This window comes from Malus domestica, chromosome 07 (assembly GCF_042453785.1).
Source record: "Malus domestica chromosome 07, GDT2T_hap1".
Classification (NCBI taxonomy): Eukaryota; Viridiplantae; Streptophyta; class Magnoliopsida; order Rosales; family Rosaceae; genus Malus; species Malus domestica.
In genome coordinates this window covers 34,628,993-34,736,851 of record NC_091667.1, presented here as the reverse complement: position 1 = coordinate 34,736,851, position 107,859 = coordinate 34,628,993, and the positions used below count along the sequence as shown (strand labels likewise).

At 38.6% G+C, this 107,859-nt stretch overlaps 16 protein-coding genes and 1 long non-coding RNA gene across 19 annotated transcripts; 7 read left to right on the top strand and 10 right to left on the bottom strand.

The window, feature by feature from the left end:
* Nucleotides 1-3,322: 3,322 nt before the first annotated feature.
* On the top strand, nt 3,323-5,240 carry LOC103410306 (UDP-glycosyltransferase 88A1-like). Its single transcript, XM_008349022.4, has one exon. The coding sequence runs from the start codon at nt 3,499-3,501 to the stop codon at nt 4,921-4,923; it is 1,425 nt and encodes a 474-aa protein (XP_008347244.1). The 5' UTR covers nt 3,323-3,498; the 3' UTR covers nt 4,924-5,240.
* A 1,929-nt stretch (nt 5,241-7,169) lies between these two features.
* On the top strand, nt 7,170-8,821 carry LOC103403977 (uncharacterized). Its single transcript, XR_524268.4, has 4 exons — nt 7,170-7,969; nt 8,099-8,134; nt 8,274-8,359; nt 8,470-8,821. It is a non-coding gene; the product is annotated as an uncharacterized lncRNA (long non-coding RNA).
* Nucleotides 8,822-15,180: 6,359 nt separating this feature from the next.
* On the bottom strand, nt 15,181-17,141 carry LOC103410304 (UDP-glycosyltransferase 88A1-like). Its single transcript, XM_008349021.4, has one exon. The coding sequence runs from the start codon at nt 16,719-16,721 to the stop codon at nt 15,294-15,296; it is 1,428 nt and encodes a 475-aa protein (XP_008347243.1). The 5' UTR covers nt 16,722-17,141; the 3' UTR covers nt 15,181-15,293.
* Nucleotides 17,142-18,171: 1,030 nt separating this feature from the next.
* LOC103410303 (uncharacterized) lies at nt 18,172-20,266 on the bottom strand. The gene is made up of 3 exons (XM_008349020.4): nt 19,618-20,266; nt 19,194-19,312; nt 18,172-18,514 (listed from the first exon to the last, which is right to left on the bottom strand). The coding sequence occupies exons 1-3, from the start codon at nt 19,954-19,956 to the stop codon at nt 18,463-18,465; spliced, it is 510 nt and encodes a 169-aa protein (XP_008347242.1). The 5' UTR covers nt 19,957-20,266; the 3' UTR covers nt 18,172-18,462.
* Nucleotides 20,267-20,740: 474 nt separating this feature from the next.
* LOC103410302 (protein SGT1 homolog) lies at nt 20,741-23,935 on the bottom strand. Its single transcript, XM_008349018.4, has 10 exons — nt 23,553-23,935; nt 23,325-23,394; nt 22,833-22,957; nt 22,576-22,708; nt 22,240-22,336; nt 22,027-22,092; nt 21,624-21,759; nt 21,459-21,544; nt 21,275-21,379; nt 20,741-21,119 (listed from the first exon to the last, which is right to left on the bottom strand). Exons 1-10 carry the CDS (start codon nt 23,710-23,712, stop codon nt 21,012-21,014), a joined length of 1,086 nt encoding a protein of 361 aa, XP_008347240.1. The 5' UTR covers nt 23,713-23,935; the 3' UTR covers nt 20,741-21,011.
* Nucleotides 23,936-26,458: 2,523 nt separating this feature from the next.
* On the top strand, nt 26,459-29,241 carry LOC103410301 (pentatricopeptide repeat-containing protein At5g52850, chloroplastic). The gene has a single exon (XM_008349017.4). It carries the CDS (start codon nt 26,459-26,461, stop codon nt 29,165-29,167), a length of 2,709 nt encoding a protein of 902 aa, XP_008347239.1. The 3' UTR covers nt 29,168-29,241.
* Nucleotides 29,242-29,329: 88 nt separating this feature from the next.
* LOC103439817 (probable NADH dehydrogenase [ubiquinone] 1 alpha subcomplex subunit 5, mitochondrial) lies at nt 29,330-31,638 on the bottom strand. Its single transcript, XM_008378438.3, has 2 exons — nt 31,175-31,638; nt 29,330-29,705 (listed from the first exon to the last, which is right to left on the bottom strand). Exons 1-2 carry the CDS (start codon nt 31,485-31,487, stop codon nt 29,506-29,508), a joined length of 513 nt encoding a protein of 170 aa, XP_008376660.1. The 5' UTR covers nt 31,488-31,638; the 3' UTR covers nt 29,330-29,505.
* Nucleotides 31,639-38,079: 6,441 nt separating this feature from the next.
* On the bottom strand, nt 38,080-40,153 carry LOC108173713 (probable WRKY transcription factor 27). Its single transcript, XM_017333280.3, has 3 exons — nt 39,286-40,153; nt 38,993-39,109; nt 38,080-38,909 (listed from the first exon to the last, which is right to left on the bottom strand). Exons 1-3 carry the CDS (start codon nt 39,954-39,956, stop codon nt 38,396-38,398), a joined length of 1,302 nt encoding a protein of 433 aa, XP_017188769.1. The 5' UTR covers nt 39,957-40,153; the 3' UTR covers nt 38,080-38,395.
* A 2,053-nt stretch (nt 40,154-42,206) lies between these two features.
* Nucleotides 42,207-45,437, bottom strand: LOC103439816 (uncharacterized). The gene is made up of 8 exons (XM_008378437.4): nt 44,907-45,437; nt 44,588-44,682; nt 44,407-44,486; nt 44,052-44,093; nt 43,849-43,976; nt 43,567-43,747; nt 43,137-43,315; nt 42,207-42,991 (listed from the first exon to the last, which is right to left on the bottom strand). Exons 1-8 carry the CDS (start codon nt 45,320-45,322, stop codon nt 42,475-42,477), a joined length of 1,638 nt encoding a protein of 545 aa, XP_008376659.1. The 5' UTR covers nt 45,323-45,437; the 3' UTR covers nt 42,207-42,474.
* A 1,222-nt stretch (nt 45,438-46,659) lies between these two features.
* LOC103439815 (dnaJ protein ERDJ2A) lies at nt 46,660-51,833 on the top strand. 2 transcript variants are annotated; one of them, XM_029106191.2, is made up of 12 exons: nt 46,810-46,949; nt 47,177-47,264; nt 47,632-47,855; nt 47,983-48,078; nt 48,231-48,351; nt 48,474-48,580; nt 48,702-48,919; nt 49,195-49,372; nt 49,463-49,582; nt 49,893-49,979; nt 50,372-50,482; nt 50,771-51,833. In XM_029106191.2, the coding sequence occupies exons 3-12, from the start codon at nt 47,670-47,672 to the stop codon at nt 51,626-51,628; spliced, it is 2,082 nt and encodes a 693-aa protein (XP_028962024.1). In that variant the 5' UTR covers nt 46,810-46,949; nt 47,177-47,264; nt 47,632-47,669; the 3' UTR covers nt 51,629-51,833. The 2 variants fall into 2 exon arrangements, with proteins under 2 accessions (XP_008376657.1, XP_028962024.1); XM_008378435.4 differs by lacking the exon at nt 47,177-47,264 and having other exon boundaries at nt 46,660-46,949.
* Nucleotides 51,834-51,860: 27 nt separating this feature from the next.
* Nucleotides 51,861-54,169, bottom strand: LOC103439814 (pentatricopeptide repeat-containing protein At4g21190). The gene is made up of 5 exons (XM_008378434.4): nt 53,813-54,169; nt 53,601-53,699; nt 53,207-53,350; nt 52,737-52,949; nt 51,861-52,563 (listed from the first exon to the last, which is right to left on the bottom strand). Exons 1-5 carry the CDS (start codon nt 53,894-53,896, stop codon nt 52,189-52,191), a joined length of 915 nt encoding a protein of 304 aa, XP_008376656.1. The 5' UTR covers nt 53,897-54,169; the 3' UTR covers nt 51,861-52,188.
* Nucleotides 54,170-57,128: 2,959 nt separating this feature from the next.
* On the top strand, nt 57,129-58,577 carry LOC103439813 (protein SAR DEFICIENT 4). Its single transcript, XM_008378432.4, has one exon. The coding sequence runs from the start codon at nt 57,259-57,261 to the stop codon at nt 58,354-58,356; it is 1,098 nt and encodes a 365-aa protein (XP_008376654.1). The 5' UTR covers nt 57,129-57,258; the 3' UTR covers nt 58,357-58,577.
* Nucleotides 58,578-58,710: 133 nt separating this feature from the next.
* On the bottom strand, nt 58,711-62,309 carry LOC103439812 (uncharacterized protein At3g49140). Its single transcript, XM_008378431.4, has 11 exons — nt 62,047-62,309; nt 61,832-61,916; nt 61,494-61,716; nt 61,048-61,150; nt 60,883-60,950; nt 60,606-60,764; nt 60,390-60,521; nt 59,804-60,145; nt 59,560-59,712; nt 59,289-59,384; nt 58,711-59,152 (listed from the first exon to the last, which is right to left on the bottom strand). The coding sequence occupies exons 1-11, from the start codon at nt 62,123-62,125 to the stop codon at nt 59,063-59,065; spliced, it is 1,530 nt and encodes a 509-aa protein (XP_008376653.1). The 5' UTR covers nt 62,126-62,309; the 3' UTR covers nt 58,711-59,062.
* A 6,796-nt stretch (nt 62,310-69,105) lies between these two features.
* Nucleotides 69,106-72,992, top strand: LOC103439811 (DUF21 domain-containing protein At5g52790). Of its 2 annotated transcripts, XM_008378429.4 has the most exons (13): nt 69,106-69,969; nt 70,050-70,126; nt 70,219-70,302; nt 70,421-70,534; nt 70,666-70,752; nt 70,841-70,980; nt 71,082-71,169; nt 71,256-71,329; nt 71,478-71,608; nt 71,702-71,970; nt 72,065-72,111; nt 72,269-72,620; nt 72,733-72,992. In XM_008378429.4, the coding sequence occupies exons 1-13, from the start codon at nt 69,789-69,791 to the stop codon at nt 72,796-72,798; spliced, it is 1,710 nt and encodes a 569-aa protein (XP_008376651.1). In that variant the 5' UTR covers nt 69,106-69,788; the 3' UTR covers nt 72,799-72,992. The 2 variants fall into 2 exon arrangements, with proteins under 2 accessions (XP_008376651.1, XP_070681610.1); XM_070825509.1 differs by lacking the exon at nt 72,733-72,992 and having other exon boundaries at nt 69,158-69,969; nt 72,069-72,111; nt 72,269-72,487.
* Nucleotides 72,993-82,981: 9,989 nt separating this feature from the next.
* LOC103439809 (heavy metal-associated isoprenylated plant protein 39) lies at nt 82,982-84,732 on the bottom strand. Its single transcript, XM_070825508.1, has 4 exons — nt 84,427-84,732; nt 84,050-84,333; nt 83,795-83,870; nt 82,982-83,604 (listed from the first exon to the last, which is right to left on the bottom strand). Exons 2-4 carry the CDS (start codon nt 84,053-84,055, stop codon nt 83,291-83,293), a joined length of 396 nt encoding a protein of 131 aa, XP_070681609.1. The 5' UTR covers nt 84,056-84,333; nt 84,427-84,732; the 3' UTR covers nt 82,982-83,290.
* A 5,329-nt stretch (nt 84,733-90,061) lies between these two features.
* Nucleotides 90,062-93,825, top strand: MYBR5 (protein REVEILLE 6-like). Its single transcript, NM_001294061.1, has 8 exons — nt 90,062-90,338; nt 91,535-91,592; nt 91,755-91,878; nt 91,963-92,139; nt 92,252-92,365; nt 92,925-93,034; nt 93,249-93,308; nt 93,414-93,825. The coding sequence occupies exons 1-8, from the start codon at nt 90,109-90,111 to the stop codon at nt 93,510-93,512; spliced, it is 972 nt and encodes a 323-aa protein (NP_001280990.1). The 5' UTR covers nt 90,062-90,108; the 3' UTR covers nt 93,513-93,825.
* Nucleotides 93,826-94,495: 670 nt separating this feature from the next.
* Nucleotides 94,496-98,416, bottom strand: LOC103439807 (heat shock protein 83). The gene is made up of 5 exons (XM_008378425.4): nt 98,097-98,416; nt 97,702-97,843; nt 97,331-97,395; nt 96,338-96,553; nt 94,496-96,248 (listed from the first exon to the last, which is right to left on the bottom strand). Exons 1-5 carry the CDS (start codon nt 98,232-98,234, stop codon nt 94,698-94,700), a joined length of 2,112 nt encoding a protein of 703 aa, XP_008376647.2. The 5' UTR covers nt 98,235-98,416; the 3' UTR covers nt 94,496-94,697.
* Between the last annotated feature and the right edge of the window lie 9,443 nt (nt 98,417-107,859).

Here is a 107,859-nt window from a genome sequence, read left to right as displayed (position 1 = left end):
TTGTTTGCCTTTCTAATGAATCAGTGCAATGTCACGGTCATGAGTTTCTCTTAGTTTAATTTCTTGACGTTACCCCGTGACCAGCTCAACGCATTCTCGTCATTTTGTCACTGTTGGCCGGTCAACCATGTAGCATTTCGCAATTTCCATGCACAAACACTATTGAACTACTCTATTATTGAGAGATTATAATATTCTAAAGACACAAAGAGTTGTTTATTTACAGTAACAAATAAATTTTAAGAGTTTCGACTTTAAGTTCTAAATTGATAATTGCATACCTTAAAAAACCATCAACCATGTCAAGATAGAAAGCTAAGGATAATGTTAGGAAAATCAAAATTTTAAATTAAATTTGCAAACCAAATGATGTATCACCAATTAAAAATAAGCACGTTAATCGATACTATATCAATAATCTAAGAGTAATGTTAGAGAGACTAAATTTGCAAACTAAATGATGTGTCACCAATAGAAATAAGCACGTTTATCAATGCTTAAGTAATAACTCAATTATCAACTTCTATGTCCTTTAATTTTCAACACTTAATTTACAAATTTAGTCTTTCTAACATTACCTATAATTCAATAATCAACAACCAAATCTTGATTTACATAATTTAATTTGAAATTTTGGTCTTCCTAACCTTAGCTTTAAGTCAATATCTTCTAACAAACTAAAATGTAACGTAGCAGATACGGAGTTCATTTAGTGAGAGGATTGTGCCTAGATTTTTACACAATTGTTTAAATCCAGAGATCCATTTTATTTATTTTTTTATTGGAAAGTTGCCCGAGTTGTGGATTTCGATTTGAGTGGGCAGGTACTTGGGATTAGGGCAGGGAAGGTGCGGCAGTGACGGGAGGAGGGGAAGGGAAGGGTTTGTTTTTATATTTTTGTTAGCTTTCAGAATATCAAGATATTTTTAAAATTTTCTGTGTACCACATGGCAATCACAATAGAAACAAGTTTAGGACTTAGGAGTGTGATTATCTCGCCTCCAAATCTCCCTCTTCTTCTTTCTTCTTCCTTCCCTTTTCTTCCTTCCCTTTTCTTCCTTCTTTCTTAAATTTTTATGCGATATTGTGATCACCAAGGCAGATTTGCTAAGCGTCCAGAAACTAAAATTGAAACTTTGTTTGGAAATCTTTTTTATAGTAATAGTGAGTCTGTCGACAAGGCTGACCGTGCAATTATTCAAGGCAAGGTAGATTGAAAGACTTTTTGCATCTAACTCGTGTTGCATCTCCTTTATGCATTCTTTTTCCTGCTAATATGCCAAATTATGAATTTCAATATGGAATGGTTCATCTTTTTCTTATTTTTCCTTGTTTAGAAAATGAAGATCCTTATGTGCATGTTAAGAAATATAAGGATGCTGTTAACATTTTTTATAATATTGCACATGATCAATTAGATGGAGTGAGATTAAAATTTTTTTCGTTTCTCTTCATAGAGTCCGCACCATGAACAATCATGTTGTGAATTATTAACCACAACGAAGGAATGCTATGGCGCTATAGTTCTTTGGGAGTATCACGGTACAAATAGTGCCATGGTACGAGGCAGCAACAATGAGTGATATGGTACGACGGAGGCAGCACCTTGGAGTGTCAGAGCTACAACAACTATGGGGTACACACGCCACTTTTCATTGTCGTGTATGCATGGACCAGGATCCTCTCCTGAGCAGATGGAAAGGATCCTCCTGACCAAACCTATCGGACCGTTCATTTTTTATCAAACAGTTACAAACAGGGGACCCTTCTAAAAGTTATAATAATTATAATCGTTGGATAAAAAATGAACGGTTCGATAGGCCTGGTCAGGAAGATCCTCTCCATCTACTCAGGAGAGGATCCTGATCCGTGTATGCATAATGCATGTGCTCATTTTTCACTCATGACATTAGGGAAGAAATCATTTCCGAATTTCTCCCGCCAAAATCATTAAGTTCATTTCTTATGATTTTTTTGTTTATAGTTGTTGAATCAAATTTCAAAAATCCAAACAAGTGAACTTGATGGTTTTGGTGAGAGAGATCCGGAGAGGATCTCTTCTCATTTAAGTAATCGTTTTTCATTGCTCATAAGAAAAGTGCATAATAATTTGATAAAGTTTTAGGATTCGAGAATGAAATCTAGAACTTTGAAGGCGAGCCTTTTGAGAATGAAACATGAGGATCGCCAGAAGGTTAAATTATTTATTTTGGAGATGTTGAGGAGCACCCGTGTACATTGAACATGTATCGACTAATACAGTGACATTATTATTCTAATTTAAAATCATCAAAGTCATTTTCCAATAACTGAAAATGAGTGAAGATTAGTGAGTCAAAATAGAGTGTAGAAACTAGAAACCCAGAAAACAAAAAAAGAAATGAACAATTTAAAAGCATTTACATATCTTATAGCATATTTCTTATTATATTTGGATAAAAATCCAACACTTAAGTAACAATTCAATTATCAATAATCACATCATATGATTTACAAAACATGATTTAAATAGATGGTTTTCCTATTTTTGGCCTTTTGCAATTTATCCACGTATCATCTTGATTTCACTATAAGGAAAAAGAAAAAAAAAAGACATATAACCATTTTTTATGGAAAAACTAGTATCCGATTCCTAACTACAAATGTTCATTGACTGAGGTCTTATTAGTTTTCAGATTTTAATCGAAGTCCTTAACATTAATGTATTAATGAATTTCAGTGTTCTAAAAACCGGTTGAGGCGGCCGCTAGGCGGCGCTTGGGCGCTAGGCAGCGGTGCTTCGCTGCGATTAACTCAAAATCGTTTTATAAATCGGCAAGGTCTGTGCAGACACTAGGTTGTTTGGCAGCTATAAGAGAGAGAGAAAGAGCGAGCACCTTGGAAGCAAGAAGAAGCTCAGAGAAGAAGCAAGAGAGGCTGCTGTGGAAATTTTCAGAGCAACAGAAGAAGATGAAATGAAAAAACAGTGTAATCGGAGAAGGAGAATAAGAGAAAAAATAAAAAAATTAAAACATCAATGGGGCTTTCCTCTTCCCAAGCAGAAGAGGAAAAGAAAAGAAAAGAAAACTGCTAACAAAAAAAAAAGAAGAGGAAAAGAAAACCCAAAAAAAATTATGTGAGTCCGCTTTCCAAGGATTAAACAGCTCCACCTTTTCGAGAACGTCACATCCCAGATTGCATCCAAAGTCACCCTATTTTTATTTTTATCAACGAAAAACGATGAACGATTAAGGAAGAACCGGACACGTGTATAAGACGCATCCAAAGTCTTCCTATTATTATTTTTTATTTTTATCAACGAAAAACGATGAACGATTTAAGGAAGAACCGGAGACGTGTATAAGAACAAGTGTGATAAGTGAGGCACAGCGGCAAAACCATAATAAAGACAGAGAGCTAAGAGAGATACGTGAGCACAGTGGCAAAACCCTAACAAAGACAGAGAGCTAAGAGAGATACGTGAGCACAGCGGCAAAACCCTAACAAAGACAGAGACCTATGGAGGCGACAGCTATAGTTTTATATCCATCACCTCTAATTGGGCACTTAGTCTCCATGGTAGAGCTAGGCAAGCTCATACTCACCCGCCACCCTTCTCTGTGCATCCACATCCTCATCACCACCCCGCCCTACCGTGCCAACGACACCGACTCATACATCACCTCCGTCTCCGCCGCCAACCCTTCCCTCATTTTCCACCACCTCCCCACCATCTCCCTCCCTCCCTCCCTCTCCCCCTCCCGCAACCACGAAACCCCAATCTTCGAAGTCCTTCTCCTCAACAACCCTTACGTCCACCAAGCCCTCCTCTCCATCTCCCACAACTTCTCCATCAAAGCTTTTGTCATGGACTTCTTCTGCTCTGTCGGGCTCCCCATTGCCACCGAGCTGAACATCCCCAGCTACTTCTTCTTCACATCCAGCGCCGCCAACCTCGCTTGCTTCCTCTACCTCCCCACCATTCACAGCATCACTGACAAAAGCCTCAAAGACCTAAATATCCTTCTCAACATTCCAGGAGTCCAGCCGATTCCTTCCTCCGATATGCCGAAACCGATTCTTGAACGAAACAACAAAGTGTATGAACATTTCCAAGAAAGCTCAAAGCAGTTCCCGAAATCAGCTGGGATTATCGTAAACACGTTTGAATCTCTCGAACCCAGAGTTCTCAGAGCAATATGGGACGGTCTGTGCTTGACGGAGAACGTTCCAACTCCACCGGTCTACCCCATCGGACCGCTGATTATTTCCCATGGCGGTGGAGGCCGCGGGGCCGAGTATTTGAAATGGCTGGACTCACAGCCAAGTGGAAGCGTGGTGTTCCTCTGTTTTGGGAGCTTGGGATTGTTTTCAAAGGAGCAGTTGAAGGAAATTGCGATTGGGTTGGAGAATAGTGGGCACAGATTTTTGTGGGTGGTCCGTAATCCTCCAGCCCAAAATCAAATTGGGCTGGCTATTAAAGAGTCCGATCCGGAATTGAAATCTTTGCTTCCGGACGGGTTCTTGGATCGGACTAAGGGTCGGGGTCTCGTGGTCAAGTCATGGGCCCCGCAAGTGGCAGTGTTGAATCACAACTCGGTGGGTGGGTTTGTGAGTCATTGCGGGTGGAACTCGGTGTTGGAATCGGTGTGTGCCGGTGTGCCGATTGTGGCTTGGCCGCTCTACGCGGAGCAGAGATTCAATCGAGTGGTTTTGGTGGAGGAGATTAAGATTGCTATGCCGATGAACGAGTCAGAAGACGGGTTTGTGAGAGCAGCGGAGGTGGAGAAGCGAGTTACGGAGTTGATGGACTCGGAGGAGGGCGAGTCGATCAGGAAGCGTACAAAGGATTTGCAAAACGATGCCCATGCAGCATTGGGTGAGACCGGGTCGTCTCGGGTTGCATTTACTAAACTACTTGAATTCTGGGGCAAAACCTGTTAGACTCCAACCCGGTTTGTGACTTTGTAATTGTATTTCCGGCCATGATTTTCTTCTTGTCTTATTTTATCAACGGAATCTTCAATTACAAATGATTAATAAGTTCATGTCAATCATTAATTGTATTTTCGAGAGGGGAAGGGTATATGTCCCCTCTATTTTTCTTGTATTTTGTTTTTTCAGTAAGGGTAATGTTTATGTTTCTTTTTTTTCTTGTATTTTGTATTTTGTTTTTCTTGCTTTATAAGGGAAAAGGTTTATGTTCTTCTAATTATGTATAACTTTTTTTTATATATATATATCAATAAAATTTTCTCGTACTGCTGATGTTTAAAAAAAATATATTTGTCACTGTTGACCGGTCAACCATGTAGCATTTCGCAATTTCCATGCACAAACACTATTGAACCACTCTATTATTGAGAGATTCTAATATTCTAAAGACACAAAGAGTTGTTTATTTACCGTAACAAATAAATTTTAAGAGTTTCGACTTTAAGTTCTAAATTGATAATTGCATACCTTAAAAAACCATCAACCATGTCAAGATAGAAAGTTAAGGATAATGTTAGGGAGATCAAAATTTTAAATTAAATTTGCAAACCAAATGATGTATCGCCAATAAAAAATAAGCACGTTAATCAATACTATATCAATAATCCAAGAGCAATGTTAGGAAGACTAAATTTGCAAATTAAATGATGTGTCACCAATAGAAATGAGCACGTTTATCAATGCTTAAGTAATAACTCAATTATCAACTTCTATGTCCTTTAATTTTCAACACTTAGTTTACAAATTTAGTCTCCTTGGCATTACTCATAATTCAATAATCAACAACCAAATCTTGGTTTAAAATTTTGGCATTCCTAACCTTAGCTTTAAGTCAATATCTTCGAACAAACTAAAATGGAACGTAGCAGATACGGAGTTCATTTAGCGAGAGGATTGTGCCTAATTTTTTACACAATTGTTTAAATCCAGAGATCCATTTTTTTTATTTTTATTGGAAAGTTGCCAGTGTTGTGGATTTCGATTTGAGTGGGCGGGTAGTTTGGATTAGGGCCGGGAAGGTTCGGCGGTGACGGGAGGAGGGGAAGGGAAGAGTACGCATGTTTTTATATTTTTTTATAGTTTTCAGAATATCAAGATATTTTTAAAATTTTCTGTGTACCACATGGCAATCACAATAGAAACAAATTAGAACTTAGGAGTATGATTATCTCGCTTCCAAATCTCCCTCTTCTTCATTCTTCTCCTATTTGAATGGTTACGATTAATTCACGTAAAAAAAAAGGTAAGAGGGGAGGAAAATGAAGGAGAATTAGAGAAGAGAGAATCCTACTTCAACAACTTGGCCCATGCCACGTAAAATCAGAGACTAAACATGTTTTTTAATGGAATTGACAAAAAAATGGAAAAGTGATGAAAAATTACGTTTTAGGAGGCATAGTGGTGTAATTTGAGTTTCAAATGCAAAGTGAGATTAAAAGTAGAGTACCAAGAGGCATAGTACAAAATAAGTCAGAGATATATATTATGTCCATGCCAAGAGAATAACCTCCATGTCTCTTGGTGCCAAAATGACGTTCTACAAAGCTAATTATATATTATTATGTGAAAACGTTACAATTTTTTTGGAGTGTCAATATTACAATTCCCATTCAGTAACTGTTGAAAATATTATTTAAAACCATAGTTATTTTCCAACTACCAATATATGTCCTACGTAAAATTTCCAAAGATGTATGTCCTTAGTCCTACGTAATTTTTCCAAAGATGTTTGTCCTACAGATTAAACAGCAATACGCAGTCGTTCAACCATTAGAGGAAAAAGTTGACACTACGTTCGTCATCGAAGAATTTGTTGACGCCATGGCTTACGTGCGTTTTAAGATATGTGGTGACTAACAACATGAATCTTTTTGGTGTGCAACCTGGAATAAATGAATGGCTTAGTTTGAATCTTTTTGGTGTACAGCCGGGAATAAATGAATGGTTTAGTTTAGCACAATTATCGGCTAAAGTTTTTATCACAAATAGTTATTGACATGATTGGTCTTGAGATCTGTTAAAGTTTTTATTACAAATAGTCATTGACATGATTGATCTTGAGATTTTCGAGACGGTGAAAGTTTTCTTCTGGTTGTTGAGGTAGAATAAATGAATTAGGGGTGGGCAAACGGGTAGAGGAACCGCGGGTCGGGGCGGGTAATGTAGGTTCGGGGCGGGTACGGGCCGGTTCCAAATATTGTAGAAAGAAAACGGGCCGGGCCGGGCCGGGGCGTTGTCAAATACGGGGCGGGGCGGGTCCTAATCCTTGGAAAAACAGGGCCCCGAACCGACCCGTTTATAATAATAATGAACGGTCCAGATTAAATGATACCCTATCATCTAATCTTAATCGTTAATTCCTACCCTAGTCGATGTCCCGTGTGTCTAGGTTTCCACTTCCAGATTCAGTCACTCACTCCAATCTCCATCGTCTTCTCGAACTCCATCTCTCTCCTCTCCTACCTGAGCACCGACGCCTGCTTGTGAACCTGCCAGGTAGCCGATCTGGATCACCAGAGCTTTGGCGAGGTTGAAGATGTTCTGCTGGACGGCTTCCGCGCAGGCCATGAGGCCGTGGACGAGTCAGACTCCATTTTCCTGCGAGTCGACAATGAGGGCTGGGCGGGTTGATGATGACTCGGCGGTGGCGGGGAGGGAGATTGGTTGTTGTGGTTGTGGAATAGAGGAGGCGGCGTGACGGTTGAAGAGGAGTTCGAACTTCGGAGGGAGAAGACCCGGATGAGGATTTGAAACGCTTTGGCTCCCACGACGAAGAATCGAGGCGGGTTTGGGTGAACACGGCGTTTCCGGGGATAGATTTGAAGTCGTTGTAGCTGGAAGAAGAGTGTAGAGGGTGAAAAGGTTGGTAGTGATGACAGAGAAGACCCAGAAAGTATGGTGTTTAATCAAAGCTTCTGCTTCTGCTTTTCCATTGTTTTCCTCTTCCTTTTTCTGGGTCTTCCTGCTTCTTCTTCTTCGCCAACTTTCATTTCAGGTACTGCCAAATTTAACATCTAAAATTCTATATATGTATTTATATGTTGTATATTGCTGGGTTTTTATTCAATTAAGTTTAGATTCAGCAAAGCTCTGAACTTTATGATTTCTGTATGTGTGGCTGCAGATGGTGGTAAAGTGACCCGTGGACTTTATGATTTCTGTATGATTTCTGTTTTTAAAATGAATTCTGTATGATTTCTGTATGATTCATTTCTAAATGATTTATGTATGATTTCTGTATGATTCATTTCTAAATGATTTATGTATGATTCATTTATGTTGCTTTTGGATTCCTACAGGGGTAGTTTTGGATTGATCAGAAAGAACTCAGTATCTCTTTTTCGTTGTTCGGAGAATATTGAGCGGCTTATTAATGGTATCTAAGGTATTGTTGCTTTAGCTGAACCTTTCCATTTTTTTGTTTTAGGACCAATTATTTCTTATTTTTAATGCTTGTCCCTTTTATTTTGGAATTCTCACATTCATATTTGATAGGTACTTCTGATGATCTCATCCATCTTGTTACCATGGAGGCGGGTTTAATTCTTCAATTAGAGGTGCTCGTTAAAATGCTTAGATGTGTTGTTAATGTCAGCCAACAATTGGGAAAAACAGCTTCTGCTATATTTTATGAATCATTAGTTAGTGCACCACTCGTTATCTCAGCTGAGGAAATTACTCATCGCCTTTTGAAGAATTTAGAATCTGGATATGGTTCAACGGTAGCAATGCTTCATGTATCAGAGCATGGACCTGATGTTGCTTTGGAGAGAAACCTGGCTGATAAAAAAAAATTGAGGAAATTTTCTATTGGCATGCTGTTATCTCTTCATGCCTTGCACATGAATCGTACTGTTATTTCTTTCTAATGCAGTGTCACTGTGATTGTGCAGTTGCAAATCGCAATCTGTGCAGTTTTCAAACTGTGCAGTGCAGTTAAAAAAAAAAAAAAGAGGGTACCCGTGGACCCGGCCCGAACCGGCCCGTTTTAACTGGGCCGGGTAATGTCCGGTTCCTATACAAGAAAATCCAATCCCCGCCCCGTCCCGGCCCGTTTCGGGTAATGTCAGGTTCCTACAAACTTAGGTTCGGCCCGGCTCGGCCCGGCCCGTGCCCAGCCCTAAAATGAATGGCTTAGTTTAGCACGATTATCCGCTAAAGTTTTTATCACAAATAGTTATTGACATGATTGGTCTTGAGATTTTCGAGACGGTGAAAGTTTTCTTCTGGTTGTTGAGGTAGAATAAGTTGCTTACAAATGCTCATAGGTTTAGAATATCGAAGATTTTTCATTATTTACTAACATTGTCAATATGGAACTGAGAATACATATTTTCGAGTCTTTGAGCACTGAATTAAACCTAGTATTTGGTAAAGACATACATACATTAATTTATTGAAGGCTAATGCTAGGGAAACTGAATTTTTAAATCAAATTTGGTAAACCATTTGATGTGGTTATTGATTATTACTTAAGTGTTGATTAACTTGCTTATTTTATACTGGTGCCATGTCATATGGTTTGCAAATGTAGTCTAACAATTTGGTCGACCTAGCATTACTATTTGTTAAAGGTTAAACTTAAATTGGAATAAATGTCTAAAAATTGCAACCCACATAGCTAATAACTAGTTATTATAATCGAAGAGGACATACAAAAATATTAACAACCAAAAAGAAATTTTAAATAGTAGAAACCACCACTTATGATTAAACTTCTTGATCATTTGACCAAATTTTGTAATTCGTATTCTTATGAAAAGAAATTAATCAAAGTTGAAAAGTAAAAAAACACACTAACGATTTTGAACCGATGACTTCCTCCTTATTTTAAGGAGCAGAAACCTCCCCTTCTTGTTAAACTCCTTCATCATTTAACAAAATGTTGTAATTTTATATTCTTATGAAAACATATTTAAATATACCTCCATATATTTTTGGTGCCCTCGATTTTCTAAGGCCCCAGATAATCGCTCTACTTGTGTTGGGCCAACCCTAGTCTTGAAATTGATCCATCCCATCAAGATGATGCCTCAAATTGAAAATCGATTAATGTGGTTCTTGGAAATCAATTAATGTTGTTGATGCACAAAATCAGTGAGGACTTTGGTACAACAAAAAGTGTCAATTTTGTGACCTTCGCTAGATTGCTCCGGTCACTAGTGTGGATAAGTATGTAAATGGATAGAGACAGGGAAGCAAACACAAGATGTACGTGGTTCACCCAGATTAGCTACGTCCACGGAGTAGAGGAGTTCTCATTAATTGTGAAGGGTTTACATAAGTACATAAGTTCAAGCTCTTATTTAGTGAGTACTAGTGAATGATTTAGTACAAATGACATTAGGAAATATTGTGAGACAATGATTTCTATTTATAGAAGAAAGTTTCTAGTTTCATTCTGACATTGACACGTGTCGTGTTGTGATTGGCTTCTGATATTGACATGTGTCGCACTATGATTGGCTTTTGATGTCAACACGTGTCGTGCTATGATTGGCTTCTGATGTCAACACGTGTCGCGCTATGATTGGCCTCCTGGCTTAAGGGAAACTCTTATGGGTCCTTGATGGTATAACGTTGACCGGTGCTCAGTAGTTTCGAGATTGGTCAAGTATGGTACAAACGGTGCTCCCCTAAGTTCCCGAGTGAGGGAAGCTCCTCGATTGGGGACTTGCAAGATCCAAGCCATTGAGCAATCACGAAACTTCTAAGTACAGAAGTGTGGTATCATTTTCACTTGCCTTATCTGTCTCATATGTAGATGTGGCATCTTCTCTGGAAGTACTTTTCCTCCATCCAGGGGTGGTATCTTTAACCGATAAAGATGCACAAGGTAATGTATCAATTTCACTTGAAGCTTACTTATAGTTTCGAGTTTGGTTAAGTGCGATACAAACCCCTATAGTAGGAGTCTCCCAAGTCGCTGAGCTAGGAGATTTGCCGAATGAGGTAACATACAAGGTAAGCAATTAGACTTCCAAGCAAGCAACCTGGATCGGAGGTTTGACTTCGGCTTCCGGTTAATTGTTCTCCATCTCCTTATGTCATAAACAACAATAAGGATAAGGAAAAGCAAATGAAGAAGAGATGATATGAGATACTTTTTCTTTTGAAGAAGTAACTTTCCACATGCTTATTCTTGAACTGGGTTGGAGGGTTTTCTGGTTTCCTCTAGAGTATAAGACCGACTCAAGAATTTGAAGGTCAAAACAAGTCCATCAAATCTAGAGTTTGGGTGAAAGAGTCATCTCGAGGCTCGTCGGGTTGACTGTTGCCACCGTGAAGATCCAAGTTGGCTTCGTCTGGGCTGGTCTTTATGACTTGGTCATGTATAGAAAGGGTTTCCTTAGGCACATGCATGTGCTGTTGCTTGACCGAAGTGTTGTAACATGATCGTGCACTAAGTTTATCTCCTTTGATGTAACCATTGCCATAGGGGGTTGGAAATTTCATCAACAACATATGTATGGATACCATGGCCTTATGATCATTGATACCTGTGCGTCCGAAGATGACATTGTATGCCGTTGGGCAATCAACCACCACCAGGAAGTTAATGGTAATGGTAACTGTGTAAGGGTCTGTACCAATGGTGAAAGGTAAGTGTATGCTCCCCAAAGGTTGCACGATATCACCGGAGAAGCTTATCAGAGGGGAAATCGAGCGATCGAGCAAGTGTTCAGCTACATTAAGTGCCCTGAAAGCTTCAGCAAACATCATATTGACCTAAGCCCCCGTGCCTACCAGGATTCGTCGTACTTCAAAGTTGGCTATATGAGCTTCCACGATCAGTGGGTCGTTGTGAGGGTAGATGATACCTCTTTCTTCCTCAGGGTAGAAACATATTGGATCCCAGTTAGGCTTTTGATACTTACCTCCCCTGATGTCTTCCACGTGAAACACTTGGTGGCCAAATCTTAAAGCTCGTTCACTATTTTTCATAACCCTGTTGGAAGATTTAGATATGGGTGTGCCACCACTTATGGAATATATCACATTCATCTGGCGTTGGTTATGGTTACCCGTTGGAAGGTGAAAGAGGAATTGATCAATTTTTCCTTCAAGTGCCAAAGTTTTAATATGATCACGAAAGGTGATACACTTCTCGCCGTCATGTCCGTTATGCTCGTGGTAACAGCAAAACGTGCCCGTGTTCTTCGTGGGCTTGTAATCTGAGTGCCTTGGCTTTGGCTTCCGTATCAAGTGTGCTATGCTGGGGTAAATGGCCACGCATGTGGTGTTCAAAGGTGTGTATGCCTCATACCTCGGGGTAGGGGTTGTCCTGACATGTGCTTGACCCACTGTGTTAACTGCCTGGGGTCGAGGATTATCAAGGCGATACCCTTGGTTATCGCGGTAGTGTCCCTTACTCTTTTTACTAAAATGAGATTGGTGAAGATGGAAATCTTTCCTTTTGCCCTGAGATTGATATGTCTATTGACTTGCAAAGTATTAAGTAAGGCAAGAGGAGGCACCGCTGCCGTTTGGAAGGTCGAGGTCTTCTTATTTGGTTGGATATGGCTTCCACTCTCTACTTGCTGATAAGGGGTGGCTGTGAGGGGTTTCCCTTGATATGTCATTGCCTCGGCGGAGGCATGATTGTAAGCATGTGCCATCACCTCAGAGTAAGTCTTCCAAGTGTTGGCATTGATCATGTACTTGAAGAAACAGTCATGTAGGCCTGCTGTGATGGCTTTGAGAGCAGTCTTGTCGTCTGCCTCGGCACAACAGGAATACTCATGGCTGAAGCGGCCAGCATACATACGTAATGACTCGTCTGGCTTCTGGCGAATAGTGTACAAGTCATCCGCATAGTGCAAATGATTGGTCTGTAAAATGTGTTGAGAAACAAACAGTTTCCTCAATTCCTCAAATGAGTCTACCGTCTCAGGTGGAAGACGGCAATACCAGTTTAGAGCTCCATCATAGAGGGTAGAGGGGAAGAGAAGGCATCGCTCTTCGTCGGTGTGCATCCGGTATGCCATGGTGGACTTAAAAAGGTTAAGGTGTTCAATCGGGTCTTCATTTCCAGTATAGAGTTGCAAGCCAAGCTTCTGCTTTGTCTTTACTTGGAGTGGGTGTCGAGGATCCTCCTTGTAAGAGGGCCAGGCCTAGGTTGGTTCCAATCAAGTATCTCAGCTTGTCATTCGGCTTTCAACTTGTTTACTTCCTTAAGAAGTTGTAGGACAAGAGGGTCCTGAATGGAGTCATGTACCACTGGAGCTTTCTTTCGTAAATCTCCATCTCCTTTTGAAGGTATGAAGGTTTGATCAAGAGCATGTGGTTTTTCCCTGGACTCGCCGTACTAATTTCCAAGGTATGTATGTCGGAACATCTCTGAGTCCCCTATACCTTTGTGTTTCTCTAGGACTTGTTGCCCCTTCCCCAAATTGGTAACCGGCCTGGGACATGGGAAGGGACCAAGTCTTTCAGAGACTCTTGAGTTATTGATCTTCGAGCTTACATGGATGGGATTGTCTCGACGTTGCTTTTGGAAATCTCGACAGTTGCGAAAGACGGCTTTCGATCCTTCCACTCCTTCTGTAAGGAGGTGTCTGCCTCCACTTCTCCTACTTTGGGTCGAAGCAGCTGGTTTGAGAGAAGTCTTATGTTGATCAATATTTTGATGATTAACTCGCTCCTCATCAGGGATACCCATGTCGAAGGAAGGTGACTTTCTATGTTGGGGGGCACCCAGATGATGGTTGATGTCCACAGGGGTAACGAGCTTGCGTGTTTGAGTACACCTAGTTTCATGGAGCATCTCAAAAAGCTTCTCATACTGCTTCTGGAGGACCTCATTCTTCATTGTTATCTTGTTGTTCTGAGCTTCTAACTCATCGACTTTAGCTTGAAGAACAACCATTTTTCCTTTCTTCTTTCATTGTCTCGCACCAAGTGCAAGAAGGGTGTCATTCTGCGTGTTATGGCTTCTTTCGCTCTCCATGTTGGAGAAGGATGTCTGGTAAAAAAAGAGTGTACAAATGGTGGAAACCAGCTTAACAAAGCTAAAGAGAGTGGGAATAAGTGTCGTTCCCACAGACGGCGCCAAATGTTGATGCACAAAATCAGTAAGGACTTTGGTACAACAGAAAATGTCAAGTTTGTGACCTTCGCTAGATTGCTTCGGTCACTAGTGTGGATAAGTATGTAAATAGATAGAGACAGGGAAGCAAATACAAGATGTACGTGGTTCACCCAGATTGGCTACGTCCACGGAGTATAGGAGTTCTCATTAATTGTGAAGGGTTTACACAAGTACATAGGTTCAAGCTTTCCTTTAATGAGTACTAGTGAATAATTTAGTACAAATGACATTAGGAAATATTGTGAGAGAATGATATCTATTTATAGAAGAGAGTTTCTAGTTTCATTTTGACATTGACACGTGTCGCGCTATGATTGGCTTCTGATGTCAACACGTGTCGCGCTATGATTGGCCTCCTAGTTGGAAGGAAACTCTTCTGGGTCCTTGACGGTATAACGTTGACCGGTGCTCAGTAGTTTCAGGATTGGTCAAGTATGGTACAAACAAATGTGGTTCTTAAAAATGAGTGTCACAAATCAATGTCGTTCTTCCATCACAATTATGTTAGGTGTTGATGTGGCACATAATCGAGTCCCACAAGTCTAATTAAATGTTGACATGTGGATTAAAAATATTTAAATAATAAAAAAACAATTTTCTTTATAATTTTTTTTTTTTAAAGAGGAAGATGAACTCCCACCCAAGCACTGGTGGTGGGAGGGGAATGTTTAAATTTTTAAGAAAACAAAAGAGAGATGTGGGATGGGGTATTGGGTATTGGGAGGGTGGGAGGAGAAGAAGATGTCTTTTTTTTTTTTCTTTTTTCTTTTTAAAGTTTTTAATTATACAAAAATTAAGATTTTGTATTGTTCAAATATTTTTAACCTACATGGCAATATTTAATCAGATTTGTGGGACTAGTTATGAGTCAATCACTACATAACAGAATTTTTAACACAATAGGAAAGGACGTTACATATTGATTTACGACACCCATTTTCAGAGACTATGTTGACCTATTTTTTATTTCAAGGTCTATCTCGATAGAAGGGGTTAATTTCATGAATCATGTGTGATTAAATCTTTTTTTTTTCCTCTTACCATGTTGCAAACCAAATTTATTATTTAAAAAAAAAAAAAAAAACAGACAACCATGGTCAGAAATACAATTAACATTGACATGAACTTATTAATCATTTGTAATTGGAGATTCCGTTGATAAAATCCGACAAGAAGAAAATCATGGTAGGAAATACAATTACAGAGTCATAAACAGGCGGCTTGGAGTCTAACCAGTTTTGCCCCACAATTGAAGTAGTTTAGTCAATGCAACCCCAGACGACCCGGTCTCACCCAACGCTACATGGGCTTCGTTTTGCATAGCCTTTGTACGCTTCCTCATAACCTCGCCCTCCTCCGACTCCATCAACTCCGTAACTCGCTTCTCCACCTCCGGCGCTCTCACAAACCCATCTTCTGACTCCTTCATCGGCAAAGCAATCTTAATCTCCTCCACCAAAACCACTCGATTGAACCTCTGCTCGGCGTAGAGCGGCCAAGCCACAATCGGCACACCGGCACACACCGATTCCAACACCGAGTTCCACCCGCAATGACTCACAAACCCACCCACTGAGTCGTGATTCAACACCGCCACTTGCGGGGCCCACGACTTGACGACGAGCCCCCGGTCCTTGGTCCGATCCAAGAACCCGTCCGGGAGCAAGGATTTCAATTCCGGATCGGACTGGTCTGTAATAGCCACCTTAATTTGATTTTGGGCTGGCGGATTACGGACCACCCACAAAAATCTGTGCCCACTGTTCTCCAACCCAATCGCTATTTCCTTCAACTGCTCCTTTGAAAACAATCCCAAGCTCCCGAAACAGAGGAACACCACGCTTCCACTTGGCTGTGAGTCCAGCCATTTCAAACACTCGGCCCCGCGGCCTCCACCGCCGTGGGAAACAATCAGCGGTCCGATGGGGTAGACCGGCCGCGTGGGAACGTTCTCGGCCAAGCACAGGCCGTCCGATATTGCTCTGAGAGCTCTAGGTTCGAGAGATTCAAACGTGTTTACGATGATCCCAGCTGATTTGGGGAACTGGCTTGAGCTTGCTAGGAAATGTTCGTACGCCTTGTCGCTTCGGTCAAGAGTCGGTTTCGCCATATCGGAGGAAGGCATCGGCGGGACTCCTGGAATGTTGAGAAGGGTATTTAGGTCTTTGAGGCTTTTGTCAGTGATGTTGTGAATGGTGGGGAGGTAGAGGAAGCTGGCGAGGAAGGCAGCGCCGGATGTGAAGAAGAAGAAGCTGGGGATGTTCAGCTTGGCGGCGACGGAGAGCCCGAGAGCGCAGAAGAAGTCCATGACAAAAGCTTTGATGGAGAAGCTGTGGGAGATGGAGAGGAGGGCTTGGTGGACGTAAGGGTTGTTGAGGGGGACGAGTTCGAAGGTTAGGGTTTCGTGGTTGCGGGAGGAGGCGAGGGAGGGAGGAAGGGAGATGGTGGGGAGGTGGTGGAAGATGAGGGAAGGGGTAGCGGCGGAGACGGAGGTGATGTATGAAGCGGTGTCGTCGGCGCGGTAGGGCGGGGTGGTGATGAGGATGTGGATGCACAGAGAAGGGTGGTGGGTGAGTATGAGCTTGCCTAGCTCTACCATGGCGATCAAGTGGCCAATTGGTGGTGATGGATATAAAACTATAGCTGCCGCCTCCATAGCTCTCTGTGTTTGTGAGAGTTTTGCCGCTGTGCTCACTTCACGTACCAGTATCACACTTGTTCTTATATACTTCTTCGGTTCGTCCTTAATTACTCGATCATTTTTGCTGATAAAAATAAGAAATAAAAAAATGTTATCCGTCCACTTTTTTCTTATTGGGAAATCAAGATTTCTGAATTATCATCTGTCCTGAAATGTCTTTTTCATCTTTAAATTGCGGGTCAATAAGATTCTTGATGAGAAATTTTTCATTGGGATCAGAACACGAGTGGTATATTACGTGTTATCGTATAAGTGGTAAGAAGTTTAATTTTTTTAAGTTATTAATTTTCTACGACACATATTCCACCACCATTTGTATAGTGACACATGATGTACCATCCCGTGTTCCAATTATATTGAAAAATCTCTGTTCTTGTCCATTTCAGTTGTCCTTTTCGATGCAAAATTTCAAAACAAAAGACTCAGAGGAACAAGGAGCATGCGTGCAGAAATTTGGAATGAGTCCAACTCGATCCACCAACCGCGAGCAGGCAGGCATTGCCACCCTTGGAACACGGTTGGAGGTGAGTGAGAGTTGAACACTATTTATTTAATTCTGAAAAATAATCAGTTTCCGTAATTGAATGTATCTCAATGCAGCCCCACTTTCCAGAATCAAGTAGTTTTCAATGCCACATTCAAACAAAATTATAATCCATGAGAAATTCCAATCCGTTTTCTTGGTGGACTCAGGGAGGAACGAGAAGTTTGCGTGCATTGATTTTAGAGCGCGTCCACCAACGGCCGCAAGTAGTGAATGTTGTAGGATTATTCCAATCCATCGCCACCCACCCACTACCAATTCATTTTGTTGGTTCCTTTTTCCAATCCAACCGTCACCAAACACCGATGACATTTTTTGAGGAGGGGAGGATGCAAACTCGGAAACTCGGGCACGATAGTGAATGTTCTTAATCAACTAAACTATAAGACCTTTACATGGAATGACAATTAAACACTTCCCGTTGCGACTGTGAATAATTATTCACTTCGTAATTCAATCTTTTCCATTTCATTCGATCTTTCCATCTATATGATCTATCCCCGCTGACAATGGTGTGTTTCAAGGTCGGCGAAGGAGGTGAGGAAGGGAAAGAGATGGTGGGGAGCTGGTAATGGCGTGCAGTCCGACACAGACGGAGGCAATGTATGGGGCTGTGTCCTCGACTCGGTAGGGCAGTATGTGGATGCTTTGCAACTTAGGGAACGATGGCGAGTTAGCATCAGCTTGCCTGGCTCTTCTGGCCACCAAGTGGCCAATTGGTGGCGATGGGGAAAGGAAATTGCGACATACATGATATCCGAAAAACCAATGAGGAAACTAGAGTTCTCTTCCGACAGACTAATTGAAGCCTACGGCAAGAGGTATAGAAACACTAAAAATTTGATAAGAAAAGCCAAACAATTCGATAACCGTTAACAATTAACAAATCATGCTTCCAAGATTACATCAAATCAATTTGTCATAATCAAATTGGACACTACATGATGCCACTGAACACATCGAGTCCGCACGGATGAAAATATACGCTCATATCTCATTGTAAAACTCTTAGAATCAAGTTGCAGAAAATATCCACGACATGGTACATTTCAATAACCTACGTCTGAATGAACCCAAATGTCCATCGGCTTCGGTCCAGGGTAAGAGTAAATGTCGGCAGAAAGAATGCTAACTGAATGCTTCCTTGAGCTTCTATGAAATGCTCCTGACGTACTGGTCAAGAGTCGTGTTGAATAGCTCACACCTACAAGGAAAACTTACTCTGGAATTCAAAAACCTTTTTCCGATTGTGTGAAAACCTTACAAAGTATACAACCACACGATTAAAAAAGAAACCGCAAGAAACTACAAGACTTTCTAGTGGTGTGACGGAATAAGAGATTGTTTATAGTATCAAGACATCAACGAGTCAGGTACATATGAAGTATCTAAGATGCCTAAGCCACCAAAAATAAATACTAATTCAATATGCCTACACAAGGAATAGACATGTTTCATATATCAAGACACGTTTCGACATGCCTACTTAGAACAACTACTTCAAAGATTAGTCTTGTTATAATGCAATACAACATATAAGGACACATTTTCTTCATCATTACTTGACCAACCCAACGGGATGCATCGGCGTGATAAGAAAACACTAAGAACAACTACTTCAAAGATTAGTCTTGTTATAATGCAATACAACATACAAGGACACATTTTCTTCATCATTACTTGACCAACCCAGCGGGATGCATCAGCGTGATAAGAAAACAAGGAAAGAGTTTGATATATGTCAATGCAGCAGGGATTGCTATTTCCGAGACTTCTCACAGTGATTAACTATACGAATAACTATTTGTGACCTATCACATGAAACTTCTCGGTGTGAAGATTATCGTTCACTACATTACAATAACAAGAACAGAGTCAGTTACCTGATTGGAGTTCCGGGAGTGTAGAGCGGGTTCTTCACAACGTACTCGACATACAAGTTGTAAATGTACTTCAATGACTCCCTCAAGTCACTAGTTCTAGGATGAGTAACCAATATGATCTGCACACCCAAAACAGTAAGCAGGGCACACCAATTATAAAGTTAAGTTTTTTTCCATCACATTAACACTGGATTAAGAATAATCATACAAAATTTGGTATAAACAACGAACACGCATCAAAATTGCCAAGCCAAGCACAAATTCAAGATCAAGAATCTCAATTGCTAATTGGGGACATCTAGTATAATCAAATAGCCAACAGAATCAGCAAATCCTTTCATTCCAATCAAAATTCAAACCCTTTTTTTTCTCAATATCTGGATCTGATAGGCAATGAAAAATGGAGAAAATTGAAGAAACAAACCTTGATGCCGGAAGGGGACTCCATGAAAGTGAGCTTGTAGGTGTTGGTGCGGAAGCTGTGGAAGGAGCAGCCTTGGCCGGGCAGCTGAGGGACGCCGAGGTTGGACTTGTCCTGCGTGGTGGGATCCATCTTGGCGGTGAGCGACTTGAGGGAGAAGAGGAGACCGAACATTAGCTTGTGATCCTGCTGCTGGTTCAGGGTGTGAAGCGGCCGATTCCACTCGCGGTAAAGCAGGCAGACGCCGTTGCGGTTGAAGACGTACATCATGTGACCGTTGTTTCCCGACGCCGTCGACGCCGGCAGCGACGGGCTTATCTCCGTTCCTCCGAAGAATTGCATTTCTCCGTGCTATTCCTTCTTCCAAGGATTTCAAAGTCTGAAATCGGAATCCGATCGGACTGATTGATCGTATTTTCCGAACTCCCCGTCGCACTCGCGGACCAAAGCAGCAGAAAAACGATCAGGACGATGGTGATCCTACAGAACCTGCAGGTAGCAGGAACGCGGCGTTTTATGCGTAGGAATTTAATTAATTTTTACTTAAAAAAAGAAAAGAAAAGTATTTCTTGTTATTTTATGTTAACAAGATGATTGTTTTTTTGTTTTTAACTGTCGATATTATTTACGCTAAGCTATGAAGTGTGAAGATGGGCTAAGTTTCACAATGGACTAGCAATAATATAGTTTAGAATCGAACTTATGACTTCTTACTTACAAATGAAGAAAAATACTATTAAACCGTACTTCATAATACTAAGTGGCAATAAGTTGGTTGATTTTATCAAAAGAAAATGTGTACAGATACGTTCGAAAATTAGATGCATCCGAACCTAGCCAAGTTAGCTATAACAATGTACTCTACTCTCCACTCTCACCCAGCATCAGGTTAAAGTTGTAACTGATTTTATTTGCTCATATCGTCTTAGATGAATAGTAAGATTGATAGAATCAAGTTAACTATAACAGCGTACTCTCCGCTCTCACACAGCACCTAAGTCAAAACTGTAGCCGGTTCTATTGCGCATGTCGTCTTAGATGAACAATATGATTGATAACTGGTTACCCGTGCCGTGGACTGGCAGGACAGGAGTGCAAGAAGTTAAAGCAGAACTCGGCATCAACAAGGCAAGAACAAAGCAATTAGGTATTAAACACTTAAAATTTGTCCAGATGGGATCGGTTTCGAGAGTACAAGGCACAAGCAAAACACAAAAGAGAATACACCAATTGCAAAAGACTAGGAGAGTCATCATCCAAACAGCCAGAGTAGTGCCAAAGACTAATTGCAAAACTATTGTCTGTCCAACCAACAAAATCACACTCCCAAATGGGTTAAAAGCCCAAAGAAAAAGCATATCATTCAGTTCCAACTAGTACTAGAGTGCAGCAACAGTCTAGAACTCCCATTTCTTCATCTCCATGCCGTCCGGAGCACTTCCCTCAACCTTTTTGTTTCCCACTTCTTTCCAGTTTGTCGACAGCACTGTCCCGTTCGACTCCACCTGTACAGTACAAACACAAGGATGCAATACGCAAGTCAATATAAAGTAGACTGGTTTTACTCCCAAATCCGTGGTGGTTCCACTCGAATCTTTCATGGTGACCGGAATTATGAATTTTACTGGCTATCAAAATACTAGATACGAAAAAGTCTTACAAAAGATTTTCTCATGGCCCTTCTTGTGTCCTCATCAGCATCCTTGTATATGTCTTGGAAAAATTTGTTCAAAGCTGCATCACCATCAAGCTTCTCTTCTTTTTCCTGGAATCACAAGGCATCGGAGTAAGTAGTCGTGCAGTGAGACATAAAAGAATAATGTCTAACTGGGTTACGAGCAAACCTCCTTCTTCACTTGGGCCTCCAGCTTATCCCAGTCAACCCTTTTTGGTTTCGAGGATGGGTAGGATGGCCTTGGTGCTTCAACAACTATAGGCAGTTAACAATTTTTAGCAGCAAATTTCTAATCTAGTTTTAGAATCAGAGGGTTGCAAACATATTAACATACCTTGGCCACTGACCCTTAGTGGAACAGGGCTGTCCTTGCTGAATTCAAGAGATGTCCAGTGTAATGCTTCAGCTTTAGCCAAGCGAATTTCAACTTTGGTGGACAGAACGTCAAATCTGCACTTTTCAGGTATTATCTGTTCGCAAACAACCAGACCGCACAGTTATTTGAAAACGTAAGCCTTCTGTCATGCTCTCATGCATATATAAAATCAACCAATCACTCAAAGGGATACCAACTGCTCGGGCCAGATTAAATTCAAAGCATACGTTACTGCCAATTATTTTAAAAATAAAAATAGGAAAATGGGAAGGGGCATGCATCTATTTCTCTAATTTTCTGTATACATCCTTGTTGCAAACAAAGAAAAAAAATTCTCACCAACATAGAATCGGTGCAATACCTTTGCAAATAAGCGAGGCTGAAAATGATATGTATCTTCACCAGCAACATCAATGCTAACACTTAGCTGGAAACAACCAATAAAACTGATTCATCACCCATAAAACTTGTAAAGAAATATCCATATAACTTTTTTACTATGTAGGTTCTCGACAACCATAAAATCAATATTCACAAATAATAAAAAGAAGCATTGGAGCAATGAGAACCATACTATTTGTTCACCAAAGTCAACATTAACATCTTTGGCTGGTATGCCCTTGGCGAATATTGTCACAACCCCTTCTTCTGGCTTCTGGTAGAATTCATGCCTGCATAAAAAAAAATTCCACCAAATCATGCATCTCAGTGACTAAGGAATAAGGATACATTAAGCAAATAAGAGGGTATTACCCAAGCATGCATAGATAGAACGGAGCTTCAACATAGACAGTACAAAAAGGTTAAAAAAAAAAAATAACACTGCAAATAGAATGTTTTGGTGATGCTCCTTAAAAATATCAAGACTAAAACACTTTCTGCAACAGAAATTAAATTGATCTCGACTAACCTGTATTTTGGTTTGACAGTTGCTACGGTCACCTGATTGGAAGGTTGACTCACAGGCTGAACATCTTCTGCAGGTATAACATTCTCTGTAATGTTTTTCTCCAATGAAGCCGTTGGTAGAACATCAGCTTCCTCTGATCGCAAGGAAACAGCATAAATCAGACCAAAAAAGAAAGCTAAACATCTAATTGTGTGAAAGGCCCGTCATTTCCATGAATCACTAAAAAGGTGCAAACTTGTAACAAGCAAACAACGCACCTGCAATTTTCTCATCACACTCTTTTATCAATTCAGCGAATCGTGTCTCATGCGGGGCCAGAGGAGCACCAATTTCCAGGGTTGCCTTTGCAGTCTGATATTCCTCGAGCTTGATGCAGGCAATTCTGTAACCAACAACAGCAAAGAACAAAAATTGTAAAACTAGCGATGACATTGGCAATCACATGTAGCAAGTGCAGAACATAACTGATACCAAATCAAAACCCACACGCAGTACACAACGAGGTTCACAAATGGACTCCACGATACCTCAGTCATGAGCCCTCCAAGATTTTGGCCAAAAACAAAATCAAAAGTTTTGAAACACTCAAATTAGCATTAAAAGCCTTTCCCTTTCACAAAGGGCGAAAGATCCACAACGAATATCAACGATCAGCATGACCTTTATTAATTTTTAGGTTGATGGTTACAAGCTTAGAAAAAATTGAACACCCTATTGACCATTTTCAGTGTTGGTGCATTCGAACTCACCCTTTGCGCAAATACGCTTTGTACAGTGATGGATCGAACTCAATTGCCTTGTTCGCATCCGCAACAGCCCCTGAACAAACAAACAAAAAAGCACAACAGATAAAAGAGAATCAGAAAACCCAATTGACCATTTTCTTGAACTTATTTCAATTTTCTCAGGCTTTCTTGGGAACCAAACAAGAAACAAAGAAAGGGTTAGCGCGAAATCGCAAGAGGAAAAAGGGGTACCAGTGAGATTGCCGGATTTGATGTTGGCCTGCGCGCGGTCGGAGTAGAGCTCGGCGCTCTGAGGATTAAGAGCGATGGCCTGGGTGTAGAGGTCAACGGCCAACTCGAAGTGGTCGTCAATGAACGCCTCCTTCGCACTCTTCTCGAGATCGGAAGCCATTGGCGGAGCAACCGTCTGTGTGGACTGAGGGAAATGGAAGAGTCCAGAAAAAAAGTAAAGAGACAATATGATTGACTTGAGGTGGCAAATATGAGAGAGTAAGCTGATAAATATCGTATACTTATAAGTTAATATTATATGCTTTTATTGTTTATAATTAGATTATTAATCGTATATTAATGTACTTATTTTTTATCGTCACGTTATTTGTAAATATAGCCTAAATTTTTTATTTAGCTAACATTACTCATTCGTTTAATCTAATGGGGAGAGAGAATAGTGTTGGTGGGGCTTTTGGGCTTCGTCCCTTGCTAGTTGTGAGTATCATCATCATAACTATAGTGTTTGCTCACTATACACTTAAATATCTGCCGTGTGTTATCTCACTTAACTCAAGTTAATTTTCATATCATATGTTATCTTTTCAATTTTGAAAAAAAATTAACTAAGGTTAAGTGAAAGAACACGTGTCCAATGATTAATTGTATGATGAGCATACAACATAGTTTATGATGATAAAAAAAAAATGCTCCCCTTTACCAAAAATATATATATGGGTAAGATGTCGATTTAGTCCCTAAACTATCATGTTAGTGAAAATTAGGTCCCTCAATTATTTTTTCGGTAAAATAACTATCTAAATTCATTAAAAATTACTAATTTCATCATACTATTATATTCAAAACTATTTTATCTAATTTTTCATCAACTTAAGTCACTTGATACACTTTAAAATGTAATATCATTCTTTTCTCGCATATAAGCCATTAACATTTCATAAAGGTTACGAATCTAATGTCTAATTTACGCTTTAAATTTAACTTCATACACTATTTCTTTATGGAAAATTACAATATACCCTCCTCACATGCAAGTAACGTGACTTAAATTGACAAAAAAAATTGAATATAGTAGCTTCGAATCTAATATTAGGGATGTAATTGACAAATTTTTATAATTCAATTACTGATTTTTCTGATAAAAATAGTTTAGAGACCAATTTTCACTCAGGTAATAATTCATGAACTAAATTAGCAGTTCATCCTATAAAAAATAATAATTAAAGAAGATAACAAAATCTATTTGTTGAGAAGGGATTCAAACTTAAGTTAGCTCCATTTTGTTTTTGTTAATTTTGCTAAATTTAAGTATGCTAAAAAATCTATATTCAAATTAGTATGAAATTCTCTATATTTTAATCTTATCCGACCTCACAAAGTATTCCTAATGAGATGGACATATCAAAACAACCTCGTTACATTAATGACTTTGTAATTAGAAAATAGCACTAAATGAAACTCACAACTAAAATGTTCCTTATACAAAACTTATAGTTGTCGGCGTATTTTACTGATTCACATAAAAATTTATTACTAATCATACACTAATCATAAATGATTGAGGGAATCATGCTATGGACCTATTTTAATTCTAAATCATCACTTTTAGTCTTGACATGCTTAGCTAAACTATGATTGGATGATATTCGTAGGTATTTTTATAGGAGTGTGATATCCACACACATTTTTTTACTTCTCTCACACTTTCTTGGTTTTCGGCCGTCGGATCGGATGAATTGAAGAAGATCAGCGGACAGAAATTAACAAGGATGTGTGAGAAGTAAAAAAAGATGTGTGGATAGTACATCCCATTTTTATATTTCTTGCTTTTTGTAGGAAAGTAAGTTTCCAAGAATAACCAAGGAAGGAAGGCAAGTTCGCAAACTTTTCTTAGCTTCTTCCATGTTTGTATGCACTTTTATTTATTCCCAGCACATAAAAATTATCAATGTGATGTTATATGTAACGCAATGCAAAAAGGAATATAATTTTTTTTAGATATAAGTTTTCGTGCGAGCTTCCATATTCACATGCCAGAAACCCAACTATTGAGAAAGGAAGCTTCCATTTGTCCATGACTATATATAACTAATGTGACATGTCTAACATCGACAAATTTTAAATATAAAATTTAAATTTAACTGTCTATGTAGCACTTTAATATTTTTTTTTAAATTTGACTCTCATCTCGATATTTCAAATTAAACTGTTATTTTATTGTAATTTATTGCATTGAACTATTATAATAAAGATGTGTGTTATCCACACACACATTTTTACTTCTTACATACCTTCTTAATTTCCAGTCATCGGTTAAATGAATTGAAGAATATTAAATGAAAAATTAATAAAGAGTGTGTGAGGAGTAAAAAATGGTATGTATATATCACACCGTTATAATAAATACTTTAAAACAAAAAACAGTAACAAATTAATAAATGTATTTAATAATTAATTTAAAAAAAAAGTTGATGCTGCAGTTAACTTTTGTGGAAAGAAATCCTCTCTAGATCTCTTCTACCAAGGTCGTCCGATCAAACGATTCAGGCCTTCCAAATTTTATCAAATGGTCCACTTATTTTGACCTTTTAAAAGCTATAATAATTTTTTGCCGTTGGATGAAATTTAGAAGGTCCAAATCACTTGATCTAGTGGTCTTGGTGGAAGAGGTCCGGAGATGATCTCTTTCAAACTTTTGCAGGTGAGGGTTGCCAAATGTCATGCCATATCAGACTTAGTTTTCGATTAAAAAGCATTGTTGCTGTCTTTTTTACTATTACAATGTAGCATGTTAACATCTTCCTTGAAAGCACTCTTAGTTTTTTAGAGTATGACAGTCAAAATATCACGTGGTGTTTAATCTTTTAATCTCTCAAATTCAACCATACAAAAAGGTTGTGAATTTGATGTCTATAGCAAAAATCACCAGGTTCGTTGTCAACACAAATGAAGTTAACTGTTTCAAAGAAACTTGCCTCCGGGTTCTTTCAGCATGCAACTCACAGTCCCTGCCGGAGGGCATCTGTGTGCACAGCCCAATTACCAAACTGGGTCTTGACGATGACCTCTACTTAACCAACAACCTGCTGTCTCTCTATGCAAAATGCTCTGGAGTTGAGTCTGCACGCCACTTGTTCGATGAAATGCCTCGCAGAGATGTTGTGTCATGGACAGGGATGCTGTCCGCGTATGTCAGGAACGGACACTATCATGACTCGCTTGAATTCTTTGATTCGATGATTGTTTCCGGTCAGTGCCCCAATGAGTTTACACTCTCAAGTGTCTTAAAATCGTGCTCGTTGTTGGGAGAGTTGGATTATGGGACTCGAATCCATACATTTGTGATCAAGCTTGGATTCGAGCCAAATCAATTTCTTGGCAGCAGTATGATTGATTTGTATGCCAAGTGTGGTTTAACCGAAGAGGCTTGTAAGATATTTAGGGATATGGAGAGTGGTGATACTGTTTCTTGGACTGCAATCATCTCTTCATTGGTCCAAGCTCAGAAATGGAGACAGGCTCTAGGCTACTACATAGATATGATATATGCTGCTAGGGTTCATCCAAATGAGTTCACTTTCGTAAAACTTTTCGCTGCATCCTGCTCTCTTGGTTTGAACTATGGGAAATTACTACATGCCCATTTGATAAGATTCGGAATGAGGCTGAATCTGGTCTTGAAGACGGCCATGGTCAATATGTACTCGAAATGCCAGAAGATGGAAGATGCTATCAAGGTGTTGAATCAAACACCTGAATATGATGTGTTGTTGTGGACCTCTGTTATTTCTGGCTTCACTCAAAGTTTGAGAGTCGCGGACGCTGTTGCTGCATTGCACAAGATGGAGCTCTCTGGAATTGTACCAAATAATTTTACATACTCTAGTATGCTGAAAGCTTGCTCAGCGGTTTTGTCACTGGAATTAGGAAAGCAGATCCATTTGCAGGTGCTCAAGGCTGGATTGGAGGATGATACTTGTGCAGGAGGTGCACTAGTTGATATGTACTTGAAATGTTCTGACCTCATAGAAGATGGTTTGAGAGCGTTTAGGGAGATAACATCGCCGAGTGTCATCACTTGGACTTCATTGATTGCCGGTTTTGCTGAACACGGTTTTGAACAAGATTCTTTTCAGTATTTTCTGGAGATGCGAACAGTAGGAGTCGAGCCAAATTCCTTTACTTTCTCTAGCATTCTTCGTGCCTGCAGTACTGTTAAATCTCTTAGTCAGACACAAAAAATCCATGGACGTATAGTTAAAACCAAAGCGGGCAGTGATATAGCTGTTGGGAATGCTCTTGTGGATGCTTATGCTGCGCTGGGGATGGTGGATGATGCGTGGCATGTGATTAACTCCATGATCCATCGAGATGCTATCACGTATACAGGTTTAGCCACACGAATGAATCAGCTAGGTAATTATGAAATTGCACTGGATCTCATCACCCGTATGCAGACTGATGACGTTATGATGGATCGGTTTAGCCTTGCAAGCTTCTTATCTGCATCAGCTGGCTTGGCATCAATGGAAACTGGGAAGCAACTTCATTGCTATTCTATCAAAGCCGGTTTAGGCAGTGGGATATCAGTTTTGAATGCCTTAGTAGACTTATATGGGAAATGTGGGTGCAGAGATGATGCACACAGAGCTTTCAGTGAGATCTCTGAGCCGGATATAGTGTCATGGAACTGCTTGATTTCTGGATTGGCATCGAGTGGATATATTTCATCCGCTCTCTCTTCCTTTGACAATATGAGGTTGGCAGGTTTTAAACCTGATTCCATTACATTCCTGTTGGTGCTTTTCGCTTGCAGCCATGGCGGTTTGGTTGAACTAGGTCTTGAGCATTTTCAGTCAATGAGAGAAAAGTATGATATAGCTCCACAACTGGATCACTATTCCTGTTTAGTTGATCTCCTTGGCAGAGCCGGGCGACTAGAGGATGCCATGGAAGCGATCATGACCATGCCCTTTAAGCCAGATGCCTTAATTTACAAGACACTATTGGCTGCCTGCAAGTTACATAAAAACATTTCCCTCGGGGAATATACAGCGAGGCGAGGGATGGAACTTGACCCGTCTGATCCAGCTTTTTACGTGCTGCTTGCAAGTTTGTATGATGATTCTGGTCAGCCGGATTTAGCCAAAAGTACACGACAAGCAATGAGGGAGAGGGGATTGAAGAAGAATGTCGGGCAGTGCTGGATGGAAATAAGGAACAGGGTTCATCTCTTCGATGCAGGAGATCGATCACATCCACAGATAAATGAAATCCATGAGAAGGTAAAGTCACTTATTACGGAGTTGAAGAAGAGAGGATACTCATATCAAGACTACGAAGATTCATCGTATCACATTGAGAAGTTAGCTGTTGCATTCGGTCTTCTCAAAACACCGCGTAACGCCTCCATACGCGTGTCTAAGAATGTGCGCATATGCGGCGAATGCCATAGCTTTATAACGCTTGTAACTCAATTTGTTGATCGCGAGATCATTGTGAGGGACGGGAACCGGTTGCATATCTTCAACAAGGGTGAGTGCTCGTGTAAGGGTGCAGGTAATTTGCAGCATAAGGATTGCATGGACGAAAATGTTAGCCTGTTGACGATGTAGCTTTCGGGTTGCTTTTCCATGTAAAACGATAAGAATTCAGAAAGCCACAACAAAGAGTTTACGTTAGTTCATAACCATGCAATTGTGAGACCAAAATCGAAAACCAGATATCGAGCATCTCAACGGAAATCAGGGGCCGAATTTAGGAAAACAAGATCGTAATGGTACCAACACTCGAGTGTAGATTATTGAAAAATTAAAGCGTTCCTCCCATGATTAGAATTTATACAGCCCAGCAAACAGGAAAACTGTCACCAACAGAAGAATACAAGAAAAAGAAGGCTTCAATTCAAATCTGGAATCCATAATATCCCTAGATGCATATGCCAACGGATAGTTTACTCCTTTGCTTCCGACCCAATAGAGGCGACTTTAGCGTCATCCAATTTTGGTTGGTTTGTAGTAAGGCCGTCCAGCGTTTTGTAAAACTCCTCAGGAAGAGGACCAGGTCTGTGCAGAGGAACATGCTTTGGAACTGGAGCATCATTCTCGATCACCTCACATTCGTAATCATCAGGAACACCCCATGGATCCCATTCTGCAATGCAACTCAATACAGAATGCAAACTGTTACAAACAATCCACAGAATATTGTATATCAATCGAAACAAAAGCTTGTGATAAGATAAAAATTTCGAGGAAATAATCTACTGTATCTGTTTCGTTTACACAACTACTTCGTATAAAGACAATAAAGCTACCGGTTCCAACGTCAGAACAATAAAACACTGAGACAAAAGAACCAAAGACGCCAAATTAATTCACACATGAGATAATAATGGCTACTGAAAATCATTGTTCACACAAACAAAAATTCCTACTTTGGATATTGACCGAGAGTTTGAAATGCATCAAGTGAAGAAAACGGCATTTTCTTATTACGTGTTCTACTTGAGCTCACATTCTATTGTGTCCACAACCGCAAAACTTGTGCACAGTCAGCTAAGTGAAAATGCAGTTTCTTCGGCTGAATGTAAATACCACTCTCACCCAACTTACTCCGCTTTGACCACCTCATATGATATGCATTAACAACACAGCATTCTCCGGATATTATATCTTCTTCGGAACTGATAAAATCAAGTACCCGCCTTTCGTTTCATGACTTGGTAAACATAAATACAATCGCTAACAATTTACAATCATTACTCACTTCTCCCATCTAATTTCCATGATAGAAATGGACAACTGAAGTTACCATCACAAAACTACACAGGCTAGAACAATAAAACACTGAGACAAAAGAACTAGAGACACCAAATTAATTCACGCATGAGATAACGATGGCTAGTGATCATTGTTCACACAAACAAAGATTCCCACTTTGGTATTGACCGAGAGTTTGAAATGCATCAAAGTGAAGAAAAAGGCATTTTCTTATTATGTGTTCTACTTGAGTTCACGTTCAATTGTGTCCATAACTGCAAAACTTGTGCATAGTCAGCTAAGTGAAAATGCAGTTTCTTCGGCTGAATGTAAATACCACTCTCTCCCAACTTACTCTGCTTTGACCACCTCATATGATATGCATTAACAACACGGCATTCTCCGGATATTAAATCTTCTTCGGAACTGATAAAATCAAGTACCCGCCTTTCGTTTCATGACTTAGTAAACATAAATACAATCGCTAACAATGTATAATCTTTACTTGCTTTTCTTACCTAATTTCCAATTCCATGATAGAAATGGACAACTGAAGTTACCATCACGAAACTACGGAGGCCAAACCTAATCACCAAAATTTCCAATTCCAATTCAATTTTCGTTTTCGATTTCTCATCAACCAAATTCAAGGCACAGAAATTCGAAATCATAAACAGCATTTCTGAGCAGGCACTGATTATTTTGAGGTCTTTGAGCTCAATTCCAATGTTATATGACCGAAATGTCAATCGTAAAACACAAATAAACATTTTCAATTTCATTTATTTTCAAAAGTATAAAGCTAAATAAAAAATAAAAAAACTGGTTTATCAAATAATAAAAGCAATAAATTGTACGGACCGATCATCTTGCCGATGAGGGTGAGCTCGTCGCGCGCCTCCTCGATGAGCTCCTCGACCTGGCCGCAGCCGAGCTTCTTCTCGATCGCCTCCCAGTCCTCCTCTTCGCGGCAGACGTTGAGGCGGTGGTGCGTGAAGCTCTCGACGGCCTTGCGGTAGCCTTCGTCCTCGGGGACGGCCTGGATCTCCTTTAGGGTTTTGGAGTAGAGCTCGATTAGGACCTCCCTCGCATTGGGGACCACGTCCAGCCCTACGATCCCCGTCGTCTGCTTCACCCTGGCCAACAACGGCCGTCCGATCGCTCGTAGGAACATGTTTTCGAACACTCTCTCTCTCTCTCTGTGCGAGTTGAAAGCTCTGAGTGAGTCGGATCGGTTCTTCCTCTCTTCTCTCCCTCGCTTTCAGAATTCTGCTTTCAAGTAATTTTCTGTTGCCACGTCTTCACAGGCCCAGTCATGTAAAAGCAATCAAGGCCTGCAATATTATTTGAGCCAAAAGCCCAAACACGAAACGTAAACCTGATAACGGACCCAAGAAGCTTTCTCTAATCCACATCAAAAATGTCATTTCCTTTCTAAAAAATGGGACAATTGGTGGTAAGTCTCGGTTATCCATTCATTCCAGGCCCGGAGAGGCTATGAGGAATTTCATCATATCCGTGGCTACAGTCAAGCAAACTCACCAGTTCGGAGCATTGAACCCGCGACCTTCCACATTTTTCGGTTTATCGTGGAATCGCAATTAGGGATGGGCAAAATACCCACGGTTATGGATAACCGCGGTTACCCGCCAATTTAAACTTCACGGTTACGGTTATGGGTAACCGTTTAGATAATTAAACAGTTATGGGTATAATCGTTTACCCGTGAAATTTAAATGGGTGGTTATGGGTATTAACCGCGGTTATAAACGGGTCCCGTGCTCCGCACACACTGAAAAATCTCTGTAGTTTGACATATTTATAATTAAGTTGTTTTTGCAATTTAAGGTTGCGTGTCTATTTTTATTCATATTTACCTTTTTTCTACTAAATTTTATTTGAAATTTGTTACATGTTATCTTTATTATGTTTGATCATACATATTTTTACCGTCCGAAAAGAAAAGCAAACGTAAAAGAAAGTTTTAGTTTGCATTTCAACATTATGCGCTAAAAACATGAGTGATTGTATGGTTAAACAAAACAAAGTTAAAGTGATTTTTTGGTATGGCCACATGGTGGTGGTTCTGGAAAGATTAAAATGCCTCTGTGAATTTTTTCGACTTCTAAAATGATGACTGTCGTGACAGAAGCTACTAGCTAGTCCTCCTTATGCAAAGGATATAAAAACAAGAAAATACAAATAAGAACTATGGGCAAATTAGATCTACTTCTTTCTCTTCCTTTTTCTTTTTTGATCCTACTCCTAATTCATAGATAACATTTTAACACAAAACAATTATTTATGAGCAAGGTTCTAAAAATCGCTAGAGGCTAGTCGAGCGGTGGGCAGGGGCCTAGAGCCTAGGCGGCTAGGAGGCACCTAGGTTGACACACTCTGACCCGGGATGTCTACTAGGACTCTGAATCGAGCTATGCTGGCCGACACCTGGAAGGTGATGAAGCCATAAAGTGTGATGATGTGGAAATATTGTGAATAAATTTAAACCTAAGAGTGCCTAAATACCAGAGTGCACTAGTGAGTGGGAATAAACCCACTTCACACGTGACGTTAAAGCATAAGTAAGTACAGAAGAGTGAATTAAGAATCGTACCCTCGAATAATCTCCAATATTAAGAATCACCAATATTCCTCGACGATAAGAAAGCTCATCTAAGAAGACCTGGAGGGTGAAAACAAGACAAAGGTGAGTGGCCTAGTAAATAAAATTTTAATAGAACTCATATAAATTTGTATAACCCCTCGCTCCAATACCTATATAATTTCCAGACTTAGAATATAAAACTATACATTTTTATATACATATATCAATTCAAGTCATGCTTCACATATTTATAATCATATGTTAATTTATCGTATATTCATCACGTCTGCTAGCTCATCACATATTCACCACATATGCTAGTAAGTCGGAGTCACCTCTGGTGACCTATACGACATATTCATATCTCATCACATATCTCATCTATCATGGCTAGCATGTAAGTGGAGTCACCTCTAGTGACCTATACGACATATTCATATCTCATCATATATCTCATCTATCATGGCTAGCATGTAAGTCGGAGTCACCTCTAGTGACCTATACGACATATTCATATCTCATCACATATCTCATCTATCATGGCTAGCATGTAAGTTGGAGTCACCTCTAGTGACCTATACGACATATTCATATTTCATCACATATCACATCAATCATGGTTAGCATGTAAGTCAAAGTCACCTCTAGTGACCTATACTACATATTCATAGTTCATCAATTATTGCTAGCACATAAGCCGGAGTAAACTCTAGTGACCGACATATTCATATCTCATTAATCATGGCTAGCATATAAGTCCGAGTCACCTCTAGTGACCTATACAACATATTCATATCTCATCACATATCTCATTAATCATGGCTAGCATATAAGTCGGAGTCACCTCTAGTGACCTTTACGACATATTCATATCTCATTAATCATCTAATACTGTATACTTACTTGAGTTTACCTAAACTTACCTGAACTTACCTGTGTGTCCTGCATTCACCTTTACACTTCAGAGCGTTCACAGCACCACAATATATATATATATATATATATATATATATATATATATATATATATATATATATGCAACAAATTCAACTCATCGTTTATGTATTATTCAATAGGCATGGCATTTTTAAAGCATAAATCATATAATAGCATTTTTTGGGAAAAACATCAAGTGTGTACATATATACCTAAAACCAAAAGCCCACACCTATTGCTCAATTCCGTAAACAAGGCTATGGTCTCGATTATTTAATCTAATTTCTTATATGGCTGCATCTAATGTCTCGTTAGACTGCCTACGTACCCTAAGCAGGGATCAAGCCATTCGTAGTTCACACTAATCATTTATGGTAATACACAATGGATATATCACGATGAAATCTAAACTCAACCATCTCATAGTATTTTATAACATATAAATGTATATATATCATGGCATAGATTTCTCATTTTTATTTAAAAGTATTTATAGAATTATCAATCATAAAAAATATGATAAGCAAGGAAAGATCCACTCACCTGGAGTTCGCGCTACAACTTCCTAGTACAAACATCGAGGCGTCACGAATGATCGGTGCATGTGACCAATTATCGAATCACATCTCAGAACTCTTATCAATATAATACATAATTCACATAAAGCACATCCTCAAGGACATTATAAAATAGTTTGAGACCCATTGACCACAAGTCAACCGTCGATCAAAGATAGACGGTGGGGTCCACAACCCTACATAACTCAATCCAGGAGATTCGCAACTCAGATTTTCGATCCGTAACTTCCAAAGATACACATTGTATTTCTAAAATAACATACTAAAATTTCATTACGATTCAACAGTCAGATATCCGCCAATTGCCCAAAACCAAGTGGCGGTTAACATTTATTTTATAAACTTACAAATCCAATTCGGGTAGATCCATTCTTCAGATTCCTGATCCGTAAGTTCCTATGATCCTCAAATATTACGTACTATAATATATTAAAGTTTGGTGATAATCTAACGGTCGGATCGTCAATTCATATTTTGACCTATTCATGAATCGAAATGAAACTAAGTCCAAACAATCAAATTATGACATACAGATATCAAATATGAACCCAGGGCATCTAATGGTACTTAAAAATAAATCATCGGCCCACTGGCCATGTGCCGCCGCGGGTGGCGGTCGGCCACCCCAACTCGCCGGAAAAATTCAACTATTTTTAAAAATTCTCAAAAATTACATAATTGAAGGTCTCAAAGAGTAGAGTAAACTTTATACCTGTGGACAAGTCAAATTTGTCCTATAAAGGCTCCAATTTTGCTAAAACTGTATGAAACCCTAGAATTGGGTGTGATTTGATTCGACCTCCAAACTTGCTTTGACGCCTCTACCACTGCCTGGGCTTTGTTCTTGGGTTCTAAGGAAGTCTAATGGTAGTGGTAATTGAAGGAAAACCTTTCACAAGTGGTGGATTTCGAGCAATGTTCCCCACGACACCCACCTTCGGTTTTTGAATAAATTACCACCAAATTCCTTCTAATTTTAAATGGAAATGGAAGAGGGAAGGCTAGGAAGTTGTTTATAGGTGGTGGTTTACTTTGATTTTCCAGAAAAATGCCAGAAAAATGACGGAATCTCCACGGGTCGCGCGGGTGCGGGTCAACCCGTTTCTTCTTCTTCTTCCTCTCTCCTTTCCTCTCCTTTCCTTCTTTCTAATTGGCCATCATCTCCTTCTCTCTCTTCTCGATTCGCTGGACTCTCTCTCCCGTCCCTCATGTTCTCTTCCTCTATCTTTTCCCAATTGGGCAGTTCTGCCCAATCCCTTTTCTCTGTTTCTTCTTTCTTTCCTTTTCCCCCACTCTTTTCAAATCACTAAAATGATATATATAAAATAAATACATTTGAAAATATATAAAAATATATAAATAGTGACCAAACCAAAAGTACTTCAAGAAAACGCTAATGGATTAATTCATACACCTCGCTATACGTTGTCAACGAAAGTCAAAACCCTCGCCTCTAAGGGCATTTTCGTAAAATCACACTTTTAAAATTTGTAAAAACATAAAAATTTGGGACAGGTTGTCACATAGGTGGCCCTATGCGAATTTATGTAAATTTATTATATATTTTGTAAATAAGTGTCTATTTACACCTTTAAAAAAAAACTATACTTGTATGGATAATAAAAGAATGATAAAATGCAAAAATAGAAGTAGAAGAATACACAAATTATATACATCCAAAAAGTTCAATATTTTAAAAATAGTAAGCATATAATCATAATGAGGGGGATTTGGATGATAGACTAAATTCTTCTTGTTCAAGAATCATGATTCTTGTATTGGATTAGACATGGATTAAATTATTTAACCTTGTTGTATATAGTTTATTTCTTTTATTTGTATGTATCCCCTCAAAAGTACTCCAATTCATTTCACTATTGGATGAACTTGTAGTAAATCCATCATTTGCAAATTAGGTACACAATTTCCATAAGTATACCACCATGAAACCAAAAAAAGAAAAAGCACACAATTAATAAAAATATATATAAAAAAACCGCTCAGACCTGCCTAGCCCGCCTAGCTTCCAGCCGATTTTTAGAACAATGTTTATGAGATAATAAAATTGAAATTACGAGCAATAGTCTAATAGAGCGAGTAGGTTCAAAAATTAAAATATTTTACAGCACTATGAAAAGTATGACTGAATTATTAGTTTTATTTTAATACAAACGATATTTTATATTTATCTACAATCAAAGTAAAAGTTTAACCTTGAAACGCTGTGAAGATGACCTAATCACTTGCATTATTAATTTTGTAAGTACGAAGTAACTGAGAATTTTTTGTGTTCTTTTAATATAAAACTATAAACTAGATCTTCTATTTAATAAGAGATAAACAACATTAACAAATAAGGACTCTTTATCTTATTTTTGTTAGTTTATACGTCTTGTTTTAGACATGGTCTTCCTCATATTTCTGGAATATAATAACCCGCCAACAACTTGCTTTACCATTAAAATTCCTGATATTTTCTGCAACTGGATATTAATATATATATTTTAAAATTATTATTCTTAAAGACAACGTGAAAATTCGTAATTATTACAATAATTTAAGGAAGATGAGGATTTTGAATTTGAAACGCATGATTTCAAATCTGAATATTTAAATGTTTCCTTTCACATAAAATAATCAATAATACTATCTAAATTAAAGTTGATGACAAATTCCCAAGTAAATATATTTGACCAACTCTAATCCTTATTACCCAAAGAGATTATTTAATTAATCCGAATTTTGTCCTCATTGTATGAACAGACAAATAGAGGATCTAGTGTTTGTCCTGTGACAAAGGAGACTGAACCGGAGCGGTTCACGGTATGACAAATTAAAACCATGGGGATGACAAATATTTAATATCCCATGATTTATATAAGGATATAAAAAACTTCTAAAAGCATGAACAATTTCTCAAATAAAATTATTACCTTATAAATTAGACATTATTGACCACTTCATTAATATATGTGGCTGCTATGCATCTATGTATCGAAGTTTTAATGTGGTCTAAAAACAGCATTGATACATAATCTACTCGAATTTTACACATCTTCTTGAGAAAGTATTGAAACTCAGTTTATGGAATGCTTTTTTTTATTAATTGGATATTGTCATAAATACCATAAACTTAAAAAGGAGAGAAAAAAACAAAGATGCCAAAAACAAATGTGGATTGCATACAATTACAAAAATAACTTTCAAATGATTTAATAATCAATTTTTTTTTATTTTTTTATTTTTTAAGTAAAATGTTTTAAGTTCAACTCTCATAGATAGTGAGTTTGATATCAATTATTGATGTGAATTTACAGTTGAACTTATGACAGTTATTGATGTGAATTGTTGATGTGAATTACCCTATCCAGATTTGCACAATCATATCCTTCTACTCTGATTAACTTGCGTGAATATGGTAGAAGTTGGTTAGTCAGTTATAAATAGTTTTTATTATTAAAAAGAAGTGCATATCTAAGCTTTTAAAATCGATAAATCAATTATAAGCATTATATCTGATAACCATATTACTATCATATTTCTCTACGTGAATTAGTTTTTTGTAATATGATGAATTCAAGGTTGGTAAATTCGTTGATCGTTATATGTAAGATATTTTTCTCATTAAGTGTTAAACACCAGAACTATTAGCTAAAACAAGAGACCATTCATATTCAATTTAAAAGAAGAGATAAATACAGCAGAAATCTATGGGGAAGAAGGAAAAGATTATTTTCTATGTCTCTTCTATACAATCTAATAATATAAGAACCCTACCTCTCTCTCTCTCTCTCTCTCATAATAGAACTAACACGGTAACATGAGGTTAAATAAAAAACTTATGCATCTTCCCTACTTGTTGGCTACTAGGAACCACTGCCAACGGTTGCTCCGGCAGCGGAGGAGCAATTAGCAGCAGCCCAAGAAGACTCCAAAGTCAATGCCCCATTATCCGAAAAATTATCACCGGAAGCAGAAACCAGAGAAACTTCCACTCCCACTGCCATTAGAACTAGTACCACCCAGTTCCTTCAGCCCCAAGAATATCTCATCCGACATGTCCATGTCCGGGATCATAACGTCATCGTCCTCGACCTCGTTCTCGTTCTCATTCTCATGATCCGTCTCCTCCTCCTCATCAGATTCCTCAGTTTCTTTGTCAAGTGAATTGTCAGAATTGACCTTATTGGCTACAGGCACAGCCTCAGCTTGGACTGTCATGGGTAGTCCGGTGGTGGGAGACGAGGGGTTGGGAACAGCTGTCGAACCGGAGTCGTTGTTGATTGGCTTCTTTTGACTCGTAGATGCAGCTGACAGCTTGTTCCTGGAGCTCCCGGCAAGGGAGTTTCGATGAGTCGGGCGAGCGTGAGTGTGGTCCCCGGTGTATGTAACTATGAAGATGTTGGGTTCTGTCGTGCTCTGCTCCACTTGCCTTCTCGCCGGGCACCCTTTTGAGCTGCTGCATCTGTAGTAGTTCCTGCAAAGAACCATGATTCAGAGAGAAAATCGCAAAGAAAAGGAAAGAGAAATTGAAAGTGGAAAATTAACCTAATTACGTACCTTGGGTGTGGAGAACCCTTGATAGGTTTTTGGCCGTACTTCCGCCACGCCCATAAATCAGCGCTGATGAGATCCTCCGCTTTCACTTCATGAACATTTTTCTTTTGCTGGGTTTTCCTGTGAGTCAATTCGTTTAATCCACATCCACACCATGTGAAAAAAGCAAAAACAAGAACAAAGACTAATTAAAAGCGTTTTCGGTACATATTTTTTTTTTCTTTTGCACATTATTTATTATTTCTGTGTCTTAATTATCGTTCAATTAATGAACAGCAAATTTTGAGTATATATACATTCTTCTTTGTGGGCGAGTTGGTAGCCGAGGATGAGGATAAGCGGGATTGATGAACTTGGGCCTCCTAAATCCCTGCTGAGTTTGGAGCTGGCGGGGTTGAAGATTTTGATCCCCGGGTTGCATAATTTTTTGTTGTTGTTGTTGTTGGCCATAGATTCCTCGAAAACTAGGAGCTGGAATTCCCCGGGTGAAATGAGTAGGCATCGAAAGATGTTGCTGGTGCTGCAGCTGTTGTTGGAGTTGTGCATGATGGTGCTGTTGTTGTTGTTGATGTTGGAGGTGATGTTGGCCACTACCACTAGATCCTCCAAAGTAAGAAATAGTGGGGGAATTTGGAATAATATTATTAGGTCCAAAGGTGGTGTTGTTAGTGGTGGGATTGTGGTCGTTGTTGGTGGTGGTGGTGGGGTTGCGAAAAAAGGACTGCTGCAGCTCTTGGAAACCATTGGCTTCTTTTGGGTCGTCTAGATTGGTAAAAGAGAACAACGGATCGGTTAACTCGTCGGAATTCAACAAATCCCACAAAGGATCGTTTTTGAACTCATCCAGGGGTGTGTGGATGGGGTTTGTGGGTGTGATACAGGCGGCGGTTATGGTGATGTTTCGGGTGGTTTGGGTGGTTGATTTGCAACCCCTTACCACAGCGTAAAGATCCCAATCGTCTGCCATTTTCAGAAGGGTGGCGGCGGCTGCGGTGTTTGTGGGGTTTTTTTGTTGCAGCTAGAAGGAAAGAGAGGTGGAAAGGACGGCGCTGACTTGGAGGAAGGGAGACAGACACAGAAATGGACATAGATTGTAGCTAGTGAGAGGAAATGATGGAGGAAGGAAGACAGACACAGAAATGGACATAGATTGTAGCTAGTGAGAGGAGATGATGCCGCACTGACTTGGTAAATTGTTTAATTATTTATACGGGAATTTAGTACTAATTAATTAACCCAAAAAAATTGAAAAATAGAGAGTGGTTTTGATGGATTTGAACCGCGGCTTTTGATTGACTTTTGGAAAATGTCAAACGGGACCGGACACTGTGACAAAGGCACGGACAGTTGGTAGTTGGTAGTTGGTACATATGTCCCAGTCGAAATCTGATTGGAAGTCGAAGTGCGAAACCGTCGTGTGTGAGCATTTTGGATCCTCTCCGAGGCTGGGATCCTCTTGACCTATTAATACGGACTGTTAGATTTTGATCAAACGGTTATAATTATTATAATTTTACAAATGCCCCTGTTTTTAGCCGTTAAATCAAAATCCAACGGTCCGTGTTATTGGATCAGGAGGATCTCGAGGATTTACCTCGGAGAGGTGTGTGTACCAGTGCCCTGTCATGCCCTACAACTGGAGGGTATATGGAGTGCTGGGTTTAATCTCTGTATAACGCACACCCAACGACTGCGAGTTCATAAAAAATATCACTTTTGAGATAATTGTACTTTTCACGAATTCGCTGTCACCTCACAATTTAACTTTAATTTTCGTTAATCGAATAGACATGAAGAGTACCTCTACAGTGAATCGAATAGACATGAAACAATTAAATAAACAAGCAATGCTTATGGTCGCAAAAAGATGTACCAATTGACATTCTTATTAATAAACAATGTCTAAGTAATTAGTTGAAGGAAAAAGATGTCCTAAAAAATGGTACGTTGAATTAGCAAAAGCACAATTATTTTTTTGTTATTTTAGACGAATAACTTGTGTTTTTCACAATGAACATAGTCCTATAAGACCGTTTGGTGATAAAAAGGTATGTGCAGAAGGTGCTTAGGAGGGAACAAAACTTTAGCATTCTAGTACCATACTCTAAAATACTCTATTTATAAAATATAACTCAAATTTAAGTGCCACAAAATAAACACATTGACCTAACTTACGTATGCAAAATAAGAATTTGTGATTGATAGTTCTTCATGTCTTTTTTGTTTGGTTGGAAGTTGAAAGGGCATTTGAACCTTTTCAAGTTCAAACTCTTTTACATATAGGAAGCTTATGAATGCATAGCATTATATATGAAGGGGGGAGCAGGTTGACTTTGGATTTGATCATACAAGTTCTCAAGCAGGTTGACTTTGGGATTGTGGATGAAACTATAGAGCTTCATGGCTTTGTGGAGGATTAAATATTGGGGAGATGAGTGATGCGATGCTCTGTTGTCAATGGAGACAGGGAGGGAGAGAGGGAGATGGATTTGGCGCAGGAGGAAATATTAGTGATCATGTATGGTTCTTTCAGGGGATGGATCTAGAATAATTTACCTATCATAATAACAAAAAAGCTGACTTGAACGATCCCGTGTTAAGAGCTAAATTGGCTAAAGGGATGGGTCATAATTATTACGGAGAGCTCGCATAGCCAAACGATCTTTTATATATTTTTCTGTTTATACACCTTATTTTGCGTATTCGGACGACATCATTTGAGGATACAATTTTTTGTTGTACCCAAAAAATTTATTTTAGTTAGAATCATGAACTTAACTTCGTTATCGTATCGAAGTACTACCATCACTTTTTGCGTACTGAATCATGCTAGCATCAGCCGTTCACGCACTGCAAGCTATTGATGGATACATATTGCTGGACACGCATGCATTAATGATTGACAATCACTCATTTGCGGGCAACCATGATGGGATGGCTTTGAGCAAGATTGGGCGAGGTCATTAAAATCCACTTTATGGTGTGGGAAAAGTGTGCCACACACTAGGAGGTAGATGTAGATTGTAGAGGGCACTCACACGCCAAAGCACCAAGGGAACCATCCCCACCACCACGACCACCACCATTCGTTATTCCACCACCACCACATTGGTTATTGTTGTATATTATAAAGAAGTGGCTAGAAGAGAATAAGAAAGAGGCGGAGCGGTCCTTGACTGCTCCTTGTTAACCCGATTCGCATCCGTGAACACCGATGTAAATTACAGTTTCTATTTCTGCTCTTCTACCCTTTGTACAACAACGGTGCGATAACAACGGCATACCGTGAAAATACATGATACTTCGAAATGCACAAGAAATTTAGAGATATCGACATCCCATCGTCAGAAGAAATACGCGGCCTCTGAACAATGTATTTCCGTTTGATGGGGGGGGGGGGGGGGGGGAAGAGGCAGTGATGTATCATAAGTATATTCTCCATTATACCCGAAGAGAACACAAAAATGTTGCCATGGTGAGGCCCCCTAATTGTTTCCTCCACGAACCCATTTAGCCGAACCCGTCTTTGCCATGCCAGAATAATAATCACCTACGTTTGCCACAAACAGTGGATCTCTATCTTCAAATCTCAACTCATTACCTGTATCGCTACCAAAAGCATTTCCCGAATCCGTCTGCTCCAATTCTTTTGTTAAATCCTCCATCGTCTTCTTTAAATTTGCTTTACTCATCGGCCCTGCCGCACCAGTTGAAATGCCAACCATAGTAATCTTAGGAAGGTTTGGATTTTGCAGTGTGCTCTGCTCTATGCGTTCCTTTGACAACTCTTCATTTTGGTCCTTCTGTTTCGACCACAGATGACTAAACCAATCACTGAAAGGAAACCGTAGATCTGTTTTGTTTCCTTTATTGGTGTGAATATCATCCTTTGATTTAATCTTCGAAGTGCTACAATCTAGAGAATCTTCGTTATCATTTACTGCTTCCCCATTCGTAAGGCATCTGGCTGACTGAGAAGCTCTAAGAAAAGAGGCTGCACTCCTGCAACGGAATGAACATAATTTTGTTAGAAAAGCCTAAAAGATAGAATAAGCAAGTTCACCAATGTTAAAATTCAAAGAAAGATTTAATTAGAAAACAGAAGGTATTTGATATCCAAGAAAGCAACTGCTAAATTTTAATGTACCTTCTCTCGAAAGAGTCAACCATATAAGGGAATTTGGGTTGAATGCCTGTTGCTTTCCGTAACCACCTATTACCCAGAAGTACTTTATCAACAGCATAAAGGAGCTGCATTTCAGCGGCTTTAGAAATGACACTCAAGGGTATTCCAGAATTCCCTATCTCATCCATCACTTCCTGAACCTGTCAAGAAACATACATTCCAACAAACAAAATACAAATACGTGAAAACCGGAAGAAGGTGAACTGGGTTGTTTTAACTTCACAACTTATACATCTACATACGTAGTTATGTCAGACGAATGATAATAATTCTAAGCTTATCATTGACAATGGGAATCCAATTCTCGATTCTTCATCTTAAAATCTTGTACATGTCTCACCACCAAACTACTTGCTACATCAAAATAATACTTCAGTATTGGATTCCATACCTCTGGAGGCTCCCACAAGTTATCGCCCATCTCTTCAATTACTTCTGCTGGTATGTTGTCATCAATCACATCATGTCGCCGCTGCGTGTGCCGAGTTTGAATTAAAGAATGGAAATGCTGATCTACAGATTCCTCGAGAATGTTATCAAGCATGTTTTTATCAAAAAAGTAGGGAGTATACCTGTTGGAACAAAAGATAGCAATAGAGCATCAGCTATTCTACTTAAAATTCACCAAAAGAACAAACTTGATTAGAAGCAAGTACGAAACATTAGAACACACCATTTGATCCCATCTGAGCTTGCTATTGCAATATCCAAGTTTTGAGCACTAAAAACTGGAACTCCATCAACCCTTTTGCATCTGCCACTCTGCGGCATTGTCTTGAGAAGTTTGTTAGCTGCCTTGACCTGTAGGAGCATAAAATTTTGAGAAATGCTATACAACAACATTAGTGAAGACGGTTGTCACTTGTTCTATTATACCTGTTTTTCATTCGGAACAAACTGGAATAAGTGGGGCTTTTCCTGCATAAAACACAGAGAACGACTTACTCATTCATCCAAGATCATCATAGCATACCACAGAAATTACTAATAAAAAAAAAAATTCTCAAAAACATAACACGGTATAGATAAATCCATAATGTGGCACATCCAGAACACAACAAGGGTGGACGCTTTCTATCCATTACTTCATAACCAGAACAGGCATGTCTCTTCAACAGCTTGATGCATAAACCTTTCTTAGGATTGCTATTCCAGTAGTGCAAATGAGCACCAATGTGAAACGTTTAACAACTCTCAAATCTAGCTTACATATGGTACAAGCTGGGATTACCTTGAAATGTTCATATGCTAAATCGAGACGACAAGCACCCACCACGCCGCTCGGAATATTCAGCCGTTTCACATAAGTAACTAAGAACAAAATCTCAGTCAGAATTCCGGTCACCTCCAGATAGAAATAAATTGGACCAAATAACCACTAAAACCAACCAGTTGTTTATGTAGAATCCTACCTGCATCGCCTAAATCCATGAAAAATCGAAACACGGGGCCGTTTCTCTCACTGTTAGTAATTGATTTAAACATCTTCTTCAGCCACTCGGGAGTTCTACAAGTAAATGCCATGAAAATTAAACAAAATTCAGCAAAAAAAAACCCTCAAACACACTAAAAATTTCCTGAATTTTAATAATCTCAATTCAAAGGCAGCATCTTTATCAAAAATTCAACATCGAAATGAAATCCAAACTACATATATGATAAAATCTAGCAAGAAATTAAATTTATTTATAAAAATAAAATACCGATGTTATTAAAAGTAGAAAAAGGTACCTTTTGGAAATAAAGGGGATGTCGAAGTGGGTGGAGACGGCCATCAGACCAGTCCCGGAGAGGTCGCACATACTGAAGACCTGGCCCACAAACGCCGGCCCACCGCTGCCCTTGATATTCGAGTTCAGCCCTGCAATCCTGACCGTTGACGGGAACCCGGAGGTCGACTCGGGCGATGACGCCACGCCCTTCATGGCGGAGAGTTTGGAGTCGGGCTGGAAAGCGAGTGGTTTTGGCAAGTTGGGGAGGAAGAGCGCGACGCGGATTTCCGGAGGAGTCGTGGAAAGCGATGGCGACGGCGTCGTTTTGGGGGAGGCGAGGAGCGAGAGGAGATTGGATGTGGTGGAGTGGACCAGGTGGGTTATGGAGGGTCTGAGTTGCTGCCTGGTGTGGGGTGGTTCGGATGGTGAGGCCATGAATTGGAAACTTTTGCAGACTATTGATGGATTTATCAAACTGTGTGTGTGAGAGAAGAGGATGAGGCTCGTGAGAGAGACGCAGAGAGATACCCTGCTTAATTTTGGATGTCGTTTTTATTTTTTAATTTCTACAATATTTGGAATTTAATTTTTGTCGTCAAAAACGTTTATTTTTAGAGAAAACTAACGAAAAATTAAAAAAAACTTCTTTTTTAATGAAAATTTATTTTTAAAGGTATAATGAATAGTACCAGGGAAATGTATAAATGTAGTTTTTCGTTAGTGTTTTGTTAAAACTCTCTTATTTTTAAGGAACTTTAACAAAAAATTTCTGGTACTGTTAACTTTAACGAAAATCATATTTTTACACTAAAAAGTCAATCTTGGTACTATTCATTTTACCATTTATTTTGTCATTATCATTAAAATTCAATGTTTTCAAACTCTTTTTCATTAGTTTTCTTTTATTTTAATTTTCATTAAGTTTTCAAGAGAGAGCTGAAATTTTAATTTTCATCAGCGTGTAGTATTTTTTCCGTCAAATTTTCTTACCTGTAGTCTTTTTGTTTTTTTAAAAGGTTACGATTAAGGCACTTCGACATTTTGTGTTGACTATTTTATAGAGAGGGGAAAATAAAAAGTGGGAAGGGAAGGGAGGGGAAGGAATGGAATTCAAAGAGTGAAAATTCTACTCTCGTTAGATATCATGTGTCGTGAGTAGGAGCATTTGTCAATTCAAAATCAATAAAATTTCGTTAATTTAATCCGGTTCAGATTATATATAAATTCAAACGTGAATTGTTCATTGGATGGAAAGTGAAATTAAAGTATAAGATAGTAAGCATATTTCAACCAATAAACTTTGATTGTTAATAATTCATTAAATCTCAATTCTCAACCAATATACTTAAAATCCGCCCCCCCCCCCCACCCCCCCAAAAAAAAATGGAAAGTGAAATTAAAGTATAAGATAGTAAGCATATTTCAACCAAAAAACTTTGATTGTTGATAATTCATTAAATCTCAACCAATATACTTAAAATTCCCTCCCCCCCCAAAAAAAAATCCAAACCTTAATCGTGGGCAAAAGTTGAGAAGTACAATATCGATTTAAAACATAAAGGACCAAAATGATAATTTGTGAAAACGTAAGAGACCATTCGTGATTAAACGTTTTTGATGTGTTACTGATCTTTTAAAGTTGGGAACTTTAACGAAAAGCACATGTTACTGTTCACTTTAACGAAAAACCACATTTTTACACTAAAAAGTAAATCCTGATACTATTCACTTTACCCTTTATTTTATCCTTATTATTAAAAAAACTTGAAATTTCCAAACCTTTTTTATTAGTTTCCTTTTAAAGTTTGGGCTGATTGCCCAACGAGCCACCGCCGGAAACTGTGATTAATTTTCCTAAACGACAGGTCGTTTAAACAATTATGGGCTGGGACGTCACCAAATAAAACCCAAAACGAAGCTCTCCGCTCTCTCTCTCTCTCTCTCTCTTCTCCCATCTGAAAAACGCGCTCGCTTCCCGTCTCTCTCCGTCTCTGTAATCGCGCCATCGTGCGGCAGAGGGCCTCCGAATCAGATCGCGACCTCCGGATTTTCCATTTCCCAGGCAAGCATATATATATATATATATTTGTACATATTTCTGCCATATTTTTCATTTCGATAGTTTTAATTGGAAATTCAGTTCGTCGAATTTTGATTGAGGTGTGCATGCGTTTTTAATTTTGTGGAAATTTTGATAATTTTATTAATTTATTGTACGTGTTCGTGTATTTCGAATTGATTTGTGTGATTTTTTTGAAGCTTTGACACTCCATTTTTGCCTGTATTTAGGTTAATCAGCTATCAGTGTTACTATTCAATTGGCTGTACTGAGTCTGAGCTCGCTACCTCAGTCATTGATTTGATCGACTTCGCAATTGTAGGCCATTATATATATATATATATATATATATATATATATATATATATATATATATATATATATGTGTGTGTGTGTGTGTGTGTGTGTGTGTGTGTGTGTGTGTGTGTATCTCATAATTTGGCTGAATCACCGAGCTTCGGTGATTTTGATTGGCCTTTAGCCATATAATGGCCTAATTTGAGTTTGATTCGGATTTTTATAAATTCCGTTATGGAAATGAAATTGCTGCAAATGATGTTTTTAGCGGTATAATCGTGAATTCTAATGTCATTGCATTGGAGATGTTGTGGAATTTGTGATGCCGCATTGGTCGCGGCTCTGGTCTTTGTGAACTGATTGGTTCTAACCAAAGTCAATTCTGCAGGCATAATACGGACATAGGACTAGTCTAGGGAGGTCGCCATGGCTGCTTCGGAAGAGACTAGTGCTTTGTTCCCAATTTTCATTCTAACCATAATGGCACTGCCTCTAGTGCCTTATACAATTACGAAGTTGTGTCGTGCTGCATCCAAGAAAACAAAGAGCATCCACTGTCAGTGTTCAGAGTGCTTTCGATCAGGAAAGTACCGCAAGTCAATTTTAAAGCGGGTTAGTTCCTTCGGTTGTTGCTGAGATCTTTTATTCATTTAGTCACTGCAAGAAGAAAACCAAAATATTTGTTATATAAACCATCTAACGAGAATCTGAATGTATGTGATTATGGTCGCATATGCAGATTTCAAACTTATCGACGTGGAGTAACTTGACACTAATACTGCTCTGGGTTATCATGATCGTCCTGGTTTATTACATCAAAAATATGAGCCGCGAGGTAAACCTTTTTTAACCATTTTGAGGCATTAATGAAAACTGTTATCATATGGTCTTCCAGCTGCTGTTTTACTTTGCCATGGCTTTTCAATTTGGACTTCATATTATAGTTTTAATGTCGGATGTTTGTTCTGAGAAACTTTAAAATTTCAGATTCAAGTTTTTGAGCCATTCAGTATTCTTGGACTGGAACCTGGAGCTTCTGATTCAGAGATAAAGAAGGCATATAGGAGACTCTCTATACTATACCATCCAGATAAAAATCCAGATCCAGGTTGATATTGTTTTAGTTGTTCAGTGTATGAATTGCTTATTATCTGAAACTGTAGCAGGAAAGATGGGGCCTTTATGATATTCTGTATACGCTAACTGTTTATTTTGTTTTCCTTTTTCTAGAGGCCCACAATTACTTTGTGGAGTTCATATCAAAGGCTTATCAGGCTCTGACGGATCCAGTATCTCGTGAGAATTTTGAAAAATATGGCCATCCAGATGGCAGGCAGGTAGTGTGCAATTTCAATCAAGGAAAAAAGATAGCAACTTTCTTTTAGTGTTCCCTTGTCAATATTATATGAAGTAGAACTGATCGTGTTTTGAAATTAAACCAATGCTTTATTCAAATAGGGATTTCAAATGGGCATAGCTCTTCCTCAATTCCTGCTGGACATCGATGGGGCATCTGGTGGAATACTCCTACTCTGGATAGTTGGTATTTGTATTCTATTGCCATTGGTGATAGCTGTTGTATATCTTTCAAGATCGGCAAAATATACAGGCAACTATGTCATGCATCACACGTTGTCCGCTTACTATTACTTAATGAAGCCTTCTCTGGCTCCCAGGTACTCAACTGGTTTAAAAGATATGTTCATTGGCAGTTGAATTCATGTAATATTTTATATTCCAAAGGTAATTAAGTAGAGTATGCTGTGTACCGGAACTGCCGAAGTTAGCTTTTATATGTTTATTATTTTCCGTAGCTGGTTGCAAGTCTGAAGAGTCAAAAATTTCTCATACATATATAAATATTCTTGATATTTGTATGGATCAGGTGTACATTAAGCTGTACTCTTTGTTAATCCTTTTACTGATCTTATGACATAATTTGATTATACAGCAAAGTAATGGATGTCTTCATAAGGGCTGCTGAATATATGGAAATTCCAGTTCGTAGAACTGACGATGAACCCCTTCAGAAGCTTTTTATGCTAGTCAGGAGTGAGTTGAATCTGGACCTTAAAAATATCAAGCAAGAGCAGGCAAAGTTTTGGAAACAGCATCCAGCCCTTGTAAAGGTATTTTGTGCTCCAAGACCAGACTATATGATTAGCAAAGTTTGTCCCGGTCCTTGATGTATGCTTACCTTTATGCCACTTTCTACGCAGACAGAATTGCTGATTCAAGCACAGTTAACTCGTGAGTCAGCATCCTTATCTCCATCTCTGCAAGGTGATTTTAGACGTGTCCTGGAACTTGCCCCTCGCCTCCTTGAAGAATTGATGAAGGTGATTTCTACATTTTCCTGTCTTATCTTACATTCTATTAGCAAACTCTAAAACAAGTGCTTATACTTCTTAGAAGTTGCAGACTTTCCGTAAGCCTGCATTGATTCACTCATATTTGTGTTTAGACTTGTTCCAATACTCTACTTAAAATTTGACTAACAGATTTAGAAGGGGGTACAGAAGTTGGTATCTCGCTTCTAGTATTTCTGGAAATCAATTGATCAAAAGACGTGCTAGCATTTCTCATGACATTTGTACAAAATTTGGAAGCCATGTTGTGCTAGTTTTACTTATGCTTTATTCTATGCAGATGGCAGTTACGCCACGCAATGCTCAGGGGCAGGGATGGCTGAGGCCTGCTATTGGTGTGGTTGAACTTTCTCAGTGTATAATTCAGGTGATGGTCCATTATCCACTTTTGTTAAGAATGTAGATCTTAAAAATATACTAATCATGTGAAACCCTAATTTTGCAAAGATTTAAGATTTCTCTCGTACAATCACACACTGTGTGGGCATATATACGTTAGTTACCGTGCTGTTTTTTCCTCTCACCCAAATCTTATTCTGAAGTATCACGCAAGGGAAAATTTGTGAAAGCTTGTTGCGTATGATTTAGTTTCTTGTTAATTAAGGATTGTTGAACAATATGGAAGTAAATAATTTCTTATTTCTTATTTTCTTTTGGTTTGCAAATATCATTAAGCACATAGCTGCGACATTTATCATTTGTATCTTACGAATGCGTACTCATTTTTGAAGTTCATGTTATTTTGACACCATGATGCAGGCTGTTCCTCTTAGTGCAAGGAAGGCTATTGGAGGGTCCAGTGAAGGCATTGCCCCCTTTCTGCAGCTGCCACATTTTAGTGAGGCGGTTATTAAAAAGATAGCCCGCAAGGTAAACAGTCTTGGTTTGGACAATGCCATGCTGGAACACAACTGTATAATCTGTCTCTTGCCTAGCTGCAGGCAGCAGGCGTTAGTACTGTATTGCTACTTGAGACAGTTAAAATTGAAAATATTCTGTGAAATCCCTCTTTTCGCGACTGAGTGAGCAGCAAATCTTAATTTTGTAATAATTAGTCGTGTTTGTTTCTTTCACTTTTTTCTGCTGCTTTCTTTTCCTCTCCTGCTAGTATTTTTCTGTTTGGTCTTGGCTTCAATTATTCTTCATCTTTGTTTGTAGAAGCTGAGAGTGTTGCAGGATCTTCAGGACATGTCTGTGGAAGATCGTGCTGAGCGACTTTCTCAAATAGCTGGATTCTCATCCGCCGAAGTCCAGGATGTTGAAATGGTATTGCAGACAATGCCTTCGATATCAATTGAAGTTGAATGTAAGACTGAAGGCGAAGATGAGATACAAGAGGGTGACGTTGTCACCATTAATGCTTGGGTGACACTGAAGCGTGCCAACGGCCTAATTGGTGCCCTTCCCCATGCGCCTTACTTCCCATTCCACAAGGAAGAAAATTTCTGGTTTTTGCTTGCAGACAGCGTCTCCAACAACGTTTGGTTTTGGCGGAAGGTAAATTTCATGGATGAAGCTGCAGCCATTACTGCTGCTTCCAAGGAAATCGAGGACGCAATGGAGGGTTCAGAAGCAACTATGAAAGAGCCTAGTGCTGCTACCAAAGAAGCAGTTGAGAAGGTGAAGAGGGATATCAAAGAAGCAGTTGAGAAGGTGAAGAGCGGGTCTAGACGGATAACTGGCAAGTTACCAGCCCCAGCCCCAGCGGAGGGGAATTACAATTTGACATGCTACTGCCTGTGCGACTCTTGGATTGGCTGTGATAGAAAGACAAACTTGAAGATGAAGATTTTGAAGCGTACTCGGGCTGGTACCCGGGGAGGTTATGTGGCGGAAGAGGGACCGATTACGGAAGATGGTATGGAAGAGGAGGAGGAGAACGAAGATGAGGATTATGACGACGATTATGAGAGCGAGTACAGTGAAGATGAGGCGGATGAACAACACGACACGAAAAAGAAAGGCCCTGCTACGAACGGCACTGTGGATAAGCAAGGCTCGGGATCAGAAGGTTGAGGTTCAGAGGACTAAAACAAACAAAATTTTATGTAGTTTTCGACTTCGTTTGTTCATTTACTGTTTACTTGGTGAGAAATTGAAACAACCACCACAGTGATAGTTAACCTGTTTCCATCTTTTATTTGACCACAAAACGTGGGTTCTAAACCCATTTGAGCCCTTTCAGTTATCAAAAATTTTAGACCTATTTTACGTTACCAAATTTTACTTATTTGCACTGTAAATTTCGTTTTTTTTGTGAGCGAAACGATGTGTTTTATTTCCTTGTACCACTCACAACTTTGACAATACGAAAACGAGAGACATGCCGTAGATATGCGTTCAATCGACAATATAATTATACAACTTTGCTAACAGTTTACGCTCTGGACCCCTTCCAGAGACCTCATGGCCAACATTCTTGTTCCAGGCCTGTGTCGAAGAGAATACAGCTGAGTTCGTTTTGCCTCGAACGCCCTTCTCACCGGACTACCAATTGCGTAATGTCAGGCAAATGAGGTTAGGGATGAGTGAAACATCATAAACCTCTGATGCAATCTGATTGGCCAAGAACAGTTTCAAGATTGAACCCTAAGTTGATCTGAACTTGCTTCGGCTTCCTCCGGTAAATCATTTGAGTTCTGATCCTCTTCCTCGGCTTCAACAATGTGTTCGTCTGGATTTGATTCAGCTTCTAACAACTCTTCGGAGCTGCGGACTGTTTCCTTCCCCTCACTAATCACTTTTGCAGCACCATCAGACTGGTTCTGGTGGTTTGCTCGGACCTTAACGCGTTTTCCCTTGATGTACCGATACTCCCATTTCGGTGGCGGATATTTCTTCTTCAACTTGTCGTATTTGTCCAGCATACCTAGCTCCTTAAAGACATTTCCAACCTTCGTAACAATCGAAACATTTGGTTGTACGCCAAGCTCCTCCATATCAGCAAATATCTACAACAACAGAGTTTCCAACACGTTAAAGACTCCTCGCAGCAGGATTGACAAAGGGTCCAACACAAAAACTACATGACATTTCGCCTTTCTGGCACATCAGAACGAATTCATTTCTCAATCAAAATCGGAACAATCCACAGGAACTTCCAAATGTGGCAGGGCTACAATACCTCAAACATCTTATCGTGCAATCCGTGCTGGTAGTAAATTGAAATCATTTTGTCGAAGAACATGCGAGGCATGCTTTCCAAGTACTGCGAAAACAACTTAGTCCAGAGCTCTTCAGCTTCTTCAATCCTCCCATCCTCGGCCAAAGCAGTTAACAGTGTGAAATAGGTCCCCATTGTTCTTCCTTGCCCTTTGCTCAGCATCCACTTTGACACCTACAAAACCCACATCTGATTTCTCAGAATTCAAAACTTAAGGACCCATTCATAATTTATTGACATTTTCTTCATCCTGACAAAGCAGTAATCTAAACTACATATGGGAATTCGAACTTTGGTACAAGAGAGCGAGCGCACTGCCCTAGCCAACCGGCCTAACTCATGTCAACATTACATATTGAGCTACACTGACCAACCGGGCTAACTCATGTCTACGTTACATATTGAGCATTAAAAGAAGGTGAAAAACAAACCTGAATTATCCTTTTCCATTCCTTTTGATTCTCAAGGGACTTGAGTGCCTTCTTCACTGTGATCAACGGGAATTCTAATTCCCAAGCAATGAAAGAATCAAGGGCTCCATAAACTTCCTCTTTCACATTTGACAACCCCTTAATCTACAAAAATTAAAAAGCAATCCCTTAATCAAAGCAAAACTAATGAAAATGGCTTGAAAACTTTGAGTTTTAACAATAAAGACATAATAAAGAAGTGAATAGTACCAAGATTGATTTTTTTGTTTAAAAATGTGAATTTTCGTTAAAATGAACCGTATCAAAACTTTTCGTTAAAGTTTCATTAATCAAAACCAAACACAAATATGGAAAATTGAGAAGAAAAGAAGGCCAAAGAAAAGTAAAAGCTCACAGATTCAACAAGTTTGAGGGATTTGGAAACGGTTCCGATCCGTTTATTGGCTTTCCAGACTCTTGGGTACCTGGGTCTTGGACCCTTTTGAGCACATACCTGAAAACATCATTGAAAAATATAAATTTGAGAAGAAAGTGATTGTCTTTCAGCAACAGCAATTTCAAAGCATGCAGAATTCAGGAAGCACTTTTTTCAGCAGCAGCTTTTACCACAACACTGCTTCTACTGTGGGAAGATTTGATGAATTCCAGTCCCCGAGTGAAGGCCGGAAGTGAGTGTTGCAAGGTAAGCATGCTTAGTAAGCATTTAAAATGTCATGTCCAGTTTATTCAGGCAGCCTAGGGAGGAGAAGAAAGACGAAGGAGGAGAGAAAATGAGAGAGACAGAGAGAGAGGAGGTCGCCGGCGGAGGAGCTCTCGCGGAGGTTGTAGGGAGTGGGTTGGGTGGCTGTCGTGTATCGTATTAGGCGGGTTGGGTTGGGATTTTCATTGGTTTCGGGGGAAAAATCTAATTGCAAGGCATATCGGTAAAACGGGAATTTTGACCTTTTTTTGTGTGTGGATATTTTGGATTTTTTGTTTTATTTTCCATTCCGTTACAATTCTTCACAATTTTGTATGCATGACTTTAACTACATAAAAAATAATACAAAATAAATTTAAATTAAGAGCACTATGAATATTTGAGTCGAGTATAATCAAAAACCTAATTTGTAAAATAAAGTCAAGTGTAACCAAAAACATAATTGTAAAATACGTGAAGACATTTTTAAAATACGCATATATTAGTAGGTTAGGTGTTTAGGAGAAGGTCTTGTGTGAGGTCACTGTTAATGGTAGGTCATGGGTGTTATGTGAAAGGAAAATGAGATACAAATGGGACCGGGTGAACTTTACAAAGTCAGAGGGGGTGGGGTAGGGGAAATTTTTTTTGTCTTATTTCATAAGAACAACTTATTCGGTATATGAACTAAATAATTCTCATTTTTCAATCGACCAAATAGAAGAAATAGTCATTTAAATGCACCTTTGCATTGAGGGTTTGTCAGCGCTCATTGCTCATAAAGAGCAACGAGGAGTGATTAGTGGGATTCGGGTTTCTGAGGGGGCTCCTAGTATCCATCATTTGTTGTTTGCCGATGATAGTTTCTTATTTGGTAAGGCCAAGTTGGAAAAGTGTGCTGAGATTCAACATATTTTGGATGTGTTCTCCTAAGCGTCAAGGCAACAAATAAACTTGGGGAAGAGTAGCATTGCTTTTAGTGCTAATGTGGATGGCAGAGAGCAGCACGGGTTGGCAAATTTTTTGGGAGTTCAATTAGTGGAGCGACATGAACGATATTTGGGCCTGCCTACTTTTGTGGGTAGGAATAAACGGCAAACTTTTGCTTATATTAAGGAAAGAGTTCATAAGAGACTGAGTGGGTGGAAAGGGAAGTGTTTGAGTGAAGCAGGACAGGAGTTGCTTGTAAAGGTGGTGGCTCAGGCTTTGCTTACATATGCTATGAATTGTTTCTTGCTTCCGAAGACTTTTTGTGATGATCTCCATAAGGTCATGGCTCGGTTTTGGTGGGGTAGTGATCCGGACTCAAGGAAAGTTCATTGGAAGTCATGGGATAGGTTGTGTTTGGCTAAACTGGAAGGTGGTATGGGGTTCCGAAATCTTTATGCCTTTAATTTGGAGATATTGGCGAAGCAGGGTTGGCGTATTCAGTATCCAAAGTCATTGACTGCAAGGTTGTTTAAGGCAAAATATTTTCCCCATACATCGTTTTGGGAAGCTCCGATTCCCTCATCTTCATCTTACTGTTGGTCTAGTATACTCAAAGCTAGACTAGTCTTGGAGAAGGGTTCGAGATGGCTGATATGTGATGGGGCGTCAGTACGGGTGTGGAAGGATCGGTGGGTACCTAGACCATCGACTTTTCGTCCCATCTCTAGGCCGCCTCCCTCGCGGGGAGGATATGTTGGTGCAGGACCTGATTGATGGGGAGAGAAGAACATGGTGTGAAGCTGCATTGTTGGAGTATTTTGAAGATGAGGACAGGGAGCACATTCGTACACTTCCAATTAGCGTTTGTCTTCCTCCGGATAAGCTAATATGGCACTACACTGACATGGGCCATTTTATGGTTAATAGCGCTTATGGGGTGGTTTGGGACTTGATCAAACCATCATCTTTGAGTGCTTCGTCTTCAACTTCGGGAGGTAATCCATTTACTCCGTTATGGAAAGCAATATGGAAGGCCAAGGTCCAGCTGAAAGTGCGGAATATGGTATGGCGGACATGTCAAGATATTCTCCCGACAAAAGATAATTTGTCTAAGAAAGGAGTTAATTCGGATTTGTTGTGTGTTCTTTGTAATGAAGAATCAGAGACGGTGGTGCATGTTCTAAAAGATTGTCCCTTTGCAAGAGCTACATGGTTCGCAACTCCGTGTAGTTTTCTTGTTGATTCAATACCTTGTGGATCGGTTAAAGAATGGTTCTTCACTCTTCTTCAGAATCACCATTTGGACTTTGATTTTATGTGCATGGTAGTCTGGCAGTTGTGGCAGGAGCGAAATGATAGAACTTGGAAGGGAAAGCTCGGGTCGCCAGCCGTGGTGGCCCAGCGTGTGGTGGCATGGTTGCAAGAGTTCCAGGGTGTGGCGAATCTTAGCAATGGCGTTCCACAACGTTATACTCGAGATGAGCATATGGTTAGGGGTGCTTCGGTACTGGAGGGGGTGGATGAGAACTGGGCACGGTTGCATGTGGATGGAGCAACCAAATTAGAGGTAAGGGTGGGTAGGGCCGGGGCAGTGCTAAGGGACGGACAAGGTTCCTTTCTGGCAGCAGAGGCTTGTTTCCTCCCTATGGTGTATTCGGCCCTTCAAGCAGAAATGCTTGCGATCAAGCATGGGGTGGACCTCGCCCTACAGCTTGTCTATCAGAAGGTTCTAGTTCATAGTGACTCCTCCCAAGCAATTTCCATTATGAACACTTGTGTGGATCGTGCGTTGGCTATGGACTTGTTAGCGGGGGATGTCCTTCGTAGTGCATATTTGTTTACTGCTTCTAAGTTTATTTTTGTTTCTAGGAATAATAATAGTATTGCTCATTGTTTGGCAAAGGTAGCATTGTCCATTGATACAAGGGTGGTTTGGGTTGAGGACCCTCCTATTGTTATTCTGGACCTCCTTATCCAAGACACTTTGTAATTTTCCTAAGTTAATGATATCATCTTCCATTCAACAAAAATGCACCTTCTAAAATATGAGAAAAACGCAGTTGAAAATTTTTTCACACTGAATAAAACCACCGTGAATTTAGTTGGACCAAGCGTCATGTACAATCCTATGTAATCATGTTCATTATTTTTTGTTTAATTTATTTAATCTAACAATTAATAATGTGTGAAAAGTATCTCCCTTTTTTCGTTATGTTATTTCTCTTTTCCCTAATCAAGCTATTAGATAGTCAAACAAATATGTATGTCTTGGTCCACGCCCACCTTCCTCCTACCTTGTAAATAGAATTTTTTGCACTGTTATTGTGACGTTCCGTTAATATTATTTAAAAGTAACGCTATATAATATGTATATGATATGCTCCTCCGGCTAAGTTTCTGATAACTCCATCAGTCACAGAAATTAGAGCATATTTATTTCCTGATGATCTCAAACCATTCTTCTCATATCTTTCCCTCTTCTCTCAGACTCACACCAAAGCCTCCCAAGCTCTCAACCCTGCTATCAATGGCTTCCGCCGCCAAATCAACCACCACCACCACCATAACATCCCCAATCACCGTCACTGCCGAGTCTCTACACTCCATCCTCTCTCACCAAACCCTAATCAACCATTTCCAATCTTCCCTACCCGCCGTCTCAGCTTCTCTGCAATCCCCAATCCGCCAAAGCTACGACGTTTCGCCCTCCTCCTCTCTCCTCCTCATGCCCTCCTGGTCCTCCTCCCCTTCTCTCCCCTACTTGGGCGTCAAGCTCGTCACCTACTTCCCCGGAAACTCCACCATAAACTTACCCGGAGTGCACGCAAGTTATGTGCTCTTCAGCTCTGCCACCGGCCAAACCCTCGCCACCATCGACGGCACCGCCCTCACCCTTTACAGAACCTCCTGCGTTTCAGGCTTAGCTTCGAGGATTTTATCCCGAAACGACAGCGGAATTCTGGTTATGATCGGTGCGGGCGCTATGGCGCCGCATTTGATCAGAGCTCATTTAGTGGCACGGCCGAGCTTGAAGAGGGTGATCATATGGAACCGGAACGCGGAGAAGGCGGAAATTTTGGCTGAGAAAATGAGAGAATGTGCGGAGTTTGATGGGGTTTGTTTTGAGAGCGATGGGTGTTTGGATGAGGCGGTTGGGATGGGAGACATTGTGAGCTGCGCCACCAATTCGGAGGCGGCGCTTGTGAAGGGGGAGAAGCTGAAGGCGGGGGCACATTTGGACTTGGTTGGATCTTTCAAGCATTCCATGAAGGAATGTGACGATGAGGCGGTGAGGAGAGGGAGGGTTTTCGTGGACAATGAGGCGGCGCTGGAGGAGGCGGGGGAGCTGGTGGGTGCTTTCGAGAGAGGGGTGATGGAGAAGGCGGATGTTTGCGGAATGTTGGTGGAGTTGATCAACGGAGACAAGGTCGGGAGAACAAGTTGCGAGGAGATTACTGTGTTCAAGTCCGTTGGTTCTGCAGTTGTGGATATTCTTGCAGCTCAGTTGGTGTATGAAACCTATATCCAGCAACAAAATTAGTTTGATCGAATGCAGATCGAACACATTGTACAACCTCCACCGGGCTTTGCGCCCGTTGTAGTTTTCCGGTCTTTGTTCATCAATGTGTACGAGAACATGATCGCTGAATAAAATGCTTGCTTCTTGTTGTAGATTCGAAATGTTGTATAAGCGCAGCATTGCGGATCATAAAACATAATGTAGCCAGTTCATCCTGGAAAATGAAAACTACATTGCTAAAATCTCTTACTCTGTTCTGCAAGACAGCTCCTACATTGCTAAACAGCCGCCGGAGAAAATATATATAACCTGAGCTTATAATCCGATCAGTTGAAACAACAGCGATGAATTGCTAGGAAGGAGAATAAAAACTGATTCAGAAAAAATGCTACAATAAGTTCTCGATATCTTTGTTAAATCGCAGTGTTTCTAGTTCGGAGTTACTTCTGAATCAAATTTCAACGGCATGAGACCGAGCAGCAAGATGAGCAAGTTCAAAAAATTATTTACGAGGCCAAGAATCACAAGGCTTCGGAAAAAAAAATGAATTTTCATATATCATTAATTGAAATTAACAATACAACGACCTGGTGGACTGTGCGTGTAAATTTTGGGCAACCTCTTAAGCTGCTATATCCAAATCTCTGCAAGGAGGCACGATGAAGAAACGAGCTGGAATCAAACTAGATGACACTTGACGGTGTTGATAATGTTAGCACTCAATTTGCTAAGTTTGTTTCACCGTTTGTGGTTTGTGCTGCATCCTTGGGAATAGTAGATCATTGAGTTGTCTCTCCGCACTGTACTCAGAAGTCGCCTGAAAACACACGAGTAGACGGGGTAATCATAGGCAACCTTACCTTTCAACATAAGCACATTGTATTGAATGGTTCCAAAGAGTAACAACGATAGACGAAATGTTAAACCTCATGGCTCAAGGATGATTGACATACCCGCGTATTGTGCGCAAACCGCAATGTCTGGACTTGTGTCCCTGAGCAAACCCTTAAGTCAAATCCAAGGGAATCTACACCAATAAGTACTGCCTCCTGCAATAAAATTCAACAAAGATCAATCATCTTCGTGGGTGTTAAAGACGACCTTATATAAGTAGGGCGTTTCACTCTAAAAAAAAAGTTGTGCAAAACCTACAGCTACGTCTTTGAAATAGATTTGGAAACTTGTATAACAGCTTTGAATATGTTGGCCAAAAAAAAGTTGTACCTCCACTTGAAGACCCTTTAGTCTCCAACACAAGGACTTGAGAGCTTGCGTGGTCTTTTCTCCACCAGCTTTCAAACGAGATATAATTTTAGCTGCCGAGTGTGCAATGCAATCGGGTTGAGCTTTTACAAAGTCTTCTACTTCAACAAGAGTCTGGAGAATTACAACAAAAGATTAGCTATTAAAAAGGAGCTCGCATCCACTTGAACAAAAAAATAAAAGTAAAATCCTTCCTTACACAAACCTGAGTTCCATGTGATGAAAACAGCTGAATTTTAACCATCTCCAGTTTGTAAAATGTAGTCCCGTTTCCTGGTGCTTCATCTTTCTTATTCTCCAATTCCTCTGCCGAGACTGGACTATCCTTGGAAGTTCCTGATTTATGGCCATTAATCTTAACAGGATCTTCTAAATCATCTTCGACAGTCCTACCAACTTCATCAATACCATCATTAAAAGACTGATGATCAGACAGATGCTTTTGGATGACGGAATGTTCTTCTACAAGTGCAGGCCTTATAAGACCCTGAATAGCCAAACTAGCTGGAGCCTGCTCCGCCCAATCTATAGGATCATCAGAAGCAACCTGAAACGTAAAAACAAAAGCGGAAATACGAGAAACGGAAAAAAGAATTGACAACTTCATGAAAAACCATGAAATGGGATACGACCGCAGCTAGATGCTTCAAATGAAAAAGAGGTACTACAAGTGAGCAAAAGAAATGATCAAGGATTCCCCGTTGTTACAAACAAAACACACGAGAGTTAATTTTTTCAGTTACTTCTACATCACTCCATGGTAGGGTAAGAAAATTACAATGGATAATTACCTCACTTAGCTTCTTGGCAAAATACATTGGGTGAGAATAACGCATGGTCTCCAATTTTGCCCAGTCTCCAATAGACTTGTCAGAATCATCCAGATCATCTTCGTCTTCATCTTCAAGAACAGCAACCCAGTCCTAAACACGAACCTATTAGATAATTAGAAATGTCTTACAGCATCCATGCATTCCACGTCTAAAGAAATGACAACACAAACAGACCGAATCGTAGTCAACGTCTTCTTCATCATCATCCTCCTCATCATCGTCATCATCTTCAACATCACTATCTTCATCTTCAATCCCATCTATTTCAAAATCAATGCCTGGTAACTCCATCTCATTGATCATTTCCATAGCATCTAACCCAATAATAACTTGCTGCATTATTATAATAACCCACAAATTCGTAAGAAAAAGTCCAAAGCATAGAATTGCTGCTAGAATTCAATCATTTCTAAAGATTATTATCGTCTATTTGTTCATAAAAATTGCATACCACAAAGTTATTTTCTGAAGTTAGGGATTGAAAAGTGTCTTCGCTATCCTTCACTTGAAAGTAGATATCTGCAACATGCTCGAGCGGGTTAAAATCTTCACTTTGAAAGAAAAAAAAAATTTCCAAACTCCAACATATCAGGAGAAAGTCATACACTTGACTTACTTCCATGTTCATCTGTTACATAAGGCAAATCCGGACATAAAATATTTTCATGAACCTCATCATTGATCAAACTCGTAAACATGAGTGTTGCTTTGCTGTTAACCTGAAAATGGCATACTATGGGCAACATTAGCAATGCCCTCGATATGAAATGGGGAGCATCCATAAGTGAGCAAAACTAGTCCAATTTATGGCTCATTAGGAAGTGCCTTTAAAATGATTAAAAGCGCTTTTGGTGAAAAAGTTTTAGGACCCAATCCTTAGTAAAAACGCAAGTGAACCTGGTAAAGCACTTGAAGTGCTTCGTTGAAGAAGCACATATGGAACCCAAAAACATTTTCTTCAAAAGCGCTTTAAGTCATATTAAAAGCACTTCCAAACGAGCCCTTAGTAATCAAATTTCCGAACTTCCGTCTACTTATTAACAATCGAATGCAATGTACTACCTCAATAAGGGTTCTAGCAGATTCTGCAGCTGTAAGTCTAGCAGCTCCACTAGTATCTAATGTGGACTCCGCAATATCCTCAAATGGGTGGTATTGCGGCCTTCCATTTGGCTTTACAGGCTCCGAACCGGGCCCTAACTGCCCGGCGGATGCCCGAATCCCACTCTTAACAAAACTCCCCTTTTTTGCAACTGAACCATTCTTTGATCGTCTAATTCGATTCCTGTAGAAAATCCTTATCAAATTTACGCATTTTCGGAACCTCGAAATTCAAGTTGTTTTATTCAGCAAGAAAATGCTCAGCTGCTCGACAACAAAAATCAAACTAGTTTGCTTACCACGGCGCGGCGAACCCGCCGGTGCAAGAAAGGCGGCAGTGTACGGCTCCGGTCACCTCGTCTGAGCTCCACGTCGGACGATAAGCTGCAACAAACAAAAGAAATTAGATTAGAAGCGTTCTGCGTTGGAACAGAGATAACGCAGGGAAGAGATGTGAAGAGAAAGTTGAGCTGTTAAAGTGAGGCGGCGGAGATAGAGAGAGGAAGGGAGTTACAGGGCATGGAGGTGGAGGAGCAGAGGTTTGTGGCGGCGGAGTTGAACCGTACGGCCATGGCTGACTCGATCATCATCATCGTTTTCGAGTTGCTTGTAGTTAATGCAACTGCAAGTGTGAGATCCACAAACTCTTTCTCTCAAAAATCTGAAAGGATGAGGTTTGTTCTTTCTTTGGAGTCTGGGCTACGATTCTCTGCACTCACAAGTAGGGTAACGTCTACAACTGAAATTCCAACGTTTTGGTACTTCCCACTTTGGGCCTTTGGTACCTATAAGTGTTTTTCTTAATTATAAGCATAATTTTACCGGTTTGAAAGTGGTTTTAGAATGACTAAAAGCGTTTTAAGATAAATTATTTTTTTAATTCGAAGAGCATTTAAAGTGCTTTCTGCAATAAACACATAATTTGGTGCGTCTTGAACACATAAGTGGTGCGTCTTGTTAGAAGCACTTTAATTTTTTAATAATTGATTCCAAAAGCATTTTCATAAAAATGATTTTTTTTTTTTTGTTGAAACGAGAAGTGTTTTTAATTACTTTAAAAACACTTTCAAACGAGTATTATATGTGTTTTTTTTAAGAAATTGCTTCTTAAGTGTAAATGCACTTATTTGTTGTTTTGTCAAATGTATTCATAAACGTTTTGGAGTCTGTAAACGAGTACTACGTGTTTCATTAGAGAAGCCATTTTAGCTCATCAAAATCAATTATAAATCTCTATAGAAGTCGAGAGACAAAAAAAAAAAAAAAAATCCATATTAGTTTATATTAATTACCTACAAATGTTCCCTATGCTTGTTGGATGGAGGCTTCCAATCTAATCGCTATTTCCCTGCAAATCTCAATAATCATCTTAAATCCTATTTTGTGAAGGATTGCACAAGGATTAGCTATTTCAACGCACCATTGTTTACTTTTTGTACACCCTCTATTAATTTTGACTATTAATTTTACTTTAATTGTTCAATCTAACGACTATAAAACAAAAGACTCAAGGCCTTTAGAGCAAGTCCACCGTCCTAGCCCTCAGTCCAAAAAACAATTTGGCCCTCAGTGAATTTGCTCCAACCCACAAAGTTGCATGGCACCCAACCCATGCCAGGCAATAGACCAGCCCAATTTTGATAGACCAAGGAGCCGGCCTATTTGGCTGGCGCGTGCAAGACAATCGCGTGTGGGCGCGAGTAGCCGACAAGGCTGCAGAGGGCTGTTAGCCCACTTGTGCTCCGGAGCCCATCAGCGACGTGGCATGCTCATAGCCGTTGGATTTCCAACGACTAATTTTTCTAGACCATTGGATTTCCAACGGTAAAAAAATTTAAATTTTACTTTTAAACTGGACCGTCCAATCATAGATCAACGGTCCACTTTTTTCCCCCAAAAATAAATAAAAAATTTTAAAAAAAGGCCCAACTGTAAGATTTATTACCATGGGCCACGTGGCAGCTCCTTGGCTCTTGGATTTGAATATTTTTCAAATCCAACCGTCAAGATTAATTAACTATATTAAAAATTATTAAAAATTATTAAAAAATACAGAAAATTTTAAAAAAAAATACAGAAAATTTTAAAAAATGTTTTTTTTTAATTTAAATACCTAACCCTTATCTTCCACCTTTACACCACATTTCAATATTTTCTACACTTTAAGAGAAAAAATGTCTTCGTGGAAGCTCATTGAAGATGTTACGTTGTGTGAATGTTGGGTTCACACTACTCATGACCCGATTACGGGTAATGAGATGGATAAGCGAGAAATGTGGAGTAAAATTACAAAAGCGTTTTGCGATGTACATGGAAAAGACACCAGAACTAGTCAAGGTCTTCAAGGTCGTTGGAAAAAACTCAACGCATCCTTTACCTGTTGGAAAAACGCCATCTCTCATGCTTCCGGTAACCTTCGTAGTGGGACAAGTTTAGTGGATTAGGTGACAATATTTTTATTTTTTTATACGTATTCCACGCACATCAATATTTTGATTTAGTTAATTTCGTATGTAATTTTTATGTTATTTCTTATGTAATTTTTATATGCATTCCACCCGCATCAAAATTTTAATTTATTTAATTTCTTATGTCATTTTTATGTAAATTATATGCATTCCACCCGTATCAATATTTTGAATTTATTTAATTTCTTATGCAATTTTTATTTAATTTCTTATGTCATTTTTATGTAATTTATATGCATTCCACCCCTATCAATATTTTGAATTTATTTAATTTCTTATGTAATTTTTATTTAATTTCTTATGTCATTTTTATGTAATTTATATGCATTCCACCCCTATCAATATTTTGAATTTATTTATTTGTGTTACACCCGCATTTTTTAACACTATCTTATCCTACATTTTATAGACACTACAAGCTCAAGCATTCTACAATTCAAAGAACCAGAACAAATCATTCACCAAATGGGAATGTTGGCAAATTGTCAAAGATTGCCCTAAATACAAAATTGTGGCAACCGGTCCAGAAGTTGTTATGCACGGTATGGGTCTACATAGTTCTCCAGAACCAGACATGGCCGAACAAGAAGCCGACACATTTGAAGACACGGAAGGGACGCCTGAACAAGTGCCTGAGACCCAACCGACTCGTCATTCCCTCAAGCCTCAAGGTAAAAATCTATTCACAAAATCTTAGCGGAAATCTATTCACAAAATAGTACGTTCAAATAATGACACGTGGCGTGACGAGATTGGTTAAAAATCCTATCCGAAATTAAAACTATTTTTTTTTATTCTTTTAGAAAAAATTTAAAAATATTTTAAATGGGCTGGGTGCCAGCGCATTTTGTAGGGGTGTAGATCGTTTGTGCCAGCGCATTTTTTCACTGGGTGTCAGAGCATTTTTTTAGGGGTAGAGATGCATTGGCCTATTACTGTTCATTGGAGTCTGTTACTGTTCACTGAAGTGGATAAATGGGCTGGGTGCTGGCACAAAGTCCTTAGGGGTGGACTTGCTCTTAGTAACCAGAACACACCAATTTTGCAATCTAGAACAAAATTATGGGTTCGGTTAGTTTCTCTATATAGGGAAATTGGCCAAAATACTCATGGTTTGTTAATTTCTTTGTAACTTCAAGTTGTCTAATTAAGATATTTAGTATGTTTTAAACATATAACTTAACATTTTAGATTTGGTATTTCATTTTAGGTGACGACGGAGTTTTGTGATTTAATTTGATTCACCAAGTTATATTTCGTAGAAATTGATTCATACATAATTAGTTAATATTAAAAATATTTAGTGACACGCCCGATCTTGATATCCTCCAAACATCAGGGTAGACATATGCTAGCCGACACCTGAATGTGACGAAGCCACACTAATATGCATGAGAACCAATGAATATAAATAAGACTTATAAATTTAAATATAATTAATATGCAAATGAGGAACATGTTCAGAGCATACAACTAATCTAGAACTCTAAAAATAAATAATATAAATTTGAATGAACAAAGGAATGGGTCCTACACCGAGAGGACCCGAAGATGCCGATCTGGAGTGCCTTGATGCCGAGATTGTACATCTCGATTCTAAGTCCTAAGGGGGCACAAAACAAAAAAGGTGAGTGGACCAAGTTGCTATATAAGTAATACTAAAACAGTTAATCTTTAATGTACTAACCCCCAAAGTTTATGAAAACTCATTAGTATAATATGTAATAGGTTTTCCGAAAACCCTAGCATGCCATAAAACTTCATAAAACATATATCATATATAGTGTGCTAAATAGTGGTATCATACTCGCCCGAAGGCAGGACATTCGCCCGTAGGCAGAACATACGCCCTGTAGGTAGAACAATGACCACTAGATAAGCACAAAAATCATTGAACCATAATCTTTCCAACATAAGTACATATATCTCAACGGAGCTCAGTAGCTTAAACATCATATCTCAAAACATCTTCATAGTATATAGTCATCCATCATATGTACTACAAAGAACATGAAATCGATAAAGCATGGTATTCCAAAATACTCTCAGTAAAGCATGATATCTTATAAAAAGTAAAATCTAATTTTCTCCTAAAACATAACCATTAAATCGTGATTTTCATGTATGCATTTCTAATAGCAAAATTATGCATTTTGGAAGGGGTCCACTTATAGATACTTCGTTATCAAAAAGCCATGCAACCAACAACGATGGAAACGCCACCATAAATGCACCTGAGCACATAAATGGTCCAATTAATAAAACTATACTTAAACAATTGAATTTCGGGAAACAAACATCATAAACGGATTCAGGACGTCGAAAAATATAAAGGGGGACCTCGGGTACACCTACGCGCTGGCCAGGGCTTTGGTATCCGACTAGGTTTGGGTCGGATCCGAGTCTGGGCCGAGGATTTAGGCTGCAAGGTTGGGCCTGGTTCTCAGTTGGGCTTGGGTTTAGTTTTGGGCTGGCCCAAGGATTTTTGGGCTGGCCCAAGGATTTTTGGGCTGGCCCAAGGATTTTTGGGCTGGGTTTAACAAATGGGTTTGGACCTGGGTTCATTGGGGCAAATGCTTAGGTTTGCACAGCCCAATGGCCTGGGTTCATTGGGTTACCAGGTCGAGTCGACCCGGTTTCAAACTGGTTTCAACGGAAAATGAGGCTGGAGCTTCCCGAGCTCCGTTCAACTCCGATTCTCCACCCTAGCATGCAATCTACCCACCAAAATGAAGACCACCAAGAGTAGATTAGGATTTTACCAATTTCAGGTCCTGTCGTGGCCAGGAATTGGCTCGAAGCAGTTGGACCTCGCCAAAGAGGTGGGTGTGCTAGGTTCCAAATGGGTGTATATGTGCCTCACAGAGAAGGAGGGAGAGAGATGAAGCCCATCATAGTTGGTGGTGGTGGTGTCGTCGTTCGTTGTGGTTCTTTGGGTGGGTGTGTATGTGTGTGTGTGTTGGTCTTTGGGGAAGGGAAGATGTAGCGAGGGAGGGAGAAAGAGAGAAGAGAGAAAGTAAGGGAGAGAAAGAGAGTGAGAGAGTGAGTCACGCGGAGGGAAGATGAGAAAGGAGAGTGGGCCGGGGGACAACCCAAAAGCAAGTGGCCCCACACGGCACACAAAATAAGGCCCAAAAGAAATCCCAAAATATCTTCCACCAGCAAAATGTCCAAAATGCCCTTGTTCCAAAATCCGTAAAAATTACCGGGCAATCTCTGACAATTCATTTATGAAAAATAAACCTTATTTTTCGACCATGGCAATCTTTGACAACTCATTCACAAGCAGCAGGATCAAGGATTTACTTTAAAACTAAAATATTATCTAAAAGTGTTTTCAGTTACTTTAAAGTACTTCCAAACAAGTATAAATTATAAATGTATAATTTAAAAGCACTTATTGGTTGTGTTGTCAATGTATCTAGAAACATTTCGAAATCTTTTTAAGTCAATAGAAACAAGAAAATCCATACAATATTTGATGTTTAATTCCCTACAAATGTTCCCTATGCTTGATGGATGGAGGCTTCCAGCTAATCGCCATTTCCATATAAATCTCAATAATCCTCTTAAATCCTAATTTGTGAGGGATTACTAAGGGGTAGCGATTTCGCCACTTAATTTTTTATTTTTTCCACACCTTATGTTAATTCTAACCTTTAATTTTACTTTAATTGTTCAATCTAACGACTACAAAACAAAAGACTCAAGGCCATTGGTGACTAGCAGACAACAATTTTGCAATTTAGAACGAAATTATGGGTTCAATTAGTTTCTCTAAAAAATTTAGGAAAATTGGCTAAAATACTGATTATTTCAATGAAAATACTCACTTTGTTACATCAAGTTGTTAAATTAAGATATTTAGTATATTTTAAACATATAACTTAAAGTGATTTGGTATTTCATTTTATGTGACATGGAGTTCTGTGGTTTAATTTGATTCACCAAGCTGTATTCCGTGGAAGCAGGTAGAAATTGATTCGTACATGATTAGTTAATATTGGAAATATTTAGTGTGTTTGATTAGAGCATCTTTAAAGGAGATATCAAATTTAAAATATTAAATTTCAATTTGATAGCTGACTTGGCAATTTGATAAAATGTCAATATCTTGCTTCCACCCGATATGCCGAGATTTATTGCTTCATTTATATTTTTTTTCAAAGAAAAAATAATAAAAGTTGTGTAACTACTGGTTTAAAAACCATTAAAAAAAACACTTGAGTATGCTATTCATTTAATGTAAGGCAAGTTGAATACCATTGAAAAAAAAAACAAAAAACTGATTTGATGCCTATGCTTCATGGCACCAATTTTGACATCTGAAGCCTAGCCTGCATATGCATGTCAACTTTGACATTTCGATTGGAGTATAATAAGACCAGTTGGAATTAGTGGCCCTGGAACTCATGATTTTAAAAGATTTTCAATTTGCCGAGAACACGGTTTGGTACACAAAGTATTATAATACAATTGATTGGAAATTAACTTGAACAAATAAAAGCTTTCCAACTAATAGCATTATAACACTTAGTGTATGAAGCTGTGTTCCCGGCACACTGAAAAACTTATCGATGATTTTGGTGTGTTTTACCTCAAAAGTCGAAGCTTGCTGTGACCTTAATGCAGAAAAGCATTCAGCCTCCAATTTGGATTGTGCCTACTTATTTTGTAACTTCAAGTTGTTTATAAGCTGTTTAAATATGTGAATGCACTTATCGGATGATAAGGGGTGACACTGATGATATGTTTTGTTATGTTGCTCTAGATGTTGGTTTAGTCGTTTGATTTGGATCACCGAGTTGGTCAATTCTGTGGAAATTGCTACCTGAGTGACGATTAATGGAGTTGTTATTTCCTTGAGATACCGTAAGCTATTTTTCATCTCTTTGATTTCCACCGGCAGGATATATAGTATGCCAATTAATTTTTTGTAGTTGTTAACCGACACACAAACATTTTGGTTGTTTGATTCACCAAGTTGTTAATTTCTATGAATACTTATTGGTTTCAACTGTTTGGTATTAAGCATATGAACTGACATTGATTAATGGAGTTGTTAATTACTATGAATACTTACAGCTAGAGAGACGCGTGCTTCTATGAGAGTTGCGATATGAACGATCCCGTCACAGCTTCACAAGTTTTCCAACTAAACATATGAACGCATGCTTCTATGAGAGTTGGAATCTTGGGTTTTGGTGCTCAACAAATAGAATCAAAAGGAGTTTCTTTTGGTGATTGGATTTATGTATATGTATTGGAGTTGAGTACCGGATAAGCTGAGACCAGATGAGTTGAGCACCGGATACGAGCTTCCCTTGTTAACTTACGTACGTCCATTCCATACATGCATGCTTTAGTAATTAACTTTCCAACTGTCACAATCCAATGGAGGTTTTGATGCTTAGGTTTCGTTTTTTAGGATTAAAATTGGATGCTTCCATTTTTTTTCCAACTTTCTTGGTTTTAAATTACCAGATTAATTATCTATTTTTTTATTAGGGACTTGGATTTGGTGAGAAGACTGTACCTATATATATATATATATGGATTTGGTGAGAAGACTGTACCTATATATATTCACATCTCCTACGTGCTCTGATTGTCTTTGTCCAAAATTCACAACACTTGACACTATTTGTTTCGTTGTTTTGTTTTTTGTGATCGATAAAAAAGATGGTCCTTCGCGTGTTTGTTCAAGCGAAAGTGCATAAAGCCAACCCTTCTGTTTGATCAATACATTGTAGTTCATTGTTGCAATATTAGTACTAACTATACCACCATGAGAGACCACGACATACTGTGTTGTGAGACCGATTTCTGGGTGTTCATAGTCATATGTGTGGTCCTTGTGGCATTTGCCGGCATTGCATCAGGCCTTGCCTTAGGACTACTCTCCTTCAGCCAAGTCGATCTCGAAGTCCTCATTAAGTCCGGTCAGCCTCAAGACCAGAAGGATGCAGGTTGCTAGCTACGCCGAATTTCATTAATTACATCATTGTGAATATTAATTACTAGCTTAATCAGCTTATTATATTTGCAGCGAAGGTTCTGCGGCTTGTTAAGAATGAACATCTACTTTTATGTACTCTCCTCATAGGAAAATCACTGGCAATGGAGGTACGCCGCTACGACATGTGTAAATTGTGCTAGTTTTTATGTTCTGAAGTACTAAATTAATTGGCCTATTGACTAATGTATTGTTCTATAAGGCGCTTCCCATTTTCCTGGAGTCGCTTCTTCCCTTTTGGGCTGCGATTCTTGTGTCAGTCACCCTTGTACTCGCATTTGCGGAGGTAAAATTTTTGTTTTAAGCCATTCACTTTGATTTTTGTCCCAGCCTAATGCACTTTAGATGTTGATAATACATTATCGTTGTCTTAAGATCATTTATCCTTCGCTTTTTTCTCTTAGGTCATTCCTCAAGCTGTTTGTTCTCGATATGGACTACATCTGGGTGCGAAAATGACTCACTTGGTACGATTGCTTATTGTGGTTTTCCTCCCCCTATCGTATCCGTTCAGCAAGGTAAAATACATGTTCAGTATAACTCAGATAAATGTCCAGTTTGGCTGGCTTCACGTAACTCAACTCTTTCGTTCTAAGCATAAACTGCACAGATTAAGACTTTTTTGTGTTTGGAAATTTGACCATGGCAGCTGCTGGATTGCCTCCTTGGCAAAGGGCATTCGGTGCTCTTAAGACGAGCAGAGCTAAAAACATTGGTGGATCTGCATGCCAATGAGGTAAATTTGCTAGAGATTCTTGTTAAATGTTAACCGTCTATGTATACCGTGTCAAAAGTCTAAATACTGTGATCTTGTTTATCACTAGGCTGGGAAAGGTGGAGAGTTATCGCATCACGAAACGATGATTATTGGTGGTGCTCTGGATTTGACTTTCAAGACTGCTAAAGATGCAATGACTCCCATATCTCAGACTTTCTCTCTTGATATCAATTCAAAACTCGACAAGTATGTTACGATGGTCAATTGAATCTGTTCATACCAAAATTATCTTTAATTACGTTTGAGTGCTATGTCATTTTGATGTGTTTTTGTCCATGGATCTTTAGGAATACACTTGGTTTAATAGCTAGCAAAGGTCACAGTCGTATACCTATCTACTCCGGAACCCCAACAAACATTATTGGCCTCATTCTGGTAAGCAGGCCTCATTGTTTACTATTTTCTTAAAGCTGCCCTTCATCCTCGTGTAACCAATTTCACGTTTTCTCCGAATGTATTAGTTGAAGAACTTGGTCTTCATCCGTCCTGAGGACGAAAAGCCAATTAAATACTTGACTATCAGAAAGATTCCAAGGTAGTGTATGAGTGTTCCCTTATCAAATCTGGCAATTGGCTTCATGCTTACACAAGGTTCTTTTTTTTCGGTTACAATGCTAACACAGGTTTTAGGCAAAACCAAAACTAGTGTTTGTTAACGTAATTCTGTACATAATCTGTAACAGGGTCTATGATAATTGGCCTTTATACGATATACTGCATCAGTTCAAGAAAGGTCATAGTCATATGGTTGCTGTGGTGAAGAGTAACAAGGATATTAATTCAAAATCAAATTCAAAACTAGCAGGGAGTGGAGGTAATGTTACATTATACTGAAAATCAAGTTTTTGGGGAAAAAAAAATGTTTTTAGACTAGTAGAATTCTTGGTTGTTGAGTGCGATTCTACAGGATTAATTTTTCCACATGAGCAAGAGCGTCTGAGCACTTCCGAGGACATGTCATCACCCCTATGTTCAAGTGAAACTGCATACTGTATTCCGGCATCAAAGCACGTTGTGGAGGAAGCACAAGAGTTGGAGACACAAAATACGCGATATAGGCAAGGATTGCGGACGCAAAATGTATCATCTGAAATTATAGAATCTGTTCAAAGTTGCATGGACGAGGAGGTTATCGGTATCATAACAATGGAGGATGTTATGGAGGAACTGCTCCAGGTACCCAAGTTAATATATAAACGGATGAACTGTTTTTTTATGTCGATAGACGTTTGAAAGTTGAACTAACTAGTCTATTTATTCTGTCTTCAAGGAAGATATACTGGATGAAACAGATGAATATGTCGATGTTCACAAGAAGTGAGTGGTGACAATTTTCTTGTTTTCTACGTAAACTCCACATGTCTGTTACGACAATTAGAGCGAAACCCTAAAGCCCAAATGATTGTTAATACTTTTAATTAGCATTAATTATATTTGATCTGACTATTTGCTTTGTTTTTTGTTTAATCCACAGAATCAAAATCAACCTCCTACCATTTTCAAGAAGATCATCACCCTCAAAATCTCCAAGAAAACCTGCGCCTCTAATTTATTGGAGAACTCCACAGCAGTCTCCACTGTCTTCATACAGCACTCCTGCAGCCGGGTCTCCCCTCCTGCCATATTCAAGAAGATCATCAGCCCCAAAATCTCCAAGAAAATCTGCGTCTCCGATTTATTGGAGAACTCCAGAGCCGTCTCCACTGTCTACGTACAGCACTCCTGCAACCGGGTCTCCGATTTATCCATACAATCAACAATCTTTTATAAGACCTGCCCTGCATGCATCCGCAGGCCCGGTTCGCAGCTGTCCATCCTCGCATCGAGTGAGTTAATATATCCAATCCAATTTTAGACATCAAACGTGATGTAACATAACAATAATTGTGTCACATAAATACGTTCACCTTGTTTATATGAAAATTTTGATCTTGGCAGGCCTCAAGAAAATCGGATGATGAGAAGCTGCAAAATCCCAGTGGCCATAAAGTTTACAGGTGGTAATTTTAATTAAAGTAAATTAGATATGGAACGTAACAAAATTTTCTTTAGGTTTATTCTTAATCTGTAATTATATATTATGGCGTGCATGCTATTTGCAACATCCAACAGTAGAAAAAGTAGTTGATGATATATATTTATATATTCACGCTGATATATTTTATACATTCACAGTTAATCAAGTTGAGTTGTTTGCATTTGTTTATGCTTCCTTCTGCATGCTTGAAGACCATCTTCGTTTTAATTAATTAAACCAAATAAAATAGTACGTATTTGATAAAATATAAGAAACAACGAGCACACTTACTGACGCAACAGTTGCTTAATACTTAAAATAAAAATTAATTCAACGCAGTTTGCTTTCTGTACTTAGTTTATTGTTAATGACTTAAGTTAATACACTTGTTTTGGACACTAATGACGACAGATCTTACCAAACATATTTGATCATGTCTTCAGTTGCGTCCGAAATGGGAAAGGGTGTGGCTACGCACACCCCTTTCCTTTTTTTACTATTCAACGTTCTACTCAATTTTTGTCTCTAATTGAATTAATTGAAGATGATTATTTAATTAACTAAAATTAACAAAGAGTGTATAGAAGATTAAAAAAACGTGTGAATAACACTACCTAATTATTAATCACTCTCAGTTTGAACTTTGAAACATAAAAATGCCAAGAATATTATCTTTTTAATTTGTTGATGGCCCAAAAATAAACTTCGGAATATACTTCAAGATATGTATGAAGGCAAAACATACCTAAATTACCTAATCTGATTTCGATCAAATGTTAGCCCTGTTCAGGTTGTATATTTTTTGTTACGTTCGAGGAATTGTAATCGGAAGCAGGTTGTCTGCCCACCCACTTCCTGTGCCCTCTCGTGTCCTTTTGTTTTGTGTGATCAAGGTTCAGTCATATGAACATTTTATATTATTTTTTATAGAGATAATAAAATAAAAAAATAGTAATATAAAATGTTGACGTAATATAACCATTACTACATAAATAAGAGGGCACGGAAAGTGAGAGGGCAGATAATCAGCCTCCATTGTAATCTTCAATTTATTTGAAGGATGGGGCCACAAGCAGAGCTACAGCAGGACAAGGAGGGGCCGCCCGTCTTGGCCTGCACGGAAATTGTTCGACAAAATGCTTGAATGAAGGCTGGGCAGCTTTCCGAAATTTTCATGATTTGGATGCCCAAACACAAGGTAAATTAGCTAATATTGATCGGAAAAAAATGGTGTCACGGCTGCCGCTTGGTTGCAGAAGCGCCCAAATTACTCCGCATGGAAGAAAGATTCAATCTGACCTACCTAACATTGACGATGAGACAACGTCGTTTTACTACAAAAAAGGGGTTTGGTATCTTAGCTATGTTCCGTTTAGTTTGGATAAACTCCAAGATAGGTCTACAAATGCTATTCTTATCATGTTTTTGTACCATAATTGTATATTATCTTAGGTGACATCTAAATAACCACATTATTTAAATTAATTAACATTTAATTTCCATTAAAAACTATTTAATTAATCAATAACTAATAAAAAGATGATTAATTAAATAATGATTATAGTATACGAGGAGTCCCCTTCTTCCTTCCCCTTTCAATTCTTCTTCTTCCTTTCCCTTTCTTTTTTACGCCAGTTTTTTTATATTAATTTATGTTGATTTCCATGATTATGATCAAGTTTTATAGAATTCACTCGTATACTACAATCACCATATATTGATTTCTATCTTCAGACTCATGCCCCGTAGCCCAGTCCTCATTCCGCTTCATCTTGTGATTTTTTTTTTTGTCTTCTTTTCAAAAAAAAAAATTGTGGTTTAAAAGTAGGATTTCATCTTATTATTTCATTGAATAACGTATATTAGCTTTCATGAGAATTAGGAGTCAAAATCAAATTTGTTTACCAGATTAGGGTTCATACCCAATTAAGTTATTAATGCCAATGGGAGGAGACTTGAAGTCTGCAATTTTCTTTATTTAAGTGTTTTAATTAATAAGAAAATTGAAATTAAATGATGTGGTATGTCCAACTCATTTGCTACCTAAGATGGTAAATAAATGTGGTATAAAATTGGGGTAAGAATAAAATTACTCAAATTAAAAAGATAATGATGTGAACTAAAAAGATAGATTGGAACTATATAGCAAAATACGCTGTATAAAGAAATATAATTAGATATAATATACTAAATTTATACCAAATATTACTTTATATATGAAATATCTTCTCCGTGTGGAAGATAAAAAAAGGGTTTTGATTATCACTACCTATAATCCCAACTCATCTGGTTTATAGGGACCACTTTCTCTACAGATTGAGTAGGGGTCCAACTTCAAAATTGGATCTTATCAACCAGAAATTGATCTTAATATGTAATATTGTTCATACCATTTTATCGAATACACAATTTTTAAGTACCAACCACTTCTATATATTGTGGAGTTCAAAAGAAAATACTTTTATATATTCTGGTCTCATGAGGCGAAAAATAATTAAGAAGAACGGAAAATGACACTTTGGTAAGGAAGTTTCTCTCCTCTTTGGTTGATTGATGAGCTAGTGATGCCGTGGATCAGGACCTTTGGGACACAATCGCTTTGACTCACTGTGAGTTTTGCTTATACGCTCGTATGCACGCTTTGGCTGTCCCACATGGATTATGTTCGCCTCTTCATTTCTCAATCCGATATCATATATTTCTTACTTGGTTGTTTTGACGAATAATTTTCGAATCAACTTGGTCTTAGAATTGAGAGAGTGAAAACCGAACCTAAAATTTAAAAACAGAAACAACATTAGTACTATATAAATCACAAAACATCTCAAGGTAGACATTTCTCTCCAGTAGTACTACACGATATGAAGTTAAACTAGGAAGTATTATGGATTGACATCATAATTAAGTAGGTTGAGTTTCTTCATATCAGAAGCAGAGTTGTAGAAGTATTATGGATTGACATTTTAAGTTGTTTTTCATTTTTTAGATTTTGTTTTCATTCATTCTTCCCCTCCCTCACATCACGATTCCTCATCCATCATTTTTCTTATAAATTTTTGTCGTCACCTATATCAAGCACAAAAAGTAAAACTAAAATCTAAAAACGAAATAGTTATAAAACGACCGTTAGTGTACGTCGTTTGCAAGAGCACAAGTAGGTCAAGTTGTGATTTACTAATTTGGTTCCTTTCTCACTTTATTATGAGTTTTGCTTGTTTAGTATAGAACAAATTATCCTAGCTTAATTTGGTGATCAGAAAATTAAAAAGGTAGTGCACACTCATTTTTGTTTTTCACACACTTTTTAATTTTTGACCGTTGGATTGAATAAATTGATCAAGAACAAAGGACTAAAATTAATAAAGATGTTTAGGACGTAAAAAAGATGTACGACTAATTAAAAATCTCAAAATAAATCACAAAATATCTCCAGAGACCATGTCACCACCATTCATTTGTGATAAGGTTTATAGCAATAAGACCATACAACTTAACTTTAACGTTATAAAGAAGTAACCTAGCCCAAGCCATGAAAACTCTGATTTTTTCCTCCCAACCATCTCTCTCTCCTTCAAGCTCGTCGCCATGGAAGCCCAAAACCCTAACCTTCCACCCCAAAACCTTGCAGAACCAAAGCCACATGTTGACCCTAGAAACTACAAAGCCTACGTGGCGTGCAGACCGAGTAATCTATAAGCTAACTACGTTCTTCGGTGATTGCGGGGCGTGCCAACTCGTCGGCCGAGCTCGGCCGAGGAGTAAATTTGTTGATGTTGCGTTGGGTGCGCGGCTGACTTCTACGTCTTGCGATTGCGGCCGAGAAAGGAACACGTCTCGGCCTCTTGAGCTCTCGAACCTGAAGACAAGGTTACTATTCTTACGAAGTTCAATATCAAATTCGGCTTTCAATGTGCCGAATGTAATAACTTGTAACACCTCACTTTGCCGAGAAGGCTGATGAGATGACCTCGACCAATAAGGATTCAGAAACCCTTCTCGACCGAGACTTGGATAGGTAATCAACCGTTCTCGCCGCAGTGCTGTTGATGCCAACGGAAGATACTGTGAGACCGATTGATTCTACGGTGACAGAGCTATCTATGCCGACTTAAGATATCACCGGTTGCTTCCACAGTGCTGTTGATGCCAACGGAAGATGTGTCAGCGAAAAAAGAAAATAAAAATCTCAAAGTTGTTGAGAGGGTTTGCGCATGACAGTTTTGTGTGTTGCATTGGAGGTCTTTTCTCAGCGTTCGAAGCCTTGTATTTATAAAGTTCTTAATGCTCAGTCGCCGAAATAGATTTTCCCAGTTCCACTCTAACTCTTCTACATCCGGATATTGTGATAAAAACCCTTTGATAATATCACTTCGCCTTAGTCAAAGTGTCAATGCCGTGCTCCAATTTGTATCATTATCTTAACATATTAATTGGAAAGATAATTAATTGGAAAGATAGTTCACTTCCCAAAATAATCACCTTACTTCTCTCAAGAATCCGTATCCCCCACACATTGCAGATGCCTATCCAATTGCAATTCAAATTCATCCCATTTGCAAGTTACCCATGCATACATGGAGACCACGTATCCTAACAATTCTGATCAATTGTATTGCCACCTTATCACCACCACATGTAAAATCTTTTCCATTGTTCCACATGGCTTTGTACGCGAGTCCATTCAACCATAGACCCCATGCAGCCAACTAGATACCAAGCTGACATCCATCACCTAACCTTATTGGATTTCCTATTCACCATTATCTTCGGCTTGCAGATCCATGTTAGGCCATGTGAAGAGTCCAAGAATTTGTATAATTTATCTTGTATAAGAAAATTAAGATAATTTATTAAAAGATAATTATTATGATTAAGAACCATAATATTATCTCTTAACAATAGCAAATTATCTTAACTTTTTATCCGACGATTAAGAACCATGCTTACCCAACGGCCTCGATCGCTTGGGCCGATGGTATAAAATCGGGTCCAAACATTGCCCCCCCCCCCCAGTTTCCTTGAACTTCGGCTCGTAAGCCGAAAGGTTAAGGAAATTAATTGTTCGTATCACCGAAAAAAACTTTGTTCCTCGATAATAACATGTATGTTCTGCCAACGTTGCGGCCTCCTTCGACTACTACAACTCCATACCAGGCTCGGCAATTTTACCAGAGGGTCGAGAAGAATTTTTCTTGGCAACTCGTCCTGCCTAGATATATATACACTAAGCCGAGGTCGAGAAGCTCAGAACGAAGGCAAGCAGAAAGAATACAGCAACAGTGAACATCATGGCGCTGAGATAATACTCTGTTGACTGGCACTTTTTCGTAGTCACATCCACATGTTTACCATCTAATCCCTCGACCGCTTAGTTCCTCAAAAAACTCAAAACTTCACGTCCAAGCTTTATATATATATATATATATATATATATATATATATATATATATATAGTTTTGGCCAAGGCTTATATATGCAGTTTTGTAAAGTGGCCGAGGAAAGTCTATGACGTCGGCATGCCTTTATACATATATATATATGGGTCACGATAGTACCATGTTTGAGTCACATCAAATCTTTTCTGCTTCACCAAACCACTGCCCACGATTCAACTATTGTAAAATAAAGGGAGGGTGGAATCTTGTCAGGGAAAGTGGTTTCAATCCACTTTTCTCGGCCAGATGAGAAAAGTCACCTACTCTTACATCGAAAGGTCGATTAAAGGTAAACCAAATGGCGACCGAACCATAACTTGAGGGTTAAAGGTATTTATTGATCTTAATTTTCAACCCACTTTCCTCGACTTTTCTACCTTCGACTTCGGCCTAATGGTTCTTGGCCGAATTCTTATGCATAATCACATGCATTGGCCTGACGCCGACTGCACACTGCACGCCAAAATGCTTGCAGCATATAATGTTTTCGCAGTAGTCAAATCTGCTCGATCAGCATGATCCTACTTGTCTGCCTTGCCAAAAAAATTTAACGCAAAAATCGGGTCCAAACACCACCCTAAAAGAAGTACGTACAAAACACATGCAAATGCAAAAGGCTTTGGCAGTGTGCAACCAGCCACCACAAAAGAAACGCCGACAAGCAAAAACTCCGACAAAAATGATAACAACGATGGCGACGAGGAAGTTCCGCAGGTCGTTTTCGAGAGAATGCTAGTGAGAATTATCGCCGCCGTGGGGCTGCCTTTGGCCACGGGCTTTGCGTTTTTGAAAATTTTTGACGCGGTGAAGGAGAACCACTGGTGGGACGTGCCGCTTTGGCTACCATTCTTCACGACCTTGTTGACTTTTGGGACATCGGCCCTTGGGATTGCGTATGGGGCATTGTCTACAAGTTGGGATGCAGAGAAGAAGGGTTCAGTTCTTGGATTGGAAGAAGCTCAAAGCAATTGGGTTGAAATGTGGAGAAAGGAAGACGAGAGTAATAACAGTAAAAAATGATGGTTTAAGTAATTAAATTGATAGATTTTGGTTACCATAGCTTCAAGCACCATTAGTTAGTTTTTGTTTTCCCCTTATTCTCTTAACGTAAATTTATGAGTGTGTCGATTACACGATATTATTGATTCACTTGTTATAAAATTAGAATGATGTGCCATAAATTTATATGCATTATTTGAAAATAAATTTGCACGTACTATCACATAAATAACTTAGTAATAATATATATATATATATATATATATATATATATATATATCAATATGACAGTCATGTTAAAAAGTTTAATGCTAAAAAAATGATGTGTCATAAAAAAAATGAGCATGTTAATCAACGTTTAAGTAATAATTCAACCATCAACTTTCATGTCATTTAATTTTCAAAAGTATTATCTACAAATTTAATCTCCCTAACATTGCATTGTGCTAAAATTAAACTTCTCATATGTATATATGTTAACGTGAGTATGTGATGGTTTGCACAGTTTTTACATTCTTCTTTCTATTCATTTAACTTCAATTTAATTGAAGGCTGTGGAGGGGCGGATCTATTAAGGGACCAGGGTGATTCCAGGACCACCCGGAAGCTTGGATAAATGACTATGAGGATCTTCAAGGACCACCCAAATCTAGGCAGTAGTGGAGAAGAACAGCAGTCATGGTTGCTGCAAGCTGTGCAAAACAGAAGGAGAAGAAGAAAACTAATTTTTCTTTTAAATAACTTGGCCAAACGACGTCGTTTTGAGCCAAGTTATTAAAAAAAATTTAAAACTCCTCACCTTCATGTGATAGAACCTGACCAGTCACCATCTTTTATTCTTTATAGAATAGTCAGACTCACCGATCACCATCTTTTATAGAATAGTGCTTTCAATCAACTTGCTCTACCAATAATGGAGGCAGATTGTCTGCCCTCCTATCATACTCTTCCCATCCTTTGCTATTTATGCGATCACGGTTACACCATGTCAACATGTCTTATTATTTCTATAAAAAAAATCAATATAAAATATTAACGTGGTTTAACCGTGATCGCACAATATAATAGGGGATGAGAAGGGTCAAAGAGAAAAAGTTGATTTTTAATACTTTATATAATATTAAAGTGAAAAGTTGCTTTTTAAATTTATAGAATCAAAACTAAATGGTTTACTAGTGAATCAAAGAGAAAAAGAAGAGAGCAAATATGGTTTTAAAAATTTAGTGAGTTGAGTTTGAATTGTTAGTAACAAAATATTCAAAATTTGTTAAAACAGAAAACCCACCTATTTGATTAATCTGGGTTGGGTTTTTAATAAGAATAGAAAGATTAAGTTTACCTGATCAATCAGAGAGTAAGGTTGTACGAGAGCGAGAGGAAGGGTCAAAGTAACTTAGCTTAAGGAAGATGGGACCTTTTTTGAAAAACAGAGAACAAAGAGAAGAAAGAAGTGAAGAATCACCAGTAATATTGTTCGATGCATCCGAAGAAAGTACACAGCAAGTATCCATTGGCTAAACAGGGCCAAGAGCTATGAGCTTAGGAACTGAGACTTCAGTTTTCCTAGTTGCCTTACTCATTTGGGGCTTAGTCTGGCTCATCATGAAATTGCGTAGAGTCATGTGCGAATCTTCAACCAGTTTGAATTCAAATATGTTGTTGAAAATAAAAAGTTAAACTAAATAGTTAAAATAATTTTTTTAACATTGTTCGCTTGTTAATTTAAAAAATTTACAACTTTTTTTGGAGAGTTCCTAGGTATATTTAACTTAAGCTACTAAGGACTGGTTGGGCATTGATGTGCTTTGAAAAAAAAAACTGCTTCCGTTAGTAGAGTGTTTGGTAAACTTTTTTGTAAAAGTACTTTTGAAAAAAAAAAACAGTATTATAGTGTTTAATAAACTTTTATGTAATACATATGTGAAAAAAAACTGGTTTTTCAAAGCTGGGTTTTGCAGCTTTGTATTTTTTACTTTTTTTCACCCAAAACTGTGAAAAAAAAGCTGAAGCTGAATGTTTATCAAACATAAAAAAAGCTTTGATAGCCACTTTTTTCATAATCAACTCAGTACCAAACCAGGGCTAAGCCTACTATTAAATTATGAGTAGATGTCACTGCAAGTTGTAATACATGTAGGTGCTTAGATCTGAGGTATTACATATGTATTGATGTCATCTCAACAATTATAAAAAAAAAACTTCTAATTAATCATTTTAAAATGAACTAGACGACAGTTATGTGGTAATCAGTGTTTAGTGATCATATTATCTTCTCTAATTAAGTACTATTATGTTTTCTATTCTCTTTTTATGTGGTTCAATGTGCTAGCTAGAAGAAGTAAAACAAAATACACAACTTTTTTTTTCTTTTAGTATTACAGTCTAGTAATTTTCTTATTTACTTGCAAGTGAGAAGTCTTAGGTTCGATTATCGCCAAAAAACAAATTTGAACCACATTATTATTGGTCAATTGTGAGACTAAGCTCATCTCCTTCCCTTAGTGTAGATAATATCTTTTGTTCAAAAAAAAAAAAGAGCAGTTGGTGGTTTTACCACAGCAGCTCACTCATTTAGAGGTTAAGAAAACTCACAAAGACATTTCAGCCTCCTCTAATCATTACTGTGTCATTCATGATTATCAAGAATTAAATTCAAAATATATTACGTGGAATGTGAACCTCTAATTCGTTATTAACCATTGAATCACCCCCCAAATCAATGCACAACTTAATTAGACATAACAAACTCTGCAAACACTAACCAAGCTGCGTTAGAAATTTTAAGTAACGACACATATGTACCGCACAAATAATGGTTAATTATTACCGACATTGATGACAACGTAATGGAACCATCTACCCACCAACGGCGACGTTTTCCATTCGATGTTGATGTGGGGAGAGATCACTAGAATAATTAACTAACCAACAGGAAGCCTACTGTTATACGTCTACTTATAGGACAAAGATTGTCTTGTGATCACGGTTAAGTTATGTTAACATTTTATATTATTTTTTTATAAAGATAATAAGACAAAAATGAATTGTAATATAAAATATTAACATGATTTAACTGTGATCACACAAAACAGGAGAGCACGGAAATACAATCCTTGTCCCTACTTATATCATTACATCATACAGAATCCTAATCTTCCGTGCCGATTGAGACATTTTGCATCTGTATTTTGTTTGCACACAGGGAAGTCTTCGTCGCATTTGATTTAATTAACCAGGCTTTTTAGATAAAAATTGTTACTGTGATTAATATAATTTTTCACATTCATTTTTATCATTTCAATAAAACTAATTCATGAGTTTATCCATCGGAAATTATTTTGATAATTCTGTGTAAAAATTTGTCAATTTTCTTATTAAGTTAAGGGGTTAGATTGATAAAAATACCCTTAAAAAGATAGAGTCATTGAGATCTATCAAAAATGATACAAGGTTTTCAAATTTGTGATCAAATATGGAATAAGTATTGTCGTCTCGCAATCGCGCAATCACACACGTAATATTGCCCGTTAACTTTTTGGTGGATGACGATTACAAAGATTGTGGCATGATGTAAACCTCAACGTTGACATTTAGTATCAATCATTAATCTCAACTTTGCATTCTCAAAATCAACAAGTGATTAGCAGATAATAGTGCACTAAAAAAGAAGCACCTAATCAACAAGCGATCAGCAGAAAATTTTACACTAACAGAAAAAAAAATGTGAGAAAATCACTTTTCACTTAAATATTACTAATTTTCATTTTTTTTAAAGGGAGACAACTGGTGGCAAATCACGGTTATTCATTTCTTTCAGAAGTTGAGAAGACTCATAAAGACATTTCAGTTTTTCTGACGACAAGTCTGGCGGCCACACCAAAAGAAAAATACAAAATAGTACATCAAAAATACCAGAGACTTCTCGATCATAGAAAACCAACACCAACCACATATTACTCTATCGAATTTTACCCGCTGTAGTACTGTACATCTGATTTCTCCTCTTGAAAAACACCATGCATGTCAATAAAATTTTACCAACCATTCAGCAAATGACACAAGAATTGGGATCCTCTTCTGCACTTCTTACGCAGTAATATGTAGGCATTGGAGGATACTGAGCTTGGTAGGCCCTCATAATCTCAGCCAATTCGTCCTTTGGATCTTTCTTCTTCGGCTGCTCCTTCTTTGGCTCCTCCTTCTTTGGCTCCTCCTTCTTCTTCTCCTCCTTTGCCGGTCCGACTGAGAGTATCTCAGTATGGTAAAGCTTCCTTAATCTTGCCACCAACTCCACCGGATCTATGTCCCCTGTGACCGTCAACTTCTTGTCCTTCATATCCATGGAAATTGAATCAAGCCCTGCAAAAAGAGAATTCCATTAACAAATAAAATTAAATAAGTTCGTCACTCAATAGATGTGGATTCGAACTTGAGAGACTAGCAAACTGCTGTAACTAACTTGGCTACGCATAAGTCTGCTAATTCGAAAAACTATTGAAATCGGAGTAAAATGTTGAACAAGAGAGTAATATGGCCATGGATTTAGTACCTTCAAGCCCCGACACGGCCTTCATGGCTTTCTTCTTAGACTTCTCGTTGTATACTTCCAATTTCAACACTACTTTCTGTCATGAAACAAAATAGTATAGTTGAGACTCGCACCAAATTATAGTCAGAAAAAATAAAGCAAAGATCAAAAGTAGCAGCATCAGTCATGCATGCATATCTTTTATGTAAAAAGAATCACCTAAAAAAGTTGTCTGCAAAAAGAACTAGCTTTGCAGCAAAGTAAAAACCCAATTACCTTCATTTTATCTGTGGAGCTTGAGAGATCTGAGAGCAAGAAGTTGAATAAAAGGCTTCAAATATTTCAGCAGAATCCAAGAGATTAAGAAAATAAAAAGAGAGTGTTGGTGAAGTGAAGAGTCCTGGGACTGTAATTTATACTGAAGAACTGAGGAGGGAAGGAAAGAGAAAGAAGGAAGTTACGAAGGAAGGAGCTGAGTCAACCCGTCTAGACGTTATAGTCAAGACGCAAGATTAGCAGAACCGCAGTCTACGGTCAACAAAATCATGTGCTATTTTTGGCTGCAAGAGAAATTTAATTAACTTTCAATTTGTATTTTGCATCATCAAGATATCTAATAGTATTAATTCAGACCTTGAAGAGAAGGGATTTACCTTTTTTTTTTCAAATGTGGATTAGTCGTGTGATCCATTTCACATCAAATTTCAACATTCCGAAAAGTTTATTTTATAAGCATCGATTCATAAATCATTTTTGCAAAAATTCAATTCAATTCGAAATTATTTATCTATTTAATTATCACGATAAAATTGCACTAGTTTCTTAGAACCTATTGTCCGTCAATTTCCTAGAACTCAATTAGATATCTTAAATATTTTCGATTTAACTAATATTTTGCAAGAAAGATTTATGAGGTATAACTTAAAAAATAAATCATTCGAATCGTTAAAATCTAATGTGATGCAAACTCTACAACTAATCCGCATTTAAAACAAAATTGGAAATCAGAGATCCCTACTTTGAAAAGATTCGGATTACTTAGGGGTGGTTCGGTATGGGATCCCATACCGAAACCCTTGTCCCGATTCCCAAACCAAAAATTTCGGAAATCCCAATTTCAATACCGATCCCAAACCAAATTTTCGAGAATCCCGAAATAGTTTCGGGATATCGGGACAAATCGGGAATCCCGAAATGATTTTGGGCTTTTGGACTAAAATATTATGTTTTTGGGCTAAAATTGAACCTTTTAACACTTTTGGGCTGCAATCTGCTAAGAAACCCGTTGCAATATGGGCCAATTGCAAGACTATGTCAATTTAAATGTAGATGCTACAATTGCAAGACTGCCAATCTGGATTCAAATGTAGATGCTACAATTGCAAGACTCTGTCGATTTAAATCATTCATACATAAATATGTGCAACCATTGAAGCCTTCATTTTCTATGGACTCTGTCGATCTAAATATATATTTAAAAATTAAATAATATATATATATTTTTTTCGGTTCGGTTTGGGAATACCGAAATCCCAAAAACTTGAGACGGATTCCCGTACCGAAATTTCGGGATCGGTTCGGTATTGGGTACCGAAATTTTTGGGAATTTCGGTTTGGGATTTTTTCGGTTTGGTTTTGGGAATTTTTCGATTTAGTTTGAGATTTTTGGGATTTTTTTCCAGCCCTAGGATTACTAATTAAAGCTTATGAAACTTGTTACATCATCAGTGATCGGATCTCCCACTGAAACGGCACCCTAGTGGCTTCTTACACTTTTTGACAAGTGGTTCGGGTTTTTGAAAAGTATTTTGCAATCATAGAGTTGGTATCCAATTTCCAAGAAGGAACCGTTTGGCATTTGCGTGAGCAATTTTTTTGTAGGATTCCAATTTCTTGTGGGGTCGTCGTCGTTGGTAGGCCTTCCACATCTCCACCATAGCGACCTTTCCTTTATTTGTACGATCCTACGCGTTTTTCAGATCATGTCCGGTGAGAAACTGTAGAAAAAGACTTGACTTGGGACTTTGGTTTGATACAGCATATCACTCCCAACCAGTGACGGATCTAGAACTTTATAGGATCATGATCTAAACATAATTGAATAAAATTTAAACGAAAATAACAATAAAGAATTAAACGGTAGTATATTCATTCATGATTCAAGGCAAAAGTAATATTAAAAGCTATAATTGTTCACGGCATCTTTCATATTTTGAAAATATTGTATTATAGATTCGTTATCAATACAGACGACCACAAGTTCGTCGGAGGTGCTCACCCGTCATCTTTCCTGTGTTCACGAGTCACCTGATGACCCAATTTGACCCCTTGTAGTACCGCCATTGACTCCAACCATGGAGAATACAAATTTTTGGCACCTCCTTACTGTATCGACCTTAATGCATGGCATTTTCACTCATTTTGTGAATGGCTATTGTCCGCACCCAAGATTCCTTCTACGTCGCATAATTTTTTTTTAAACCTTTCTAAAAATTTATTTATCGCATTACGTGACTATGAAGTCACATACGTTTGTATTCGATAAAAACTGAGCTCGACTTTACTGCATTTTATTCCATTCCCAGCCGTGGTCCCATGGGCTATTTTTTAAATTGTATACGGCCAATTGGACATGAAGGTTTTCTTTTTGGACTTAGATTGTCTGCCATTCCCATCTCATCCTCTCCTATTTCTGAGATTACGGTTAAGCCACGTCAACATTTTATATTCCTATTGTTTTTTGTCTTATTATTTCTATAAAAAAAATCAATATAAAATGTTAATATAGCTTAACCGTGACTACAGAAATAGGAGGGGATGTGAACGGTATGAGATGGGAGAGGCCAGACAATCCAGATCCTTCTTTTTTTGTTAGGGGTGCTCATAGTGTGAATGGTGAATTTTTTAGTCTAAATATATAATAATTAAGGTAAGGTCTTGGGTCTCTGGTGTCACATGAGTGGAAGGTATAATGTCTGCTAGATAGCCTATATATTTTGCTGGGTTTCTACTTCTTCCTCTAGTAGACTAGCATATCCTCTATTTTCAAGATTCTCATTGCATTAACCCAAGCTAGATTAACATGCTTAATTTAAGCAGCAGATGGAAACGTTTATTATTTGAAATATGAAAATTAAACTAATCATCTCGGGGTGATTACGTGGTTAAGAGCGAATTTCAAGTTCTTATTTCACGACACTTCTTGAGTTTGATCCTGATGCTCGTGAATCATACGATTGTGATCAGAGGAAGACCGAAATGTCTTTGTAAGTCTTTTTAACCCCCAGAAAAGTGGATTGTTATGTCAAGCCACCAACTGTACCGCATGGGTAAACAGTTAGTTGCCTTTAAGAATTTATTGCACTTGCAAGACGAAGCTGGATTTTGTAAATGGATTGGGCTATTTTCTTCTAATATTGGGCCTGGATAATAGCCCAACTTCTACCAGCAAAACTTGCTTAAATATGAAAAACATATAATTTGACACCATCTTTAATCTTTACTAATTAATAACACTCATTGTCAACCAAAATCTTATGAAATTACCAGTTTAACCCTCTAATTAAAAAAGAACATGAATAAGAAATATAGGGTAGAAATGTAATTTCACACAACCAAATTTTGTTGTTTTTTTTTTCAAAGCCCCATCTACATGTAATCATAACATATCTCTAATTAAAATTAAAATAAAAAAATTCTCACTCCCACATTTTCTATCACTCTCTTCCTCTCTCATTCTATTTCAAAAACAAAAATAAAAAAATTTCTCACACACTTTGTATGTGCCCATATTCTAGTACTTCATTAATAAAAACTTGCTGTTGACCAGAAGATTCGATTCACAAATACTTAATTTTTTATACGTTTTGTTCTAATCCTAATATTAATGTAGATCCTAATTATATTTAGAACTTTGAAACTTCCAATTAACTATTTGTTTGCACATGTGCACTGATTTGATTTCTTATTTAATTTTTGTTTGAAGAAAATATTTCAATGCGACACTAGTCCAGCTACGATTGACAACCTTTTATCATGAAATAAGATGTTTAAACACGACCACACGTGCTTCAAGTGCATAGACATGCTTGCTTGGCTGCATAGCCGATTTGTGTGCTTGAGATTTTGCCTTATTTGCTCTCAGATATGTACACCAACTTCGGACTTTATCGAAGATGTAAAATAGGAGGCGAAGATTTATCCTCGTTTAAAAAAACCAGATACAAAGAGACTTCATAATGTAAACATAACATTTCATATGCCAATTTCAGCACAACAAAAAAAAGAAAAAGAAAAGAGTTACGAGTTATATGCAAGATTTAACTGTTGTATAAATTTACAGAGGCGTAGCTATGAAGGGACCAAGATGGTCACAGACCCATCCTAACATTTTTTTTTACGCAGAAAAGTTAAATGTTATGCTTATGGTTTTCAAGATTTTTCATAGGCTTAGGGACCAATCCAATGTTTTTACTTTAATTTTTTTCCATTGGGGTTGATTTGAAGCTAGTGGCTCTTATGAAGTTTAGGCAACCCGTTGGTTGTGAGCTTTGATGAGGACTTTGGTTTGGGATCAGTGGAGGGAGAGAGAGGAAGAAAGTTAGAGAAGCATGAGGTTTATGTTTAAGGAAGAGGATGACACCATATCAAACCCAAACAACGTTGGTCGGTTATTCATTACATGACAAAGTATTTTTGTAAGATCGCAAGAGCGTTTCGGATTGAGACATTTAGGCTCCTCCTAAGCTAAAATTTTGACTCCGTCACTGTAAATTTATTTTTATTTTTATATCAAAATTAACCATTAATGTTTTGAATGGTTCTATAAAAGAAAAAAGAAAAAAAGAAAGAAAGAAGCTTAAGTGGCATGAAAAGCAAAGGTGATGGAAATATCATGTGGCCTAGTGTGTGGCCATTCATTCAAATAATACATAGAGAGGGAATGGACCATAGATTTTCCAGTCCAAAGACCATGTGTCTGCGTCATTCGGGTCCCTATTTTGCAAACCCTAATCAAATCAAATCATTTTCTCCACGATCCACACTCTTCTGGTGTCCTTTTGAGTGTTGGTTGGCTGGTAAAAATTGAGAGGTGATGTACTAGTTCTTGGTTCACACAAGTCCACCGTTACCAAGATCCAACATATAAAATTAATTTTGGTGGATGGGAACAAAGTTCTTGCTTTTAACAGGAGTGATTTCTGCGTACTTTATTTTTTCATTTTTTGCGTGCCTTTTTATTTGATTTTTTTTTTATATTTTTTCAATTCAACGACTAAAATAAAATGTGTGCATAAATTATTTTTCATAAATTTAAGATCGTTGTTGTCACTTAGTATTACGATATAGGGGTATTCCTCTTCATTTATAATTGAGAAGTTTTAATTCGATTTTTGTTAAAGACGAATTCAAACCATATTATTACTAACATATTGTTAAGCTAAGTCTCACCCCTCTATTTTAGTGTAAATAATATATATATATATATATATATATATATATATATATATATATAATCGTTGCTTTGGTTTCGCTATGCTTAACTAATGTCAATTGAATTATGACAGAATGATCAAAACCAATTTGCCAACCATGTTCAACTTGTCGTCCTCCTTTTGTGGGAGGCAGATTGTCTGCCTTCTTGTTACCGTGCTCTTCCCATTCCCTTATATTTGTGCGGTTACGGTTAAATCATGTCAACATTTTATATTCATATTGTTTTTTGTCTTATTATCTTTATTAAAAAATCAATATAAAATGTTGACGTGGTTTAACCGTGACCGCACAAATAGGAGAGCATGAGAAGTGCACTGTAACAGGAGGACAGACAATCTGCCTCCCCTTTTATGAGGTACTCTACTTATCTCATGTCCTCTTCATAGCTAGGTCATTAATTAGGCATGCTAACTAAACTGTTATTAGTTTGTTTCCAAATTTGAAAAAGCTAAGGTGATTTTTTCAAGGTGAGACTCTTCATAAACGTTCTGTCACCTCCTAGTTTAACATCAGTTCACACGTTAATATTATAAAATATTATGAAAAAAATATGAGATGACAAAGAGTCCATATAAAATCTTAATCTTAAGATGATTCCCTTCGAAATTCACTCAAAATTTCCTTGCATCATCAAATAAAAAAACCAATCAGTCAATGCCACGAGACCCTTAAACGTGGCAAGCAACTATTGGCCAGCTCCGCGCCCACCAAAATCTCCGCCGCGTGGAACAATCCCCAAGTCCTTATATAAAATTTCCGCCGCCTCGGGAAGAGCCGCAGGTCCTTTCGCTCTTTCAATTTAAAAAAAAACCAAGGGGAATCCGACTCTTCCGCAATTTATGGTATCCAAAAACCCGAACCCGCCAGAGGGCTTGTACTTGGATCCGAACGAAAGCGGCATGCCGTTGCCCGGACTCGGGCCGTTCGCCTCGGCCACTGCGACGACGTCAACGACTTCGTCTTCGGCGGAGGATCTGAGCAAGAAGATTCGGAAGCCCTACACAATTACCAAGTCCAGAGAGAGCTGGAGTGAGCCGGAGCACGACAAGTTCCTCGAAGCCCTCCAACTGTAATTGTCATTTCTCTTCATTTTTATTATTATTTTATGCGTTTGATTAGCTTCACATTTCTCTAAATTCTTCAATTCTGTGTGTATGAATTTCTGGGGTGCCGGGGGGGGGGGGAGTTGTAGTTCTGATTTGGGTTTTGAAATGTGGTGAAATAAATGGTGTAGATGTTATGTGTGTGTTGAATTTTGTAAGGATTTGTTTGGTTGCTGAGAGAATTCAGGAATGAAATAAAAGGGAGAAAAATGTGGAAAAGGAGTAAGATTTTTAGTTTTAAATTGGTTTTAAAATGTGGGAAAAGGAATGATAGAGTTTTTATTGTGTTTTGAAAATTTGTATGATTTGTTTGGTTGCTGAGAAAATTTAGGGAAGGAAGAAAAAACGAGAAGTTTCAGGAATCAGGAATGTGGGAAAGAGTAGGATTTATAGGGGTGTATTGAATTGAGAATTTGAGAGACTTTAATGGATTTATAAATTCATGGATTTTTATGGAGTTTAATTGATTTGTTGAGATTTTATATGAAATTTTGATTCAATTCCATCGAAATCTCACGTGGAGAGATGAGATTTGTGGATGCTTAAAATACACTACAAAATCTCTCAAATTCCTTCTAATTCCTCAACTTTCTCAAAAATTTTAAAATCAATTTCTAATTGAATACACCTGGAATGTTATAATCTTCTTTAAAATCCTAATTGAATACACCTGAATTTCTAAGGATTTTAATAAACTATCTTAATGTTCTAATTGAATACACCTTGAATTTTAGAGAATCACTTAAAATCCTGATTGAATACCCTAGATTCATTAAAAGAATTAAAATTCCTTAAAATCCCAATTGAATACACCCCTTCTAGTGTTGAATAGGGTTTTAAAATGTGGAAAAAGAAATGGTATAAATTTTGGGGTTTGTGTTTTAAAATTTGTAAGGACTTGTTTGGTTATTGAGAAAGAGAACGCTTTAGAGGAAAAAGAGTAGGATTTTAGTAGGAAAGAAAGAAAATAGAGAAGTTTTCTCATTAAACTTCTTAACAATAATTTGGAAAAAGAGTAGGATTTTAGCGGCAATTCATTTTCTCAACAATAATTTGGATTATTATTTGTTATGATGCTGAGCCCATTTGAGTTTAAGCTCAATTTGGTATAAATTTTGGGGTGGTTCCCTATTTTTGTTTATGTTCCCTCTGTTGTATTCAGCTTCGATCGCGATTGGAAAAAGATTGAAGCTTTCATTGGGTCAAAGACGGTCATACAGGTTAGTTTTCTTTAGTCATTCTATAGTTTCCAATGCAAAGGGGAATAACTGCTTGAGTTCCAACTATAACCAACTTATGCTTTTGGTTTAGTCTTACATCTACAAATTTATAGATTAGAAAATAATGAATTCCCTTACTCATAAGAAGGATTTCTTTCTCAGATACGTAGTCATGCACAGAAGTATTTTCTGAAGGTTCAAAAGAATGGGACGAGCGAGCATCTACCTCCCCCTAGGCCAAAAAGGAAAGCTGCTCACCCATATCCTCAAAAAGCTTCAAAAAATGGTGCAGATAGTTTCAGTTTTGTGTATCGTATTTTTCATATGACAAAGTCGTTCAACCCTTACTCACATGTGCTTTGTTTTCCAGCTCTGGCACTTCCGCCAGTATCTTGGTCATGTCAGTCTTCATCTGCTTTACTTGAATCTGGGTTTAATCAAAGGCCAGATTCATCATCAATGCTTATGAGTCCTATCCCTGGCCCTGTAGCCCCTTCCTGGCCTAATGGTTCTGTGCAAACAGCCAATCCATCTCATGAGTCCAAAGGTGAGACTATTAAATAAGTTAAATATTCGTCCCAATGACTTGTTCTCAGTGTTCATTAATGTTGTTGTTTGCAAACTTGATGATTTAATTGCATTTCTTTTTCATGTTGTAGTTGTTTCAGGGCCAACTGTGCTGAACAACAGTTGCAGTACCACAGAAAGCACCCCTAAAGCTCAACCAGTTGGTGGAACAACTGATCAAGTGAACCATAGCCATGCATTGAGAGGTGAGGTTTCAGTCTTCCTGCTTGCATTTTTTTCTCACCCGACAAATATAGTCACATAATGATTCTAATTCTTTGATATTGAATTTGAACACTTTTTCACCTTGAGGTGGGATAAATTGTGGCAAGAACATGGAATTTCGTTCTTGTATGTGCTCATGGGTTTTCTGTTTTAACATGTAATTGGGTACTCAACATATCTAACTTTTAGGAGGTAAACACAGCCATATGCACTTTTCCTTTGTTTGTTCTGTTGTAAACGGTGGAAAAGTTCACGTCTTTGTCATCATTGCCTTGGTTTCCATTTTTGTTGAGCATTGGGTATGTGTCATACATGAGGAATTGCACTATTTATTTACTCTCTTTCTTATCTGGATAAGTCTACACACGGCACGTCACAGTTGGAACCAGTAAAGAATCTGGATTTGTATTAGCAAGGCACACTTGCAACTTTTGAATTTGTATCTCACCTGTTTTGTGTTGTGGCCTGAGATATTGATTGTAATTTATAGCTAGGAAAAAGCGTTCTTCCATGAATTTCATACCTAATTGTTTCTTGCAGTTCTTCCCGACTTTACTCAAGTATACGGATTCATTGGCAGCGTCTTTGACCCTAATGTTACAGGTCATCTTCAGAATCTGAAGAAGATGGATCCGATAGATGTTGAAACGGTACTCTTTGCTCCTTTATGACCTCACGTGCCATCAGTTTTAAGTTATGATTGTGGTCTATATATTTGTTTGTTATCTAAACTAGTGTTCGTGAAGAAGTTACCGCCTAATCTTGAGCATTATTACTGCCTCGTAAAGGTTTCCAATTTTTTTGTACTTGATAATGGCATGGTTGTGATCTTATTATATATATATTTTTTTGGCTCCTCTTCAGGTGTTACTGTTGATGAGAAACCTGTCCATGAATTTGACCAATCCCGAATTCGAGGATCATGTAAGTTTCCATTTCACTAACCTCTGGTTCACTTTTAGTTATAGTTTGTTTAGTTGATGATGTCTTAAAAGCAAGTATATTGATGAACTTTTAAATTGGATCCAGAGACAGTTGCTTTCATCCTACAAGATGGACGCGAATACAGGGAATCTCAGTGATGCAACTAAAACCCTTTGCGACGATCAACATGAGAAAGTTCCTTAAGTGGTTGTTCTGAAACTTCAACGCTTTCTTCTCATCCCGTTGGCAGTGCTTGAATTTCGAATCTAATCTTTGCCCAACCGGTGTTGGCGTCCAGCAGATGAATTGCTGGGGGAAAACCTCAATTAGTAGAAAGCATCAGGTTTCATCTAGGTATTGACTCGTCGTGATACTGCGTTGTAAGTGTAGCGAGCTCAACGACCACAAGCATGTCAACTGGTATGGCGTTCTGGTGTGGTTGTGTGTGTGTGTGTATATATATATATCAAGATAAAGGTAATGGATTTTTGTATAGTTAGTTCAAGTTCATCTTGTACATCCTGTCGTAGTCAAATTTTTAGTTGTTGCTATGTGATGCTGGTGCGGTATTTGCGTGCGTGTTTGAATTCCTCTTGAAACTGGGATGTGTTCGAATTTCTGTATAGTATGATCTCGGTTTCCTGCATACGTATTATCGCGCCATAAGCCCTTGCAACTCGGGCAGCATCCTTACAGGACTAAGCTGATGTCCAAAAGCTCAGTTTTTAAAACCTAAATCGCGGAGAAGGATTCTCGCCAGATTCTTATCGTTTATCGTTAATTTTCGTTAAATATTATTTATATTTAATTTTTAATTTTGAAATAATTTATGACTAGTATAATGAACGATCACGATCACGAAATCTTTTAAGATCCTCAGAAAAAGAATCCAACAAGGATCCTTTTTCCAAGCGCCCTTACTTTTTCATAGGCATTACACATCCAATTTTACTTTTTACAATATTCTCAATCTTATCTTAATTTTTATATTTATACTTAATTTTTTTTATTATGTAAATAAAATTTTTAACCGTCGCAAAAAATGAATTAAATTTTTAAATTTTTAACTCTCAGATCGAAAGAATCAACGGATGCTCAACCTTATTTTTACTGTCGAATTGAATAAAAATTACTCAACCAATTCGACAAATACATATTAACACTACGTAAACAGTACGCCAGCACAATAAATATGAATTATGAAACTCAAATTCATATCAAATATATAACAGAGATCCGAAATTCACCACCATTATGTTTACAGACTCAAAAACTAACAAAAGACAAAATAAAAACGGTGATTGTCGCACCACGGCGACAACCTCCCACCTCCCACCGACAAGATCGCGACAAAAACCCGAAACATCCACAAACTCAAACCTAATCTCATTAGTCCACCTCCTCCATCTTGCTCTCCTCAGCAGCGTCTTCCTCCAAAGCGGGCATGTCAGCATCATCACCGCCGGTCTCCTCCTCTTCAATGCTCAGCCCCAGCTTCAACATCCGGTGAATTCTTGCCGCAAAAGTGTTGGGGTCATCCAGGCTGAAGCCGGAGGTGAGCAGAGCAGTCTCGAACAGCAGCAGCACAAGGTCCTTCACAGACTTGTCGTTCTTGTCAGCCTCCGCCCTCTTCCTCAGCTCCTCCATGATTCCGTTGTCCGGGTTGATCTCCATCGTCTTCTTGCTCGACATGTAGGAGCTCATGCTGCTGTCCCTCAGCGCCTGCGCCTTCATGATCCTCTCCATGTTGGCGGTCCACCCGTACTCTCCCGTCACCAAGCAGCAGGGAGAGTCGACTATTCTGTCGGAGACCACCACTTTCTCGACCCTGTCGCCCAAAATGTCCTTCATTGTCTTGCAGAGGTTCTCGAATGACTTCTTTTTCTCCTCTTTCGCCGCCTTCTCTTCCTCCGTCTCATCATCGAGCTTGAGACCCTCCTTGGTAGCAGACACCAGCTTCTTGCCGTCGTATTCCTTCAATTGCCCGACGGCATATTCGTCTATGGCGTCCACCATGTAAAGAACTTCATATCCCTTCTTCTTCAGGCGCTCCAAGAACGGGGAATTCTCCACCGCCTTCCTCGATTCACCGGTGATGTAGTAAATATCCTTCTGACCCTCCTTCATTCTGGTCACGTAGTCCTTCAGGCTGGTGAGCTCATCGCCGCTCTTGGTGGAGTGGTAGCGGAGGAGGTCGGCCAATTTCGCCCTGTTCTGGCTGTCCTCGTGGATGCCCAATTTCAAGTTCTTGGAGAAGGCTTCATAGAACTTGGCGTAATCCTCTTTGTTCTCAGCAATCTCATTGAACATCTCAATGCACTTCTTCACAAGGTTCTTCCTGATCACCTTCAAAATCTTGTTCTGTTGCAGCGTCTCACGAGAGATGTTGAGAGGCAAATCGTCCGAATCGACGACACCCTTCACGAATCCAAGGTACTCCGGAATCAGCTCCTCGCAGTTGTCCATGATGAACACCCTCCTGACATAGAGCTTAATGTTGTTCATCTTCTTCCTGGTGTCAAAAAGATCGAAAGGAGCCCTCTTCGGAACAAAGAGGATGGCCTTGAACTCGAGCTGGCCTTCGACTGAGAAATGCTTGACAGCAAGGTGCTCCTCCCAGTCATTGGTCAAGCTCTTGTAGAAGGCAGCGTACTCCTCCTTGGTGATTTCTTCGGGCTTTCGGAGCCAGATGGGTTTCTGCTTGTTGATGAGCTGCCACTCGTGAGAAACCTCCTTGATCTTTTTCTTCTTTGATTTCTTATCCTTGTCCTCATCAACCTCCTCAACATCTCCTTCCTCTTCCTTCTTGGTTTCCTCTTCTTCGTCGTCGCTGATTTCCTTCTCGGTAGTCTTCTCAGTCCAGAGATAGATTGGATAGCTGATGAACTCAGAGTGCTTCTTCACAAGGTCCTTGATCCTCCTCTCTTCCAAATACTCCAACTGATCACAACACAACAAAAAATTAGTACCCCAATTTTTCTCTTTAATCATATAATGGAAATAATTAATCAATTAGCTTGGTTTTTTACCTGATCCTCCTTGAGGAAGAGGGTGATCTTGGTGCCTCTGCCGAGCTGTTCGCCACTGACATCCCTCGTGACAATGAAGGAACCACCAGCCTGTGACTCCCAGATGTATTGCTCATCGTCGTTGTGCTTGGTGGTCACAATGACCTTCTCGGCAACAAGATATGCCGAGTAGAAACCGACACCGAACTGCCCAATCATGCTGACATCGGCTCCGGCAGTGGCGGAGCCAGAAATTCATGCCAGGAGGGGCCTTTAAACTAATGAAAGAAATTATTAAAAAAAATTAGTAATATCATGGAAATTTTGAATCAAACAAGAGTGATGGAGCTTTAAAATTTGTATGAAAAAATTAGTATTGAGAGATGTCATAATAAATAGAACCTGTGTAGACATCTAACGCAACATTGATAATAACGTTATAACTAGCTCAAACTATTATTGCGATATTTTTCTTTTAATATTATTGAATCTTCCTCTCGAATATATATATCTTGTTTTATATGAACTAACAAAAAAATAATCTATTATTACGATACTTTTTTTTTTAATATCATTCAATCTTCCTCTCGAATATATATACCTTGTTTTATATGAACTAACAAAAAAATAAGGGAAAATTTGAAAGAAATCCAATTTTATAGTCCATCTTTTGAAATAAGTCCAATTTTTAGTGACTTTTGACTTTTGAAATATGTCTAATTTTTAGTACAATTGGACCCATATCAAAAGACCCAAAAAATAATTGGTTTAAAAGAAATCAGAATGTTAGTAGAAGGGTAGTTATATATGGTAATTGGTAAAAAAAAAAACCATAAAGTAGCTTTCTGTCAGCAGGCGTCGACCCCGGGACCTAATGAAACCTTTAAAACCTGACATACCAACACACCACATGCATATTATTGCAAAAATTACTACATAATCAATATAAATGTATTTCCAGGATGGGCCCTGGACTACCCTAGTCTCTATGTGGCTCCGCCAATGGGCTCCGGCTTGCAATGCCTCCATGAACTCTTTGGTTCCAGACCTTGCAATTGTACCCAAGTTGTTCACCAAATCTACAGAAACCAATTGCCATCAGATTCACAGCTTATTAACATAAGCATAGACGACGAAGTCACGATTACAACTTTTAATTAACAAAACACCAAGCATAATTAAGCATTCCATAACCAATATTTTGATTTTTGGACAATTTTAAGCGATTACAAATACAATAGTTTTAAACAGGGGATTCAGCTTAAATACAAGATGCAACTTTTACTAACCAAAATATCAATGCGAATCAATTTTCTAAGATTTTCTCGGAAGACAGACAGATCAATTAGTGAACTAAAAGAAACGAAATTTACACAAATATATACCTGCTTTGGTCATGCCAATACCGCTGTCGATGATGGAGAGGGTTTTGTTGACCTTGTCAGGCACAATCCTGATGAAAAGCTCCGGCTGAGCATCGAGCTTGCTTTTGTCTGTAAGGCTCTCAAATCGAATTTTATCCAAAGCCTACAAAGATCAAACCAAATTCCATCATTTCCAAAATCCTACAAATTCCTGGTCATGCACTATCGCGGAAACACATTTCGGTTTAGAAACAAGATCATTGAACACAAAACATAGCGATTAATCTCTAAAAAAACAGGGTTTTTAACGCAAAATACAGCAATTCTTACGAAATTTAGGGAAGAAAATCGATCGAATTGGAGAGAATCAAAACGAAGACATGCAAGAGAGAGAGGGGAGGAGAAAAGAGACTCACATCAGACGAATTGCTGATGAGTTCACGAAGGAAGATCTCCTTGTTGCTGTAAAAGGTGTTGATGATCAAACTCAGAAGCTGGTTGATCTCGGCCTGGAAGGCGAAGGTCTCAGCCTCGCCCATCTGAACGTCCGCCATTGATCGATTAATTACTCCGAGAAAACGCGAGAAAGCGAGAGAAAATTCGAGCTTGTTTGGAAGAAAATCGAAACGTCGCGATCGAGAGTTTGAAACAGAGATTATGGACTCCGATTATCTGCTGGATTAGGGGATGGGGAGTGAGGAGGCTTTTATAAGGACGAGGACGATGACTCTGATTCTGGATGCTTCTACTCTTCTCTCGACTTGCATATTCTCCCGCGTATAGTTGGGGTTCAAAACGATGTCGTTTCGGGAAGAAGCGTTGGGGGTTAATGGCTATTACGGCGTCGTTTGGGGTCGGGTTTAATGAATTCGAATCGAGAATGTTCTGCTTCGTTCGGCAACCTTCTCTACCCGTGAAATTATGTGACGTCATCGCCAGCTCTCCCGCTCTTTCAAGATCTAAGGCAATCTTCAACCGATCCGATCAAAAATCATAGGATTAAAAATAATTCGGAAAAACACGAAAATCATCTTCAATCAAGGACTAGACCAAAGGGTTTGTTGGCCTAACAAGGCCAAAACCCCCAAATCGGATTGGCCATTTTCAGCCCTCCAGCCCAACGATGGAGGGCTGGCAAAATGTCCCCCAAATTAGGTTAGCGGGCTGGCCAGCCAGCCAGCCAGCCGCCCTCCAGCACCAAAATGTCAAGTCTGACACTTTGCCAGCCCTCTAGCTCCAGAATGTCAAGTTTGACATTTTGCCAGCCCTCAAGCTCAGTTCATTTGAATGTCAATGGCTACTTGGCATCAGCATGACGCTGGCAAGCAATGGATAGCTAACATCGTGCTACCGTTAGGTTATCGTTGGAATTTGAATTTTTTTTTTCTGACGAATTTAAAAAAAAAATTCCTATAAATACTTAAGTCATTCTACATTATTTCATATTATCTTACCTCATTTTTCGGAGCCAAATTATGGGTTTTGCTTGTAATCTTCATAGCTCTATTCACAGTTATCACTCTAATCACGGTTATTACTGTCGACGAAAATCCTCCAATTCCTACTTTCATTTCCCCAATCCCATTGTTTCCAAAACCACACGATGTTTATTGTAATTCGTCCCTGGAGCAGAGGCTGCTTTCACTAAACATGTCTGAGATTGAGATGACCAGTGGGAAGCTGCAGCAGCACGGGCGTGTGTTTTCCGATCAGTTGTCATGCAATGAGGCTAGTGGGAGAATCCGAAATAGTAATGTAATGGAGTTGGGACCGGTTTCTGTGCACTCGCAAATGGTTAAGGATGTGTGGAGGGGCAACAAGTTTAGTCTCAAGGAGCTTTAGGTTGCCACGAATGGATATTCGAAACAAATTACTGGTTTGGTATTGAGGTGTTTTTATAAAAAATGGGTATAAAAAAAAGCTAAGCTCAAAAAGGTGTTTGATAAACACTTAAAAACATTTTTTTTTTCACAGTTTTGGATGAAAAAAAACTAAAAACGTGAAGCAGCAAAAATAAGCTTATCCTCACAGCACAGTAGAAGTATTTTTTTTTTCAAAGCACAGTAATACCAAACCAGTGGTACTCAAGTTTATCGAATCTATATATTTTCGGTGATTATTGTCAAGGTGAATGCTACATATTCTATATAAATCAACAGATTCCAAGTCGAGGACTTCATAGCAGCAATTGTGAGGCACAAAAATCTCGACAAGTTGCTTGGATACCGCATCGAAAGAGTGTTCAGGTAAGAGAATTTTTCGACATTGCACAATTTTAGATGTTCGAAAGCCAGCTAATGATTTGATTTTCCTTGTAGTAGATTGCTTGTGCATGAATATGTAGATAACAACTGTCTGCACCACTGGCTCCATGAATGCTCTAGACTAGTCAGCCCTCTAACTTGTGGTCATATGATTTCAAGTGATGTTTTTGCAGATTGGCCTACCTGCACGAGGATATTGAACCGAAAATCCTATGTAGAAGCCTAATATCTAGCAATGTGCTGCTCGATCACCAATGGGATCCTAAGTGTTAGAGTATAATCAAGGGTAGATATAGTGCCACTTGTCAGCTCAAGATAAGAGTAATTAGTTAGGATGATTGGAGAGGCAGCTGTGATGTATGGCTTCTCTATAAATACTAGTGTGATGTAATAGCTTCAGAAAGAAGAAATAGAAATACATGTACCGAAATCTCTCTCTCTCTCTAAGTTCTGTCTCTCTCTCTCTAAATTCCTTCGTTTTCTTGGTTAATGGCTAATGCTTAACATGGTATCAGAGCCGGAATTGCTTGCGCATCTTCGATCCTCTAGTTGCTTCCACTACTCGCTGCTCGTCGAGTCCTTCGTCTTCTTCCCACAGCAATTTCTGCAATTGGTGTTGTGGTTCTTCAAAGATTGGATTGGTTTCTTCTCATTCGATTTCTAGGGTTTCTGGTATTGTCATTCGATTCTCTTCAAGATTACAAATTTTTCTTTGTGATATTGCCTCTGTTAAATCTCTCCATTGATATACGAAATTATGGTGACTGCTTCTCAACTTCATATTGTTCAATCTCCCATAACATCTCTTGTTTCCACTGTTTCTGCATTTGTTCATGTGAAATTGGATGATTCTAACTACTTAAATTGGCAATTTCAAATGCAATTGTTGTTGGAAGGACATGGGATTATGGGATTTGTTGATGGATCTACTCCTTGTTCTGCTCGTTTTGTTTAACGTTCTGGAAATTCTAATGTTGATCAGAACAATGAGCCTGGTTTATCTACTGTGGAAAATGAGGATTACATTGTCTGGAAAATGCATGATAGGGCTTTAATGCAATTAATCACTGCAACTTTATCTCCAGTTGCTGTCTCCTGTGCTATTGGCAGTGTTAGTTCTCAAGATTTGTGGACTAGATTGAAGGAACAATTCTCCACTGTTTCTCGACCAGTATCTTTCAAATGAAGTCCAATCTACAAACAATCAAGAAAGGGTCTGATAGTGTGTCTCAGTACTTGCAAAAGATCAAAGAAGCTCGAGATTATCTTTCTGCTGCCGGGGTACACTTTGCAGATGAGGACATTGTGATTCTTACACTTAATGGATTACCTCCCGAATATAATACTTTTCGATGTGTGATTCGGGGCCGTGAGAATGTTATATCTCTTAAGGAGTTTAGATCTCAACTTCTTGCTGAGGAGCTCATTGTTGAAACTCATGTTCAGGGTCCACTTTTGTCTGCTATGGTTGCAGATCATTCTTCGGCTACCAAACGATCTCCATCTCAGTTTCATAATAATCCTGGTCCATCTAGTTTCTTCTCAGGAGGGAACAGGCAGTTTAATCATAACAAACAAAAGGGCAGGGGCAAGTTTAATCAAGGAGTAAAATTCAACAGACAGGCTTATAATGTGTATCCTAATTCAACTTCAGGAGTTCTTGGTTCTTCTCCAAATGGGTATAGTGGTGGATCTCTTTCAGTCATTTGTCAGCTATGCAACACATATGGTCACTCTGCATCTTTTTGTGGATTGAGATCTCAATCAAAACAAGGCTGTCATATATGTGGAAAGACAAACCACTCCACTTGGTTTTGTTTTTATAATGACAAAGGGCCAAATTACATTGGTGCTTCACAGTTTCATCCCTCACAAGTATCAATGTCTGCTTCTCAGTCTTCAAATCTGCCTCATATGCATGCTATGAATACTGTGGTAAATCATCACTCTCAATGCTTTTCTTCCTAGAACTCTCCTCAGTTTTGGCTTGCGGATTTGGGAGCCTCAAACCATATGACTGCTGATCTTCAAAATCTGTCTTTAGCCTCGCCATATCCCACTACTGAGCTTGTGCAAACTGCCAATGGTGAAGGTTGGACTGTGTCTCATATTGGCAGTAGTGTTATAAAGTCTTCTACCTATCCCATTAAATTGAATTCCGTTTTATATGTACCAAAGTTGACTCATAACCTGTTATCAGTTCATAAAATCTGTCTTGATAACAATTGTTGGCTCATATTTGATGCCTCTTTTTTTTTGATCCAGGACAAAGCCACAGGGAGGATCCTCCACAAAGGCCTTTGCAATAATGGACTTTATCCCATACCAACTCTTCCTCAATCCCGATCTTCTATTCACCAGACTATTGCATGTCTTGGACAGCTTGTCAAATCCAGTGTTTGGCACAACCATTTCAGTCATCCTTCTAATATTACTACCTCATTGATGCTGAAAAATGCTCATATCACATGTGATAAAGATGTTGTGTCCACTATGTGTCAAAGTTGTTTAAAGGTTCACCAGGTTGCCTTTTTCACCTAGAACTCATCAATCTTCCATTCCATTTGAAATTGTACACAATGACCTTTGGGGTCCTGCTCCTTGTAGTTCTATTGATGGTTTCAAGTATTATGTCACACTAATTGATGAGTGTACTCGTTTTTGTTGGATATTCCCTCTTATAAATAAATCAGATTTCTTTGACACCTTTGTGAGTTTCTGTTCTTTTGTACATACTCAATTCTCTACTACTGTCAAAATATTACAAACTGATGGTGGTGGTGAGTATGTCAGTCACAAGTTGCATTCATTCTTAAAACATCAAGGCATTCTACATCACAAATCTTGTCCCTATACACCTCAACAAAACGGTTTAGCTGAGCGTAAACATAGGCATGTTATTGAAACCACAATCACATTACTTCAACATGCTTCTCTACCCTCTGAATTTTGGTCTTTTGGTTGTCAAACTGCTGTTTATCTTATTAACCGAATGCCTACCACTATTTTACAAAACAAATCCCCTTTTGAAGCTTTGTATGGTAAACTCCCTATCATTTCACATCTTAAGATCTTTGGCTGTTCATGTTTTCCATTTCTCAGCCCTTATAATGCATCTAAATTACAACCCAAGACCATCAAGTGTGTCTTCCTTGGTTATGCTTCCCAGTACAAGGGTTATATTTGTTTTGATGTCTCACGGAACAAGTATTACATATCCAGGCATGTGGTGTTTAATGAGTTAGAGTTTCCATACAAAGCATTGCTGTCTCAGAAGCATCAGTCTTCTCTACCTAAGTCTTCTAGCACTATTTCACATTCATCATTAATTCCTACACTAGATAACATTTTGGTTTCCTCCTCATCTAAATGCCCTATTTCAAATCATACCCATACTGTTTCTGCAACCCACGAGTCAGTGCCACTAGCATCCATTTCTCCTGCAGGGTCTCAGCCTCAATTACCATCACGGTCCATTACTGCTGGTCACAATGTTTCCTCCACGCTCCTTGTGGATTCTATACATAGTCCTGTTGGTTCTATAGGCTCAACATTTAGTCCTGAGCACTTGCCAGTGGTCCTGCCTATCGCTCCCATTAACTTGCATCCTATGCAAACTATGAGCAAAAGTGGCATTGTCAAAAGAAAGGCATTACTTGCTACCTTGGAGGAATCCAGTGAAGTGGATCTATCTGTTATTGAACCCACATCCTATAAGAATGCTCTTAAGGTTCCATTTTGGTACAAGGCTATGCAGGAGGAAATCCATGCACTTCACTTTCAAGGCACTTGGTCATTGGTTTCCTTACCATCTCAGAAGAATCTTGTAGGCTGTAAGTGGGTGTTCAAACTCAAAAGGAATACTGATGGGTCAATTGGTCGACATAAGGCTCGTTTGGTTGCAAAATGATTTAGCCAAGAACCTGGTTTAGATTTTGGGGAGACCTTCAGTCATGTGGTCAAACCAACTACAGTCAGGTCAGTTTTATCCCTTGCTGCTCACTTTGGCTGGCCTCTTAGGCAATTAGATGTGAAGAACGCGTTCCTGCATGGTTTTTTGCAAGATGAGGTCTATATGTCACAACCTCCGGGGTTTGAAGATTCTCGCCATCCACATCTTGTTTGTAAGCTTCACAAGTCTCTCTATGGCTTGAAACAAGCTCATCGAGCATGGAATGAACGGTTCACTGCATTCCTTCCAACAATTGGGTTCAAAACAACATATTCAGATTCTTCTCTGTTCATAAACACCATTGGTAGTGATGTTGTGATTCTATTACTATACGTTGATGACATTATCATTACTGGAAGCTTCATCACTGTTATCCAACAGGTTATTCGGTCACTTACTTCTGAGTTTGATCTTAAGGATCTTGGGGAGTTACATTATTTTCTTGGCATCCAAATCACTAGAACAGATTCTGGATTGTTTCTCTCCCAATCTAAATATATTCAAGACCTGTTGCAGAAGACATAAATGCTCGAGGCCAAGCCTTATGATACTCCTTGCTTACCCTATAACAGGCTTTTGAAAGATGATGGCCTTCCGTATAACAATCCCACTGCCTATAGAAGTATTGTTGGTGCCTTATAATATCTTACATTTACTCGTCCAGATATCTCATTCTTTGTACACCAAGTCTGTCAGTTTATGCAAAATCCTATGGTGTCTCACTTTACTGCCGTAAAGAGAATACTACAATATTTGAAAGGCACAATGCATCTTGGTCTTACTTACTCCAAGAGTGACTTGACAATACGAGCTTTTAGTGATGCGAATTGGGCAGGTGATCCGAATGATCGCAGGTCAACCACTGGATTGGTAGTGTTTTTGGGTTCAAATCCTGTTTCCTAGTCTTCCAAGAAACAACAAACTGTTTCTCGGTCCTCCACAGAGGCTGAGTATCGGGCTATGTCTACTACCTCTGCTGAGATTGATTGGATCTTACAAATCCTTGCGTTTTTGCAGGTTCAAATATCTTTTCCACCTGTCCTTTTTTATGACAACTTGTCAGCTATAGCGTTGTCATTTAACCCTGTTCAGCATCAAAGGACGAAACATATTGAGGTGGATGTTCATTTTGTAAGGGAGAGGATTGCCAAGAAGCAGCTTGACGTTCAGTTTGTGTCATCTCGAGAACAGTTTGCAGATATTTTCACTAAGGGTCTTAGTGCACCCCTATTTCACACTCATTGTAACAATCTCATGCTTGGTTCATCCAAACATGAGATTGCGGGGGGATGTTAGAGTATAATCAAGGGTAGATATAGTGCCACTTGTCAGCTCAAGATAGGAGTAATTAGTTAGCATTATTGGAGAGGCAGCTGTGATGTATGGCTTCTCTATAAATACTAGTGTGATGTAATAGCTTCAGAAAGAAGAAATAGAAATACATTTACCGAAATCTCTCTCTCTCTAAGTTATGTCTCTCTCTCTCAATTCCTTCGTTTTCTTGGTTAATGGCTAATGCTTAACACTAAGGTCTCCGATTTTGGCCTTGCTAAGCTCTACAGTCCTGAGTGGGGAATCACCATAATGGGATCATTAGGGTTAGTTCGCGGAAAAATCCGTATGCATATGCCTGCTGATGTTCACCATTGGAACATTATTAATTGTTAGTTGTGGATGATTTTCTTATCGTTCTTGAATTGCATGAAAGTTCAGTTACATTGCTCCGAAATATGCTTCTCCTGGTGATTTCACTGAGAAATCCGATATTTATAGCTTTGGAGTACTCGTAATGGAGATCATAATGGGGAGGAGCCCTATAGATCGCAGTCAACCTCAAGTATGAGTTCTTAATTTTGAAACATGTAACGGTTTTTTTTTTTTTTGGTTCAAATGTGTGATACTAACTCCGCCGTGTAAGTTTATCTTACATTGCCGGTCCCAAGCCCGGATAAAGGAGGAGGGGGAGGGCGTCAGGTAGTCGACAGCCGGCACTCCATGATTACGTCGAATCCTTATGAAAATGAATCCAGAACGAAATCGCGCTAAAGCTAGGGCGTCACCCGTAAGTGGCGCGCTGTGTGGCCCGAGCACAGTGATAAGTGAGCAAGGGTCGCTGTATCTCCATCGGCACCCGGATGCAGTGTTAAATGAGCAAGGGGGCTATAGAAACTTCTTTTCGAACGACTCCACTCAAAGTTGTTTGGGAGCATATGCTCCTATCAACTTTACACGGGACACACAAAAGAAGTACTTTGATCCTATTAGACGGGGAAGGGTGAAGAAGCTAGGATAAAAGGGTAGAGTTCAAGAGAGCAAAATGCGTTTAGGAACGTGGAATATAGGAACCTTGACGGGAAAATCTATGGAAGTAATAGAAGTTATGGTGAGGAGAAGGATAAATATTATGTGCCTACAAGAAACTAAGTGGGTTGGTCGTAAGGCAAAGGATCTAGAAAACTCAGGGTTTAAACTATGGTATTCGGGCACAAATAGAACGAGAAACGATGTTGGCATCATCGTGGACAAGACCTTGACACAAGATGTTGTAGATGTCAAGAGGGTAGGAGATAGAATCATGGCAATCAAGATTGTAATAGGACAAGAACTTATCAATGTGATTAGTGCGTACGCACCTCAAGTAGGGTTGGATACGAGTTCGAAGGAGAAATTTTGGGAAGACCTTGGAGACTTGGTGCAAGTAATTGCTCAGACGGAGAAGTTATTTATAGGAGGGGATTTAAATGGACACGTGGGCAGGGAGAAATGCAACTATGGAGGTTTTCATGGTGGCCATGGTTTTGGGGAGAGAAACGAGGATGGGGAAGCTATCTTGGATTTTGCAATGGCATATGATCTCTTCTTAGCCAACACATTCTTTAAGAAGAGAGAAGAACATGTGATCACCTACAGGAGTGGGTCGTCAAAAACACAAATAGATTTTCTTCTAATGAGGAAAGGGGATCGTATAACTTGTAAGGATTGCAAAGTTATACCAGGAGAGAGCGTGGCTAATCAACATCGCTTGTTGGTGATGGATGTACATATCAAAAGAGTGAGAAAAAAGAACAAGACTTGGAAGTGCCCAAGGACTAGATGGTGGAATCTAAAAGAAGAAAAACAAGCCATTTTCAAAGAGAAAGTAATCACCCAGTATGTGTGGGATAGAGATGGGGAAGCTAACCAAATGTGGGATTTCATGGCTAGTTGTATCCGAAAAGTAGCAAAAGAGGTATTAGGAGAGTCCAAGGGCTTTGCCCCACACCAAAAGGAATCTTGGTGGTGGAATGAGGAGGTACAAACAAAGGTGAAGGCTAAGAAGGAATGTTGTAAAGCCTTATACAAGGATAGGACCGATGAAAATGGTGAAAGGTATAGAAAAGCGAAGCAAGAGGCGAAGAAAGCTGTGAGAGAAGCTAAGTTAGCGGCTTATGACGATATGTATAAGCGACTAGATACCAAAGAAGGAAAGTTGGATATCTATAAACTAGCTAGAGCAAGGGAAAAGAAGACAAGGGACCTAAACCAAGTGAGGTGCATCAAGGATGAGGATGGAAAGGTTCTTGCTACAGAGAACGCGGTTAAAGACAGATGGAAATGTTATTTTCATAATCTTTTCAATGAAGGACATGAAAGGAATGCTTCTTTAGGGGAGTTGAGTAACTCAGAAGAGTGTAGAAACTACTCTTTTTATCGTAGAATCCGGAAGGAAGAAGTGGTTGTAGCTTTGAAGAAGATGAAGCATAGAAAAGCAGTAGGCCCAGACGATATACCAATCGAAGTGTGGAAAGTTTTGGGAGAGACAGGTATAACATGGCTCACTGACCTTTTCAATAGGATTTTGAAAACGAAGAAGATGCCAAATGAGTGGCGAACGAGCACTTTGGTGCCTATCTACAAGAATAAGGGCGATGTACAAAATTGCATGAACTATAGGGGTATTAAGCTAATGAGTCATACAATGAA

Excerpts from the sequence above, each read along its gene's own strand:
- MYBR5 (NM_001294061.1), top strand. The coding sequence starts at position 90,109 with ATGGTATCCAAAAACCCGAACCCGCCAGAGGGCTTGTACTTGGATCCG. Across the intron at positions 90,339-91,534 it reads TTCCTCGAAGCCCTCCAACT|CTTCGATCGCGATTGGAAAA; the intron begins GTAATTGTCATT and ends TGTTGTATTCAG. Across the intron at positions 91,593-91,754 it reads GGTCAAAGACGGTCATACAG|ATACGTAGTCATGCACAGAA; the intron begins GTTAGTTTTCTT and ends TTTCTTTCTCAG.
- LOC103410306 (XM_008349022.4), top strand. The coding sequence starts at position 3,499 with ATGGAGGCGACAGCTATAGTTTTATATCCATCACCTCTAATTGGGCAC.
- LOC103439812 (XM_008378431.4), bottom strand. The coding sequence starts at position 62,125 with ATGATGATGATCGAGTCAGCCATGGCCGTACGGTTCAACTCCGCCGCC. Across the intron at positions 61,151-61,493 it reads CTGCTAGAACCCTTATTGAG|GTTAACAGCAAAGCAACACT; the intron begins GTAGTACATTGC and ends TGCCATTTTCAG. Across the intron at positions 60,765-60,882 it reads CTTCAGAAAATAACTTTGTG|CAAGTTATTATTGGGTTAGA; the intron begins GTATGCAATTTT and ends ATAATAATGCAG.
- LOC103410302 (XM_008349018.4), bottom strand. The coding sequence starts at position 23,712 with ATGGCTTCCGATCTCGAGAAGAGTGCGAAGGAGGCGTTCATTGACGAC. Across the intron at positions 22,958-23,324 it reads AAAGCGTATTTGCGCAAAGG|AATTGCCTGCATCAAGCTCG; the intron begins GTGAGTTCGAAT and ends TGTTGGTTACAG. Across the intron at positions 21,545-21,623 it reads ACTAAGGGTCAGTGGCCAAG|TTGTTGAAGCACCAAGGCCA; the intron begins GTATGTTAATAT and ends AACTGCCTATAG.
- LOC103410301 (XM_008349017.4), top strand. The coding sequence starts at position 26,459 with ATGTCTATAGCAAAAATCACCAGGTTCGTTGTCAACACAAATGAAGTT.
- LOC103439813 (XM_008378432.4), top strand. The coding sequence starts at position 57,259 with ATGATCTCAAACCATTCTTCTCATATCTTTCCCTCTTCTCTCAGACTC.
- LOC103410303 (XM_008349020.4), bottom strand. The coding sequence starts at position 19,956 with ATGCAATTCTTCGGAGGAACGGAGATAAGCCCGTCGCTGCCGGCGTCG. Across the intron at positions 19,313-19,617 it reads AGTCCCCTTCCGGCATCAAG|ATCATATTGGTTACTCATCC; the intron begins GTTTGTTTCTTC and ends TTGGGTGTGCAG. Across the intron at positions 18,515-19,193 it reads ACTCCCGGAACTCCAATCAG|GTGTGAGCTATTCAACACGA; the intron begins GTAACTGACTCT and ends TTTTCCTTGTAG.
- LOC103439807 (XM_008378425.4), bottom strand. The coding sequence starts at position 98,234 with ATGGCGGACGTTCAGATGGGCGAGGCTGAGACCTTCGCCTTCCAGGCC. Across the intron at positions 97,844-98,096 it reads TCATCAGCAATTCGTCTGAT|GCTTTGGATAAAATTCGATT; the intron begins GTGAGTCTCTTT and ends TGATCTTTGTAG. Across the intron at positions 96,554-97,330 it reads AGTTCATGGAGGCATTGCAA|GCCGGAGCCGATGTCAGCAT; the intron begins GCCGGAGCCCAT and ends GGCTCCGCCACT.
- LOC103410304 (XM_008349021.4), bottom strand. The coding sequence starts at position 16,721 with ATGGAGGCGGCAGCTATAGTTTTATATCCATCACCACCAATTGGCCAC.
- LOC103439816 (XM_008378437.4), bottom strand. The coding sequence starts at position 45,322 with ATGGCCTCACCATCCGAACCACCCCACACCAGGCAGCAACTCAGACCC. Across the intron at positions 44,094-44,406 it reads TAGCATATGAACATTTCAAG|GAAAAGCCCCACTTATTCCA; the intron begins GTAATCCCAGCT and ends TGTTTTATGCAG. Across the intron at positions 43,748-43,848 it reads AGCTCAGATGGGATCAAATG|GTATACTCCCTACTTTTTTG; the intron begins GTGTGTTCTAAT and ends TTGTTCCAACAG.
- LOC103439815 (XM_008378435.4), top strand. The coding sequence starts at position 47,670 with ATGGCTGCTTCGGAAGAGACTAGTGCTTTGTTCCCAATTTTCATTCTA. Across the intron at positions 48,079-48,230 it reads TCAAAAATATGAGCCGCGAG|ATTCAAGTTTTTGAGCCATT; the intron begins GTAAACCTTTTT and ends TTAAAATTTCAG. Across the intron at positions 49,980-50,371 it reads TTTCTCAGTGTATAATTCAG|GCTGTTCCTCTTAGTGCAAG; the intron begins GTGATGGTCCAT and ends ACCATGATGCAG.
- LOC103439817 (XM_008378438.3), bottom strand. The coding sequence starts at position 31,487 with ATGTTCCTACGAGCGATCGGACGGCCGTTGTTGGCCAGGGTGAAGCAG. Across the intron at positions 29,706-31,174 it reads CCTCATCGGCAAGATGATCG|AATGGGATCCATGGGGTGTT; the intron begins GTCCGTACAATT and ends GTTGCATTGCAG.
- LOC103439811 (XM_008378429.4), top strand. The coding sequence starts at position 69,789 with ATGAGAGACCACGACATACTGTGTTGTGAGACCGATTTCTGGGTGTTC. Across the intron at positions 70,535-70,665 it reads TATCGTATCCGTTCAGCAAG|CTGCTGGATTGCCTCCTTGG; the intron begins GTAAAATACATG and ends TGACCATGGCAG. Across the intron at positions 72,621-72,732 it reads GCTGTCCATCCTCGCATCGA|GCCTCAAGAAAATCGGATGA; the intron begins GTGAGTTAATAT and ends TGATCTTGGCAG.
- LOC108173713 (XM_017333280.3), bottom strand. The coding sequence starts at position 39,956 with ATGGCAGACGATTGGGATCTTTACGCTGTGGTAAGGGGTTGCAAATCA. Across the intron at positions 39,110-39,285 it reads ACTCGCCCACAAAGAAGAAT|GAAAACCCAGCAAAAGAAAA; the intron begins GTATATATACTC and ends ATTGACTCACAG. Across the intron at positions 38,910-38,992 it reads AAGGGTTCTCCACACCCAAG|GAACTACTACAGATGCAGCA; the intron begins GTACGTAATTAG and ends GGTTCTTTGCAG.
- LOC103439809 (XM_070825508.1), bottom strand. Across the intron at positions 83,605-83,794 it reads GGCCGTGTCGGGGCTTGAAG|GGCTTGATTCAATTTCCATG; the intron begins GTACTAAATCCA and ends CTCTTTTTGCAG.
- LOC103439814 (XM_008378434.4), bottom strand. The coding sequence starts at position 53,896 with ATGCTTACCTTGCAACACTCACTTCCGGCCTTCACTCGGGGACTGGAA. Across the intron at positions 53,700-53,812 it reads ACAGTAGAAGCAGTGTTGTG|GTATGTGCTCAAAAGGGTCC; the intron begins GTAAAAGCTGCT and ends TGATGTTTTCAG. Across the intron at positions 53,351-53,600 it reads CCCTCAAACTTGTTGAATCT|ATTAAGGGGTTGTCAAATGT; the intron begins GTGAGCTTTTAC and ends TAATTTTTGTAG.